This window comes from Pinus tabuliformis, chromosome Q, assembly GCF_031772625.1.
Source record: "Pinus tabuliformis cultivar Carrire ecotype Pingquan chromosome Q, CPIR1, whole genome shotgun sequence".
In the NCBI taxonomy this organism is placed as follows: domain Eukaryota; kingdom Viridiplantae; phylum Streptophyta; class Pinopsida; order Pinales; family Pinaceae; genus Pinus; species Pinus tabuliformis.
In genome coordinates this window covers 1,157,595,269-1,157,739,447 of record NC_142296.1, presented here as the reverse complement: position 1 = coordinate 1,157,739,447, position 144,179 = coordinate 1,157,595,269, and the positions used below count along the sequence as shown (strand labels likewise).

Below are 144,179 nucleotides of genomic sequence, written 5' to 3'. Positions count from 1 at the left end.
TATGGTTGATTATGCTTATTTCTAGATCTGCATATTGTCGCAATGCTATGCTCTGGGTCTAACTAATGTCTGGTACAGCTGCAAATTGAGAAAGTTTATTTTTAGATCTGTACGCAGGTTGGCTTCGGTAAAAGAGCGTGTATACGCGGGTTTGGCTCCTTGAAGTAGCGTATATATTTTGAAGCTTGTTTTTGGGTTTACAGTGTGGTCTGACAGTTATTGCAGAGTTCTGTAGTCTGCTCTGTGTTCTGATAACTGGTGATTGACAGGGTTCAGTGGTTCAGTGATTCAGAGTTTGGTTGTTTTATGCTTCAATGATCTGTTGTGGAAATTGAATGAATTGTGGTCTTCAGATTGTAATGTTGTGCTTCAGGAATATTCAAGTCTGAAAATGTATGAAAGGTGATACCTGGAGAAAAGAAGATTGTAGGTCAGCACCTACGTACTAGTATCTTGGCTAGTACAAGAACAAAGGGGGTTGGAGCTCCCTTCCAAGGAAGTTTGGAGAACGAGAGAAGGTTGTAGCCTTCTGCAGGTTGTAGCCTGCGTACTGGTATAAGGCTGCACCAGTACAAAAGATTGTAAACTGAAGTTTCTTAAAGAAAGATAGAGATAACTTGCAGCAGGTGGTTTTCACCCACATTGGGTTTCCACCTTATATCTTGGTGTTCATGTGTGTGACTTTTGTTATACTGCATCTGCTTACTGTTAATGTGCTGAATAATGTCCTGATGAACTTAACTGAAGAATAAGCTAACTAAGTTATGAGTTTTCTGATTATACGCTGTTTTATTTAGTCACAGTAGCGTGTACACGCTGTTTTACTTAACTGAAGTAGCGTATATGTTTCTGAGCATTGAAAAGGTTTGATTGATCTGATAATACTGATTCACCCCCCCTCTCAGTATTATTTCCAACAATTGGTATCAGAGCAGGTCCTTCAGGGAAGCTTGATCGCTTGAAGGTAGATCATTCATCATGAGCAACTACGAGAAAGAAGCATCAATCAGGCCACCGGTTTTTGATGGAACAAATTTCAATTATTGGAAGGTAAGAGTTACTGCATATCTTCAATCTCTTGGTACAGAAGTTTGGAACATTGTAGAAACAGGCTATGCTTTTCCTTCAGTTACTCCTACAGATCCAGCTGAGAAAAAGACATATGAAACAAATGCAAAAGCAGTCAGTACTCTATTAGGAAGTATATCCCAAACAGAATTCATGAAGGTCATGCACTTCAAATCAGCAAAAGAGATATGGGACAAAATGATCACTAGCTATGAAGGAGATGAACAGGTAAAGGAAGCTAAACTTCAAACTCTCAGGATTCAATATGAGACTCTCAAGATGTATAATGATGAAAGTGTGGCAAATTATTTTCTTCGGGTAGACGAGATTGTTAATTGTATGAAAAATTTGGGTGAAGAAATAAAAGAGACTATAGTAGTTTCAAAGATTCTAAGATCATTATCCCCCAAGTTTGAATCTAAAGTATCTGCAATAGAAGAAAAGGAAAATCTCAAAGTTCTCACTATGTCTCAGTTACATGGAATTCTAACTGCTTATGAAATGAGAAAGGGAGGTCCATCAGACAGAAGGGAAGCTGCTTTTAAGGCATCAGGAAAAGAAGATTACTATGAGGCAAGCCATGTTCCAGAAGAAGAGGAAGAAGAATCAAATTTTGTTAGAAATCTTCAAAGGGGTGCTGGAAGGTTCAGAGGTAAGCTACCTTTCAAATGCTTTGCTTGTGGAAGAGTAGGTCATTATGCTGCAAAATGTCCTAATAAAGATAAAGGAAAAGAACCTGCTAGATGGAATAAGAAACAAAGTGCAAATAAGAAAAGCTACTACACCCATGAAGATAGTGATGGCTTATCAAACAGTGATGAAGATGAACAAGGTAATAAATATAAGCTATTAATGGCATTTGAAGATGATGATTATGAGGATGCTGTAGATGTGGATAATCTCTATAATGAAATTACTAGACTCAAGAGATGCATAGAAGAAAAGAGTGTGATCATTGATACTTTGCAATTTCAAATTGATGAAAAGGAAAAACATCTTGAAAAACTAGAAGGTGAAATTGTTGGTCTCAGAAAAGAAATTGAGAAAACAAAAGCTATTAATCTTAAGTTTGTCAAAGGATCTGAAACTTTGGATGAGATTATCAATGTGCAGCGGTCTCCTCTAAACAAGACAGGTTTGGGCTATAATGGAGAAACCTCTAAAGCATCCACCTCAAAGAATTATCTTGATGCAGCAAGAAGAAATGAGCAGAAGAACAATGAAGATAATCAGGTAAAGCAGGGACGAATTACAAACAGAAACTATCAGGGACAATCCTTCTTAAGGGTGAACAAAAGCTACAACCAACCACAGGTAAAATCTTCTCAGTTTGGCACAAGAATAGATGAAAATAGAAATTACAATCAGTTGGCTGGTAGATTCAATAACCGCAGAAGCTTCTTCAATGGACAATGCTTTTCTTGCCATAACTTTGGTCACAAAGCAGCTCAATGTGTTGCATATAAAACAATCATGACTAGGGAAGCTCAAAAACAAAGAAGTATGACAGGGATTACAAAGAGGACCTATAACAACTTTTCGGTTCTTGAAAATGAAGTTGAATGTTCTATTTGCAATAATTTTGGTCATAAAGAATCTGAATGCAGGAGCAGGTTTCAGGAGAAAAAGGAACAAGCCACGAGCACCAAAAAATGGAGAATAAAAGAACCTCAGACAGAAAGATGTGGGATAGCGTTTTATGCAGAAGGACAGGAAAATCTATGGTACATTGACAGTGGATGTTCGAAACATATGACAGGTGATAAAGAAAAACTTGAATCTTATTCTACTTTAGAAAAGGGAAAGAAAGTTTCTTTTGGAAATGATACTCCTGCAACTATAAAAGGAAAAGGTATTGCTCCTTTGAAAGAAAAGGTCAAGGCTGGAAATGTTTTGTATGTTGATGGATTGAAGCATAATCTTCTAAGTGTCAGTCAGATGTGTGATCAAAAAACCGAGGTTATTTTCAGATCGAATGGATGTCTTGTTCGTGATCTTGATACAGGTAAAACAGTTCTCAAAGGCAAAAGAACTCCAAATAATCTGTACATATTTGAAGAAGGACAACAACAATGCTATCTTAGCAAGGATGAAGAGCACTGGCTATGGCATCGAAGGTTGGGACATCTAAGCTTCTCACAAATAAGAAAAGCATGCAAATATCAGGCAGTTCGCGATCTTCCAGATATCAAAATTCCAGACAACACTATATGCAAATCTTGTCAGTTTGGAAAGCAAACCAGAACTAACTTTCCAGAAAAGGAAGGATCAGCTAGCTTGCCTCTTGAGCTAGTCCATACAGATGTATGTGGTCCATTTAGGAAAAGGACACCTCGAGGAGAAGAATATCTGATATTATTCATTGATGATTTCTCAAGGTTTGTTTGGTTAGGGCTTATGAAGCACAAAGATGAAGCATTCGAAAAATTCAAATCCTTCAAAGCATTGGCTGAAAATGAATCAGGACACAAAATTAAGTGCCTCAGATCTGACAGAGGTGGGGAGTTCACATCAAATGAATTTTTCGATTTCTGCGATGAACATGGGATAAGAAGAGAATTCTCTACAGCTAGAACTCCTCAGCAAAATGGGGTTGTGGAAAGAATGAACAGAACTATCCAACAAATGGCTCGTGCTATGCTCGATGAATCAGGTACTCCTGCAACCTTCTGGGGTGAAGCTGCACATGCTGCTGTTATCATTCTTAACAAAACAAATGTCCGAGTAAACAGCACTCAAACACCTCATGAGCTTTGGAGTGGTAAAACTCCTTCCGTGAAGCATTTCAAAATCTTTGGGAGCAAATGTTATATTAAGAATACTGATGAGCAACTTGGCAAACTTGAACCTAGAGCAGATGAGGGCATTCTTCTTGGTTATTCTCCACATAGCAAAGCATACAAGTGCTACAATAAAAGACTTGGCAGAATTGTTGACAGTATTGATATAGTGGTTGATGAGAAGGGATATATTCCTAGGCAAGTTCATCATGAAGACATTGAAGAAGATGAAGGTTACTCTCAAAGGCGAAATGATGAAGAAGAAGAACCTCAAGAAGAAGAAGAATCTCAAGAAGAACCAGAGGAGCAGACAAGAATAGAAGAGAAGACTCCATCCAGATATGTCCAAAAGAATCATCCAGAAACTCAGATTGTGGGGCAGAAAGAAGCAGGAGTACAAACAAGAAGGACACTTGCAGAAGCTTCAAGCTACTTGGCTCTACTCTCCTCCATTGAACCACAAAATGTGAAAGAAGCATGCAAAGATGAATGTTGGGTCAAAGCAATGGATGAAGAACTTGAGCAAATCGAAAGGAACAACACTTGGGAATTAGTTCCTAGACCAAAAGATAAGAATGTAATAGGAACAAAATGGGTCTTCAAGAATAAGTTAAATGAAAATGGAGAAGTAATTAGAAACAAGGCCAGACTTGTTTGTAAAGGGTATGCACAGCAAGAAGGAATAGATTTTGAAGAGACCTTTGCTCCTGTGGCAAGACTAGAGGCCATCCGAATGTTCCTTGCTCTCTCAAGCTTTCAAAACTTCAAGGTATTTCAAATGGACGTGAAATCAGCCTTCCTAAATGGAGACTTAGAAGAAGAAGTATATATTGAGCAGCCAGATGGGTTCATTCTTGGAAATGATCCAAACCTTGTATGCAGATTGAAAAAGGCACTCTATGGGCTCAAACAAGCTCCAAGGGCTTGGTACTATCGCTTGGACAAATATCTTCACCAACAAGGCTTTTCAAAAGGATCAGCAGATAGCAATCTCTATATAAAAGTTGAAAATAACAAATTGCTAATCCTTGTTGTTTATGTAGATGATATTATTTTTGGCAGCAATGAAGAGACCATGAGTCAAAACTTTGCCTTGGTTATGCAGAAAGAATTCGAAATGTCACTTCTTGGAGAATTGACATATTTTCTTGGATTGCAAATCCAACAAAATGAAGGAGGTATCTTCTTGTCTCAAACCAAATACCTCAAGCAGATCTTGAAGAAGTATGGCATGGAAGAGTCAAAACCAGTATGTACACCCATGGTTACAGGATGCAGCCTCAGTGCAAATGATGAATCAGCAGCAGTTCACCAACCCACTTATAGATCCATGATTGGGAGTTTGCTTTATTTGACAGGTACTCGACCAGATATTACACATGCAGTAGGAATGGTTGGAAGATTTCAAGCCAACCCAAAGGAAACTCATCTTCAGGCAGTCAAAAGAATCTTCAAATATCTTCAAGGGACCCAAAACTATGGCTTATGGTATCCTAGAAATACTGATCTCACTCTTCATGCTTACACAGATGCAGATTGGGCTGGAAGTGTGGATGATAGGAAAAGCACAAGTGGAGGTGCTTTCTTCATGGGTTCTAGATTAGTATCTTGGTTCAGCAAGAAACAAAGTTCGATTGCCTTATCTACAGCTGAAGCAGAATATGTGGCTGCAGCATCTTGTTGCACACAACTTCTTTGGATGATGCAGACCTTGCAGGACTTTCAAATCACTTGCACTCCACCTGTCTCTATCTTATGTGATAATACAAGTGCAATCAGCATTTCAAAGAATCCTGTCATGCACTCAAAGACCAAGCACATACCAATCAAGTACCATTTTCTTCGGGAACAAGTGCTTGAGCAGAAGGTCAAGTTGGAGTATGTTCCTTCTAAGGAGCAAGTTGCTGATATTCTCACAAAACCACTGCCCAGGGAAACTTTTGAATATCTCAGACAAAAGCTGGGAGTAGTTGATGCTTCATCCTGTTGTTGAAGATTGTTTGTTCTACAGAAAAGTTGGTATACGCAGGTTACGGAAGGGATATGAGCGTATACACGCGGATTTATGTTGGGTAAGTCGCGTGTATGCTGGACGCTTGTTGCAGAAAGAATATCCGCGTACATACGCTGTTTTATACAGGATAAAACGCGTATATGAAGTTCTGAACAGCAAGGGAAAACTCTGAAGTTCTGAAAAGCAATAGGAATGTCAGAATTCTTCAGGCACAGTTTCAGGGAGTGCAACAGGCACAGGTTCAGGGGGAGCAGCTCAAAAGTCTCATAAAGCATTGTTGGCATTCAGATGTTTTGGTTGTTGGTTTCAGGAGAAGGAGCTCAGAAAGAAATTCTGGTTGCTGATCTAACAAGATGTTTATCAGATGTTGCTGGTGTCTTTCCTAAGTCTTGGTCTAGATCTGTTGTCTCTATGTCATGTATCTCTCTTGTCATATCTCTTTTATGGTGTCAAGGTCATGTAACGGCCTATGTTGGTTTCCCCACTATGCCTGGGATGAATGCTGTAATATAATTGGTTGTTTCTGATATGTCCCCTCTTGGTAGGGAGTATGGATGTATGTATTGAGTCTTTTGGTGATAGGAAGGTCCCTTATGGTGTATAAATCTTGGCTCTTGTTGAAGAACATCTTTTTCAGATCTGGCCTACTGTCAGGGGGAGCACGAGTCAGCACAACCAAGCAGAGGTATCAGCATGTCCTCAGGGGGAGCACAGCCCTTTGCTCTTGATGTCAAAGGGGGAGAGTGACTTGGTGTGGTGGTTGCCATCAAGTCCAAAGGGGGAGATTGTTGGCATTATGATTCAAGTGTTGTCCTTGATGGCAACTCACTCAGAGGATGGTACAAGTGCTCAGAGGTTGGTACAAGTGATGGCATCTTAATCAGAAGACAGATCTCAGTACAGCATGCCAAGGAAGCTCATACACGCCGTTTCGTTAAGCCCAAGTCGCGTGTACACGCGAGTTAGATTCATAAAAAGCGCGTGTATGTGGAAAGGTTCCTTTGGTCCATGGTGGTTAGTCCTTGGAAGTTGTGCCTATGATTTCGGACCATTGTGTCTCGACGGGCGTGTCGATCCCTAGTTTTGAAGTTGATGGTATTGTGTTACTATGGTTTTGGCTCTTGGTATTGAGCTAGGCCTAAGACTATATAAGGAGAAGAAGATCATTAGGCAAAATCACCTTTCGACAAGGGCTTGAATATCTAAGAGTAAAAGAGATCTGATTTGCAGGTGCTGGGTTGCTTGATCTAAGCCAAGGAGAGATCACATTGGTTGATGGAAGACTAGATCTAAGGATAGATCGGGATCTAATGGTTTGAAATGCACTATCATGATATGGTTGATTATGCTTATTTCTAGATCTGCATATTGTCGCAATGCTATGCTCTGGGTCTAACTAATGTCTGGTACAGCTGCAAATTGAGAAAGTTTATTTTTAGATCTGTACGCAGGTTGGCTTCGGTAAAAGAGCGTGTATACGCGGGTTTGGCTCCTTGAAGTAGCGTATATATTTTGAAGCTTGTTTTTGGGTTTACAGTGTGGTCTGACAGTTATTGCAGAGTTCTGTAGTCTGCTCTGTGTTCTGATAACTGGTGATTGACAGGGTTCAGTGGTTCAGTGATTCAGAGTTTGGTTGTTTTATGCTTCAATGATCTGTTGTGGAAATTGAATGAATTGTGGTCTTCAGATTGTAATGTTGTGCTTCAGGAATATTCAAGTCTGAAAATGTATGAAAGGTGATACCTGGAGAAAAGAAGATTGTAGGTCAGCACCTACGTACTAGTATCTTGGCTAGTACAAGAACAAAGGGGGTTGGAGCTCCCTTCCAAGGAAGTTTGGAGAACGAGAGAAGGTTGTAGCCTTCTGCAGGTTGTAGCCTGCGTACTGGTATAAGGCTGCACCAGTACAAAAGATTGTAAACTGAAGTTTCTTAAAGAAAGATAGAGATAACTTGCAGCAGGTGGTTTTCACCCACATTGGGTTTCCACCTTATATCTTGGTGTTCATGTGTGTGACTTTTGTTATACTGCATCTGCTTACTGTTAATGTGCTGAATAATGTCCTGATGAACTTAACTGAAGAATAAGCTAACTAAGTTATGAGTTTTCTGATTATACGCTGTTTTATTTAGTCACAGTAGCGTGTACACGCTGTTTTACTTAACTGAAGTAGCGTATATGTTTCTGAGCATTGAAAAGGTTTGATTGATCTGATAATACTGATTCACCCCCCCTCTCAGTATTATTTCCAACACGAGCTTCGCTTCCATTTTGAACAGGGATTATGAATGATTCATGGCACTCGAGTTGGGTTGATTTTTTTCGGATCCTTTCTTCAACTGGTTCTTTCTTTCTTCCCAATCTCTGAATCCCCCCACTAATTTATCCTCTGCATTATGACCCCCATCCTCTATGAATATCCCATTATTATTTCCTAGGGTCGTCATGAGGAGATTTACATTATCATTTATATAAGAAACTTGTTGTTCCAGCCACAAAAACCTCTCATCTACAGGATCACAAGGATTATTCACATATTTATCAGTGATGATTAGGCTTTTACTACTTTTGGCCTAGCCAATCTAGATAACCTACAAATATCCACAACATACCCAAATAAACTTGTTATGGTACCAATATGATCTGTAAACTACCATGAATATTCCACTAGACAGTTTGTCACAATAGATATGATAAAATTATACTTAAAAATCCAAAGTTTACACTACTACAATTTGATATCTCTTAGATTTATAGATCTATAGATTATTGTTAATAATGTATGCATGCAAATTAAAATTATACAAAAAATAGAGAATGGTGAAATAAAATTTCACAAACACATTTGACACATGATATGACCTGAGAAACCCTTTCAGGAGAAAAACCCAATTGGAAGGTGAGGTCGCTCCACTGTCTTTCTCTAAATGTAAAAATGGTTGCGAGTACAAATAAGTATGGCATGTGGCATGTAGGCTACTACAGTGCACAAATCCACTCTGTGTGCTCTATCTCTTATCCATCTTGGCTATTTTTTCTCAACGATGGAACAAATGCACTCGAAAGAATGGAACCCCATTTCCTCCTAGTGGCCCAGTTATAACACAGCCCGATAGCCTACTAGTGGTTAGGTTTGACTACCTCAACTCTTAATCATAGTTACAATATTGACTCTTCTAGAGTCTTCTTCATCATAATCATGTGGATATCCCCTTTTTCATGAATAATGGGGGCTGACGTGGCATCCTCTCGAAGTATAATGGTGAAAGCAAGAAGGTTAACTTCTAGGTAGCATAACTTTTGCATATGGACTCTAATTGACGTGATTATTGCGTCATTGGAAAGGTATCTTTTTGTATAATAGGAAAATTTCACCCCAAAAAAACGTTTTTTGATGCCTCAAAATGCTCTCGAAAGGTTTTATACCTTGTTTTCCCAAATTGGGTCATGTTGGTAAAAATGGTCCTGTGAGTTGATTCCTCCACTTTTTCCACTCTGAAAGCATCAATATGGATGGAAAACAATATAATGATGTAATCTGGACCAAATATGATACTCCTTGGTATCCCAACGTGCACCCAGACTTATTAAAGGAACATATTTGCTACTTCCTATCCTTTGATGGTCTTTGTACAAGGCATAAGAATGCACATTTTGTTAGACATGTCAATTACCACAAATAAATGGTCATGTTCCTTCAAAGTTGTTAGTATACCACCCACAAAATCAATATAAATTCTTTCCCAAAGTCATGTGGATACAAATAAGGGATGTTTTAGACCTTTCTTTCAACTAATGAACTTGGTCGTGCAACAAAGTATGCATCCCCTAATATACCATGCCACATCTTCTTGCATTCTAGGCAAGTACACATACCTTTTCAAGTTATCTATTGTCTTCCCAACACCAAAATTTCCAGCAAGCTTGGAGGTGTGAGCCTCTCTAATGAGCTATAATATTTCAATTTTAGGAATAGAGAGCTTCTCTAGCTTGTTGAGAAACCCATTTTGGATATTATAGTCATCCTTGTCCTCACCTTATTCTACATAAGTGTTTCCTTATAGTTGTTGAAACACCTCCTTGAAGTCGTCATCTTCTTCTATGTATGACTTTTTGTATGCATCATGGGTAAAAAGCGAAATGTGCATAAGTGTTCCCAAAGTTGTTATATTTGAAGTTGTTGACATTGAAAGCATATCTACCAACTTATTAGTGTTTCCCTTATTGTACTTTATGACTAGATGAAAATGTTGTGAATAACCCATCCACTTATAATGTTTGATTTGTTGAATCTTACTCTGGGCCTACAAATACTACAATGGATGGTGATTTGTGTGGATAATTATTTCATTTCCCATCAGGTAATGCTTCCACTTCGTAACAACTTGCACCGGGGAATAGAGTTCCTTATCATAAATATGATAGTTTAATACTCTCCCATGGAACAATTTTGAATGATAACATGCCACCTTACCTCCTTGCATTCAGATTGTTCCCATGGCATATCCACTTGCATATATCTCCATTTCAAAAGGCTTCTACCAATTTGACAATGTAATAATTAGTGCTTGACTAGTCTTTCATTTTAACGTGTTGAAAACTACCTCCTAAATTTTTCCCCAATAGAAACTCTTACCGCTTGATTTTATGAAATGGAGTGATGCAGCTACCATTGTTATGAACTTCCATAGATATTTTGTTTCCAAAAAAAATCTTCTAACTTTTGTGACATTAGTAGGAAGTGGCCATTTCATGATGGCCTCCCTCTTTTATGGATCTATCTTAAGTTCCTCTCCACAAATGAACACAAGAATTGTCCCGAAAAACCAAATACAAGGAAAAATCCAACAATATGGTGAACAATATGTTCTACTCTCTTTTATTTAGATATAAAGATACACATACAAAGTAGTGGGCACTTGTTATGCTATCACCCCCTAATATTTTAGCCTAATTGGCTATTATAGAATCCTTCTCCTCCTCTGTTATGCTCTCATAATACCACTCCTTGATGTTTTTCTTAGCTATGGAACAAGTACAATGCTAAAGAATGCAACACATTCTCATCCTAGTAACCTAGTATCTAACATAGCCTGATAACCATCTAAGGTTAGGGTATTGACTTCCTTCACCATTAATTATGGTCAACCAGGTAGGTTAACTTGCCAAAGGCATAACTTTCACATATGAGCTATGATTGATATAATTATTGCACCATTTGAAAGGTGTCAATGTATAGAATAGTTTCAAGTTTTTCCAAGAAGTTTCTTTACCAAAAATTCTAGTTAAGGCCTCGAAACAACTCCAGAAGATTTCAAATGATTTCCAACCCCGGTTTTCCAAACTAGGACCTGCCACTAAAATGACCTTATAGGTTGATTTCCCTATTTTTTTCCACCCAAAAAGTATCATGATAGATGAAAATTGGTATGCTGATATAATCCAGATCATTCCAACTTCTTGAATTACTAATCTCCCTAATTATTGAATAATTAACCATATTTAGCAACATCCATAATGCTTCACCTTGTTGTCTCATGATACTCATCAAGGTATAATTCCCAAGATCCACGAACTCCTGAACCATGTTGGATTCTCTCTCTATTGAGTTAGATCTACAATAGATCCCTTAACGTCTTCAAAGTGTGAGCTCTTAAAATGCATAAAATGGCATTTATTTAACAATATCTTCACCATTGTCTACATCTAATGGATATTCAACAAATACATTTGTTACATGTGGTTTTTGCTTGAGTTTTCCCTTGATAATAACGTTCGATCGAAATTTATAGTTACAAGTGTCTTGTATTTAGTTGATTTGTGATAGTTATTGATTGAGTATAATGCAAACTCAAGTTGAAGATCATCTTCTATATCCCCCACAATGGTTGTTTTTTTCAAGAGAGTAACAATCATATCATCTAGAGTTTATAAAGACATTTAAGTAATTGAGTAAGTAAAAATAGCATTGTTGTATTTATAAGGAAAATTGTTTAAAGGGATGGATTTGGTATCATCTTCCGATCATAGATTTAACTTTTTCTAGTTTCCTAGTGAAATATCTCAAAATACTTATGTGGTTAGATGAGTGACCTTGGAAAACATCTCGAACCTAAATTTGTAGCTTCAAAGAAAATTTCCCATTCAATCCTTTTGTTCCAAATAGTAAATTCATATTATCCTATATTTTTATAGATATATGTGATGTAATTATGAATCTAAGAGGGTAAGGTTATTGATGGCTTTAGATTTATTATCTCTACCTTCTCATTCCAGTAGTTGAAAACTATATGAGATTGTTGAATCTCGTTTATTATTCTCCAATGTTCAAGTAAACATGGAATTCCATATGTTGTCACTTACTACATTATGAGTCTTCAATTGATCAAAGTTGCCAAAGAGCAACGAAGTTTGAAGTCATCTTCCAGACCAAAAAAGTGCTCAAGGAAAAATTGGACCCTCTCCATTGCATAGTGCCCTGAACAAGATTTCCAATGGTATATAGAAGTCCGAAAATGGACTCCTGGATCAGAAGTTAGAGTAGATTAAAGATGCCCCTTTCAAGGCCAAAAAACAAAGGATAAATGGCTAAGGGTCAGGTTCATCGAAAATCGCAAATTGGGGCTTACTAAAGTAGGGCCAAAGAGGAATACATCAAAATTTATGATCGGTTGATCATCAATATCGCAAATCGCATATCGGTGGGTTAGGTCCATCGGCTTATCGGGCATAGCGGCAGGTCACAACGTAGAGCGTCGACATCACATATCAGCGATCGCATGCGTAAAGGGGTGGCACATATGCACTTGGCCATGGAAATCACCAATATCGCAAATTTCACATCAGCAGGACCAGGCTCATCGGCAATCAGTGGGCTCCAGGAGTTGATCGCAATCGGCGAATCGGTAGGGGTACCACTCTAAAAACCTTGCAATATCGTGATTTTGCGATAATAGTGTAAAGCACCGAAAGGGTCAAGAAAAAGTTAACAAAGAAAAGAAATAAAAAACCAAGGGAAGGTGACCCCTTTCTCTCTCCTCCAGAGGGGGACACGTTGTGGAATATGGTTGGTCCCACATATCATATTTCTCATAGATCGGTGATCGGCGATGTTGAACGGGAATGGGATTAAATAGGCCGCGATGTGGGGAAGTACCGATATAATGTTAAATTGTTGGGGAAGGCCGAAAACCTTTAACAAAGAAAATCAACGCAAAAACAGGGACAGGCGAGCCTTTTTCTCTCTCCTCCAAGGGGCCATGTGGCAGAATATGATTGGTCCTTATGAATCCACATGGCAGCTAACGTCATCCTGAAGTGGCAGTACGGAGGACGCATGGCATGCATATTCATCATTTTCAAGGGTCCTACGGGGGAATTTCCGGCTGACACATGTCACAACTCATGGGGTGACACGTGGCAGTGATGACATCACCCATCTAAAATTGCATATTTATGATCGCGCAATTCAAGGCCCTCCTCCACCGTAATCCCTCCAAGCTTACAATTGTGATATGTGGGGGATCCTCTCGGATGTGATATTTTATTTGTCATATCTTATGAAGACTTTGCATTCGGATAGTCAGCTTATGCTATGAAAAGAGGTGAAGGGGTCCATCTCTCCAGGCTTGTGATTCCAATATGAGAACACCCTCCCAGATGCGATATATTATGTGTTATACCTTATGATTATTTCGCGTCTGGACAATCGGCCAGTACTATGAAAGGAGATAAAGAGGCTTCCTCTCTCGTGTTGCGATTGTGATACCCTGAGTGGACCCAATCCCTCAGATCGGCTATCGCAATGTCAAGGGGAAATGCTAAAGGTAAAATGTTATAAGTCGTTGGTATGCGAGATTTCATATAACAAAGGAAAAATCCCCCGGAAGGTAGTTCAATGGCCCTAGTGCCCGAGGACTAAGCACCTGGTCATAACTCCCAGTCACATGAAGGAAAAGGGGATGAATCATAAGGGGCCAAGGGGGGAATCGGAACTCACCTGATTCGTGAGGTTATAGTGAGAAGGGCCAACACAGGAAATTCTACTATATTACACCGTGAGTGCATTATCAGGCATATCATAGCGCCAATGGTGTTTTGCAGAGCTTTAAAGGCATGATGGGTCGACACCTGTGGCTTTTAAGAAAATAGGTGGTACATTCAAACCCGACATGGGCTAATCTAGAAAGGCCCATTGTGACATGGAATCAAGGTTGGCGCTGACAGGAGTGAAAAGGGACTTCGTAGCTCAGGGGGATTTAATTACCAGGCATGGTGTCCCATACAGAGGGAAGATGAAGTACCACCCAAAGGTCTCCTGCTTCAGTATTGCTGCATGAAACTGATGGTGCCCACCCCTAGCTTTAAAGAATGAATGGTTCCGGAAGTAAAGGCAGAAGCGACAGGAGTCGGTTAAAGCAACACAGGAGACCATACAAAGAGCGAACTACAACCTGAAGCAGAGGCGATCACAGGGATGAGCACAGAGATATTTCATTTACATTTCCTTATGATTGTTTACTTATTTATTTCCTGTAATGTGCCTCCTTTCAATTAGGCAATTAATTCTGCAGTGTTTTTGGGCCATGGAGTCATTCCTGACCGAGACAGCTAGTCAACCTAACAGTTGAGACTCATCCAAAGATATTTTTGTTGTAATGAATGTCCATGCTCCCCTCTCCAGATAAATAGGGGGAAGCAACACTTAAAAAAGGTTCAAAAATTCTAAAGAAAACTCTACATGTAATTTTCAGATTGTATGGCTTTGTAATACAGATCTTTCAGAATATCAAGGAAATGGTGGTGATTCCCCCTTCAAGTATTACAGTATGTTATTCCTCTATTAAAACCCATTATGTTCATGTTTCTTCTCTGAATTCATGCAATCATAGCTGCTAGAAATATTTCTAACTCCCTTACAGATTCATTTGTATCGATATGTTAATACATATGCCTGTAACTTCCTCACAGATTCATTTGTATCGACATTATTAATGCATGTGCCTGTATGGATTACTAAAATTATATCTTTAAATCTATGCTACATGAATCATAGCATTTAGTCCCTCTTTCATCCATTATATCTACCTATAACTCAAATAAGTATAGAAAGTCTTAATGCCTCAAGCTCTATGTGTTAAGTGTAGAATTCTTGAAGCTTTATGCTCTATGTGATGAGTTGCTCTTTCTCCTTATCTTCTCTCATTTTCTCCACAAAAACCTATTAAGTTGTAATTCCTTGAACTACTCAGCCTCCACGGTTTCATGCAAATATTTTTGCAATTTGTACATGTGAAGAAATACCTGAAATCCATGTCTTACTCCTTTAGATGAATGAACCAACCCATTCTCTTATATATATATATATATATATATATATATATATATATATATATATATATATGAACTATATGTGAGGTATCCATATTGCTGAGAATCATTTGAGACACCCCAAATCTAGATGTCCCCAAGCACTGATCTTGTAATCAATCCGAGTTTGTCTCTCAGAGCTACAACATCTTCTCGCATCGTTGTCGGGGAATGTATTTAAGTATTTTTCCCATTGGATACGACAAAGTGAGCACTCTTTGTGTAGGTGAGAAAATAAGTTCTGATTACATCCACTTCACCTTGGCGACTCCACACAAACCCCATCATCATTCATCATCCTGCCTTTTAAGAAGCCTCACACTCACTCAGATACCTCTCAGCAGAAAGCCCCATTTGTATCTGACCCAGAGAAAATAATTTTCAGAAAAGTCTGGAAGGAGAAAACTCCTATTGCCTGCACTACCATCCCATCAGTCTCTGAAGCCTCCTCATCCAGCTCTCAACCTTCTATTATTCACTAATCAGGAATTACTCCTAAAACCCTTACCCTGCTTTCAGTCTAGCCACTCCTACCAATGTGTTTTTGGGCCAAGTTCCTCGAGAAAGTCTCAATCCCCCTCCATTAATCTAGATGGCTCTTCCAATTTTTTTTCTAAATAAATATGCACCTCTAAATTTCCCTCAACCTCTAAGTGTTATGCCCCAAGACTACCTAAAGCTTCTGCCTAGGTTCAATGGGGAAGATGACAACACTACACAGGGACACATCGAAACCTTTTGTGCCTTCGTTGAGAACCTAAACGTGGAACTGTTGGAAGTGGTCATGAGACTTTTTGTATAATCCCTTGATGGAGAGGCTAGAAATTGGTTCAAAGCCCTACCCAATGCCTCCATCACTACTTGGGAGGAACTTGAAAACTTTTTCACACATAAATGGAGTGAAAAGAGAAACCATGAGTACCTCCTCATAGAGTTTAACGCCATAAAGAAGAAGCCAAAAGAGGATATCTCATAATTTATAAGAAGGTTCAACAAGCAGTACAATAACTTGCCAGCTGAGATAAAGCCTCCTCTAGCTACTGCTCAAGTAGATTTTTTGGGAGCCTTTGAATCTGACTTTGGATTTACTCTAAGGGAAAGGAAGTCTCTCACTCTAGATCAACTCCAAATCGATGCACTTGAGGTGGAAGAAAATTTCACCTCAACAGGAAAGTCAAGGGCAAAGCAAGAACCTACTAAGAATAAAAGAGGGAAAGAAGAGGTGTCCTCCTCTGGTCGAGACAGAGAATCACCAGACCTGAAGTGGGATGAATTGGACAAACTCATCAGGAGTTTATCACATAAGGTTGGAAAGATTGAACTTGAGAACAAGAATCTCTCCAAACAAAATGCTCAAGTCAACAACCGGGGTTATAACGCGCAGTATAGAAGACCTCCATTGCAAATACTTCCAAGGGAAATAAAGGAACAACTCGATCATATCCCTCATCATTTATATTTAGAAGAGGATCCTGATGAAAAATCGTTGAATACACATGAGATGTAGCGAAATTTTTATTTTGTTTTTTTCGAAGAAGAACATGACAATATGGCACACCAGGAGGCCAATCATGATAGAGAAGCAATAGCAGATGAGAAAGATATAGATTATTATTTCAAACAATTTGCAGATTTCATGCAAGCACAACCACAACATAAGTATGATCTAAGATCTTCAAAGAAAAGGTCAAGAGAGCCAGAACCACAAGAGGGAACTGCTCCACAAGTTATTCCTCCAGTACTAGATAATGGGAAAGGCAAGCCAAATCCTAATCCTTCCAAGATGAAAGACCCCTACAATAAGGAAAGCAATAGTTTTGAAGGACACACAGTAAAGGAGGCGCCTGTTCTGCAAAAACCAGCTAGTGGTAAGGAAGAAGCAGAAGAGCTACGAGGTATAGAAAAAGTCCAACCTGCATTCAATCTCTAAAAGGAGCTTGAAAAGTTAAAAATTTGTGTTCCTCTGACTCTAAAGAAGCCTACTTATAAAGATCAAGTCTCCCAATTCATTCATCCAACCACCTCAGCACCAACCCATGACAGTTTAAACCTCCAAGAGGAGAGGCCAGTGGTTGTTTTTGGGCCACATGTGGAAGAGCTTTATCCTTCTACACCCTTCTACGTGACCCTAGTAATCCACATCCTCTTACTGCATAATTGCATGTTGGATTTCGGAGCCTCACACAACCTCATGCCATTAACATTGATGGAACAGCTGGTCCTGGAGATCACCAAACCATACAAGGACTTGTACTCCTTCAACTCTAAGAGAGTCAAGTGCTTAGGGATGATAAAGGATATGGTGGTAAACCTGGCTCAGATCCTTGTGAAGAGTGTGGTAATGGACATAGTGGTGGTCGATATTCCTCCTCCATTCGACATGCTCTTATCGATATCTTAGGGTTCCAAGGTGGGGGGCTCTATCAAGTTAGATCTGACTTATGCCACTATTCCCAATTTTGGAGGCGATCAAAGGAGGTTGTACAGAGAGTCCAAGTTTGTAAAAACTGTGACCCCGCCTAAAGGCTCAGAAAACTCCCCAGTGCATGGGAAGGAAAGTGACCTCTCCTGCCTGCTCTTAGAAGAAAATGAGACCTTCCTAGAGGAAACATCAGTGCATCTAACAAGGAAGTTAGAACACCAACATGAAAATGAAAACAAAGTATGGAAATTATACTTTGACGAAGCAAACTCCAAAGAAGGAAATGGAGTTCGAGTACTTTTGGTATCTCCGGAGGGCAACCTGATATGCCTCTCATTCAAGCTAGAATTTGAGGCGAACAAAAACGTGGCGGAGTACGAAGCATTTCTCCTTGGGTTACTAACTGCAAAAAAATATGAATATTGAATGCCTAACAGTCTATGGAGACTCTGAGTTGGTCGTAAGGCGGATCAGAAATCAATGCCAAGACAAACACCCCAGACTGAGGATGTACCAGAATGAAGTGTGGGATCTAATTGATAATTTCTTCCTGGCCTTTAATATCCAATTTCTTCCCAGGGAAGGAAACAGGATGGTTGAATCCCTTGTCATAGTAGCAAGTAGCTTCAGGCCACCTCAAAATTCGCTCCTTAGATATGAGGTAGAAGTTAAATACAGACTCTCAATACCTAATAATGTCAAGCACCGGCAGGTATTCGAGGACGACAAGCAAGTGAAACGATTCATAGAATTCGTTGGGGAGTTTTCCCACTCCACCATAAATCAAGAAGAAGAAGAAGCAAATCAAGAAGCCACTTTGTGGAAAGAAACAGTGGTTGGGCGCAAAATTTTGCAGCTAAAATGGAATACCATCCCTTGCGGACTAGTCCCACTGGAAAGGATTTTTAATAAGGACAACATAATCTCCAAAACAATGGCCCCGGAGATAGATGATCAAGTGGAAGACTGAAACATCGGCTCTGAGGAGGAACCCCAGATGATTAAGCTATCAAAAGGAATCCCCTTGCAATATAGACAAAGGTATTTAAATCTATTCAAAATTTACAAGGATGTATTTGCTTGGTCTTATGAGGATTTGAAAGCATTTGATACTAACATCATTCAGCATAAGATTCCTTTGAAGAGTGGAATAAAGCCATGCAAACAGAAACTCAGGCAGATAAATCCACTTTTACTCCCCTCCATTGAAAAAGAGGTGAGAAAGCTACTACAAGAAAATATCATAGTGCCTTTAAGGTACTCTGAGTGGGTGGCCAACCTAGTCCCTGTCCAGAAAAAGAGCGGAGAAATAAGGCTATGTGTAGATTTTCGGAATCTAAACAGGGCGTCGCTGAAAGAAAACTACCCGTTGCCTAAGATGGATCATATATTGCAGAAGGTGGTTGGCTCAGCCAGAATGTCCATGATGGATGGGTTCTCTGGTTACAACCAGGTGGCAGTCCACCCTGATGATCAAAAGAAAACTGCTTTCACCACCCCGTGGGGAACATTCATGTACGCTCGCATGCCCTTCGGTCTTATTAATGCAGGGGCCACATTTCAGAGAGCCATGGACATAGCTTTCATAGGGGAGCAAGACAAATTCGTGGTGGTTTATTTAGATGATATCACAGTCTTTTCTAAGACTGATGAAGAGCACATTCTCCACCTAAAGCTCACCTTTGAGAAATGTAGGAGGTATGGCCTTTCTCTGAATCTAATTAAATCCCAATTCATCTTAAGTGAAGGGAAGCTACTAGGACATATAGTATTGCAGGAAGGTGTGAATATCGATCCCAAACAAGTCGAAGCCATCAGCCATATTCCTCTGCTTATGAATAAGAAATAAGTCCAAGCCTTTTTGGGGTGAATAAATTTCTTAAGGAGGTTCATACCCAACTACGCAGAAATTGTCAATGGTATTACGGACATGCTTAAGAAGGAGAATGAATTCAAGTGGAGACCTGCCCCCAGAGATTATTTCATTAGAATTAAATAAGCTTTGGTTGAAGCCCCGGTACTTTTCAGCCTCGACTATTCAGTTCCTTTCTACATCTTTTCTTTTGCCTCTCCATGTACTATTTCCGTAGTGCTGCTATAGAAAAATAAATATGGTTATGAACATCCCATCACCTTCTTCAGCCAAGCTCTGCGGGATTCTGAGCTGAAATATAACATCCTGGAGAAACGAGCCTATGCACTAGTCAAGCCTTTGAAGGCATTTCGTATGTATGTGCTACAATCGGAAATCACGATGTTTTTCCCAACGACATCATTCAAGGACATCCTGGTGCAAGGACAGGTCAAAGTAAAAATGGGTAGGTGGATAGCTAAAATACAAGAATATGATCTAGAAATAAAGCCTACCAAGCTCATTAAAGGCTAGGGGTTGGCCAAGGTTTTATCCAAATCTAATTGCCAAGATTTAGGGATAAACCTGATCACAGAGGAAGGCAAACCAGAGGATCATCAGAGCGGGATTAAAACATCTTAGCAGAAAATCTATGCCAAATATGAGGGATCACCTTGGTATAAGAACATCGTTCATTATCTCTTATTCCTGAGGTGCCCGTTGGGGCTAGATAAATCCAAATACCGAAGTCTGAGATTGCAAGTGAAAAAATACATCATATCCAATGGTCTACTCTACTGGAAGGACCTTATGGTAGTATTATTGCTATGTTTGGTAGAGGGAGAAACCCATAAGGTGATTGAGGATTTTCATGGAGGAGTTTGTGGAGGACACTACAGCTGGAAGACCACAACACATAAAATCCTCAAGGTAGGATTCTACTAGCCTACTCTGTTTGGAAATGTTCATTCCCAGGTCAGGTCGTGTCAGAAGTGCCAAATGTTTTCTAAGAGGCAAAAGCTTTATTCTCTCCCCCTAATTCCAGTACATGTGGAAGAACCTTTCAGACAGTGAGGACTAGATTTCATAGGATAAAGAAACCCACCATCAAGTGGCCAACAGAAGTGAATATTGATGGCCACGGATTATTTCACCAAGTGGGTAGAGGCCATCCCAGCGAGAAATGCTACATACTCAGTGGTGATAAAATTCATGGACGAGAACATACTATCCCGCTTTGGTTGTCCTTTCAAAATTATCACTGATAATGCTCAGGTATTCAAATCTTCCAAGTTCATCAGCTTCTACCATAAATTCAATATCATCATTGGGCACTCCACTACATAGTACCCTCAAGGTAATGGCTTGGCTAAGTCCTCAAATAAAACTATGGTGAGGGTGTTGAAGAAGACCATCACCGAAAATTAGAGGAACTAGGACTCCCAACTGAAGTTTTCCCTATGGGCCAACTAGGTAACTCCTAAAACATCCACAGGGAAATCACCTTTCGAGCTATTGTATGGTAAGGTTGCAGTCTTCCCCATCCAACTATCAATGTCAGTGGTGATATTACTACAAGAAGCAGAGGAAGAGCCAAGTGCCTTAACGCGAAGGATAAATCAGTTGGTTGAGCTTCAGGAGAATAGAGAATAGGTGGGGGTCAAATTGTCAAATTACCAACAAAATATGAAATCCTTGTTTGACAAGAAGGCTAAGGATCAACCGCTTCAATCAGGAGATTTAGTTCTCCATTGGGACGTCCGATGGGAAGACAAAGGCAAACATGGAAAATTCGACCCACTATGGTTCGACCCTTTCAAGATTGTAGAAGAAAGAGGAAATAACACATACATGCTTGAGAATCTAGATGGTGAATCTCTGGAACTGTTGGTAAATGGTCAGTTCCTTAAACTCTATTTCCAAAACTAGAGGTACATGTCTTACACCCATTGTAAATATCGGTGTGTGTATTGTAATTGTTATATGTAATTTTTCAGTTTATGTTGAAAATTCCATTTGCACAAAATTATAGTTTGTTTAAAAATGACTCCATGCCCAATGGAAGGAAGGCTACTGGTCTGCAGGTTCTCAGCACCTTGCCAGCAAGGTATTGTCCCCATTGGAGCCAACGTTGTCACTCACTGCATTATGAGTTTTCAGTTGATCAAAGTTTCCAAAGAGAAATGAATTTTGAAGCCATCTTCCAGGCTACAAAAGTGCTCAAGGAAAAATCGGACCCTCTCGATTGCATAGCACTCTAAATGAGATTTCCAACAGTATATAGAAGTCCAAAAATGGACTCTTGGATCAGAAGTTAGAGTAGATTAAAGATACCCCTTTCAAGGCCACAGAACAAAGGAGAAATGGCTAAGGGTCAGGCTCATTTCAAATCGCAAATCGGGGCTTACTAAAGCAGCACAAAAGAGGAAGACATCAAAAATTACGATCGTTCGGTCACTAATATTACAAATCGCATATCGGTGGGTTCGTTCCATCGGCTTATTGGGCATATCAGCAGGTCACAGTGTAGAGTGTCAATATCGCATATTGGTGATTGTAGGCACAAAGGGGTGGCACACAAGCACTTGGCCATGGAAATCACCAATCGTCAATATCACAAATCGCATATCGGCAAGACCAGGCTTATCAACGATCGGCGGGCCTCGGGAGTTCATCGCAATTGGAGAATCGGCAGATCAGTAGGGGTACCACTCTAAAAACCTTTCAATATCATGATTTTTCGATAATATTGTAAAGCACCTAAAGGGCCGAGAAAAATATTAACAAATAAAAGTAAGCAAAAACCAAGGGCAGGCGGCCCCTTTCTCTCTACTCTATGGGGGGCATGTGCGGAATATGGTTGGTCCCATATATCATATTTCTCATAGATCGGTGATCAGCGATGTTGAATGGGACTTGTGTTAAATAGGTCGCAATGTGGGGAAGCATCGATATAATGTTAAATTATCAGGGAAGGCCAAAAACCTTTAACAAAGAAAATCAACAGAAAACAAGGATAGGCGAGCCTTTTTCTCTCTCCTCCAAGGGGCCACGTGGCAGAATATAATTAGTCCTTATCAATCCACATGGTAACTGACATCATTCTAACGTGGTAGTACAAAGGAAATGTGGCATGCAGATTCAGCATTTTCACGAGTCCTATGGGGAAATTTTTGAGTGACACATGTCACCACTCATAGGGTGACATGTGGCAGTGATGACATCACCCATCGCAAATCACATATCGTCGATCGCACAATTCAAGGCCCTCCTCCACCGTAGTCCCTCCAAGCTTGTGATTGCGATATGCAGGGGATCTCCCGGATGCAATATTTTATTCGTCATATCTTATGAAGACTTCGTGTCTAAACATTCGGCCTGCAGTATGAAAAGAGGTGAAGGGTTCTATCTCTCCCAGCTTGTGATTGTGATATGTGAAGACCCTCTCAGATGCGATCTATTATGTGTTATACCTTATCAGGATTTCGCGTCTAGACAATCGGCCAGCACTATGAAAGTATGTAAAGAGGCTTCCTCTCCTATGTTGCGATTGCAATACCTCGGGTGGGCCCAATCCCGCAAATCGGAAATCGCAATGTCAAGGGGAAATTCTAAAGGTAAAATGTTATAAGTCATTGATATGCGGGATTCCATATAACAATGGAAAAAGCCCCCGGCAGGTAGTTCAATGGCCCTAGCGCCTGAGGACTAAGCACTTGGTCATAGCTCCCGGTCACATGAAGGAAAAGGGGTTGAATCATAAGGGGCCAAGGGGGATCGAAACTCACATATTTTGTGAGGTTATAGTGAGAAGGGATAGCACAGGAAAGTCCTTCGTATTATACCGTGAGTGCATTATTAGGCATATCAGGGTGTCGATAGTGTTTTACAGAGCTTTAAAGGCGTGATGGGTCAGAAGTTGTGGCTTTTAATAAAACAGGTGGTGCATTCAAACCCGGCATGGGCTGATCTAGAAAGGCCCATTGTGACACAGAATCAAGGTTTGCGCTGATAGGATTAAAAAGAGACTTAGTAGCTTTGGAGGATTTAATTATCAAGCATGGTGTCCCAGATAGAGGGAAGATGAAGTACCACCCCAGGGTCCCAAGGTCTCCTGCTTCAGTATTGCTGCATGAAACTGATGGCGCCCACTCCCAGCTTTAAAGATTGAATGATTCAAGCAGTAAAGGCATAAGTGACAAGAGTCGATTAAAGCAACACAGGAGGACATACAAAGAGCGAACTGCAACCTAAAGCAGAGGCGATCTCAGGGATGGGCATAGATATATTTCATTTACGTTTCTTTCTGATTGTTTACTTATTTATTGTCCTGTAATGTGCCTTCTTTAAATGAGGCAACTAATTTTGCAATGTTTTTGGGTCATAGAGTCATTCCTAGCCGAGACGTCTAGTCAACCTAACAGTTGAGACTCGGCCAAATATATTTTTGTGGTAATGAATTTCCATGCTCCCCTCTCTAGATAAATAGGGGGAAGCAACACTTAACAAGGGTTTAGAAATTCTAAAGAAAACTTTACATGTAATTTTCAAACTATATGGCTTTGTAATACAGATCTTTCTGAATATCAAGGAAATGGTGGTGATTCCCCCTTCAAGTATTACAATATATTATTCCTATATTAAAACCCATTATTTTCATGTTTCTTCTTTGAATTCATGCAATCATAGCTGCAAGAAAATTTATGGCTCCTTTACAGATTCATTTGTATCGATATGTTAATACATATGCCTGTAACTTCTGCACAGATTCATTTGTATTGAAATTATTAATGCATGTAACTGTATGGATTATTGAAATTATAAATTTAAATATATGCTACATGATCATAATATTCAGTCCCTCTTTCATCCATTATATCTACCTGTAACTCAAATAAGTATAGAAAGTCTTAATGCCTCAAGCTCTATGTGTTAAGTGTAGAATTCTTGAAGCTTTATGCTCTATGTGATGAGTTTCTCTTTCTCCTTATCTTCTCTCATTTTCTCCACAAAAGCTTATTAAGTTGTAAGTCCTTGAACTACTCAGCCTCCATGGTTTCATGCATATATTTATGCAATTTGTACATGTGAAGAAATACCTGAAATCCATGTCTTACTCATTTAGATGAATGAACCAACCCATTCTATATATATATATATATATATATATATATATATATATATATATATATATATATATATATATATATATATATATATATATATATATATATATATATATATATATATATCTATATGTGAGGTCTCCATATTACTGAGAATCATTTGAGACACTCCAAATCTAGATGTGCCTAGGCACTGGTCTTGTAAGCAATCCAAGGTTGTCTTTGGGAGCTACAACACCATACAATATGAAAACCTTTTGTAACCAATTGGCACCCAAATCAAATATCACAACTCCAATATTTTTACATGGTTAAAACTCTCTAAGAGGAAAACGGTCCATGGTCCTAGCCAATGCGGCCACTTGACGCAATTTTATTAACAAAAAATAAAATATTTTACATAAGAGAGTTCAATAAATCATCAACTGTGACCCTCCATGCCCTTTAAATAGATATCATGGACTAACAAGGTGTTAAGCCATGGATCAATAGTCGTTAGTATCGAGGATAATATGATTCGCTAGGTCACTCTACATCTAGAACATATCTCGATTGGCATATTACAATGCAACTAATGTATACTAAAGAAACACGCTTTTAACTAATATACACATTAGACCAAGGTGAACTTTTCTAAGTGTCTAAATATCCTAACATACCCCCTTAAAAACAACTTGGGATAGGATTGAAGGATTTGTAAAGGTAACACAATAAGAGAAGGAAGGATACATTAGAGCTTATCCCCCTTTAATGAAAACTTTTGAAACTCCTAACTTAGATCGAAGTTTAGAAAGCATCGCTTCAACAAGAGATTGTGAAAATGTCTACAACTTAACCATCTATAGGGAAAAAGTGCAATTCAATAGCTCAATCATGAATGAATTTTCTAATGAAGTTCATTTGTATCTCAATGTGTTTTTTGTGTTGATGTTGAACTAGATATTTGGCAAGCTTGATGGCACTCTAATTGTTGCACCAGATGGTGATCAGATGCTACTGTTGGAATCCAAACTCTAAAAGTATCTACATAAGCCACAAGACTTCTTGAATTGAATTTATTGTTGCTTGATACTTTGTTTCTGTTGAAGAAAGAGCAATAGCATGCTACTTTTTACAAGCCTAAGTGACAAGTCCAAAACCATGACTAAAAACATTATAACATGTTGTATACTTTTGATCATCAAGGTCACCAACCTAATATGAATCAGCGAAACCAACCAACAAAGGTGTCCCCCCTAAATTGCAATGTATCCCAAACTGAATTGTACCCCAAATATATCAGAGTATCCTTTGGTGTTTGCATTTACCAGGCAACAAGACCAACAACAAAGGAAATATCAAGACAAGTATGAGTCAAATATAAGAGGCTACCAATTGATGGTACATGGTGGCATCAAATTCAGGGGTAGTGCAGGTGGTAGTAAGTTTGACTCCAAATTGGAAGGAAGAAGAGGATGGTTTGCAATCTTCCATGTGAAAACGATTAAGAAGGTCACCTACATACTTAGATTAGGAAAGAGAGATTCCTCCCTTGGTTTGCAAAACTTGGAGGCCAAGGAAATAATGAAAATATCCTGACTCTATCATTTCAAACTTCTTCTCAAGGCTTGACTTACATGGGTTAAAATTTTAGGGTCACTCCTAATGAGGATAAGGTCACCAACATAAAGAACAAGGATTATGCGATGGATTCCCACTTTCTTGGTGTAGATAGTGGGATTAGAATGGCATTTAGAGAAGTTGATGTCAAGAAGAAAGCTATCCATTTTCGCATACCAAGCTCTAGGATCCCCATGCAAGCTAGAGTCACTCTATACATATCCAGGAGGTTATTCTGTGTAGATTTATTCTTGTAGATCCCTATGCAAGAAGGAAGATTTGACATCCATCTGATGGACCTCTCATCCATGTGAGGTAGAAAATGCTAGTACAAGGCGGATGGAATTCATTTTGGTGAAAAGGGAAAAGGTTTCGTTGTAGTCAATTCTTTCAACTTGAGAGAATCCTTTAGCAACTAATCAGGCCTTATGTCTTTCAACACTTCCATCCTATGCATGCTTAGTTTTGTATACCCATTCACATCTGGAAATATTTTTCCCTTTTGGAAGGGGTAAAAGTTTTGAAGTATCATTCGCCATCAAGGAACAATATTCTCAATTCATTGATGTTTCCCAGTCTGAATGGCTATAAGCTTATGCAAATGTTTCTATATCATGATTCTCTAAAACTTGAGCCAAAAGAGAGCAAGCCTCCTCTCTTTTGGCTCAAGTTTTAGAGACTCCTGATATAGAAACATATGCATAAGCTTCTAGCCATTTAGATTGGGAAACATCAATGAATGGAGAATATTGTGAGCAAGCGAAGGTGGATTTTCATCCTTAGCGTTAAAATTTGAAGAAGAAACCAAAATAGGAAGAGAAGGTGGCACAAATGCCAAAGATGGCTTGCAGGATGAAGAGGACACACCTACCAAATTAGGCTCATAGGCCAAGAGATTTTCATCAAATTTAACATATCTTCTAATGTTTATTTCATTGGACTAAGGTTGAAGTAGATAAAATTTTACATCTTTAGAATATCCAACAAAAATAGACTTCTCACTTTTAGGTCACAAAGCTTTCCTTTTTTATCAAGAATTTGAACCCATGCTACACTACCAAAGATACATAATTGGCTTACACCTAGCTTAATTTTAGTCCATGCTTCTTCCAGTGTTATATTGCTTAAACATTTTGTGGAAGTGCAATTTAATATGTAATTTGCACAATTAATAGCTTCCACTCAATAATTAAGACTTAATCCTTTAAACTGAATCATATAATTAGCCATTCATTTAATATACGATGTTATTTCAGCAAAACCATTTTGTTGTTGTGTATATGAAATCATATGTTGCATTTGAATGCTTTGTGTAGTAAAGTGAGTTGTGAATTTATTGTTGACATATTCACCTCCATTATATGTTTCTAACCTTTGCTATTGATGTCCATATTTATTTTCTACAAGGGCCTTGTAGGCCAAGAACAAGTCAAAAACTTTGCGCTTAAGTTTTAAGAAATAAACCCAATGAAAGTGTGCATAGAGAAGTCATCAATGAAATTAAGTATTTGAATCCAAAGAAGGGCAAAGAAAAAAATGGACCAAATGAATCGCTAGGCCAAGAACAAGTCAAAAACTTGTAGGCCAAGAACAAGTCAAAAACTTTGCGCTTAAGTTTTAAGAAATAAACCGAATGAAAGTGTGCATAGAGAAGTCATCAATGAAATTAAGTATTTGAATCCAAAGGGCAAAGAAAAAAATGGACCAAATGAATCACTATGAACATGCTACAAAGGGGTCAAGGTGTGCCAAGAGGCACACATATCAATTTTCTGAATGATTTTTGTCGAGAACATAACCGCCACAAACACCATCTCTCCAAATATGATGATAAGTGTTGTATCTTGGTCAAAAAACACCTTTTCAAATGAAACAAATGTAATTCTTAATTGAAAACAATGTTTCAAACACAATGGAATAGTCCATTTAGGCCAAAACAGTACAAAAATTGTAGATCTTGAAAATGCAACAATGCAAACTTCAAGGTCTTGATCACCAACAAGACCAGTGCCTCAAACGAGCTCTAATGCCATATTTGAGAAAACATGGTATTCCATATAGGATAAAAACCTTCAATAACCACTCACACAACTAGATCAAACATCATAACGCTAGTATTGTCGTTAAAACCCTCTGAGGGGAACATTCCGCGACCCCAGCCAATGCAACCATTTCAGGCAATCTTATTCATGTAAAAATAAATATTTCACATAATAGTTCTCACAATCAATCTCCACCCATGACCCTCAGTGCCCCTTTAACTAGAGATCATGGATCAATCAGGGTTTAAGCCACGTATCAATAGAAATTAGTATCGAAGCGAATGAGTAATTGGATCGATCTATGTCTAGAACATATTGTGACCGTCAAATGACAATGCAACTAATGCATAATAAAGAAACACTTTTACCTAATAGACACATTAGAGCAAGTTGAACTTCTCTAACCCTTAAGTGGTTAAATATCCTCATCCAAAAAAAAAATCATCAATTACATTTGAATTTTTACGTTCCATGTGTGGAGATTGAAATCAAAATAGTTGTATTTGGGTAATTCCATTAAAAGAACTATTTAAATCCCTTTGAAAAATCTCCAAATAAATATCCTTATGATGATATATGTATGGATGTACAATTTTCATTGGGTCGAATAATGATTTATATATGGTCATAAGATTGATGTTGAATTATTGATGTCAAATGGATATATTATGGCGACATGCAAAAGGGGAAAATGTACATTTTTTGCTTCCATTCCTAGTAGTCGTCGAAACTTCTCTGTTTCCCATGAGGAATCTTCTTCCAGAATATTTTTCCACTTAATCAGGGATTCTCTCATAGATTTGGAAAGTAATAACTTCTTTTGGGTTGAGAGGATTCCTTCGAGTTCTAGAACGATCCTTCCTTCTTCATCGACTTCAGGTATCTCAGTCTAAGCAGATTGGTTTTATCCTAGCAGTTTTTTGAGGCATGAAACATGGAATACGTTGTGGATTCAGCAATTGTTTGGTTGTTTCAGTCCTAAAGCAATGTCATTAACCTTCTTGATTATTTGGAAAGGGCTATAAAATTTCAGAGCCAACTTGTTCTTCCCTTGTTCCAAAGATAAATTCTTGTAGGGTTTGCAAGATGAACGATTTCTCTTAACTTTGATAACTTCTTGTCATGACTTTTTACTTTTCTTAATCAGTTTCTTCTTTAACTTCATTATTATTGTGTTCCTTTCATCAAACAGCTGCCAAAACATAAAGAACAACGAGATAAGAGGACACAAGATATAGGCGATCGGTTAGGGCTAAAACCTCTCCCAATTAGAGGAAAAGCCACAAGAATTATTCTCTTCTTATAGAACTTCAATTGACGAATTCCAAGACCCATGACCCTTGATTGAAAACCCCTCCAAGGCCAAGTCACAATTCTTCTTGAAAACTTGACTTCTAGCAAAGTCAACCCCAAGCCTCTTCGCTTCAAATTTGTCTTCTCATCATAAGCTAGGACTTGTACCTTGACTGAGATTTTTAGCCCTTCCTGCAGTAACCCTGTCTTGCATGTGTGAAAAAATTATGGTGAAGGCAACTTCTCTTCTCCTTCACTTGGACAGAAATCCCTTCTCCAAAGACTCGGCTTGAATATGAGTGCTTCTTCCATCCTTTGCTTGGTTTCTTGACTAACTGTAGTTATGATTTACTGTAGATAATGAAATGCCCTAGCTATAGCCTGCATATGTGAGAGATTACCCAAGAACAAACCTCATAAAATACTCCTTTTTCCTTGACTTCTCTTCTCCTTTCTTCGTTGTGTTCTTCACTTTAGATCGAGATTCTTTAATTTGCTTGAATGCCCTCAAAGGTGGACAACTAGCACTGTATATATAGTCTTCTTCTATAGTCTCAATAGGTTGACTTGATCTTCTTATGCAGACCGACATGTATTCCTTTGAATGTGGACTTGTTGTGACTTTGTAACAAGGTCTTGGAGGGTTTGCTTGACATATTTAACTATACAAAATTTTCTTTACAAGGTGTAACATGCCCACATGGGTCTTCTATACATGACAATGACTTGATTGATTTTATGACAAACCTAGAAGCACTCAATGGGTGCTTGACCTAAAAAAAAATCCTTGAGCATGAAACACATGCCTCAAGAACAACAATAATAATAATAATAAGTTTTCCTTCAATTAAATACATAAAATCATGATTACATATGTCATTATGAATATCAAACCTTATTACATATTTCAACAAGGTTGTAGTCTTACGAAGACCCAATCGCCTTCCTCGAATTCTCTTTCTGTTAGATGCTTGTCAGTTTGTTGTTTCATTCGATTGCTTGTGTTTTTTAAGTTTTCCTTTAATATTCCAATAATCTTATGATTTTCTTCCAAATGATTCTTTACTGCTTGAACCTTGGATTCATTTAATGCAAAATCCTTCCATTTTGGAGGTTCATAACCATACAGAGCTTGGAATGGGGTCATTTTAGCTGAGGTATGATAGGTGGTATTGTACCACCATTCTACTGGGTGCAACCATTGAGACCATTTGTTTTTATTATCAATTATGAATCATCGAATATATGTTTCTAAACACTTATTTACTATTTCTATTTGTCCATTTGTTTGCAGATGGTAGGATGAACTCATGTTAAGGGTTATCCGAACTTGATTACAAAACTCTTTCCAAAAATTTCCATTAAACCTTAAGTCTCTATCACTAACAATGAATTTCAGTAGACCATGTAGCTTGTAGATGTTTTTACAAGACTTTATTGATTTGCTTAGTTGAGTTTTTTTTCTTGACTCCATGAAATATGCATATTTAGTGAGTCTATCCACTACAACAAATATCTTGTCCTTACTGTCAGACATAGGTAAACTGTCGATGAACTCCATTAAGATTTCCTCCCATTTCTGATTTGGGATATGTAAAAGGTGTAGCAAACCAAGAGTTTGGATGTTTTCACTTTTATTTCTCTGACAGATGTCACATTCGGCGACATATTTCTGAATTTTCTTACTCGTTCCCTTCCATTAAAACAATCGACGTGTGTTGTAGTATGTCTTGAAGAATCCAACATGCCCATCTATGGAGGAATTGTGTGATTCTTTTAAGGAATTTATTTTAAATTTGGATGATGGACTTAAATAAATTCTACCTGTATACCATAGTATGTCATTTTTCCATTCAAAGTTGAGGTGTTGATTAATGTTTTCAATTATTGAACAAGAGCATGGATCCTCGACATATTTAGTCTAAATTGCATCCAACCAATCTGGAACTACTACCAATGTGGAGCATGTTGTGGTGTCTTCATCTTTTCGTGAGAGTATTGGCGACTACATTATCCTTCCCCTTTTTATGTAAAATATCCATATCAAATGCCGAGAGTTTCTCCATCCACTTTTGTTACTCTGTTGATAAGGTATTTTGTTGTAAAAGGAATTGAATATTGTTGTGATCCATGTGAATCGAGAACTTGTTTCCTAAAACGTATTGATATGACTTGTTTAATGCATGAATAATGGCCAACATCTCCTTGTGGTATGTAGACTTCAAGCTTTCCCTTTTATTAAGCTTTCAACTTTCGTAAGCCATGGGGTGATTATCTTGCATTAGTACTGCTCCAATTCCAAAACTTGAAGCGTTGTATTCTACCATAAAGAGTTTGGAGAAATTTGGGGTTGTCAGCAATGAGGTAGATGACATTATCTCTTTTAGGGATTCAAAGCATTCGTCTGCCCTGTTGTCCCACTAAAAGAATTTTTTCTTTAATAGATTTGTTAAGAGTAGTCACATGAGCATAATTTTTTATGAATCTTCTATAATATTCTGTCAAACCAAGGAACCCAAGTTTTGATATGTTCTTTAGCTTGGGTCACTCTTTGATCGCCTTAATATTGTTGGAATCCACTATGACTCCTTCCTTGGATATGATTTTCCCAAGGTACTCGAATTCCTTTTTTCCAAAAGTACATTTTGACAATTTCGCATAGAATTGATTCTTCTCCAATGGGGATAGTACTTCTTCTAGGTGCTTGGGGTGCTTGTTCCAGGTCTTGCTATAGATGAGGATATTGTCAAAGAAGACTAATACAAACTTCCGCAAATGTGGGCAAAAGAGTTCATCCATGGTTGCTTGGAATGTAGTGTGTGCATTTATTAATCTGAATGGCATCACCTTAAACTCATAATGCCCTTCATGAGTCCTAAACGTGGTCTTCTCGATATCCTTTAACCTTACTAGAATCTGGTAATAACCTAATCTTAGATCTAACTTTGAAAAATATTTTGCGCCATGGAGCTCATCTAACAATTCATCTATAAATGGAATTGGAAATTTGTTTTTGATAGTTATTTTGTTCAATCTACAATAGTCTATGCAGACTCTGAAAGACCCATCTTTTTTTCGAACTAATACCACTAGAGCGACATATGGGCTTCTACTCTTTGTAATAACTCCACATTCTATCGAGTCTTGGATTAGCCTTTCTATCTCGGTTTTGTGATGATGAGGACAATAGTGTGGTTTGACATTCACGGGGGGCGCATATGGTTTGACTTCAATGATGTGTTTTATCTTCCTTTTTAGAGTGATTTTATAGGCAACTCTTGAAATACCTTGTTATATTTCTAGATCAAGGTTGTAACCTTAGGTTGTTGGTGAATTCCTTCCATAGATAGCAATTCTAATTGTTGACATTGTGCGATGAATGTGGGTGCTCCCTTTCGAATAAGTTTCTTCATTTGTTGTGCGGAGATGATTTCAGTAGGAGGAGCTTGAAAACCGAACAATTTATATTTCCTTCCAGACCATTTAAACTTTATGAATTACTTCTAGTGGTTTGCAGAATATGTTCCTAATGTTTGTAACCATTGTATTCCCAAAACAACATCTACACCTCCCAAGGATGTTTTGTAGAAAATATATTCCATTTTGTAATCGTTTAGTTGCAATTTGACCTTGTGACATTTCCCAACTGCATCTATTTTCTTACCATTTGCCACCATAACTCTTATATATGTTGCAGGATATGTAAATAGGTTTAGTTCCTTTGTTACATTAACATCTATGAAATTGTGGGTGCTTCTTGTGTGTATTAATGCAAAAACGTTATTTTTCTTAATATGTCCTTTTAGCTTTAGGGTTTGCGGTTGTGCAATCATGTGATTGCGGCTAGGGAAATTTTTGGCATAGCTTTTTCCTCTGGTTCTAAATTCGGAGCCACTTTTTCCTTATTAGTATCTTCGTTTGAGTCACTACTCGAGGTGTCCTCCTCTTGTTTTGCTTCACAATTGTAGAGTTTTTGCATGTTGCATTTGTGTCATGGTGAATATTTATCCCCACACTTCTAACATTTTCCATCCTCCTTTTTTTCAAAGCTTGAATATTGGTTCCCTTTTTCTCGCAACTAAGGCATAATATACTTGTTAGACTTGTCCAAAGAATTCTTACTTGATTTTCCCTTTGAATAATCGCTAGATTTTTCAGAATTGGTATATTTATTGAATTTATACTTTTGTTCAATAAGCCTTGCTACATGTTTGGCTTCTTCAATAGTTTTGGGTTTGTATAATTTCAATTTTGCACAAATATATTCCTTAAGTCCACATCTATACATGTTAAGAAGTTGTTCATCAATAAACCCTCTTTGTCTTGTAGCTAATACTTCCCATTCTTGGGTATATTCGCTTACAAGCCCTCTTTGTTTGAGATGAACAAACTTTTCGTAGATATTATCTCCTTCGTCAAAAAATATTTTAAGCAAAGCATCCAAGAACGTCTTCCAATGAAAGGAATGGGTGTCACATTTACCAGACCGCCATAGGAACCAATCATATGCTTCTGCGTCAATATTGTTGAAAGTCATCATGATTTTCTCACGCTCATTTAATGGTGGGTTTGATTCAAAAATGACTTCCATTTTATTAAACCAAACAATAACGCCTTATGATATTTACCATTGTACTTGGGTAGCTCCTACTTAATTCACTGATAGTCTTTTTCTGGAAATTTTGTATAATATTGGTTACCTGAAAACTGTATTTACAACATTGCAGAATTTCATGATTTGGGGGATCTTCGCTATTTGGAGTTTTGGGGCTTTGTGTTGGTTCTTAAGCATTTAATGGATTAACAAAAAATGAATTCACCCTTTCTATTCACTGATCCATTCTTTCTTCTTGTTCTTTAACCTAACGGGTTGATTCATGCATGTCTTCATCCCTCAATTTTAAAAAGGCTTGTCAACGGTAATCAAAACCTTTTTTTTTTTTTTTGCATTCCTTGCAACATTTTTTCAATGTTATCTATCTTTTTTATATCGCTTGTTAATTCTTCTTGAGTTTTGATTATCTTATTTTGTCATTCTCCTAACTCTGCATACTTCTTTTCAACATTGTCGAGGTGACGTCGTACTTTATTGAGTTCTTGATATATTAAGTTCTTGATATTTTCTTATGTCGGTTTCTTCATTATTCCCTATATTAGATTTGTCTTTCTTCCTTGCAAAACCCACATTTTTTTAATAATAATCTTTTTTAATATAATAATTAAATTAATTAATTATATAGTTGTAAACTATATAATATAATTATAATTTTTATATAATAATTAAACCATATAGATATAACTTAAGCAATATGGTTCCACTACGAAACGATACAACACATGAGTTTGATAACACATGGCGTTTGGTCGGGAACAGGGATGGTGAACCAAGTGGGTGATGTCAAGACAAAGGATGCCGTGAACGGGGAAGGAATTGAGCAGCAAGGTTGTCCGTCGGTCGCGTGGGTTGATGGAACAGAGGTTGATGGAACAGTGGATGGAGTTTGGTCGAGCAACAGAATGTTTAACGTTCGAAACAAAGACAAGAGAACACAGAATCGCGGGAAGCAGGCGGGTGGTCGAACAGGAGGATGCAATGGATAGTGACAGCGGTTGATTATCGAGATGAGACAAGAGAACTGAGGATGCAGCAGCAGAGATGATAACAGGGTGGACAGTGGGCTGGAATACCGACGGCAAAGACAGTTGGAAATAGTTATGCAGTGGGTTGGATGAACAGTGTGAAATGATGATGAATGATGATGTATGCAGCAAACAGCCAAAAAAATTGAAATGGCTCTAATACCACTGTTACATGCAAGCTAAGTGTAGAAGGCACAAAACTGTGTAATAAATATTTTTATTAATAAATGAATACTTAAATGATGATTGCAATCTTTCGTGACAATGTGCCTATATAGGCATTGACAGCCCATGAAAGTGAATGGACACCACTTTTGAGCATAACCCTTCTCATAATTAATAACAAAATATATATATATATATTATTTTGTATGAATTATTTATTCATAACAATAACATTTATAACAATTCATGGTGGTTGAGTAAGTGGTGTTTATTCTTTTAACCTAAAGTTTGGTGGCAACAACTCCTTTCTATCTTATGTGGTGGCTTCAAACCATTTATACAACGAATCATAAATGATATAGTTTTCTCTCAAAAATCTGATAACCAACCAAACTCACTCACTAAAAACAACGCACAAGTTTTCATGCTCTTAAACCATGTTACATAATAGTGATGCATTAAATGTTAAAGCAGCTTACAACACAAAATATATGAAAGAGATAATGTATTAACACTCATTGATGTTATGAATAATTAGTACATTATTACCAGGTGACATTATTACACATGTGAGTCATATATTTTAACAATTAATGTTGAAGATACAAGTGTAACATTAACCAATCCATCAATCATTTAGACCTAAATTATAAGGTTCACAAAAATTATCACTGATACAACCTAGTTTAGTCACCTCCCAAAAAATTTCCATATTAATAATTTTATTTCAAACCATCATAAAGTAAAATAAAAACTTATGCATTTAACATTTAATGGTCGAAATATGTTTGATATATAAAACAAATGATTTTGATTAATTTATTATAATAAAATATAAAGTAATATATTTAATTTGATTGGAGATGGTGACAATATAACCCTCTCTAAACTATTAATGAATATATTCAATTTTGACAGTTTATAGAGACTATAATCTTTTATAAAACTATTAAGAAAAAACCCAAGTGCATATTACAAATTTGTATGTAAAACTAACATTCAAATACAAAATAATATTGTGAGTCAATCTCATCATCCAATATTAAAAAAGTTTGAGATCATCCCCTACTTAAAATGTTATAAAGAAAAAAAAAAAAAACATTTTTACAAGTCGTGTGAAATCAGATTGTAATTGATGTTAGGGCCATGTCATAAATGGATTTGACAAAATAGATAACTCAAGTCACAACTACTAGACTAAAATAAAAAATAAAAATGCATAAGCATGTGAGACATGCACACTTCATTATAATAAATGCTCTAATTGAAAAAAAGTGATGTGATGTTTATTTATCTTGATTGATGCATCTATTAACCAATATAAATGAAGAGTCACCAAAATGAAAACCTAACATAAAAAAATATAAGGTAAATCAAATAAAAGTATTGATCCGAGAGAGATCCTTAAATGGGCAAATTCCCAATGGAAAATATAGAAGCACTACTTACCACACCTCAATTTGTTTGATTTTGGTGAGAGATCTTTAAATGGGCAAATTCCCAATGGAAAATCTAGATGCACAACTGCTTACCACGCCCAAATTGGTTTGATTTCCGGATTTTGCTGTTGAGTTCAATTAATCCATCATCAAACTGATAGTCAACTCCATTTGGATTCAAAAATATACTTGGGAAAAAAAAGTCAACTTCATTTGGATTCAAAATAAAAAACGTCAACTGCATTTGTATTCAAAATATACTTCGGAAAAAAATCAACTCCATTTGGATTCAAAGTACCCTTGGAAAAGAGGCGTTCTGTATGCTTGGCTTAAAAAAAAGCATTACAATGATCACATCAATTTTCTTACCTCACAAGATGCAATGAACATACAGTATATGCTTCAAAAAAAATTAGAAAAAATCATATAATTGAAAAAATAAACAATTTCAATAAATTAAGGTATGTTGTTAATAAAGCCAGTGACCAATTTGAGATGCATTTTTAACACCATACCATAGCCTGCCCACAGCAAACCTAATGAATTTCTAAATTCTTTCAAGCCAATAGACTGCCATTGAGTTAGACTAAACTATTCCGAGAAACGCCTCTCTATATATCGTTTCTCAGTAAAAGAGAAGATAGTTTGTTGCAAATAAATGTCTAAGACTAGTTTCAGGTGTATAGGAAACAGAAAGAGACTCCAGCTTCACGTGAAATTGCGATGCAACAGAATAAAGTTACAAAGTCATATTTCAATTGAGGAACAACAAAACCCTTGCATGTTTAGATCATATTTTTTTTTCAAATATGGTCACACAATTGGTCCTTGGAGTATATGTGCATCATAATAGAGCTTTATACTCCCCAGAATCATGTGTTCATAAAACCAATATGTAGTTGCAAAAATTAGAGACATCCAAATGGAACCTTGTGCAATAAGATTTCCAATTTTACTTATGCAAATATAGAGAATAAATCCAAAATTGATGTAATAAATAATTCAAGCTCAAATAGCCCAAGGGGTTAGTTCAAAGGTTGTTACCAATGTCGGGAATTTGGCTAGTTCTATAGCAGACTCCCCATGTGAGACACATCATCTAAGCAAACAGGCAAACAGGTTTACTAGATATGCCATCCATGAATGTGGGAAAACATCCCTTGGATTTCCCTGCAAAGTTTTCCTTAGAAAAAATAAGGATAATTCAATAGTTCTTAAACTGGAGAAACACAGCCAAACGAAACCCTATACACACACAAAAAAAAGATGGGAACTTCCAGAACCAAATGAATATATACATGATCGCATGTGATACCAAATGAAAAAAGGTTTATTACAATACAAGCCCAGCATGCTAAATAGAGCAAATGACACTGTAATCTAAAACATATCTATGAGCTAGAAAAAAAAAATCGATTATTACAATAGAAGCCCAGCATGCTAAACAGAGCAGATGGCTGTTAAACTTTTCAACAATATAACCTAAAATATCTACTAGCTAGAATACGAGAAGTACATGATCTAGAGCAATCTCCGGACCTTTGCTGTGCTTAGATTCAATCAATGACACTAGCTATAATTATGGTAAGCAAAGCATCAGCAAGGCTTCGGGAATCCAAGAAAGCCTTGAGTGGTCCAAAAAGGTCCAGTAGGAGATAACCCTTTCCTACCTGGAAACAATTATTCAACATTAGTATACAGCTTATAATAAAAAGAGTTATATTTTAAAAGAGAAATTATTAAAATAGAACGATGATGTTGACACTAAAATATGATGTTAAACAGTGGAAGGAAATCTATGAATAAATAAATAAACAAGATTGTCAGAATTTGTTGTTCATTACAATTCTAACATTACCTCTACAATCATAGATATATTTACAATTAAGACCAATGGATGGAAACTAATGCCATCCTCGCACTCCATCGTCCATAGATTCCCTTTGTTCAGTCATAAGGCTCTGCCTAAATTATATCTCACCTCTGCAAAGATACCAATATATAAAATATATCCACCTGTGCAAATAACCAAAAGTAGCTAATAAATGCAAGATACCACTCTCTTCTTCGGCTATCAATTCTTCAAATGAGATGATGGGCCTTTTGCGATGGCTTTTGATCTTAAATTACTCCCCGGATGATGAAGAGGCAAGTAAATCTGCTGCAAACCATGCCAGATTTCTGACCTAAAAAATCTATACAATAGAATGAAATAATGCAGATGGACAAAGGCTCAGCAAAGTACCCAATCCAATTCAAATCCTGGCACCGTTAACATATAAAAGAATAATCAATGGATTTATACAAAATCATCACTCAGGAAAGGTACATTATTGAAGATCTGGCCCCAAAGGGTAATTCAGAGAACGAAAGTATACAATTCGCCTGGCAGTTACAGATTTTTTTGACTGCACACTCTACTTCATGTACAAAAACTGCAAACAAGACGCATGATCTGTAGCAACCACAAGAAGACCATTGTGTGGCAATCACAATGGAGTAAACTCAAGGCCCAATATAACTCAAGGCCCAATATAACACAAGGCATAATGACACAATTTATCAAAACCAGATACAATCACAGAATTACATATTTTTTACAGGTAAGGGACACGTTGTAGCTGCCATGTAGAGAACCCTCAGCAAGGTGACCAACTTTGGCAATGTGTCTTCTGCCAAGCCTTTCAGTTTCCAGATAACATGGCCTGGGGAATCTTTACATGTTTCTCTATGATTGTTGATTAATAGAGCTCTTTTAGTCGTAGAATAGAACTTCCCAGAAATGACATGGCTAAATACCAATGTAAGTGATCCACCTTGACTAGGTTCAATGACCTGAAAAGCACAGATAACCAATAAAATAAATAGGACACAACTGACTATGGAGCCACGAAGACTTCAATCTTTTCAAATAAAAACTTCATACAAGATTGTGTGTAAATCTACAATTAATAACATTCAAACCTTCCCTTTGAAATGCATTTTATGCTTACCAACTCTTGGATGTCACTTATAGAAGACCATCCATCAAGTACAAAATATGGCTCTGATATTACAGCCTCCTCTGAAACACATCCAAATTGCACCAAATCTTCAACACAAAGAAATATATAGTCTGTCGTCAAGAAGAGCGACCGTGCAAACCATGAACTATCTGTACATCCCATGCAATTACAAAAGAGTTAGTTCATTATGCCTAAACGTCATTATGATGGCTAAACCAAAACCAGCATTACCAAATGAAAAGAAAGAAAAAGTAAACAGTTTTAAAAAGTGGAAAAAAGTACCACATTTTCATCCTCAAGCAAACATATATAATATTAAAAAAAATGTTCAACTAATTTTTAACACATCATTAATCTTTCCTGGGATGAAAATAGATTTGCAAGTTTGCAACTGTAAAGCGTGGCAGTTATTAGAACCTCTTTTGCAATATAATTTATAAATTATATCCAATACACTCTGTGCCCCATTATTGTTCTTGGAACAAAATGGGGGAAAGGATTAAAAAAGCCAGGAATAAAAGGATAGGGATAGGAAAGTACTTAGTATCTTAAAAGTTAAAACGCTCCTACCATTTCTCTGTTAGAAACTTGATATTCAAGAACTAACCTTTTATCTCTGAAACAAATTGTTAAAATTAGACAGACAGGAGATAGATCAGTAGACTGTAATGTAATTAAACAGATTTGCATACAAATCTTATGTGGAATAAATAGAGATAGGCACAAAAACAAAGATATAAACACATATATAAGAGTGCAATACATCCACACAACACACAGATGTGGCTAGGACAAAAAAACTGTCACTATTTTATTCAGACTCTGAACAGCAGAAGCAAAGTAGCCTAATAACGGTGATTTGGAGGGTTGTTAGTGGCTGTCTTGAAGAGCCCTGTTTTGCAATATAATTTATAAATTATATCCAATACACTCTGGGCCCCATTATTGTTCTTGGAACAGAATGGGAGAAAGGATTAAAAAAGGCATAAAAGGATAGGGATAGGAAAGTGGCCACGAAATCCCACTTCTGTGGGTCATCAATCACTTGTAACGTGTTCGACATTGCTTAGTATCTTAAAACGCTCCTACCATTTCTCTGTTAGAAACTTGATATTCAAGAACTAACCTTTTATCTCTGAAACAAATTGTTAAAATTAGACAGACAGGAGATAGATCAGTAGAGTGTAATGTAATTAAACAGATTCACATACAAATCTTATGTGGAATAAATAGAGCATAGGCACAAAAACAAAGATATAAACACATATATAAGAGTGCAATTGTTAAAATTGGCAACTAAAGGCCAAACTCCATGTGTGTCACCTTATTTATGGCAGCTGATATTTTTCCTAGATTCCTCTTGTCGAGAGGTGTAGGGTTGATCTAAAGATCATCCGATTCCGACAAGTATTTATGGAGATATGAATTTATTTGTATTTACTTGACAAATTGTCAAGGTCGGCCAGCAGCTAAATGTGTGGCACACATGCCCAGCAAATCATATAAGTACAAGTGAGGTTGAGTCATTATCAACTCATCTCATCTCACATCTTCTCTCTCTCCTACGCATTAGAAGAGCCTCTCTCTCTCACACGTGTGGCTGAAGAAGGAAGACACTGATTTCTGGTTAGGGCAGCGTTGACTTGGGTTGACCTAGCTGCAGGTGGGCAGATTGGATTGCGTTGACCAGCGTGGAGGCCTTCTTGACTGTGGTTTGGGTTGGGCCTCTCCTAGGCTAGCCACAGTTCTGTTCAGCTCTTTTGACTGGGTTTGACCACTCCTTTGACCTGCGTTGACTGTCAAGAAGCTGCCGCAGGTTTGACCAGATGTTGACTGCTGTTTGACTGAGTATTGTGGACTGTTTTGGGCTGCTGAAGTTAGCTGTTGAAGACCGAGTTCTTCAAGGTTGACTAGAAGTCAATCCGGGGCTGTTTTGACCAAGTTTGACTTTGCTGATTTAGGGTTTGCTGCTGCTGTTATAAAATTACAGATTTCTGAATTGTACTATTTCTCTCTGCTGAACTATTGAAGATTAAAGAAGAATTGATCAAAGGGTTTCCCCACATTGGGGTTTGTCCCTGGCTAGCCGCCACATCTTGTGTCTCTTGTCTTGGCTTGTTTTCTGTCGATCTTTTAATGTTCTATCTGCACTTTACTTTATGTTTATGTGATCGCTAATCAGTGGCTAATAAGAAGATTTGAAGTAAACTGCTCTAAGCATAGAACATACCATAATTTAACAGCGATACATCCACAGAACACACAGATGTGCTAAGGACAAAAAAACTGTCACTATTTTATTCAGACTCTGAACAGCAGAAGCAAAGTAGCCTAATAACGGTGATTTGGAGGGTTGTTAGTGGCTGTCTTGAAGAACCCTATGTGCAGTCCTCTATGAAGAGAAAAAGGGTAGTTAGTGGGCAGGTTGTTTGTGCCCTAAGTCTTGTCAATTTTGAGCAGCAAAAGGACAAGTAAGAGGGTTGTCATTTGTGCCCTAGTTTTGCGATTGACAGAGAGTTGAATCAAAGATAACAGGGCCTGTAAGCCCTAATTTTGTCATCTTTGGAGCAGCAGAGGCAAGAAGTAGGCAGTGGTGAAGACCCTATGTGTTGGTGTCCTTGAAGGAGCAGCTAGTGGGCAGACTTGATTGGGCCAAAGTTCAATGACATTAAAGGAGCAGTGATCATTGATAGTGGCAATTGTGGAGTTGGGGTTGCACATTATCTGAGGTAGCAGAAGTTGTGTGATCAGCAGAAGGGAAGGCAAAGTGCCCCCCAGAAGTGTTCAAGGTACGTGGACTGAAAGGGTTGTGGAAGTGTACTTTGTTCAGGGTAGATTGGTCATCATAGTTGTTGATACTAAGCCTTAGTTGTTGTCTTGTATCAAGGTTGAATGTAAAGGCCATGATCCCTAGTACGGGAGCCCTAAGATTGTTGTGTTAAAGATTTGTAATATAAAAAGTGTTGGGCTAAAACATTTTTCCTGTGTACTAGTTGATTCAGTGTTGTGTATTTTATGTTGTGCAATGTAGAAGTGTTGTGGTATTTGAGTGTGTTTGTGATCTTGATATTATACTCAAACCAGATTCTTGAGTGCCATGGAAAAATCAACATGGTATCAAAGCTACTTTGAAGGGCCAGTGAATTAGAGTGTACACAACGTACAAATCAAGAGGGAGTCGGTTCCATTGTTTTTGAATGATTAATAGCAATGGCGAAGAAGTCGGTTAGTCTACGATTCGAGGATAGATTGAATGGGTTGACCAACTATAGTCCTTGGAAGGAAAGGATCAAGTTGGTCTTGACGGAAGTAGATTGGAATGTGGCATTGATGGGAAGTGAAAGTGACATCAAGCGTTGGCAACTTGACGGTGAACAAGATCTATGAGTTTTCCGACAAGGAGATCAAGAAACCAGTTGACCCTAAGGAGTTGGAAGTGTATGAGGAGTTCGATACAAAGGCAAAGTTGATCATCCTAGACTATGTCAAAGATCATTTGATACCTCATTTGTCTAGGAAGAACATTGCCCATGAGATGTGGAAAGCTCTTCAAGATCTATTCCGAATAAGAACGAGAATCGGTTGTTGGTATTAAAGGATAAGTTGAAGAGCACCAAGATGGCGAATGGTGAAGCAATGGCCCCATACCTGACGAGATTGTCTCAAGTTTGTGATGAGCTTGCTGCCATCAATGAGACTGTTACAAATTCTGAGATGGTGAGGATTGCATTGAAATGGTTTACCAAGGAATGGAAGCCCTTCATCAAAGCGATCATCACTTAAGAGAAGCTGCCAGACTGGGACAGGTTGTGGGATGACTTCATTCATGAGGAACTACATGCGAAGACCTTCATAAGAAGAAGAAATCTTATGATGAAAACATGGCTCTTGCAGGGAAAATTGTGTTATGAGGAATGGACCAAACCGGTTTGGAAAGGATGGTCTAGCCGTTTTCAGCCCTAAACCAATTTGGACCAGTGCAACGGACTGGAAATGGTTGGTTCAGTGCCGAACCGGCCATTTTTGCTGAGTCGGTACCAAACCAGCCAATTCCGTGTAGCCGCCTAATAGCTCATGCATGGGGCCCATTCAAGCGATTTTTTATTATTTTTTTAATATTTTTCTTAGTCAAGGTGTGAATGGAATTGGAGCGTTTTGAATACACACCAAGAAGAGGAACCGTTTGGAGAAAAAACAATTGAATGACATGGTTTATATTCAGTAGAACCTCAAGTTGAGGCGAAACCAATTGTTGAACAAGACACCTGAATTAAGCAACATAACTTTGGATGACTTTGATCCATCATCAGAGTGGGTTATAAAGACCCAGGAACCAGCATTTGACAATGAAGATGTTGGAAATACTGGGGGGGTGAATCAGTATTTCTTTTTCGACTATTGTTTTACCAGTTAAACAATTTATATTAAGAAAACAAGATGAACAACAATAATCAATGCTTTTATTAATATAATCTTTGCAGTAAAATAGATACAATATATAAGTGGTTGCAATCAGTTGCCAAGCTCCAACTCGGACTTTGGTGAGGTTCCAACCTCCAGAGCACCAACTCTATTTCGCCAAGGCACTAATCTTGGACTTAGAAGCACCAACTCCCAAGGACTTCAATCCTTCCATTTCCTGAGACCCCAGTCCCAAAGACTCCTATCCTTCCTACTTCTGAGGCATCAATCCCAGGGACTCCAATCCTTCTTACTTCTTAGGCACCAACCCCAAGGACTCCAATCCTTCTTACTTTTGAAGCGCCAGCCCCAAGGACTCCTATCCTTCTTGCTTCTGAGACACCAGCCCCAAGGACTCCAATCTTACTTACTTCTGAGGCACCAGCCTCGAGGGTTCTGACCCAATCTTGTCAAGGTTCATTTGATAATAATGTTCTGCTCTCAGAACTCTTCTCTACCAAGTTCTGTATGATTATAGCTTCACTGCAATCTCCAAGCTACAACATCAATGACAGCCAATATTCTTATGAAGAAGTCTTTACAACTCTGCACACTGCCCACACATAGTCTGCAATAGCCTTCATGCTCTCTGATAATGTCTTCACATAGCATTAGTCAGTCTACTGTTAGCTGCACTAAGCTCTGCATAAAGAACAACTTCTTCTTCAAGCTTATGTTCTCTGTTGGCACCTTCTCCTCTTCGACTGTCTGTTGTCCTGTTGGCCCTTCAGCCCTCTTTCTGTTCTACTGGATCCTCTCACTGCCTCTGTCTTCTCCAACTTATTTTCCACGGCATTTTAACAACCTTCAACAACATTCAATTGTTTACTATTCTCTGCTTTTCTGTCTTTTATTCATTCCTCATTCCTCTGTCTGTCAGTTTCCTCTCTTCGCTGGCCCTTTAGCTTCCTCAACGCTCACTGTCATTTCCTCGGTGCTCGCTTGCTTCTTCAGCTTCCTGGCTTACAGTTTCCTCTGTCTATTCGTGCTCACAGGACATGTTGATTCAATGGTGAGGACTGAATCATGCATAGAGAACACATATTCAAAAACTTGTAACAACGCTCTCCTTTTTTAATGATGGCAGGGATACACAGAGTCGACATAGTTTATGTTGAAATTTGGTACCAGAGGACAAGTGGTTCCCTAAGGCTTTGATCTTTGGCCTAGGGAAAAGTGTCCAAAAGAATTTAATTTTTCTCCTAAAGTGACTTTGTAATTTTTTTTATAAACTTAAATCTAATTTAAAAGTGACTTTAAGTGATAAAGTTACTAAGTCTAATTTTAAAGTGACTTTTATAAAGTCAATGAAAAATTAGAAAGAAAAAGTGACTTTGGAAATAAATGACTAAGTGGGTCTTTATTAAAGTGGGGTGAATTAAAAAATAAAAAGTGAGATTTAAATGAGCATTTAATCTCAGCCTTAGATCTCAATCTATTTCAGCCATTGGATTTAGGGATCACCCAAAAGTCACTTGGATCACCCAAAAGTCACTTGGGGTTAGACTAAAGGAGGAAAAAGTCATTCATTCTTTCATGAGCAGATTGGGAGAAGGAGAGCAAGAAAGCAAGAGAGATCTCTGAGCAGGGAGGAGAAGGAGACAGCAGCTTGGCACACATTCCAAGACAGCAGTTGAGCAGATTTGTACAGTTGGTTCAGCACACAGTGAAAAGCAGATTTTGGCACGATTTTCGAGTGGTTTGCACAAAAATCGATGAGCAATTTGCTGATTTTTCTGCACGCAAAACGAGGGTCGTACAGCGCATTATTGCAGTCCGTACAACGCATTTAATGTTGGCCGTACAGCAGCATTTAATGCTGAAAGTGGGCACGAAAATCGAGGCGGCCGTACAGCATTTATTGCTGTCCTGTTTGCTGTAATTTCCAGTTTGTTGTGAGGCATGGGAAAAGAGATAAGTTGTAAATTTGCTTGCTGATTTTTCGCTGAATATTTCTCACTGTGAAAAAAGGCAATTTTCATAAATAAAGAAGAGTTCTCGAACTGGTTTTCCCCAAGAGTTGTAGGGGGTTTTTCCAAGGTCAAGTTGACCAAAAATCTCAGTGTTTAAATGTGTTTTAATGACTGTTTATTACTGCTGATTTTTATTTCTGCAATTTCCAGCATTTTGTAAAATTTCCAGAATTTGTGTTTTCAGCAAATTTATTTTTTCCAGCTTGTTAAATGTATGGTTATGGGAAAGGGCATTTAACTATATGGGAGAAATAAGGAGAAACTGAAAACCGGGGTGGGAAAACAGAATTTCTACATGGTATCAGAGCTTGAGTGCTGAAGGGCAGTTTGGGACAGCAAAAGGAAAAATTACAGCTGCTGATTTTTCGCTCAGAAAATTCCAGCAAGCTGATTTTTTCATAAACAGCAGTTTTATCTTTACTACAGCAGTGCTATTTTCCAATTTTAGGACAACAGGATGTCATTGGGATTAAGGGTGGAGGATAGGCTGGATGGGCATACAAATTACAGCATTTGGAAGGAGAGAGTGCAGAGTATCTTTGAGGAGGCAGAAGTCTGGGATATCATGGTGCATACCACACAGAACCCTGTTGTTGTGCCTACTGATGCTACTCAGTTGACAGCTTATAATAAAAAGAACAACAAGGGTAAGAGGCTGATTCTAGATGGAATCAAAGACCATTGCATTCCTCATGTGAGAGGAAAGAGCAATGCCCATGAGATATGGACAGCATTGTCCAATCTCTACCAGAGTACCAATGAGAACCGGAAGATGGTCCTGAAGGAGAAGCTGAAAAACATTAAGATGGGTAATGATAGTGCAGCTAGATATCTCACAAAGATTACTAATGTGAGAGATGAGTTGGCAGCGATTGGAGAGGCCATTCCACCCACTGAGTTGGTGCGGATTGCAGTGAATGGCCTCCCCCGTTCATGATTGAACTTTGCTGATGGGGTTTGTGCACATGAGACCCTTCCCACATGGGAGAGGTTTTGGGATGATTGCATTCAGACAGAGATCAGGAAAGGTCAGCTTGGGGCAGCCAAGCCAGTTGAGCAGGATGAGGATGTAGCACTGGTGGCAGGAGGCAAGAAAGGCAAAGGGAAGAAGCAGGCTTCCACAAGCAGTGGTGGGGGCAAAGGAAAAGGTAAAGGTAAACAGGGTAACACACAGAAGGACTATTCCAAGGTGAAGTGTTGGAATTGTCAAAAGATGGGACACTATGCACTTGTGTGTTCGGAGAAGAAGAAGAAGAAGGGGAAGAACCAGGACGTGGCAGCTTCAGCAGAGATTGAGGACTTTGCAGGTCGTTTTGACCGGGAGTTTGCGTTCACTACGTGTGAGTCCTCTAGTGCAGGATCACCTGCCACACAGGTTCAGAGGGAGCATGCTTTTCCCTCGATTAGCGAAGCATCTTCAAGTATCTGGTATGTGGACAGTGGGGCTTCACGTCACATGACAGGAGTCCGTGAGTACTTCTCAGAGCTTTCAGAGAGTGGCACTGATATAGAGGTAGTACTCGGTGATGACAGAGTTGTTAGAGCAGTTGGGGTGGGGACACTGACATTTCAGAGGGAGTCCAAACCTCCCTTGAAAGTGTCTGATGTTCTTTATGTGCCAGGGATGAGGAAGAACCTCATATCCGTCTCAGCTTTGGAGGACAGAGGATATGAGTAACTGTTCAGGGGGGGACAGGTGTTGATGTATCCCAGGGGCACTCCAGCTGATTCAGCTAGAGTGATAGGTGTACGCCATGCAAAGGTGTACAAGTTTGCATTCTAGCCCCTTTTGGCATTGAGCAGTAGTACCGACAGCAGAGCTAGCAGTTCTGAGCTGTGTGAGATTTGGCACCGCAGGATGGGACATATGTATCATGGAGCCTTGAGGACATTGCGGGAGATCACTACAGGTGTGCCAGATTTCAGTACTGATCACTTTGATACTTGCAGAGGTTGTGCGATGGGCAAGTTTGCCAAATCCCCTTTTCCCAGCAGTGACAGAAGAGCGACTGAGATACTTGATTTGATTCATTCCGATGTGAGCAGTCGGATGTCTCATGTTTCCTTGAGTGGATATGAGTACTATGTTTTATTCATTGCTGATCACTCCAGGAGGACCTGGATTTATTTCTTGAAGACCAAGAGTGAGGTCTTCAAGCGGTTTCAGGAGTTCAGAGCTCTTGTGGAGACACAGACAGGTCGAAAGATCAAGTCCCTGAGGTCGGACAATGGAGGAGAGTACACCCTTGGAGAGTTTGTTGACTATTGTGCGGAGGCAGGCATTAGGAGGGAGTTCACTGTTCCTTACAACCCCCAGCAGAACGAGGTTGCAAAGAAGAAGAACAGATCCATCATAGGGGCTGCCAAAGCCATGTTACATGATCAGGGGTTGCCATTGTTCTTGTGGGCAGAGGCCTGCAACACAGCTGTTTACTTGCAGAACGGGAGTCCACATCGTGCCTTGGGGCACATGACTCCGGAGGAGGCTTTCTTTGGGAAGAAGCCTGATATTGGTCATCTTCATATCTTTGGATGCATTACATACTCCTATATACCCAAGGAGAAGAGGACCAAACTAGATCCCACCGCAGAGAAGGGTATCTTTGTGGGCTACAGTGAGACCTCAAAGGCCTTTCGGATTTACATTCCTGCACAGAGGAGAGTTGTTGTCAGACGGGATGTGAAGTTCGAGGAGGTCAGGGCCTTTAGGAGGTCACGAGAGTTAGAGTATCTGGATCAGCCAGACCCTCAGCAGCTATTGAGTCAGTCGCAGGGATCCAGTGGGCAGGGATCAGGAGGATCAGGAGGTACATCTATGAGGATGTCAGGTCCGTCAGTGAGCAGTGGCTCGCCAAGCCAGAGGGGTGGTGCTCCGAGCAGCATGCAGAGCAGTTCACTAGGGAGTCCACTGATGGACAGTTCACACGGTACCTCAGTTTCTACAGGTTCAGGTGCAGGCAGGAGGACAGCAGACAGACAGTCAAGAGTTCAGGCTCCTGATGATGAGGAGGAGGAGGAGTTTCATTCTCTAGTGGGAGAAGCATGCTTAGGGAAGAGAAAGCCCAAGTGGCTTCAGGACACCTTGAGAGATGCCACATCTGTTGCTGAGCCGAAGAAGCCGGTCAGAGAGAGTAGACCACCTGAGAGGTTTTGTAGCTATATGGCGATGGTTACCAGCATCCTTGACTCTGAGCCTTCTAGCTATGAGGAGGCAGCTAGCCAGCAGGTCTGGAGAGAGGCCATGCAGGAGGAGTATTCTTCTATCATGAAGAATGATGTTTGGGAGGTGGTGCCGAGGCCTGAGGGCAAATCCGTGGTTACACTTCCAGATGGCTTTACAAGGTAAAGCATGCTGCAGATGGCAGCATTGAGAAATTCAAAGTAAGGTTTGTGGCTAGAGGGTTCTCCCAGGTAGAGGGAGTTGATTATGAGGAGACCTTCGCTCCCGTGGCTCGATATACTTCGATCCGCTCCATTATATCGATAGCAGCAGAGATGGGTTGGAAGATCCACCAGATGGATGTGAAGACCGCATTTCTCAATGGCTTCATACAGGAGGAGGTGTACATTGAGCAGCCACAGGGCTTTGAGGTGCATGGGAAGGAGTCCCATGTGTGCAGACTGGAGAAGGCCCTTTATGGCCTGAAGCAAGCTCCCAGAGCTTGGTACTCCAGGATAGATACATATTTGCAGGGGATGGGTTTCACAAAGAGTGAGGCAAATCCGAACCTTTACTTTATTGTGATAGGTGAGGAGCCTCTCATTCTGGTGTTGTATGTGGATGACTTGGTCATTACAGGTGCAGAGAGACTCATAGAGCACTGCAAGAGAGATCTTGCGACGGAGTTTGAGATGAAGGACATCGACTTGATGCATTACTTTTTGGGCTTGGAGGTGTGGCAGGAGGAGGGGCATTTCTTCCTGGGGCAGGGGAAGTATATTGTGGACATCCTTAGCAGATTCCACATGGAGGATTGTAGACCCATGTCGACACCGATGATCACCAACTGGAAGAAGCTTCATGCTTCGGATTCCGAGTTGGTGAATCCCACATTGTACAGGCAGTTGATTGGTTCCTTGATGTATTTGGTCAACACTAGACCAGATATCTGTTTTGCAGTCAACACAATGACTCAGTTTATGTGTGAGCCTAGGAAGGCTCACTGGGTGGCTGCAAAACACATTTTGCGGTACTTGCAGGGGACAGTGGATTATGGTCTGGACTACAGGCAGGGAGATGGAGTGAGATTGGCAGGATACACTGATTCTGATTGGGCAGGTTGTGCTTCTGATAGGAAGAGCACTTCAGGGTGTTGTTTTGGGTTGGGTTCAGCAGCAGTGTCATGGTTCAGCCGGAAGCAGCAGTCAGTAGCACTGAGTTCAGCGGAAGCAGAGTATATGGCAGCCAGTCTAGCTAGTTGTGAGGCCATCTGGCTTCGCAAGATGTTGTTTGGCTTATTTGGTCAGCCGTTGAGACCTTCAGAGATTTACTGTGATAATCAGAGTTGCATTAAACTCACGGAGAATCCAGTATTTCATGACAGGTCAAAGCATATCAAGATCAGATATCATTTCATCAAAGACTATGTTCAGAAGGGAGCTGTGAAGCTTGAGTATATTTCCACTGATGAGCAGGTTGCAGATATTCTTACCAAAGCCTTACCACGGGGCAAGCATGTCTACTTCAGAGACAAGATGGGTGTGGTGAGGAACACCTTCCTCGGTAAGAGGGAGTGTTGAAATTTGGTACCAGAGGACAGGTGGTTCCCTAAGGCTTTGATCTTTGGCCTAGGGAAAAGTGTCCAAAAGAATTTAATTTTTCTCCTAAAGTGACTTTGTAATTTTTTTTATAAAGTTAAATCTAATTTAAAAGTGACTTTAAGTGATAAAGTTACTAAGTCTAATTTTAAAGTGACTTTTATAAAGTCAATGAAAAATTAGAAAGGAAAAGTGACTTTGGAAATAAATGACTAAGTGGGTCTTTATTAAAGTGGGGTGAATTAAAAAATAAAAAGTGAGATTTAAATGAGCATTTAATCTCAGCCTTAGATCTCAATCTATTTCAGCCATTGGATTTAGGGATCACCCAAAAGTCACTTGGATCACTCAAAAGTCACTTGGGGTTAGATTAAAGGAGGAAAAGGTCATTCATTCTTTCATGAGCAAATTGGGAGAAGGAGAGCAAGAGAGCAAGAGAGATTTCTGAGTAGGGAGGAGAAGGAGACAGCAACTTGGCACACATTCCAAGGCAACAGTTGAGCATATTTGTACAGCTGGTTCAGCACAATGAAAGGCAGATTTTGGCACGATTTTCGAGGAGTGGTTTGCACAAAAATCGAGGAGCGGCTTGCTGATTTTTCTGCACGCAAAACGAGGGTCGTACAGTGCATTTATTGCAGTCCGTATAGCGCATTTAATGTTGGTCGTACAGCAGCATTTAATGCTGAAAGTGGGCACGAAAATCGAGGAGGTCGTACAGCATTTATTGCCATCCTGTTTGCTGTAATTTCCAGTTTGCTGTGAGGCATGGGAAAAGAGATAAGTTGTAAATTTGCTTGTTGATTTTTTGCTGAATATTTCTCACTGTGAAAAAGGCAATTTTCAGAAATAAAGAAGAGCTCTCGAACTGGTTTTCCCCAAGAGTTGTAGGGGGTTTTTCCAGGGTCAAGTTGACCAAAAATCTCAGTGTTTAAATGTGTTTTAATGGCTGTTTATTACCGTTGATTTTTATTTCTGCGATTTCCAGCATTCTGTAAAATTTCCAGAATTTGTGCTTTCAGCAAATTTATTTTTTCCAGCTTGTTAAATGTATGGTTATGGGAAAGGGCATTTAACTATATGGGAGAAATAAGGAGAAACTGAAAACCGGGGTGGGAAAACAGAATTTCTACAGTTTAACGGACAGCCATGTCCCAATCGCAATCACTATCGCCATGATTCACCCCATTTAACTGACGTTCAGCCTCCTAAACCATTGGAACAATTATCATAAGCCTTTCGGCCTAAAACACCCCACGCAAGCCAAATATTTAATTACACAGAGAATATGAGAAAAAACCAGTCAAAAGACTAAAGGGCAGACTTCAAGCAATATTACACCCACATCTAAACTGTATCAGGTCCGCAACTTAAATTGCAATCGGCGATTCGTGACTCCCAAGGGTCCTTTATATATCAGACCCATGACTCCGCTGATGGCCGACGGTCGATCCTCCATTGCTCCGATGGACCAGATGCGGTATGGTATGAAACCATAGTTAATATGCCCGTCGAGTCCACAGCCTTATCGCAGTCGGCGCTTCCAATGTGGCAAGGCTTTACCGCTTGCGATATGCGACGGATGCGATCATAGATTAACTTGTATTGCAATGTTGTGACGGGTCCGCATACATATGTATCGCTATTGGCAATCGCAAAGAAAGGGCCGCTTAACACTGTATTACCTCCGCTCCGATTCTCGATGCGATAATCGCTATCGGCGATCGCAATGGTCCACTTGACACACTGTAACGCCGCTCCCGAAGTGCCGATGCGATATAATATTATGTACCGGACCCGATACAACTCAACGCTCCCGTTCATAAAAATTCAGGTCTGCTTTCTGCCTCCGATAATGTATTTGACTATGTACATGCCATGGCCTCCGTTTGCGCCTCCGATAGTGTTAAACACATATATGCATGATTTTTGCCGTCGATGGGTAAATACATGAGTTTGAGGCATATCGTCGCTCCCGATAGTGTAATGTGCCATAGATGCCCGCCGATAGTGTTAAGCCTATATATATGGGCTTTCTCTCCGCCGATAGTATCAAAGCAAGCATATATAAGCTCTCCAATGGCTCTGTTTCTCCGTTTCCTCTGTCTCCTCTGTGTGCTCCTCTTCTTTGGCATATATATATGACATATATATATATGCTCTGTTCTGCTCGCTCTGTTTGCTTTTGTAGCTCTGAGAACTCAGTTTTGGCTTGCTGTAGCTCCTCTTGCTCCAATGTGGCTCCTCTGGCTTGGAAGTGTCTTTTAAAGACCTCCTTGCATATATGAATGCCTCTCTTGCTTTGATATCTTGTAATATGCTTTGATATGCCTCCTTTGGTAACTCCTCTTTCTTATGGCCTCTGGGTAAGAGGATGGGAAAGGAGACTCAGGCCCAGAGGCTCTAACTCTGCTAGAGTTGTCATTGGAGTTAGTGAGCATGGTCAATACCAGCTGATGGGCAAGCCTATAGATCATGTGAAGAAGCAGGTGCAGATTCCTGAGGCTCAGAGGGAGCCAAGTTCTAGTGGGAGTATGCAGGTTCAAAGGGAGAATCTACAACACAAGAAGAGTGCATGGTCAATGGGGAGTAACGGGACTTCTACGGCTAGCAAGAAGGAATCGTGGGATGGCATGAAGGCTTATCAGGAAAGGAAGAAGAAGCAGGAAGCTTATGGTGGCAGAGACATTACCGAGAATAGCGTGGTCCATTCTACGGGGTATGTTGCAACAGTGAACACTAGGAGTTGGGCTAGTGTCCCCAGTAGTGATGATGATGACGAGATACTTTCGAGTGGTGGAATTACCTCCCTCGCTAAGAGGGAGTGTTGATTTATGAAGCTTGGGAGGTACTCCCACACCATGGGGTACAGGGTTTGGGAGGAGGTTGAACTACATGGGTTTTGTGGGCTAAGTACCCAAGCTGTGGGTTTTGCACACAAAGTTGTGGGTGCGAAAACAAGTTTGATTTTGATGGTTTGACCATTGTTGCAAGTGGAGCACCCTTAATGGAGCAAGGGGCAACAAAGGCAACCATGGAGGCATTGATCAAATGAAGGAAATAATTTTTTTTATATGAGATGGGCTAATTGACATGATGCTCAAGTCAGCTTGGCTTGAAAGGTGCCCTTTGGAGGGCTAGTCGTTGCACCAAGGAAACATATAAATAGAAGAGAAGGAATTTCTTTTGATCACCACATCCAAGTGCAATGCATCATAGGAGCAAGACTTATGATCTAGCCGCAGCCTATAAGAGCAAATCCAAGGGAGGAAAGGACGAGTTCTTTGGCATCTTTTATGTGTTTGGATGGGGTCGAGTTTAGGCAGATGTTGGCCAAGTAGGAAGGCATATTTATGTGCATGGTTTGGTGGCAAATCTCGAGTACAAGCCGAGTTATATCTCTGTTGTTGCCAGAGGGCTAAACCCTAATTGGGAGCAAATCTAAGGTCGTTTTTCCTTTGAGCGGACCTGAAATAAAGGGCTAATATATGTTATGAGGCAACGCAGGAGATAAGGGCTTGAAGCAAGGGAATAGCGCAGGTGTTTGAGGAGTTTGAGACTGAGTTGGAGAAGTCTTGTAGCTACTACAGGAATCCCTAGAAAGCGCCGAAAACTTCAGATATGTTACATGCACAATGTCGAGTATTAAGGACAGATTATAACATCCAAGAGTTATGTTAATGTCTTTCCATGTTGATGTGTTGTTAGGTGATGTAGAGGGTTGTTTAATGTGTTTGAACAGCGAAAGTAAAGCAGCGTAAGAACAATGATTTGGGGGGTTGTTAGTGGTTGTCTTGAAGAGCCCAAAGTACAGTCCTTTGTGAAGAGAAAAAGGGTTGTCAATGGGTAGGTTGTTTGTGCCCCAAGTCTTGTCAATTTGGAGGAACAAAAGGACAAGTAAGAGGGTTGTCATTTGTGCCCTAGTTTTGTGATTGATAGAGGGTTGAATCAAAGATAAGAGGGCAGCCTCCAAGCCCTGAGTTGGTCATCTTTGGAGTAGCAGAGAGGCAAAAAGTGGGCAGTGGTGAAGACCCTATGTGTTGGTGTCCTTGAAGAAGCAAAGGAGCAGCTAGTGGGCAAACTTGATTGGACCAAAGTTCAGTAATAGTAAAGGAGCAGTGATCATTGATAGTGGCAGATAGTGGAGTTGGGGTTGCATGCCATATCAGGGGCCAAAAGTTGTGTAATTAGTAGAAGGGAAGGCAAAGTAGCCCCCAAAAGTGTTCAAGGTATGTGGATCGAAAGGGTTATGGAAGCACTACAACATCAAGTAGGTCAAGTGTACTTTGTTCAGGGTAGATTGGTCATCATAGTTGTTGATACCAAGCCCTAGTTGTCTTGTATCAGGGTTGATTGTAAGGGCCATGATCCCTGGTATGGGAACCCTAAGATTGTTGTATTAAAGATTTGTAATATAACAAGTGTTGGGTTGAAAATATGGTCTTGTGTACTAGTTGATTCATTGTTGTGTATTTTCCATTGTGCAAAGTAGAAGTCTTGTGGCATTTGAGTGTGTTTGTGATTGTAATATTAGACTCAAACCAAATTCTTGAGAGTCATGGAAAAATCAACAATCTTAGGAATTTTAACCTTAGAAATATCAAATATTTGAAGGGAGTAAGTGCGAAAACCCTAGTTTTCACTTCCTAACCCTAGCTATCATTTTATGAGGAGAGAAATTCACAAGAAAAAGGCTCTCAAAGAGGTTTTCTAGAAATTTCAGGGATAAAAGATTTAGCATCAATAATTATTAATTACCAAGAATTTCATATAAACATGTGCATTTAGATAAGGAAAATAGCAACACTAGCAATATTCCATTACATGAAAAACCATAAATGATATTCAACAAAATACTCACAATTTACCCAAGAACATGCCTTCTTTCAATCCAAAAATGACGTCTCCACAACAAAAACTAGTCTCCAACAACCCAAATCCACATAAGATCACATCTTCACAAGTAGTGAGGTACAAGCAAGTCGAGTCTCTTCTATAGAGGTCTCCAAGCATCATGATCATCCTCAATTTGAGGTAAGGTCCTCAAATCAAGCCTAAAAGCATCTTATGTGTCCAAAACCTAGTTGGGTTACCTTGCGTTATCTCTATGGGTGTCAAGTAGATAACATGGTGCTCTCTCTCTCTCCAACGTTGGGGATCCATCAAGTGCAACAAGCCCTCCTCAATCATCCTGGGAGATGACCATCCTCATCTGGGCTCTAGATCAAGGCACGCCCATCAAGTAGTGTCAAGGCTAGCCTGGGGGCATGTTGGGTCCACTTGTACATCATCAAGAATCCCCCATGCCAACAAGAGAATCTTAGCCTTCTAGCATTTTAGGGTGCTCTGGGATATCTATCAACTACTAAGATCATCAAAGTGCCCAGCGTCCTGTTGCATAGGGGCAATGTTGCATCTACAAGATCATTATACTCTTTGGGAGTGTAATATGACCAAGGCATCATGTGGAGTAGGGTGCCCTCAAGAACTCAGTTGCTCTGGACCACCTGGAAAAACCATCCCAAACACAAGTGAAAGCCACCATTCATTAGACACCAAGACCATAAATGCATCTAAGTGGACCATATGTAAGTGTTAAGGAAATATTAATATTCAAACAGGGATCGCCTTCAAATATCTAACTAGACCAAGTCCCCATAAAAGTGTTCCTTACCTTTGTAGGGGTGGTTAAGTAGTCGATCCTATTAGGTGCTTCCAGCCCCCAAGGGGAGGCAACATTTCCAAGGTCAACGCTTCAATCCATAGGTGTCGGTGAAAACAATGGAGGGGAAGGACTTCCTAGCCAAGTCCCATGGTCAGGAGACCAACTAATGAGAGACCGCATCCTAGGTGTATAGATGTAATGGAGAAAGGAAGCGTGGCGGCATGAGTTACACCTCTCGACATGATTTTTCCACTCCTCTTGTGCGCCTTTTACTTCTTTCTGGTAATGTTTTTTAATTAGTGCATAGCTCAAGGATCAAAGCTTGTTCTTTACGATATATCATTTGTTTTACCCCTTAAGATGAGGCAGTTTTCACTCATTAGGGTTGGGACATGCAAGGGTTCCTACATTGAGCATCAAGTGCTAAGAAACCAGGCAATGACTAATGAGGGGGGTAGAGCTCATCCTAAGCTTTTTCCCATGTGCTAACTTATGTCCCAACCATCTTTTGCATTTTGACTTTTATTTTTCTTTCATTGTGGCCATCTTATGCTTTTTCATTCTTTAAGCTACATCAACCTCTAGGCAGTGTTTTGAAAACCGTTTTTAAAAACCGGTTACCGGTCTAACCGGCTGGTTAGTAAGGCCACCGGTCTAAACCGGCCAAAAAACCCGGTTCAATCGCCCATTTCGCTAAAATTTGCCCTAAACCGGTGCTAACTGGCCGGTTTTGTATCAAACAGGCCGGTTCCGTCCTAAACCGACCGGTTAGAGGCACGCCCACCGTGTAATGCAAAAAGTGTAATGTGGACTGTGTTTTAGGAGTTTTGGGGGGGAACTAAGGGTGTTTTCCCTCCAAAAACACCCTCTCCAAGCCTTTAAGAGGCCCCTCTCACTCTCATTTGTCTCACACAACTGTTTTGGAGTGTTTGTGAGTGTTTGTGAGCTTGGAGAGTGTTGAGTTTTTGGCATTTGCTGAAGTAGTCATCTTGGAGTTGGAGTTGGAGCTATTTTGGAGATAGTGTGTAGCTGTCAGTGGAGTTGCCATCTTCAAGAGGAGGCTAAGGAAGCTAGTTTGCATTTCCAGGTAAGGATTTGCACTTGAAAATTCCTTATTTGACTGTTGTCCATGAATTAATTTTTTTTATGTGTTATAAACTTCTCACTTCTATGATCTACCATCCAGGGAGTCATCATGCCTCCAAAAGCCAGAGATACTGCATGGACTCATTGTGATATGATTGGTGGCAAAATGATCTACAAATATTGCCAAAAATCCATTCAAGGAGGGGGTATTAACAGGTTCAAGCAACACTTGGCTGGGATAGGAGGCCATGTAAAGCCATGTGGAGCACCAAATGAAATAATAGGGCATATTAGGGCAGAATACCTTCAGAAGTTTGAGACTCAAGTCACTGAACCAATAGAGAAGTTTGTGACTGCAAAGTTTGGGAGTCGAGACCCAACCAACTGAGTTTGATCATGATGACTGAGACTCATGAGAATTTTCAACTTCAAGTGATAATGTTGATCACTATTATAGTATTACTATTATCATATATGTAGAGTCTAAACTAAAGTCTTGTAGTAGGCCACTGGCCCCATAGTTTGTAGGCTTTGTTTTTGCACTCTAGAGGCCATTTAGAGCCTCATTGCTTATGTATTTTGTCGATGATATGTATTGCACTCGGTGCCATTTTGATATATTCATCTTTACACGGTATATAAATGAGCAATCTTTGCATATTTTGTCTCTATTGGCTTGGAATCATGGTTTTAAATCTTAAAAATAGTTTTTTTCATTAAAAAATAATTATTTAATGTATTTTTCTAAAATCGGTTCATTTAGACCAAACCAGTCCCGGTTAGACCGGTTCTGATCGGTAAACCGGTTCATTAGGTGGACCGGTCCGGTCACTGGTTCCGGTTTTAAAAACATTGCCTCTAGGGCAATGTTTTCCAACCCGACTCAAGAATGTGGATATGTAAGTGCCAAATCCCAATGAACCAATGATAGATAACCCGAAGAATGGTGATGATATCAAAGGAAATAATGTAATATGGAAAATGTTAAGTAATGGAAAAGGGGAATGGACACACTACTTCAATCCAAGTTTTCCAAGTAGTGCCTCTCCAATAACCCTAAGGCTTTAGGGGAGGTCCCACTGAACTAGGGCGAAAGATTAAACACCCTAGTAAGGTGAGAGAACATGTTTATAGTAAAAATCGATCAATCATCCAAATCACCCTTTATCCATACAAAATGCCCAACATCAAGTGAAACCAATCAATTGCAAAATTATCAAAGTACCTGTTGAGCATAGCCCACCTTCATCCAAGAGGAATGCCGAATGGTGAGAGGTGTATGATTGGTTCAGATGGCAGAGGAAACTGGCATATCATCATCAATGAGCAAATATGTCGGGCTGCTGGCTGGCTGGCTATCTAAAATATGAGAAAACTTTCTCCTATAGGGTTACCCATTTTGGTGGGTAACAAGTACCTTGCAGGATTTTATCGAAATTTTTAAATAGCATTTATACGCTGGAGCTACCTAAAGGATTATATATTTCACCTATGTTTAATGTTGCAAACTTGGATGAGAATCATGTAGTTATAGAAGAGTAAGGCAAAATAAAGCAAGTGATCCATTGGAGAAAAACATATTCCAAAGAAGAAGCAAAAAGTTGTGAAATTTTGGATGAAAGCATTTGCAGGAATGCCAAAAGAAAAGAATACATAGAATTCTTACATCATTAGAAGGATAAAAATCCAAAAGATGCAGTGTGGGTTTCACAAGAAGAATTGGGGCAAATTGGGCAGGCCTTCACATCGATTTTCAGCTTCAACACTGTGAGAAGGATGCCTACAAATTTTCAACCATGGGAGTCTGATGCAAGAGTTGTGGAAATTTAGAAATTTTGCAATTTAACACTTGAGAAATTTCACTTCATTTACAAGAGGTTCCCCAAATCTATTTCATAGAACTTTCAGCCTTATTGTTGAATCTGAAATATTTATTAGAGCAGCAAATACTTCAATTCTGTAGAACCATTTCACTGGACAAGCTCAAGAAGATAGACACCAACAATGTCTTTTACAGATAGATGAATATCACAGCCCTTAAAGCACAATCATCAACCAGCACACAGATTTGAATTACTTTTATAGGAGCAGATTGTAACAGCCCTAAATCTGACTTCTAGTTCCATCTAAGCATGCCATAATGCAATACATTTCAGCCCAGATTTCCCACCAAATCAGCTCAGTAAAATAGCCATGATGATGAAACTACTCGTAATTATGAGAAACCAAAGTCTGATTTTCAGATCTGCAACAAAGAAAACTAGGACAGCAATAGTACACTTCATATATTACAAAAATGAAGCTAGAGTACAATACCTCAACTCATCCTGAGCTGGTATGAAAAAGTCCCTTCAGCTCATATAAATAAAGACTCTCCATTCGCATCGCAAACCCTAGATAGAGAATCCACCATCAACAATAAACCCTAACCAACAATTCAAAGCCCTAGCAAGGCATCTCACTAAGCCAACTAGCCACACCAAAGGCTCCACAACAAGCTAGCATCAACACTAAGTCCACCCTTAGATTTCCCAATTGCATCACACAAGTCAAGAAGGAGATTCACAAGCTTGCATCACACAAGCTCCACTAGTGTCAAACACTCCAGATCTTCTTTGAGTTTCATGCCACAAACCCTTGATCTTATTCACACCAAATCTTCACCTGAGCCTTTCAACTCTTGCATCACACAAGCACAAAGACTACAAGACAAGTACATCATGAAGATGCTAATGATCTAGCAACTAAGTTGTTATACAAATACACTCTCTTCCCTTTATTCATAAGGTTCGTGAGGACAAAAAAAGAAAGTGGACTAAAGTCCACAAGCAACCTAATCAAAGCTACTAGAGGTCCACATGAGGAGTGCTCCTCTCTAAGATGTACATGTCACATTCTAGTTGGTCTCCACTAAGCACAAAGACTACAAGACAAGCACATCAAGATGATATAGATGATCTAGCAACTAAGGTGTTATCCAATACCACACTCTCCTCCCTTTATATAACACAGGTGGGGGAACCAAAAATAGAAACTAGACAAATCTAGAATCAACCTAATATAGGCCACTAGAGTAATTCCACATGAGGAGCACTTTTCTTCAAGTTACACATGTCAGAAGGTGGTTGGACATCACCAACCCAAGTGGTGCACTCTCCAAGCTAAGGTTCCACATATCAAGCACTCCTCATAACAAGGTTTCACACTCTCCCGTACAAGCTCCAATGCTCCTCCACATGTTTACTAGGTCCACAACAAATTCAAAGTGGTGAAGCCTCCAAGCAAGAATCCCACAAGCACCAAGAGTGCTCAACCTCCAAAAGTGTGCCATGTAATCTCGATATTCCTAGGACCAATCACTTGTCCTCCAAATACCTAGCACTCCTCCACAAGATCGCTCCACATCCTATTCCAAGTCTCCATCTCCTCAACACAAGTGCCATGTAGATGATGTCAATACCACATAAGATCACTGCCATCATAAGAAGTGCACCTCCTATAGCACATACCCAAAGAACAAGCATCCACCTCTATTAAGCTCTCCAAATGTCAACGAACCAAAACAATCTAAGATAAAACAACAAGCTAGGGTTCCACCATGCACCCCACATCACATGAAGTGCACCCCTAACATGGTGTAAACACTTTTGGAGCAACCCAAAAGCTAACAAGGGCATCCATGGCATTCAACAATCCTACATCAAATCCAAACTTTGTTCTAGTTTTAGTCTTGATTTGCTTTATTGGATCAAGTTCGAAGAAAAAGGTGGGATATCAGATTTCACAACATCGATGACTTGTTTGGATTGTATTTGTCATAAGTTTTGCAGACAGACAAAACTTCAAGTTTCATCAAGTCAAAAATTGATAAAGGAAGGTCTTTGATTTAGTAACTAGTTCATTAATCAACCCTTCAACATCCAAAGCTTTTGTAGGAATTTACATGGTAAGTTTCTTAGATAGAACACCAAAGGACAGCGCTCACAAACAAATCACAGATCAGTACACCAGTATCCTTGACGTGGTTAAAACCCTCAAAGAGGAAAACAGTCCACGACCTGAGCCAACACGGCCACTTCAGGCAATTTATTAATGTAAAAGAAAGAAAATTTGCATAAGCTTCTCTCATGAACGATCACCTAACAAATGACCCTCCATACTCTTTAAATAGAGATCATGGACCAACTGGGTGTTAAGCCATGGATCAAATGTCGGTAATACCGAGGAGAGAATGAACCGTCGAATCAATTCGTGTCTAGAACATATCGTGATCGTCAGATTGTAAGTTACAAAAAGTACATACTAAAGAAACACACTTTACCTACCTATACACTATACCAAGTTGTACTTAATTATTTCCTGTGTTTTGGAATATCCTAACATCCCCCCTTAAGAACAACTTGGGATAGGATTGAAGGATATAGAAAGATGACACAATAGGAGAAGGAAGGAAGCATTAGAGCCTATGCCCCCTTAGTGACAACTTCCTGAACTCCAACCATAAATCGAAGTTTAGTAAACTTCACCTTTGTGAGGGCCTTTGTAAAGATGTATGCAACTTGATCATTGGTTGAACAATATTGCTCTTCAAGAACATGGTCATGAATGAGCTTTCTGATGAAGTGCATGTGTAGTTCAATGTGTTTGTTGCGCTGATGTTGTTCTAGATCTTTGCATAGTTGAATGGCACTTTAATTATCACACCAAAGTGTAGTTGGATGTTGTTGCTGAATACCAAAATCTGACAGGATCTGACGAAGCCACAGGGCTTCCTTACTAGCTTCAACGGCGCCATGATACTTTGCTTCTGCTGAAGAAAGAGAAATGGCACTTTGTTTCTTGTAAGCCCATGTAATAGGTCCAGAACCAAGAGTGAAGACATAACCTATAGTAGACTTCTGATCATCAGGGTCACCAGCCCAATCAGAATCAATGAAACCAACCAATAGAGGAGATGCTTCTGCACTATAATGAATCCCAAATTGAATTGTACCTCGAACATAACGAAGTATTCTTTTAGCTACTTTCCAATGACTTTCATTTGGGTTTTGCATAAACCAAGCAACAAGGCCAACAGCAAAGGAAAGGTCAGGACGATATTGAGTCAGATATAAAAGTTTTCCAACAAGCTAATGATATAAGGTAACATCAACTTCAGGGGAAGTACAAGTGACTGAAAGTTTGGCTCCAGACTGAAAGGGAGAAGGGGTTGGCTTATAGTCTTCCATGTGAAAGTGGCGTAGAATATCACAAGCATACTTGGACTGGGAAAGGGAAATACCTTCTTTGGATTGCAAGACTTGAATACCAAGAAAATAATGCATGTATCTGGAAGGGAGAAGGGGTTGGCTTACAGTCTTCCATGTGAAGTGGCGTAGAATATCACAGGCATACTTGGACTGGTAAAGGGAAATACTTTCTTTGGATTGCAAGACTTGAATACCAAGAAAATAATGCATGTATCCTAAGTCTGGCATTTCAAATTGCTTTTTAAGGCTATACTTCACATGGTTTATAAGGTTGGGATCACTACCAGTAAGGATAAGATCACCAACATAAAGAACAAGAATGATAAGAGACTTACCCACTTTCTTGGTGTAGACAGTATTGTCAAAATGACACCTAGAAAAACCAGTATCTAAAAGAAAGCTATCCATTTTGGCATACCAAGCCTGAGGGGCTTGCTTGAGACCATAAAAGGATTTCTTAAGCTGACATACAAGGCTGGAGTCTGTTTGTATAAAGCCAGGAGGTTGTTCCATATAGATTTCTTCATGCAAGTCCCCATGCAAGAAGGCGGATTTAACATCCATCTGATGGACTTCCCATTTGAAAGAGGCAGCAAGGTTAAGAACAAGGCGGATAGAGTTCATTTTGGCAACAGGGGAGAAGGTTTCAATATAGTCAATGCCTTCAACTTGTGAAAAACTCTTAGTAACAAAACGAGCTTTATGTTTATCAACCTTTCCATCTGGTCCAAACTTGGTTTTGTAAAGCCATTTGCATCTAACAAGTTTTTGTCCCTTTGAAAAAGGAACAAGGTCCCATGTATCATTTGCCAATAGTGAGCGATATTCTCCATTCATAGTTGCGTCCCAATCTGAATGGCCTAAAGCTTCTGCTTGAGCCAGTAAAGAAGAGGCTCTATCGAACTGAGAACGTGTACGACGTTGATCTGTAGGATCACCTGCAAAAGCACCTGTTGCATCCCGAGTAGCGCAGACCCATTTTGGACGCTGAGCCGAAGGAGGATCCCGAGAAGGTGGGGGAGGATTGTCATCCTCGTTGTCATCATCTGAAGAAGGAATATTTTCAGAAGTAGAAGGGATAAAGAGAGGTGGCACATATGTCGAACTAGGCTCGTAGGCCGATATATTTTTAGCAAACTTTACGTCTCTTCTAATGATAACATTTTTGGATTTAGGTTGAAGAAGTCTATATCCTTTGACATCTTCAGAATATCCAACAAAAATACATTTTTCACTCTTAGGTACTAAGGCTTTATGTTTCTCATCTGGAATATGGATCCATGCTTCACTTCCAAAAACATGAAAGTGACTTACGTCTGGTTTAATTGAGCTCCATGCTTCTTCTACAGTAATATTCTTTAAAACCTTAGTAGGAGTGCGATTTACTATGTAATTTGCACAGTTAATTGCTTCTGCCCAAAAATTGAGACTAAGTCCTTTAGATTGAAGCATACAATTAGCCATTTCTTTTAAGGCGTGATTCTTCCTTTCAGCTACACCATTTTGTTGTGGAGTATATGGAACAATATGTTGCAATCGAATTCCATACTCAGTGCAAAAGTTGATGAATTTGTTGTTAACATATTCTCCGCCATTATCAGATCTTAGCTTAAAAATTTGTTGTCCAAATTGTTTCTCAACAAAGGCCTTAAAGGCCAAGAACATGTTAAAGACTTCACTCTTGATTTTTAAGAAGTATATTCGAGTGCATCTGGAGAAATCATCAATGAAATTTAAGAAATATTGTAGCCAGAGAATAAAACAACTGGAAGTGGACCACATAAATCACTATGCACAAGCTGTAAAGGGGTTGAGGCATGCCAAGAGGCACGTTTTTCAAAACTATCCTGATGATGTTTTCCGAGTACACATCCAAAACAAACATTATCTCTGCAAGATACCATAGGAAGACCTGTCACCATATTTTCTTTACATAGATTTTGAAGGGAGCTTAAGTGACCAAATCGCTCATGCCAAAGTTTGTTCACTTCATCATTATGAGCAACAAATACCGAGGGAAGAGTTGATGACCCAAAGTTGTTAAACTTATACAACTTTGTGGAATCATCAGCAATGTCAGTAGCTAAAATCTCTCTAGGATCTCTTAGGTCCTTAATTAGAACATCATGAGGTGAAAATTCAACAGTTTTACCTTCACCTGAATGAGTTATCTGATATACAGATAGAAGATTGCAGGATAAGGTACGAACACATAATACATCATTAAATTAACCATTCTCTAGATGAATAGTTCCATTCCCTACAACACTAAGAGATCTATCATCACCAACATAGATATTTTTGGTGTTACGATCATTTAAAGAAGAAAACATGGCTTTGTTTTTGGCAATGTGATAAGAAGCTCCAGAGTCAATGATCCACTCATGAGAATTAGTGGAAAAAGATACATTTAGGGCATAACCAGAGCGAGATGCTTGACAATCACATGCAGAAAGTGTTATTCATGAAGTTGAAGTTAAAGTTGAAGAATGCTCCAAATGGATGTTATGCTTCTTCATGGTTGCTTCCAAGGCTTCCATCTTCTTAAAGCATTTGGATTCTAAGTGGCCATCACGATTACAAAAGTTGCAATGTCTATCAGTCTTCTTCCCTTTGTTTTATTTGACTTATCATTTTGTTGAATTGATTTTTCATTTTGAGACTGAAATTGCTTAGGACCCTTGTTTGGTTTAGGACCATTCTTTTTAGGATGTTGCTTCTTAGGATTCTCTGAATTTGGTTGTTGCTGAGCTGCTAAGGCTTTCTTAAAAGTGTTTCCAGTATTAAGAACACCAAGATGTAAGAGTTTTTCTTGTTCTCTTATTAAAGAATCACAAAAGGCATCAAAAGAGGGGGACTTGTAGGCTTGTCCTTAAGAAGTAATGTCTTCTCTAGTAGAATGGAAGGTGGAAACAAACACAGAATAGGCCGGTCCTAACTTAGTAAGAATGGAATAAATAAGGCTACCATCTTTTTTCTTAACCTTAACACCTTTCAAGAGAAGTCCAAGGGTCTTGAACTTGAACAAAAAATCTTCAATGGAAGAAAAATTATTGGGGTCCAACGTCAGCAACTCATTTTCGAGTTGATGGGCTCTAATTTCATTTTTAATTCCAAAAACTTTATTGAGTTGTTCCATTGCTTCATCGGGGCTATCAATTTCTGCGATATGGAATCTAAGGTCTGGAGAAATAGACATCCCTATCAACCCACATGCTTGATCTTGTTTATTTTCCCATTTGGCTTGCTTATCTTCATCTTTAGGTTTAGACTCTTGGCCTGAGACTATTCTATAAAGACCTTTACTTCTAAGTAAGTCCACAATGTAGAATAGTCATTGGAAGTAATTGGTGTTGTCAAGAATAACTAGGCATGGACTTTCCATTTTAAAAGAAACTGAAGCTGAAGATGTTGAAAATAAGTGTTCCAATGGAAAGATATCGAAAAATTAGGCCGATCCAAAAAAACGGCGTCCGAATGAAGAAGTTATGGCTTTCTGGAGAAAAGTTGTTGAAAATACCGACAAACCACATGAATGTTTGGAAGTGAATAATAATGTTATATTTAAAAAAAATTCCCCCAAACTTAATCTAATTAGCTCACTTTTAAAAAAGGTTACTTTATGTGACCCACTTTTATAAATAAGTGCAAGTCATTTTTACAATGGTACTTTATGAACTATCAACTAAATTGTAACTTAAATAAAAGATAAAATAACTTTAGAATTATAAGTGACTCACTTTTTATAATGGGTGAGAACAATTTTACATAAAGTAACTTTAAAACATAAGTTACATGTGCTTTTTGAAAATGTAACTCAACAAAAAGAAAAACATGAAACCCAAGACCTCTATTCTCATAGAGTAACTTTGGACCAAGTGAGCTAGTTTAAAAGGTTAGTAATTTTTGGAGAGGAACGGGGGGTTTGGTCACTGAAGCTTTGAAGTGTGTGCTTACTTGAAAAACCCATATTTTGCCTACAAAACAAAAAACAACCACACAACCCAAAACGAACAAGCAAAGGTAATCCAAGCCTTATGGCTTAAAGTTGGATTTGGTCGGAAACTAAATATTTTCCTCAATGTTTCTAGTTTTCCAAGATCACACTAAGGCGCAGTGAAAAAGAGCATATGCAAGAGAAAAATCATTTGTTTCTGTTTCTGGTTTGCCCGGATCGCACAAAGTCGCAAGGCAAAGAGCATCCGGAGAAATGAAAGGTACAGATCCGGTGATAAAAAATATATATAGGACTATAAACTGAAATAAACAAAGAGATAAATAACTATAACTACAAATAAAAACTGTACACCTCAAGATCTTAAAAATGACGTAGCTAGGACTACCGAAAACCTTTTCGCGTGAAACAAAAGGGGTTCCTCACTAGAACAGAGGTTCCTAACACAATAGAGCAGTCCTCTCGGCTCGAAAGCAGTCAAAAACAATACATCTAGGAAACGACAGTCGGATGTAGTTGTACCAACTTCGGATTTGGATCATCAACGGATGCAGCCCTCGAACAGCTCTTATACCATGTAGGAATTTATAGGGTAAGTTCCTTAGATAGAACACCAAAGAACACCGCTCACAAACAGATCACAGATCAGTACACCAATATTCTTGACGTGGTTAAAACCCTCAAAGAGGGAAACAGTCCATGGCCTGAGCCAACGCGGCCACTTCAGGCAATTTATTAATGTAAAAGAAAGAAAATTTACATAAGCTTCTCTCATGAACGGTCACCTAACAAATGACCCTCCATGCTCTTTAAATAGAGATCATGGACCAATCGAGCGTTAAGCCATGGATCAAATGTCAGTAATACCCGATCCCGCCAGCCAGCAATCCTTCCGTCCTTCCATCCTTCTATCTTCGGCTTATTAACTTCAGCTTTAGTAAGTATAAGCAGCTTTAGCAGCGTAGGCTCGGCGCTTGTTGCGTTCGTCAGAAGGATGCGTCATAAGTCGTAGCGTCAGAAGGATTAGTCAAACCAAACCTGTCATGTCCTTTGCACCCAACCAACCCACCTTCCTTGTTGCGTCAGTGTGGTGGTATCCCCCCTTTTCCCGAGGAAAGAACGAACCGTCAGATCAATTCATGTCTAGAACATATCGTGACCGTCAGATTGTAAGTTACAAAAAGTACATACTAAAGAAACACACTTTACCTACTTATACACTAGACCAAGTTGTACTTAATTATTTCCTATGTGTCGGAAAATCCTAACACCTTTGGCATTAAAACTATGAACAATTTTAAAGCAATTCCATATATATGAACCAGAACTCACTCGACCCTGATATTTGTGGGAAACATCTTTTGTTCATACATTTCACAATATACTGAAGGGTTGACGACTGTTGGATTTTGAACTAGGGAAGAATTAACTCATTATGTTCATGTCTTCCAAAACCACAAATTTCATATGTGCCACTTATTGGATGAACATTACAATCATTCATCCATGAAGATCCTGAAACCAACCATAGATTAACATTTGGCCTCTAGCCACGTCAACTATGAATTCAAATTTGTAATTACCGGAAGTCTTTATTGTTAGTTTTTGTAGCATCGGATGTGTTCCAGCCACGAAATTTGGTGGGGGACTAGAATGCATGAGATCTCCAAAACCCATAAATCGTTTCTAGAAATTCCACTTAAAGATGACTTAATTAGATTATTAACATATTTTTTAATGTTTCCCAAGTCTAAACTTAGGAAAATTGGTTAATTAATCATAATTAATTAAGTCAATGTGAGAATAGTCTAGAAACTAACACGGATCGACTTCAAGATGATCCTAGCCCTTGATTAAGTTTTGATCTTGGTCGTTGGTGCTCCAACAGTGAATTACAAGAAGAAGTTGATGGGCACTTGGAGTACACACCAAAGTCAATTGGAGAATTCGATTTTCCAGAGTAGCAGCAGTCAGTTGCAGAAGAGTTCGAGTTTCAATGAGAAAGCAGAGACAATGATGAGCGGGGACATTAAGGCTGGAGGAAGTTTTCCAGATCCAGTGAATGCATTTGTAGAGAGGTCGAGTTTTCTCCAGGTTGTTGGGCAGAGGTAGCACAAAGCCTCAATAAGGCAATTCGATTTGCTAAGAGGGTAGACGTTTTCAGTTGCGCAAAGGCAGTGCAGAGCCTCAATAAGGCAGCTTGATTTGCTAAAGAGGGCAGACTTTTTCAATTCCAGATGCTGGGAAGGAGTCCAAAGTGTCGGAGAGACGTTTTTCCCAGCTAGCAGCAGGCAGAACGGCTAGAATAACAGTCAGTTCGGACAGCAGTTGCAGCAGGCAGAATCTAATTAACGCAGAGCATACGTAGGCCCTGTTGGATGGCTTGCTTTTCAGAGGCAGTCCAATGCCGAAATTGCCCAAAGTGAGGGTAAATTCCCTCTAGATATTTTTGCCAGTATTTTCTCTGCAGGATAGCCAGCTTTCGACATCCAGATTATTGTACTCGAAATTTCTCAATGTTGCATAATAATAAAACCCTCAGTTGTTGCACTGATTTTCCCAAGTTGGGTTTTTCCGTGAACTTTTGTCCAAAAATAACAGTGTCATTTTGTGTGTGTGTGCTATATTTTCTCAATTTCCAATGCTATTAATTCCGCAGTATGTTATTTGTGAAGGTTGCAGTGTGATTTATTTGATATTTGTTGTAGCAGATAAATTGTTAAAATAATTAACAATTAGAAAAATAAATTCCAGTTATTGCAATAGCATTCTAGTTTCAAAATTTTCACATGGTACCAGAGTGTGAGTGATCAGCCATGAAGTTCAGAAGCAGAGAAGGAATTTCGTTGTTCAGTAGGAGCATCACGCTGAAATTCCTAGAGGTCGTGCAGTGTCGAGACAAGCAAACCGAATTGTTGGGGCAGAAATTCGATTTTCAGTTGCAGGGTTGCAGAAAAGTCGAGTTGCCCTAATTAGTGATTCCAACAATGAGAGAGAGCAGCAATAGCTAAGATTTTCACTGAGAAGATTCCTTGGTTGGATGCAAAGGGTTTTTGCAATAGCAGAACTAGCGTCAGGTGGAAGAAAAAAGCACACACCGCGGAGCGAAGATTTCTCGCAAGGAACTTCGAGTTTCTGGAGTTTGATTTTCCATTGCAGATTGGCAATTGTTGTGAGTAGATTTTCTCACTCCAGCAGGAGGTGCGAATAGCAGTTCCAATAGCCAAGCAGAGGGAAAGAGGGAGATTTTCGAGGTTTATTTTCTCCTGTTTTGAGTTTCCAGATTATTGCAGCTCTGCAGGGATGATCATACAAGAATGCCAGAGGAGGTTGTGTAGGTTAGCCAGAATGCAGATCTGGTTAGCATATCGACTTCCAGTTGTCAGAGATAGGTGTTGGAGGAAGTATGAGTTATCCAGTGCGAGTTGCAAAGCGAAGGGTTCCAACCAGGAACTAGACTTGAAAGGAGATAGTTGGGTGGGGCAGTATGAGACTCCAGTGTGCCAGATGGGTAGGGTCCCGCACAGTTGCAACAAGGAGATCAACCAGATCAGTTCCAGATTGTTGTCGTGGGACCATCACCTTTACTACAAGAGCCCACAGTATCATGGTAGCAAGTTCAGTGTCAGCAGACGCAATCTGTCATTAGATAGTTGCAAATCTAGTTGCAGTCAATACCTGGGAGATAGTTGTAGAGCTAGATGGAGTAACATAGGTAGTACGAATTGCTCAATTGCAGTATGCATGTGCAGTTCTAGCCAGAATATTCCCAGCGCAGAGCTTCGCAATCCAGTTTCCAGTGCAAGAGGATAGTGTGAGTTTCCAAAAAGGAGCAGAGATATTTCCCATAGGGAGATCGAGACTCAAAGGGACTCTAGTTTCAGAGGGAGCATCCCTATGGAAGCTAGTACTTTAGGATCTGGGGAGGTCAAACTCATTGTTGCAGTAGTTGCAGTAGCAGTGCAGAAGCATCAACAAAGCAGTAGCAACAAAAGTATGAATAGATCATATTTTTCTATGTTTGCAGCCATACTTCCAGGAGAGAGGTGGGGTGACTTGGAGCTGTAGTCCCAGAGATTGCGGAGATTGGGCAGGGCCCTTGAGGAGTCCACCTCATGGATCATTAACTCGCTAAGGGGGCCCACAGAGTTCAATAGCAGGATGGATCAGTGGTAGTTGATGCATTCAGAACCAAAGTGACGGTTGTAGACTAATAGCAGTCAAGTTTTGAGGAGCGCAGTGTAGTGTTAACAGCGGAGCAGGTGCCTCAGTGCTAAGTTGGCAGCGACACAGAGTCTTCAGTAAGAGTGAGTAGTAGTCAGAGGCTCGGGAGACAGATGCATCATTATGAACACAGATGACTCAGTATTTTAGATGCTTCTCAATTGCAGTGGTTGCAGTTGTAGCAACAACAGATGAGAGGTAGTTACAGTGCAGATGCAAAGTTGGTCGCAATATGGCAGTGTCAACAGCAGCACAAATGCAGCACCAGAGTTGTGCATCTAGACAGGGTGTTGTGGCGAGGTGTGCAGCACTAGAACACAGTGATCGCTAAGAGGGAGTGTTAGTTTTTGTAACATCGAATGTGTTCTAGCCACAAAATTTGATGGAGAGGCTAGAATGCATGAAATCTCCAAAACCCAGAAATCGTTTCTGGAAATTCCATTTAGAGATTACTTAAATAGATTATTAACATATTTTTTAATGTTTCCTAAGTCTAAAATTAGGAAAACTAGCTAATTAATTAGAATTAATTAAGTCAAGGTGAGAATAGTCTAGAAACTCACACGGAACGACCTCAAGATGATCCTAGCTCTTGATTAAATTTTAGTCTTGGTCGTTGGTGCTCCAACAGAGAATTATAAGAAGTCGTCGATGGGCACTTGGAGAACACACCAAAGTCACTTGGAGAATTCGATTTTCCAGAGTAGCAGCAATTAGTTGTCCGAGAGTTCAAGCTTTAGTGAGGAAGTAGAGACATTGAGGGACAGGGACAGTGAGGTTGGAAGAAATTTTCCAAATCTAACGAGTGCATTTGCAGAGAGGCCGAGATTTCTCCAGGAGGTTGCGCAGAGCCTCAATAAGGCAGTTCAATTTGCTGAAGAGGGCAAACGTTTTTAGTTCCAGAGGCCGAGGAGTCCTAGAGTGTCAGAGAGACGTTTTTCCCAGACAGCAGCAGGCAGGATGGCTAGAATAGCAGTCAGTTCGAGCAAGAGTTGCAGGAGACAGCATCCGTTAACGCAGAGCCTGCACAAGTGCAGTTGGACGGCTTGTTTTTCAGAAGCAATCCAGTGCTGAAATTGCTTGGAGTGAGGGTAAATTCCCTCTAGATATTTTTTCCAGTATTTTCTCTACAAGATAGCCAGCTTTCGGCATCCAAATTATTGTACTCATAATTTCTCACTGTCGCATAATAATAAAACCCTCAGCTGCTGCACCAGTTTTCCCAAGTTGGGTTTTTCTAGGGACTTTTGTCCAAAAATAATGGTGTCATTTTTGTGTGTGCGCTATACTTTCTCAATTTCCAATGCTATTATTTCCGCAGTATTTTATTTGTGAAGGTTGCAGTGTGATTTATTTGATATTTTCCATAGCAGAGAAATTGTTAAAATAATTAACAATTAGAAAATAAATTCCAGTTGCTGCAATAGGATTCTAGTTTCGGAATTTTCATATTTATCAATAATTCAATTAATAGAATTATGAATGTCAATAATGGTTAATGTATGGTTTGAATACCTGGCAATTGGAGCAGTTGTGATCACTGATAACCTGAAATTCTGCAATTATTTGTATAAATGGAATTTTGAAGAAGGAATAGGAAACAGGAAGCATGAAGTATTGGGTGGAAAGCTTGGGCTTCTGCAACTGGGGATTTCTGGCTCTTGGAGTTTGATGATATATTTGAAGAAGCGACAACAGAAATAGAGATAGGCACTGTAAACCCTTTTGAAGAATAAATTCTGGTCGATACTCTAAGAACTCTTTGAATTCACTCTGGAAGTTTGTAATTAGGCCCATAAATTTTGGCTATTAACATTCAAAAAAAAAATGTTTCCAGCTCCTTTCCTATTCTCCAAAATTGTATTTATATTTGTAGGTTTCTGCAAAGTGCTTTGAGGTAAGGTACATGGCCTTGCATCGACCCTTGGAGAGATTCTGAAAATTTCCCTCATCATTCCTCAGCCCTCGACTCGATGGTGGCTCATCTTGAGGAAGGGAGTTATAGCTGAGTGGTGAAAGTTTTAAGCAATCAGTTGGCTTCTTTTTCCAAGATAAGTGTTTTGTTTCATGATGTGATTCTCTTCCGAGTTTTAAAGTTAGAACTTAGATCTATGCCTTTTATTTATATGTGATATCATTAACTTCTTAAATCTACATCTTAAAAAGCATGGGCTTCACAAAATTCCATCATGATAAACAAGTGCATAAAGAATTCCATCATGTGGATTTAATTCCATTACTGTAATTAAGTTTTGAGGGGAAGTATTTCATATCTACACCCAATATCCAAGGAAGAGTAACATGGGTTCACTACAATAATGAAGGCTAAACATTCTATGTTTTCAACTTTTCCAGTGTCCTGCCACAGGAGGCCAAACAATGTTTGCCAAAATTGCAATTTTGAATCGATGAAATTGTTGTTTTTCATGGAGAAACAGATTCAGAACCCTCCAACTAGATTGCGCAATGTTAATATCTGGTATCTGCAATTCCATCCATCCAAAAATATTCTTGCCAAACTTCAGGCAAAAAATGTCATTTTACCTTCCCATTATTTTGAGTGGCAAAAAGGGCCAGATTCATAATGTGTTAACGGCCTGCAAATATTACCTTTTTTTTCAGAAAATGCATCTTTTATTTCATTGTTAGACAATAACAATACATCAAGCATCTTACATCAAACAAAACATGATTACACAAATAACCTGGAATGAAAGCTAACTTAGCCACCTGGGCCCCTATCTGAAAAGAGTCCACATCTTTTCTGAAAATTCCATATCTCAAAAGATAAATTATTATATGGATGATGAATCAAGTTGTGTGGTCATCATTATGAAATCCTCATTATGAAGTCTTCATTAAGGTGTCCTAATCAGTTGGGTGAATAAATGCTTCTTGTGTTGAACAATAAGGTAAAATTTTTTGTTTACAAAACAATAAGCTCGGCTCCAATATACAGAAAGAAAACTATTATGTTAATTAAGCAACATCCAAGATATACTTGAACCAGCAATTGAGCCACAGCTACCAACTACAAGTAAATTTCAGATCTGGGATCAGAGATCAAATTTAGATGAGTTTGATATTAGAGCCCAGCACTAAATTAAGGTTCTGTATATGGGAAATTCCTAACATGCATTAGGTTCACCTCCTTTCTTATGCCATCACCTAATGTTCTAGTAGGCCAGAAGATGCACCTTTCTCAAGTAGCAGCATAGCGTACAAGAATATGTTCAACCTGAGACCTCCAAGAACATGCTTCTCAAAAAGTGTGATTTGCACCTGTTCCCAGCTGTTTTGCATGTTCCAAACACATGCTAAGAAACACATAAAGGCCTTAATAAGGAATCAACAATGACTGGAAAGAGGAAAGTGTAGCATATAATCTAGAACAAATATAGCTAACCTATGAAAAAACGAATCAGAACTTTGAACAGGTCTGCTGAGAAAGCATTGTTCCAACATGCTAAACAGCTCTCTTGATTTAACAATACTTCGTGTCAGAAACAAGTAAGATACAGCATGACCAATATGCACCCTGTTACACCAACAGTAGAACTAAGCGCCAAGCCTGAACTTGAAGATATGAGATACAGTTGAAAAATAAATGAACAAAAAATAATAATCATACTACCTTACAGTCTGCAAGCCCAATCCAACAAGGATGTCTTTTATATCTTGGAGTTTATGACTTCCCAAGACCTTAAAAGCAATGCCTGCAATTATCTTCAGTGTGAAGTTCACGCAAAGAGAATGACATGATGTGATGAAACAGTTCATGATACAGAAATTTCAAAAAGATATCCTATTTAAATGTATGTATGTATGTACATACACACACACACACCACACACATCAATCGTGCCTTAACACTGAACCAATGACTTACCTGTCCCACTCGGCCCTGAAGGTGTAAGTATATATATCTTGTTCTCACTGCTCAACAGCAATGCCACTTCTCTGCAATCATTGGTTATGAAGGGCAATTAGAGAACCAATTAAGATGGTCATTTTTCCATGTAATGAACTAATCCAGCATTTAAGACTCATTCTATAAAAAGATGATTTTGCTTTGATATATCCCTGTCATCTACCAGTCTGGAATGAATGTATTTCAGCATAAATGGAAAATGTGAAAAACAAAGGCCTTTTATGCCAGAAAACGAGAACTGGAATGGCACTACTGTTGGCAAAGATGGCAAGCCTGCTACAAACATATTGAGGCCTAGTTTAGACAATATTCCGTTACTTAGGGGCTCCCCTTCACTCAGATTTGATGGGGCCTCTAATAGGAATCCTAGCAGGGAAGAGGAAATCTCATTAAAATGAATCTCAGAAGGTCCATAGACATGGAGATACATCTAATAACACCACGTAATGTGAAGCCCTAATAAGAGGCCTTAAACTATGTTCAGAAAAGGCAATAGAAAATCTTCAAGTTGAAGAAGACTCTTTTTAATTATTAATCTGATTCATGATCACGAGACGATAGAAACCTTTACTTTCAGACTATCCATAAAGCACCCATTCTGCTCAAAGGCTTTTAAATCAACTAAATTCACTAATATTCTAAGGGGAAAGACTTATTACATAAATTCTGGTAGTTTAGTTATGTTTCAACCAAAACTAGTGCAACAACAGGTGGTTCTACAGGCAACCATACCAATCTGTACTTTGTGAGTAAAACAAGTATTTCCCTAGTTGCCTTTTGAACCTCACACTCACGCTCTATCTATCAGCTCAAGTACTGATTTTCCTATTTCCTTTCTGTCGTGACCTGTAGCATCAGCAAACAGTTCAGGCATTTTGGAAAAAAGGAAATGAAACACATCCCTCGGAAAATTCTGGAAGCTTTGTTATGTTATTAACCATGAATAGCAGTGACATGTGGTTCTACATGCAATCATGCCAATATGTCCTTGTTGTGTGGAACAAGTATTTCACTAGTTACCTAGGGAACCTTATATGCACACTCTCTCTATCAGTTCTACTATTATTTACTTCTTTCTTGATCCATAACATTAACAAGCAGACTATGGTTTTTGGAAAAAAAGGAGATGAAGCACGTCCTTTGGTGCAACGTCGGGTTAATCTAACTCCCCCTGGGTTAATTGTTGGAATAATTCTTGTTATTGATGTCAAAGGAGACACCAGCTCAAGAAGTTAATCACATAAAAGTGTGGAGGACTTCATAACCTTTCCAATGAGCACTTACTCACTTTCTAACTCCTACTCGTTGATGAGATATGAATTTTTTAAGTTGAGAAACCCATATTCCTATCTCTCATCAAGTCGGCCTACATGAGCCTACATGAACTCAAGTCGGCCCTCTCCAAGAGACACGTTTATTCAAAACGGGGTTGAACAAGCATAAATAGAAGCTATGCTCTTCCATTTCAACCATCCAACTCGGCCAAGACAAGAAGACAAGGAGTTCAATCTAAGGTGAAGTTCATAGATCATGAACTTGGAGAAGAACAAATTCGATTTGGAATTTGTTTTTGAGCTTTTGGTTTTTGGTGAATCTCTGTTTGTCTAAGATCATCTTATGTCAGATTCATTTCCCTCCCTTGAACAAATTGCTGACCTCGCAGACTTCAGAGAAACAAGACTTTCTGTAGCTTGCAGACCTCAGAGAAAAGTGACTTTCTGTAGCTCACAGACAGCAGAAAGGCGACTTTCTGTAGCTCACAGACAGCAGAAAGGCGACTTTCTGTAGCTCGCAGACCTCAAAGAAAGGTGACTTTCTATAACTCGCAGAAAGGTGACTTTTTGTCTTGGAGCAGACTTAATCAACCACTCATGGAGCAGACATGAGACAATTTTGGAGCAGACTTTTGAGGGCAGTACCATTGCATCTTTTAGAGATTGAAAGTGGTTCTTGAAGCTGATTCTTTGGAGCTGTGTTGAAGCATTGTTGAAGCTTATTGAAGACATCTTTGAAGCAGCCTTTTTGAAGCCCTATTGAAGACATCCTTTGGAGAAGCCTTGTTGAAGCATTATTGAAGGCAATCTTGGAGCATTAATGAAGACATTTTGGAGAATTTTTGAAGTATCTCTTGTAATATTTTGGTTTGACCAAGTTGGATCTTGGAGTTGTTGATAGGATTAGAGTCCTTATTTTTGGCCAAGTTGGAGCTTGGAAGTTGTTGAGAGGATTGGAGTCCTATTTTTGACCAAGTAAGAGCTTCGATCTGTTCAAGGTTGGAGACTTGAAAAAGTAAAGGATTTGGTTGCACAGGTTGGAGCCTGATTTGTTGTAAAAAAGGATTGGAGTGCTTACTATTTTGATCAATAAAATTATTTTTGTTTTATCTCGTATTCTAGTTTATTTTGTGATAAAAATCTGAACTGGCATAAAACAACAATTGAAAGAAATACTGATTCACCCCCGTCCGCCTCCACCTCTTAGTGTTTCCAACAAATTCCACCAGCAACACTCTGGGGCTGGCAAGGGATACCCTAAAAGTGTTGTCACTTTAGACAGAGAGAAAAGAATGAATATGTATGGTTTTTTGGATGGAGACATGGAAGATCCTTGCCAAACCATAAATGTTAAGGCATAGAGAGTCCATTTTCAACACAAGATGGAGTCAAAAGAACTCAGACATATATCTTGTCTACTTAGCTTATGGTCTTGAGAAAAATAGACATACTCTCTCGAGTTCCAACATAATCTGAACTACCAAGGAGAACGTCAACCAACTAGCCTAGGCATTCCAAAATATCAACGAGTTTGCAAATTGCATTTCAGTAAGCAAGAAAAGCGGTTAAAGAATGAGTCTTGAGATTGTTAATTTTTGTAGCATCGGATGGTGTTCTAATCTCAAACTTTGTGGAGAGGCTAACACATGAGATCTTCAGAATTCAAAAATCGTTTCTAGAAATTCCACCTAGAGACAGCTCAATTAAAAATGCTCAAGTCTAACTTAGGGAAATCGATTAATTAATAGGAATTAATTGAGAATGGTGAGAATTCTCTAGAAACTCACATGGATCAACTTAGAGATTATCTCATACATCGAGGAGGATTTAATTGTGGTCGATGGTGATCCAACTAAAGATTATAAGAGGAGGTCGATGGGATTGGAGAAGAAAAACTTGAAGTTGAGTTCCTTGGCAGAGATCGAGTTTCCCAGCTGCAGTGGTTCAGCAGAGAGAAGTTCAAGCCAAAGAGGGGATGCAGAGACAATGAGGGGCAAAGACAGAGGTGGAGGAAGATTTCCAGTTCAGGTGAGTCAGTGAGAGGGGGCCAAGTTATTTCTCCAGGATGTTGCGCAAGGACTGTATAGTAGCTTTAGCACAACAATTCAATTTGGCTAGAGAGGAGGTCGTTTTAAATTCGAGATGCCGGGAAGATTTCCCAAAGAGCAGGAGAGACACTTCCTGAGTCGACAGCAAGTAGAATGACTTGAGCAACAGAAGATCTCGAAAGTGCGAGTTACAAGTTGCGAAGAGTCAGCACAGAAGCCTGTGCATGGGGCTTGAATAGTTGGGTTCGACTTGTCAGATTCAGTTGGGATTTCTTGTCGAGGAGGGTAAATTCTCTCAGATATTTTTGACAGTATTTCTCTAAGAGAGGATTGCCAGTTTGGCATCCATTTTATTGAACTCAAAATTTCATTGTTGCGTAATAATAAAACCCTCACCTGCTACACTGGTTTTCTCGCATTGAGTTTTTCCAAGGACAACTGTTCAAAAATAATTGTGTTAATTTTATTGTGTGTGCATATTGTTTCTTAGTTTCCAGTTTATTTTCGGAGCGTTTTATTTGTGAAGTAATTGCAATGTGATTAATTCCATATTTTGTCGTAATAAGAAACCCAACATTATCTTATGAATTAGAAGAATTAATTCCAGTTGTTGCATTTCAAGCGAATTTTTGCATGGTATCAAAGGAAATTTGATCAACAGGAAGCTTAGTGGCGGAAGGAGGAAATCGTTCACATTCAGGAGTTTAGCAAGTCGATTTCCAAATCTACGCAAGCCCTCGCCAAGCAGTGTGAATTGTTGGACAGGGGGTCGAATTACTATTTGCAAATTGCAAGGGTCGATTTGTCCAAGGAGTGATTCCAGCAAGCTGAGGTGAGCAGATCAATATTTTTGTAGAGCAAATTCTTGATCTGGGCACATAATTTGCAGTAGTGATTTCAGTAGCAGATTAGTGTCAGGTGGAAGAGAAATCGCACACACTGAGGGACTTTTTCAGAGGGTTTCTAGATCCAGGTCATTGGAGGAAATCCGAATTTTCCAGTTGCCAGAAGCATAAGCAATAGGGAGATCTATGCATTCCAGGACAAAGTGCCAGTAGCAGTGCTAGTAGCTGATTAGGAAAGAGGAGATTCTTATTGATAACCCAGTTGTGACTTTGCAGAGATGGCCTCAACAAGGCTTAGAGAACAGGACAGATTGGATGGTGCTTCCAACTACGTTATTTGGAAATCCATGATGTCATTTTTGCTATATGAGCACGATCTGAAGGATTACGCAAAGAGAGCTATAGCCGTACCTACAGACCCACACCAACTAGAGAATTACAAAAAGAAATGGACAAGACGAAGCGGTTGACCCTTGATGGAGTTTGGGATCACATAGTCTCACACTTAGCGACCAAGAATACGGCCAAAGAAATGTGGGATGGACTTGCAGCATTGTATCAGAATCCTTCCGAGAATCGAAAGTTGTTCCTGAAGGAGAAGTTGAGAACCACCAGGATGCCGAAGGGAGAAGGAGTTACTCCATACCTTACCAAGATTCAGGATATCCAAAAGAGTTGGCTGTCGTAGGTGAGACGCCACAAGAAGCGGAACTAGTGCTTGTAGCCATCAATGGTTTCTTCGAAGAGTGGACTACTTTCGTCCAAGGCATTACTGGACGAGATACTCTACCGGGATGGGATCGTTTGTACTAAGATTTCACACAGGAGGAGATGTGACTTGCTCTAGTCAAGAGTAGTCTCAGTGGCAGCAGCAGAGGTTCGAAGACTATGAAGGAGGAGAACGTAGCCCTTGCATCATAGGGAAAGGCAAAGAAAGGTCCCAGTCAAGGGCAAGGCTCACATGGAGGAGAAAAGAAGAAGAAGGACCTATCGAAGGTCAAGTGCTTCAGGTGTGGTGAGTTCGGTCACTACAGCATTTAGTGTCCTCAGAGGAAGAAGGACAAGAAGAAGAAGCAAGAGCAGGCAGCAACTTTGACAGAGATAGATTTGTTGTCCTCCAGGTTGGAGGAAGATTTCACTTTGTATGCAACTAGTCTCAGTGAACAACACTCAAAAAAATTGTATGGAGGAAGAATAGCAAGCAAAAATTTTGCCATCTCAGTGAACAACAGTCAAAAACCCAAAGATTTGTTCGTTGAGCGGAAGGAAATTGCCTAGTAACAGATTTTTCTCTTATTTGTTGGTTGTCCGGGTCATGGCTAATGGTTAATGGGTAGAGGACAAATTGAGTGGGGCTGATAATTTTGGCCCTTGGAAGGAGAGGATGATGCTTTAAGCTGGAGGAAGTTGAAGTGTGGGATATAGTTGAGGCTCTTGTGCAACCACCTACTGATCCAGCTCAATTAGTGGACTTCAACAAGAGGAATATGAAGGCAAGGAGAATCATCCTTGATGCCATCAAAGATCACTTATTCTCTCATGTGACCAGGAAGAGGTTTTCCTACGAGATGTGGGAATCTCTAGCCACATTACACCAGAGTTTCAGTAAGAACATGAAGATGGTACTGAGGCAAAAGTTAAGAAACACCAAGATGACCAAGACTGACAATGTGACCTCATACCTTGCCAGGATCTCTCAGGTGAAGGCTGAGTTGGATGTCGTGGGAGAGGTTATCCCAGAGAACCAATTGGTCAAGATTGCATTAGATGGTTTCACCCAAAAATGGGATGGATTCATACATGGCATTGTGGCCAGAAAGCATTTTCCAGGCCGGAGGAGGATGTGGGGTGATTTCATCTAGGAGGAGTGCCAAAGCGGGCAACCAAAGTGGTGGGGGAGGTGAGGAGGAAAATGTTGCCCTTGTGGCAAAAGACAAGAAGAAGGCCAAGAAGAGGTCTTCTAGTGGAGCAAAGCAAGAGAAGGGGAAGCAGAAGGTGAAGGATAACGACATAATCAAAATGAAAGTTTTGCTTGTGGGATGATGGATCAGTATGTTGTTCAGTGTCCCAACAAGAAGAATAAGAAGAAGGGAGTTGCAGCTTCAAAAGAGGTGGACAAGTTCAGTTCTAGACTTCACACTGAGTTTGCCTTAACAGCAGAGGTGGATGAGTTTGCCTTAGTGGTGAGTTTATCCACTCATGTTACATTTTCCTGTGCATGGTTTGTTAACAGTGGAGCATCCTGCCATATGACTGGAGTGAGAGAGCACTTCACGAGTCTCTCAAAGGATGATATTGACTTGGAGGTTGTGCTTGGAGATAACTCCAAAGTCAGAGAAACAAGAGTGGGGATAGTATCATTTCAGAGGGAGTCATTACCTCCTCTGAAAGTGATAGATGTTCTTTATGTTCTAGGGCTGAAGAAGAACTTGATATCATTCTCTTGTTTGGAGGACAAGGGGTATGAGGTGGTGTTCCATGGAGGACAGGTGTTGATATATCCCAGGGGATCTAGTGTTGAACATGTTAGAGTGATTGGAGTCTGCAACGGGAGGCTATACAGGTTTATGTTTCAGCCTATTAGAGCCTTGGTGGCGCAGACCAGCAGTAGTGAGTTGTGTGAGATTTGGCACAAAAGGATAGCCCACTTACACCATGGAGCTTTCAAGATGTTGAGGGAGATGGTTACTGGTTTACCGGAGTTCTACACTGATCATCATGATGTGTGCAAGGGGTGTGCTTTGGGAAAGTACACCGACACCTTTCCCAAGCAATGACAATAGAGTTACAACTATCTCAGACTTAGTATACTCTGATGTTTGTGGTCCTATGTCTCATGTATCACTTAGCAGATGTGAGTACTATGTAACCCTCATTGATGACCACTCCAAGAAGACCTGGACTTTCTTTCTGAAGACCAAGGATGAGGTCTTCAAGAGGTTCCAAGAGTTTAAGGCTCTTATGGAGAAACAGATAGGGACGAAGATCAAGGTGTTGAGATCAGATAATGGGGGTGAGTATACCTCCACAGAGATGAAGGAGTTCTGTAGGAGTGCAAGAATCAAGGGGGCGTACATAGTGCCTTATAAGCCCTAGCAAAATGGGGTGGCAGAGAGGAAGAACAAGGCCATAGTGGGTGCAACTAGAGCCATGTTGCATGATCAGAGATTGCCTTTCTTCTTGTGGGCCTAGGCTTGTAACACTACTGCATTGTTTATGCAAAACAGGAGCACACATAGAGACTTGGGGAGGGAGACTCTTGAGAAGGTGTTTACCAGTAAGACGCTGGAGATTAGGCACATCAGGATATTTTGGTGCCTTACATACTCACACATCTCTAAGGAGAAGAGGACGAATTTGGAACCCACTGCAGAGAAGGGTATTCTTGTGGGTTACAGTGAGACCAACAAGGCCTACCGCATATATATTCTTGCACAGAGGAAAGTTGTCCAGAGGCGGGATGTGAGATTTGAGGAGGAGAGGGCCTTGAGGAGGTCTCGAGAGGTTGATCAAGTAGAGCAACAGGCTCCTTAGTAGGGGGCCACACCATAGGTTTCAGGATCTTCAGGCGGTACACCAGGATCAGGAGGATCACCTTCTTCAGGGGTGATAAGTTCACAAAGTGCACGATCCTCAGGTACAAGATCTAAGAGTCCAGAATCACTGTTGATCGTAGCAAAGCCTTCCTCATCATGAGGTGAGGCTCCAGTTGAGGATTTTCCCATACCAGCAGAGAAGGCTACTACAAGGAAGAGGAAGCCAAGATGGTTTTGTGATACCCTTTAGGAAGCCCAAGAGGCAATGGGGAAACCGAAGTGGTCAATGAGAGAGAAAACCACCAAAGAGGTTGGGTGGCTTTGGGGCAGATATTGTGGAGACAGAGCCAGCTAGTTATGAGGAGGTTGTCAATCAACAGATCTGGAGGGATGCCATGGTGGAGTATGCCTCCATCATGAAGAATGATGTATGAGATGTAGTGTCGCAGATATTGTGGAGACAGAGTCAGCGAGTTATGAGGAGGCTGTCAGTCAGCAGATCTAGAGGGATGCCACGGTGGAGTATGCCTCCATCATGAAGAATGATGTTTGTGAGGTAGTGCCGAGACTTGAGGGGAAGTCAGTGGTGATTTCCAAGTGGCTCTACAGGATCAAACATGTTGCAGATGGCAACGTGGAGAAGTTCAAAGCTCGTTTTGTGGAGCGAGAGTTCTCATTGGTAGAGGGAGATGACTATGAGGAGACCTTCACATCGATTGCTCGTTACACTTCCATTAGAGTAGTCATATCTATAGGAGATGAGATGGGTTGGGGATTCACCAGATGGATGTGAAAACCACCTTTCTCAATGGTGTTATATAGGAGGAAGTGTACATTGAGCAGCCACAGGGCTATGAGGTGCATGGGAGGAAATCTCATGTGTGTAGGCTTAAGAAAGCCTTGGATGGATTGAAGCAGGCACCGAGGGCATGGTACGAGAGGATAGATACCTACATGCAGCAGACGGGTTTCCATAAGATTGATGCAAATCCAAACATCTATTTCATTATGGTTGGTGATGATACACATTATTTTGGTTTTGTATGTGGATGACTTGTTTATTATCGGAGAGGACAAACTCATCCAGCACTGCAAGAGAGATCTTGCTTCAGAGTTTGACATGACCGATATGGGACCGATGCATTATTTTTGCGGTTGGAAGTTTGGCAGGAGGATGGGCATATCTTCACTGCGCAGGGCAGGCATGCAGGTGATACCTTGAGGAGATTTCGTATGGAGGGTTGCAGTACTATGGCTACTCCTATGATCACCAACCGGAAGAAGTTGCATGATTCATAATCTAATTTGGTGAACCCCAACTTGTGTCATCCGCTAATCAGTTCTTTGATGTATCTGGTCAACACTAGATCGGATATTTGTTTCGCAGTCAACACGTTGAGTCAATTTATGATGGAGCTCCAGGAAAGTGCATTGGGTGGTTGTGAAACATGTATTGAGGTACCTACAAGGCACAATGGACTATGGTTTGGACTATGTCAGGGGTGATTGAGCTAGATTGATTGGTTGCATAGACTCAGATTGGGCCGGTAGTGCTAGTGACATGAAGAGTACTTCCAAGTGTTGTTTCTCATTGGGTGCGGCAGTTGTGTCATGGTTTAGCAAGAAATAGAGGTCAGTGGCATTGAGCAGCGCATAGGTAGAGTATATGGCAGCTAGTCAAGCAAGTTGTGAGGCACTTTGGCTTCGCAAGATGCTACATGGTTTATTTGGTCAAAGGCTGAGACCAACGACAATATACTATGATAATCAGAGTTCTATCAAAGTCTCTGAGAATCCAATATTTCATGACCGGTCAAAATATATTGAGGTTAGGTACCATTTCATCAAAAAATTGGGTTCAGAGGGGAGTTGTGAAGCTTGAGTAGATATCCACTGATGAACATCCACTCACTGAGTCATTATGAAGGAGCAAGCATGTATTCTTCAGAGACAAGATGGGAGTGGTGAGAAACACTTTCCTCGGTAATAGGGAGTGTTGAAAATAAGGGTACCAAGGAAGTGTTTCCTAGGCATTTATCCTTTTGGCCTAGGGAGACACATTAATACTCTTTTGTCTAAGTGGCATTGTGTTTTATTAATGTTAAGAAGCTAAGTTACTTTACATGGGAGATATACCTTGTACTTTAACTTATTAAAGTCACATGTGTTTTAAAAGTCACTTTATGAGAAAAGTACTAAGTACACATTATATTATTAAAGTGACTTTATATTTTAAAAGTGACTTCATGAGAAAAAAAGTGCACATGGTACAAAACATTAAAAAGTACAAGGAGGCTCATTAATAGAAGGGGGACCACATGAGGGGGTGGGGGGTCCAGAGAGGGAATGATCTCCACCCATGATCTGGATCTAAGGGTGAGGGTTCTCTTTGGAGAGACAAAAGAGGAAAAAGGAGAAAAACTCTCATTCATTTTCATGAGAGCTATTGAGAAGAGAGAAAAGAGAGTAAGGAGAAAAAGGAGGAAGAGAGATTTGAGAGAAATACTCTACAGCACAAAACAAGGCAGCAACAACATAGTAGATCGAATCTCTCAAGTAGGCTAAGTTCAAGCCAATAGGAGAAGTTGAATCTCAAGGAGGCAGACAATGTAATCATCAGCTCACAGGTTGACGTTACCTTCGGCTCTATACGAGTCATTTACTAGGCAAAAACAGCGTTCAGATCAGCCTTCATGTGCTCCTTGAATTCTGGGCAGTGTTCCTCAATTTCTGGGTTGCTTCAGCGTGATTTTCGACCTGTTTCTGAGTGTGAATCAGCTTGTGTTTGGGAGAAAACACGTGTGGTTTGAGAGGGTATATTCAGCAGAGAAGACTCGAGTTCCTAGGCTGATTTATTGACTGTCCAAGTAGTCCATTTCCAGTGTACAAGGAGCTGTCAAGAGGCCGAAATTTTCATTGGAGAGTTGATTGTGTGTAAAAAGATATCAATATAGAACTCAATTGAAAAAGGACCTCAAATATACTCCAAGGAAAGAGATAAGTTGAAATTTCTTCTTGTATTTATTGTTGTAAGAAATTTCTAAAGAAGCAAATAAAATCCTCCGTGAAGACTTTCCCCTTGTGGGTCTTTCCAGGGTCATTAGACCTGTTCAAAATTTATGTGTGTGCTTGTATTTCCTTCCTTGTATCAGCTGAAAAGTGAAATATGGTAGGGTAGTTTTTTGTGTTAATTTGTCTTAGAGCTATATCATTATTTGCTTTAGAAAATTGCATTTCATCATTTACATATTGAATTCACCCCATATCATAACATCATTAGCAACATATGCAATTATATAGAAAGAACAATATCATCATCAATGCAGTGGAACATAAATGAACAATAGAAGAAAAGCATTCACACATAGAGACACCAGGATTGGTCGGAGACTAGGGCAAATCTCCACAAGGGGAAAAACCCTTTCAAAGTTTCAAACTCTTCTTCTTATTAGATTGTCATAAAATGTTCAACAAAGAGAGTACAATAATCCAATTCTTCATTCACAAGACTATCTAGCAAAACCAACCAAACAATATCCCAAAGATGAACCAAACAATAATACTAATCAAAATTATGATCCAAAAGCTTGCGGTCAATTGTCAACATCTGCGGCCAACTATCAGAATTTACCGTCAACTGTCAGAAAAACCCTAAGTCTTGATTGCATGGAACTAACAATCATGAATGCGGCTGAAGCATTCCGACCGCATGCAGAGGCTTGTATGCGTGCAGCTGCAGCCGAAAATTCCTGTGGCAACCCTACAACTGCGAACCAAAAACCCAAATCCGCACATGCGAACTTAGACCCTGCAATTTCGGCCCTGTGAGAACAAATTCCCCACGAACTAGATTCAAACCTATGTGAGCCAAAACCAAAGAAGGGAAAAGAAGAATGCTTGATTGTGTTTTCCAAATGAGGGTCACTTGACTTGTATTTATAGCCATCCAAGGGTGTCAAATTTCCTTTTAGGGTTGACCTGTCCTTTTGTTCGCATGTGGGTTTCCATAATAAAATTATATTTTTCCTTAACCAAATTAATTTCTTCCAAGGGCTAGGAGGGGTCTTTCTTGATGAGGAAAACTATCCAAAGGAGGGAATTCCCCAAGCTCCCAAATTAACATTTTGTTTCAAGTTCAATGCAAAAATAATTTGTATATCATTCATATGTTTATGATGGGTCTTAGGCATTAAACCATGCAAAAACTTGAAACTGGGTTGGGCTAGAGCAGAACAAAATTTTCTACACTACGTTGGTGAAAAACCTCCCTAGGGCCTTGGAGGGTAAAGGGGACCAATATAATGCAAAATCCAAACTTAGGGTAAGTGGTTCAACTGATAATCTGGCAAAACGTACTATGGGTCTAGCGGGTGGTACATTTTTGCGAGCTTACTGTCAAGATTCGAATAGTGCTTTAAAGAATGGTCAACGAATCTCTTTGAAAGGAGAAGACAATTATATTATGCTAAGAACAAAGACATATAATTTCAAGGTATTGGAAGAAATAACTCCTAAACCCATGAAGCACCCTATATACTAGAAGCTTTTGTTTCTTGAGATAGATGTTGGATAGAATAGGGTTTCATAAATGTGAGATGGCCATTCTATAGGTGGGCAACTACATTACAACATTTGCAAGGAGAGATACAAGTGAAGGTGGTGCAGGGCAAGAAGCAGTGGAATGTGGTGAAGAGTTAAGAGAGTAGGATTTCCTTGGTGGTCGTCTAAGATCTGGCTATAAATCAAATACATGATTTGGAAAGAAAGATTTTGGTAGGCAAACTTGTGGCATAGTTGATTTCGCAGGAATGAGTCTGGTGGGGAGATTCATGGGTTGAAGGGTAACATTGGAACAACCTAGCCGTTGGATCCAACAAGTGTGGGATACTATTCGTGGTTACAGTCCATCATTTCATGTTCTCTCTCATGATTGGTCGGGGTTCTTACTCAATTCCGAGGCAAAAGCTACGTTCATTCTTAAAGGAGCATGGTTCACGAATAGTTCTTTCCTATCCATGAATCCATAGCATCCTTTTTTATGCTAAAGACGATTTTATGGAGAAAACTATAGTCTAGAAGTTGCCCACCTTACCCATGGAGTTATGGACAGTACAAGCCATTATAGTTATTGAAAACCTACTTACTAAAACATTTCTAATTGATTGACAGTCTTTTTGTTAGTAATGACTAGTCAGTGGCAAGATTGTGAGTGAAGATAGATGTCAATCTTGGCCTTTATCAGTCAATGAATTTTGTAATGGGTGATCAAAAATATTCTCAATTATTGATTATAAGAACATCCCATTTAGATGCACAAGGTGCCATGACTATGGCCACGTGCACAAGGACTATGACAAGGTTTTCTTCAAAAAGCTTTGGTGGAAGAAGAACTCAATGAAAAATTGTGGTAGTGAGAGTAAACCTGTAGACCTGATACAAATGGAACAAGGTTTAAAAATTCATGGCTCAACCAATATCTTGAAGGGCATTGTTCAAGAGATAGTGTATAAGGTGGAGCTCGAACACCGGGTTGGGGACTTTTCCATACTCTTGATTATGGGCTTGTGTTTAGCGTTGAGACAAGATGAAGCATTGGCTCAAGAGTTGGACTTGGACTGGTATGCTCTATCCTTACCAAAGAAGAAAGATTGCAAGCAATATCCAATAACGCAGGATCTCAAGATTTCAAGTAAAACTACTACATTGCCTCTAATCCTTTTGTGGAGTCCTCTACTCTTCAAGGGATGGAAAAAGTAGATAAATTCCCTCTTGAATCAAGGCAGAAGGTTATATGTGTGGCAGGATGATTTCTCTATCGAGTGATTTGAATTTCTCAGGGGGCTTGTGAGTAGAGATACCACCAATACCTAGTCTTTTGAGTCAGTTCATCATATAAATAAGAAAAATCATTTTTATGGAAGGAATAGTCAGGTCAACTCAGACACCTCTATGAGGAGAGGAGGGCATTATCTTCTACATCCAAAGAAGAGGTTGACCACACTAGTTTTACCAGCTTCCAGGGGTTTGGGTTCCAACTGCCCAAAAAACCCAAGACCTCTAACTGTAGGGTGGAAGGCAGCTTTAAAACTAACTTGGGAGAGAGCAATTAAAGAAGTAAATCAAGGCAAATAGAGATTGATTATAGGAGCCCTTAGAGCTAGCTTAAGCCCCTCCTCAGTGTCCCTATGAAAGTACTTTCAATTAATATCAGATGCTTAGCGGCAAGCAAAGAAAATGGCCCTCAAGCAACTAGTGGAATTAGACAAACTATAATGTTCCCAAGGGATTAATTAGCCTAAGGGACGAAATAGCCTATCCATCCCAGTAGGCTACAGTCCTCAATAAAGGGGAAAACCCCAAAATTTCCAATTATGGGTGAGTTTTGTGGCAGCTAGGGAAAAGAAACCCAAAATTGGGGTTTGAAGTAAAATTTACTCAATCATTAATGAGAGATCCCTTTAGGAAATCTATAAATATGAGAGGGATGAATTCATTTTGAGGATGATGGAATTGGATCATTTATCTCTATTCTTTTGAGACTTAGACTCTGAAAGTTTTAAGACCCCCTTTACCCCTGTCAATTTTGGTGGTGAAAGATTCCACCCTAGTTGACATATTTTATATTCTTTAATTTTTGCCCTGGTACAGGGAAACTCTCTAAAAATCAGCAAAATTATCTAGAGGACTTGTTTGGGCACAAGATTCAATTTATGTTTGGTACAAGAGTTTTCTTTAAAGGCAACGAGGAAGGAAAAATCTTTGGGGCGCCATCTATGATCAGCAAGGGTCATTGTGCTTTCCTAGACAGGCCTGCGAAAGAACTAAGGCAGACTCTTATCATTGGGACGTCATTTGTGATCAGCAAGGGTCACTATGCTTTCCTAGACAGGCCTGCGAAAGAGCCAAGGCAGATTCTTTCCACAGTACCAAGTCTTGACAGCACATCGTAGGAGAATTCTAGAGGGATGTTTGGCCAATGCAAACTCTAGTTCCATGCAAGGTGACCAGAAAAGTAAGGAATCAAGTCCGCAGTGGATTGGATGTCGTTTAAGGCATTCGGTGCTGAAGATTTTGGTCTATCAGTTGACAACAGTCGTTGTCAGTGGGGTGGGACAGTGGCTCAGGAAGATCCTGAAATTATACATATCACGTGATCCATCGTTTGACAACGATTATTGTCCGTTGGTGCAGGACCGTGGCTCCAGGAAGATCCAAAGACTATCCAAACGATCTGTAGCACGGACGAATACGAACAGGTTACGACTCTCTATAATTCCGGTGTGCGGTTTTTAACCAAGGACAAATTAAGAGTTCTGCTTGGATTAAAGACCACGCTCGGCCCAGGGTATTCTTTATTTCCTTTGAAGTCTAACACCAAGGTTAGAAAACTCGAGGCTCAAGATTTATACGTTATTTGTGTAAAACCGTAATTGTTATGAATGTGAACTAAAATTATGTTGGTGTGAATTGGATTACGTGTTAATTGAGTGTTATAAGCGTGAACTGGATTTACGTTGTTGGTTGATATAGAATTGAACAATACATTTTGACTTGTTGAAATATGGTGTTATCTCTAAGGTGGAATTAATTATTCTTTGTATGGTTGGGAAAGAAAGGACAGGTTGGTTATCGTATTGAATGCCCCTACTATACTAGAAAGAAAAATTTATTATAAAAATAACTAGGGCAAAATTACCCTGTTACGCCACACAAACCAGATATAATTCTACTACAAAAGACAATGGGAAAGGGAGACCAATTATTTTTTTCACTTAAAAAGTCTTTGGGGGGATGGGACTTTGTTGATATAGATTCAAAAGGGTTTTCAAGGGGTTTGATGACCGGTTGGAATCAAAATGTGTCCTTTATTAATTCTTTTGGTATTCATTTAGGGCTTTGCATAGAAGTATACACTAAAAGCTTGGGCTTGACTCTGACTTTACTAAATGTGTATGGACCTCATGAGGGTAAACTAATTTATTAGGAAAATTTGTTTGCTTTTGAATATTTTAAAGTTGATAACCTCATTATTGTGAGGGACTTAAATCTTACTTTGATTAGAAGGGACATATGGATGTCCAATGCTAAAGTGGCTAGACTAGCTGGATTCTTCCATAACTTGTTTAATCAGGCAAGTGTTATGGACGCTAAGCCTATTAAGCTCAAGCCAACTTGGAGCAATAATAGATCCAGGACATATTGTGTTTCAGAGAGGCTTGATAATTTTTTATTGGGAATTTCTACAAAAGGTGGAAAGGTATAAGTAAAGGGTAGGATCCAATAGATGCTAGATCACTTCCCCGTTGTTTTCCAAACTGGATAAAAATGATCCAAAGCTAGGAGTTGCTTTCACACTTAATCCAGGAAAGGCCAACACGAGGAATTTCAAGATCCAGCAAAGCTAAATTGGTTGAGGCATGGTCCTTCACAAGAAGGCACTACTTGTGAACAATTCATAAAGGCTTTGGATAGAAAAAAACCAACAGATAAAGGGATGGTCAACCAAATGAAGTGGAGAAGAATCTGAAATCACATTTTTATTCTAAACTGAATGTCAGCTCAATGATAAGGATAACGTCACTTTGAAGGATTTGGAATTTAAAAAGGAAAAGTTACTTCAGGATAGGGAAAGGGAACGGAGGCTCAAAAGTGTTAATCTGGGAACTAATAAACAGGGAAGGGAAGAAGATCAGCACCTTTCAAGATCTAGCCGAAAAGAAGGTGTTCAAACTTCAAAGAACCACACAAGGCAAACAAAAAATAAATTCTCAAGGTGGCATCTTATTTCTCTAAACTGGTGCAAGAATAGGAGAATAAGAGGATGCATAAGACAGTCACAGGGGATGAACTTATTTATGTTCTTAACTCCTTTAAGAAAGATAGAAGTCCAAGCCCAGATGGCTAAACTGTGGAATTCTATATTGAGCTTTTTGACCTGCTGAGTGAGGATCTGCTCAGAGTTGATGAAGAAGTGAAAATTTCTGGGAGATTCCTTGTATTTTTTAATTAGGCTTTTATTGCTCTCATCCCAATAGTGAAAAGTCTTAAGATTTTTCAGGATTCTAGGGCTTTTACAGAATTATTTCCGAGGTCATTGCAGTTGGACTGAAGACTGTCCTCTCAAAATTAATCTCTCCTGAGTAGTTCGGCTTTCTGGAAGGGTGTAGATACATGAGGCTATAGGATCAGCACAAGAGAAACTGCTCACCATCAAAACCTCATATTCCAGCAGCAGTGATCAAGCTAGATCTTTGTAAGGCATATGATACAGTCTCATGGTTATACCTTTGCTTACTCTTAATTCACATAGGGTTCTCACTTCCTTTGGTCAAGTGGAATATGAGATGTGTGACTACTGCCTCCTTTGCAGTATTGATTGATGGATCAACATCGAACTTCTTTCTGTCTTCATGGGACATTATACATGGATTTTATTAAAATATATATAAAAAGAGATTTTATATCTTCAAAGGCAATTATATAATGAAAATGTATTATTTCCAAATATTTTAAGCACCAAAAGATTTGCATCTCAATTATTTTTTTATCCCTGTCATTGCTAATACATCTGGAGTTAAGATGTATCTACATTGTTTGTAAGCAAACCATCCTTTAGTGTAATGTCCAGGCTTAGTTTGCAATCCATACTCTACATCTAGATGTTGATTTGGGGTAGCATTGAATGTGCTCTTGGGGCACATGAGATCTCCAATACCCAGAGAGGGTTTGGGCAGATTCTAAACAGATCAGGAGATATTAAAATAATTAATATTTTTAATGGAGTTCCTAAGTCTAAACTTAGGGAAAATAAAATATTAATGTGTATTAATATGAATCTTTGTTAGAATGGTCCAAAAGACATGGATCAAGCCAGATCTAATCTTAACAGTTGATTAAGGACTTAATCTCGGCCGTTGATATGTCAACAGGAAAAGTATAAGAGGAGGCTTGAGGGTCACTTGGAGAATACACCAAAGTGATCAGTCATTCTATTCTCTAGAGCGGAGTTTGCTAAGAGAGATAGAATCAGTGATCGGGAGAGCAGCTGAGGAGCATTGAGTACAAAGAGATAGAGAGGCAGAGATAGTGACGAGATAGCAGCAAAGCAGCTAGAGAGAGAGACGCAGGAGAAGCTAAGTGCTATGTAGAGCACCAGAGGGGCCAGCGTAGTTGACGCAGAGGCTCATAGAGCTGACGCATGGCCTCCTAGGGCTGACACAGGCCAAGATAGGCTGACGCAGTGCCAACGCTGGGCTAGGATACGCTGACGTAGTCCAAATTGGGCAGACGTCGGGGTTTCTGGGTCAGATTGGTGCTGAGTAGCTACCAAAAGGATTATCCGGGATTTCAGCCAGTAGATTTGTCAGAAACCTAGAGGTATTACTGCTAAGGAAATTCCCTGTTGGGTAGGCCAGTTTCAGCACCCAGATTGTAATCTGATATTGCTTAATAAGAAAACCCTCAAATAGCTACACCGTTTTCCCACATTATGTTTTTCTAGGGACATTAGTCCAAAAATAATGGTGTCATGTGGTGTGTTTGTTCTTGTTTCTTTTAGTTGTTGATCTATAATATGTTGAGCATGCACTGGTGTTTATTTCAAGTATTTACTTTGTAAATAACTTGTTAAGGAAAAATAGCATGTAAGTAGGAATAAATCAGAAAAAATGCATGAAGCGTTTCTAACTAAGTAAACTTAGAAACTTCAACATGGCATCAAAGCATGATTGCAGATCACACGAGGACTAAAAAACATCAGCCAAGCGGAGCAATAGCAGCAAAAAACAGTTGTCCCGAGGTGACAGAAGTTGTTTCTAGCAACGCAGAAGCCAAGGAGTGTGACGCAGAGCTAGCCCAAGGCCATGCAGAGGAAGTCGAGAGCTGCGCAGAACCCCAGAAAGGCCAGCGTTGCTAACGCAGAGCATCTCAGGGCAGACACAGACCCATCTGGGGTGACGCAAATCTAGCGTGAGGCAAAGAGGCGCTGACGCATTTCATAGAGAGGCAGTTGTTAGGGTCTAGAAGGCTGTGGGAATATTGCAGAGTGGAGCTGGTGAGGTACTGTAGTCAAAACAGTACTTGACAGAGCTGGGCCAGAGGAGTTGTTACCAAGGGTTTCTAGCCAAGGAACACGGATCAGCAGTGCAACTGCACGAGTCGATCAGAGTAGGGGGCATCTCGACAAGCGACAAAAGGATTTCCAGGAGGGAAACCAGGACTCAGAAGGAGTCCAGAGGAGAACTTCCAGACGGGAAGTAAAGACTCAGAGGAGTCAAACAGAGAACTTCCAGGAAGAAAGTAGAGGAGCATCATGGCACTACATGGGGTAAGAGACCAAGATAGACTGGACGGAGCATCAAACTTCGCAGTCTGGAAGGCCAAAATCTTATTAGTGCTTGATAGGAATCGTGTCAAGAACTTCACCTTGAAGGTAATAGCTATCCCAGTCAACCCCAGTGATAATAACATGTATGAAGAGGCGATGGCGAAGGCCAAGTGCATTATCTTTGATGGGGTCAAGGATCATGTGGTACCACATATAGCCGAGAAGGAAACTGCATTTGAGATGTGGGAGGCTCTCAAGAAGCTGTATCAGCATACTTCTGTGCAGAGAAAAATGTTGCTCGAGAACCAGATGAGGTTGTATCAGATGAAGAAGGGTCAATCGATTGACACCTTCCTCGGAGGACTAAATGAGATCCGAGACCAGTTGACTGTTATAGGAGCGACACCGGATCAGGAGTTTATGGTGAGGACAGCCCTGAATGTTGTCTCAGAAGATTGGGAAGTATTTGTCCAGAGTATCCTGGGCAGAGGGACTCTCCCACCTTGGGACAAGATGTGGGCAGCTCTTCGCCAGCAAGAGATCAGACGGCAATCGAAGACAAGTAGCAGCAGCAAAGGGATCAAGGTCAAGCAGGAGGAGGAGGATGTGGCCCTATCATCTGAGGGAAAGCAGGAAAAGCAGAAGAAGAAAGGTCTCTCCAAGATCAAGTGCTTCCACTGTGGGGAGCTGGGTCATTACACGACCCAGTGTCAAAGGAAGAAGAGTAAGGGAGAGTCTTCCGAGACTAAGGCAGCGCCAGCACGGGCAAAGAAAGAAGTTTTGACAAACGATGATTGTGCCATGAGTGCACACATGCCACTTGAGCGGAAGTGGGGAGACATCGAGCTGTAGTCGAGTGGACTATAGGCGATGAGGGACAGGATCCTCGAGGTACCCAGCGTCTTGGATTAGACCTTGCTACAGGAGCCCCGACGAGGAGTAGCAGGACTCGCTGATGTGGGTAGAGACGGATGTGGATGGAGCGGCAGAGAGAGCTACAGTGCAGGATTCCCGAGATAGCGCAAGGCTAGCAGGCTGCAGCAGTGCGAGAGGCACAGGAGTGTTGCACCAGTGTAGGATGGCACAGAAAGGTGTGCGACGATGCGAGATGCACAGAGTTGTTGCAGCAACGTAAAGGTCAGAGAGGGAGCACTTGCCAGTGATAGAGGGAGCTTCAGCATCTGGAGTGTTTCTAGCCTGACGGAGATGTCAGAGTTGGGAGAATAGTTACTTACTTCTCAGTAACTGAGTTGCAGTGCAGCAGTGGGTAGCACGATGCAGCATAATGAGAGGAGGTGCAGTGCTAGGAAAAAGGACCAGCAGCAGCACGGATGCAGAGGGAGTTGTCGTACAAATGCAGCAGTGGCAGTGGTAGAACCATGGGCAGTAGTACAAGATGCAGAAGTGCAAAGGATGTTAGGCAGGAAGGCCTAGCATCAACACAAGTACCGATGTCTGATGATCAGAGTAATACTCAGTGAGGAGTATTGCTAGAGCACAATCCTCGCTAAGAGGGAGTGTTGATTTGGGGTAGCATCGGATGTGCTCTAGCCACGAAATTTGGTGGAGAGGTTGGGGCATGTGAAATCTCCAATACCCAGAAAGGGTTTGGGCAGATTCTAAACAGATCAGGAAATATTAAAATAATTAATATTTTTAATGGAGTCCCTAAAACTAAACTTAGGGAAAATAAAATATTAATGTGTATTAATATGAATATGTGTTAGAGTGGTCCAAAAGACATGGATCAAACCAAATCCAATCTTAGCCGTTGATTAGGGACTTAATCTCAGTCGTTGATATGTCAAGAAGAAAAGTATAAGAGGAGGCTTGAGGGTCACTTGGAGAATACACCAGAGTGATCAATCATTTTATTCTCTAGAGCGGGGCTTGCTAAGAGATAGAATCAGTGATCGGGAGAGCAGCTGAAGGGCATTGACTACAGAGAGATAGAGAGGCAGAGATAGTGTCGGGATAGTAGCAGAGTAGAGAGAGAGAAAGACGCAGGAGCACCTAGTGCTCACGAAGGGCAATGTAGAGGCAGCTAAGTGCTGCGCAGAGCACCAGAGGGTCCAACGTAGTTGACGCAAAGGCTCAGAGAGCTGACGCAAGGCCTCCTGGGGCTGACACAGTCCAAATTGAGCAGATGCTGGGGTTTCTGGGGCAAATTGGTGCTGAGTAGCTACCGGAAGGATTATCCAGGGTTTCACCGAGTAGATTTGTCAGAAACCTAGAGGTATTACTGCTAAGGAAATTCTCTGTTGGGTAGGCCAGTTTCAGCGCCCAGATTGTACTATGATGTTGCTTAATAAGAAAACCCTTAGATAGCTGCATCGTTTTTCCCACATTGGGTTTTTCTGAGGACATTAGTCCAAAAATAATGGTGTCATGTGGTGTGTTTGTTCTTGTTTCTTTTAGTTGTTGATCTATAATATGTTGAGCAAGCACTGGTGTTTATTTTCAGTGTTTACTTTGTAAATAACTTGTTAAGGAAAAATAACAAGTAGGTAGGAATAAATCAAAAAAAGTGCATGAAGGGTTTCTAACTAAGTAAACTTAGAAACTTCAACACTAGAGAGCATCTTCAACCTTCTCTTACCTTCACAAACTTCTACCCTTGGTATTTCTGCCTCTAGACATGAAAGTATCCTTATTTGGTTCTTCCTTCATCTATGGACTTCATTTCTCACTTCTCCCTAAGTCTGACTTGGCATAGAAGGTGCAGATACCTTGACGTCGTTATCTTTTTGCAGCTTGTCAAAATTTAAGTCTATTGACTCCTAGCTATATATATTACTTCAATGTTCTTCACCTTTTTTAATAAAAGGATAAATTAACAATGTACCCAGGAAGGTTAATTATCAACAATTCATTCATATGACCTGGCTCTCCCTTTCTCAACCTTACAGACAGAAGTTGGTTTCCTACAGATTTTAGATGGCATTAATATCCATCATGTTGTTGCCTAGATTGTATAGGCACTGCAACAACGCTCAAGACGAGGGTCATCACTCTGATCCCCGTCCACTCTGTTCTAACTGTCTCCCAACAACAGTCTATGGGAAGTAGTCCCTATTGAATGAGATGAAGAAAAGCAAGTTGGAAACCAACTTGTTTGGGAGACACGAATGAGTGGCCTAGCCAATTGGTTAAATTCGAGCAAGATTATTGATTAAATTAGATTTTAAAATATGAGACTACTGCCTTAATGGAGTCACAAAGTCTTGCTTATAATGAAATGGAACCAAATGACTAGATGGACACTCGTTGTTTAAGATGATTGACTTAAAATGAATGATATGCAAACCTGACCTGTGTGTGATGTATAGATCTTGGTTATTTTTAGTTAAGTGCCTAATCTAGATGTAACCTTCCTTTACCTATTTTGAAGCTGCACTCCAAGGTAGGTTGTGGGAAGGAGGCCAACAAGAAGTAGGCTAGGGCCTGACTAACAATATCTTTTGTTGTGCTCCTATCACCTAATGCCTCCGACGCTGCAAAGATTGTGACTTTGATGACTGCAAGGTCACCGTGTTAGCCACCGAAGAGTTGTCGAGGCCCCTCAAGCTAAGTGAGAAGGGTTGCCCTATGTTTCTATCAACCTAGCTTATGCTAGGATGTCAATTATTAATGCAATCTAAATCTAGTATGCTTATGCACGAGATTATGAGTGAGATTATCTTGAGTTAAGATTGCTCAAGTTACTTAAGTACCTATGTGAGATTTATCTTAATGCAAGAGTATTTAACAATGTTGTGATGCAATCTTAAATAAGATAAGTGCTAAGAGATACAAGTGTAAACTTCAAGTAACCTACACAAGATATTATGTCAATCAACAAAATCAATGTCAGATTCTGAGTGCAAAGATGAGATAAGCCAATTCCAAATCTATGACAATTTATATCAGCAGTAAATATTCAGAAAATTCAGATTTAATCAATGTTATAACAGCAGTAAGGAAACCACTTCAAATCATGAAATTTGTCTTATAGATGTAAAACACAAAAATTCTCAATGACCAGCAAATGTAAATTAACTTATTTAGCCCACTTTATAAAGATGTATTCAGTGAAATTTCAAGTCTGATTTGTTAGTTTATAGCAATAAACAACCACAGATCAGCAAGCTAAATATGCCAAAAATGGATGGTCAATATGCCCAAAAATAGTAAAAATGCAATAGAAATCAAAATTTTCCATTTTTAAGGCTTTGAGGATGTGTATTTCAGAAATTTCAGAACTGATAAATTTATAACAATAGTAAATTAGTCACAGATCAGCAAGCTAAAGATGTCAAAAATAGATGGTCAATATGCCCAAAAATAGTAAAAATGCACTAAAAATCAAAATTTTCAATTTTTGGGGCTTTTAGGATGTGTGATTCAGAAATTTCAAAACCCATAAATTTATTAGAGCAATAAATTAGTCATAGATCAGCAAGCTAAAAATACTGAATATGTTGCCCAAAATGTCTAAAAATAATAAGTTTTTACCAGAAATTGAAAATTCAAATTTTTATCTTTATTAAGCATATGCTTAAGAAATATTTCAGACTTGAATTTCACAATTATGCAGTAAATTCCAACAAGCTGAAATGTTAGATATAGGTCAAATTAGAAATGCCCAACTGACCAAAGCTTGTGAAAATTCAGATTTTGCAACTCTAATTGATTTTGACCAATTAAAAAGTGGTTTTAAGGCTTAGATATTAGTAATTTGCTTGATGTAATAAAAAACTGCATAAAACAATGGTTTAGAGGTCAAACCCTAGGCCCAAGGCCTTGAAGATCCTACCGTTGAAAATCGTTGAAACTTTGGGATCACTTTGCTGCTTGAAAATAAGAATTTTGAGACCTACTCCATCAAAACCGCCAAATATTTAGCTTCAAAACCTCAGCTTAGGGTTTTGGGTCGATTTTGGGGCAAAAGAAGCCAAGAACTAGAGAGCAAGGCTAAGGGAAACAAATTTGCGGGGATAAAAGGGCTAGGATCATAGATCGGGGGCTAAAATAGCGAGAGGAGGCCAAAAACTGGAACCCGTGTCTTGAAAAAAAGTCTTCTGAATCTGAATTTTGTCGTCAAATTTTCAGTAAATGTCCATGCAAAAATGTCTAGAGACTAGATCTTACCCTCAAGAGCCTAGACCTAGCTCTTCTCTCACTTAATTCCTTGATCCAACCTGCGAAAATAAAAATAAAAACACCCAAACCCCAAATATATACAAAATACTAAAAATCCCTAAAACCCAAATTAGAAAAAATAATTTACAAGTTAGATCTACAAAATTATTCACAAGATCTACAAATATACAAGGGTTTTAAAATTTTTAAATTTTTGAGAAAAATATTTTTATGGAGTTTTTTCCTTTGAAGAATAGATAAAAATACTTTAGAAACCCCAAAGTATACTATAGCCTTAGCAAAGATTTAATCCACCATATAAATACTTGGAATCGAAACAACAGTGATTCTTACTCAAGTTTGTGAACTTGGAGGCCAAGGACTGTAATACCTACAAGCATTATGAATTTATCTCAAAATAATTTGTTAGATCACATGGAGAATTCAAACCACCTAAAATTAGCCCAAAACTATCAATAGTATGGTTCTATCTCAATCTAATGAAAAAGCAAATCTTACCAATATTCAACACAACATAGAGATGTTTGTAGTCAGTGCATACCACAAATCAATAAGCAAGAACACCTTGAATTGCACCCCAAACCCTTTATGATGATTGAAAAAATAGTTCCCATGGCCCATAGTTACAACGCTGCTTCAAATGAAAGTTTCTAGCCAAAAATCAAGATGTTAGAGACTCAAATGACTCTCTAATTTATAGTTTATCCTCCAAGTGGAAAAATAACGGCTAGTTTCTTTGATCTTTGTCAAAATTATCTTGGTCGTTGATAAACACTTCAAGATCTTTTAATCTTGGCCCTTGATTTTTTATTGTTGAGGAATTTTCGAATTTATCATTTAATTCTATTTTTATTAGCTCAAAATTAAAAAATTTGAGTTAATTTCCTCAAAAATTTGACTTTGACTTAACCACCAAGGTTCAAAGATCCAAATTTTCTTGAAATATACAATATTCCCATGGTGGAGGACCTTTAAAATTTGATTTCTTTAAGACCCACGAATTTTTCCACTTGGAGAATTATTTTTCCTAAAACAATTTAATTTTAACTCTAATTAATTAATTTTCTGACTTAGGATTTAATTTTATTTTGCCAGAAAAATAAATAAATTTACATATGAGGGGATTTAATTATTTTTCCACCCTCTAATACATAAGATTTTACATTTACAACCTCAAAGGGGGAATACACATTTGGCTTAGACCCTCAAGACACATAACCCATCTGCGACACAATATGATCTAGTAAACCAAATGATTTGTAATAAAATAATTAAGCCAACTAGCTTAAATTCTAAGTTGCACGAAACGGGGAAACGGGTACGAGTTTCCGAAACGGGAAGCGATACGAAACGCGACCTCCCCAAATTTTGGAAACGGGGAAACGCGAATATATATATATATATATATATATATAGAAAATATTTAAATATATATATATGTGTGTGTGTGCGCGCAATCATAAAGCATAAATGATACATTATAATTTATTACACTTAAACATTAAGATTTAATTTACATCACATTTACTCATGAATGATCACATAATGAAAATAAAAATATCGGAATATCCAAAAGCAACCTTTATTAGATATCCAAATCTCAAAATCAGCCTTTATTTATATTAATATATGAGGCTGCAAGTACAATAAAGACTATAAGGCTGCAAGAGAGAGATCCAAATCAGGATTTTCTGCATCCACATCCCATTCTTTAGAAGGACCACTGTTGTATTGGGAGTCTCCTCCTACATAGTCGAACGACCTTAGTGCTCTTGATTAAGTACACGTTTCATACCCTAGTACCCTACATGATCTTGATTATTGGGATTTTCCCCTGCATAGAGGGCTTGGTTTTCTTGATTAAATACAAGTTCCATACCCTAGTACATGATAAAATTCAATGGAAACATTGCAATCCCCCCAATCCTGAAATCCTAAAATCCTGAAAAACAAATAAGTCTGCTGGATTTTGAGCGAGATCTAAAATTCTACTTTCTCCATATGAAATCCAATGAGGGCGAAACCACTCTCAAACATCCTGAGTCATTTCATGGTAATGTTAAAAATTTAAATAAAAGGATGAAAATGAAAAATAAAGGAGAATATAACTTTTACTTTAAGAATTTAACATTACCATGAACTGCATATCAACACTAGGGCAAAAATTCACTTTTATAACTTTAGACACCCATCTAGAAAATTAAAAAACAAATTTGAAAAAAAAAATTAAAAAAAACACAATTCAATTGGGAAACGCGGGTTGTACGGCCGGGAAACGCGTTTCCGGCCGTACTGCCACGTTTCTGTTTCGGGAAACGTGGCAGTACGGCCGGAAACGCATTTCCTGGCCGTACCAAACGCGTTTCCGCGTTTCGTCCCAGTTTCCAGCCGGAAACGGGCCCCCCCCACGTTTCCTGCAACATAGCTTAAATTATTATCAAATCACTTTTACCAATGTTGCACAAAGCGCGATCAGGATTTAATCGGCGCCGGGAAAAAAGCGGAAAAAATCGACAAAAGCGGGAAAAAAGCGTTTGGCACAAAAATATTCATTTTTTTTCATTTTTTTTCAATTTTTTTAATATCTAAACCATCTACAACATAAAATAAATACATTGACACATAAATATGATAAAAAAACTAATATATAAGATGTTTAATATCATTTCTAGCGCTAAAATCACACATAACATTGAATCATGTCCTGAATAGTAAGTCCTGACTCCTGAGTCCCAACTCAGCCTCAAAATATCAACAAAAAATATGATAATGTATCTCATCATGTCATAACGTCATATACAATAAAATGAAAGTCTAATCCTATTGATTTCCTCTGCCCCTCTTGCGAGAAAATGCCACAGCTTTCCCTTTCCCTCTAGATGTAGATGCTGGTGCCCGTGCAGGTGGAAATGGCAGTGGAGTCTGATGTGCTCTAGACGTTGAAGAACTAGAAGTAGGAGCTATAGGAGGTAGACCACGTCCTCTACTGGTGGCAGGGGTAGCCCGGGCAGGTGGTGTCACCTGGAAACATTACAATCTCCCAATCCTGAAATCCTGAAAAACTGATAAGTCTGCTGAATTTTAAATGAAATCTAAAATTCTACTTTCTCCATATGAAATCCAATGAGGCTGAAACCACTCTCAAACATCCTGAGTCATTTCATGGTAATGTTAAAAATTTAAGTAAAAGGATGAAAATGAAGATTAAGGAGAATGTCACTTTTACTTTAAGAATTTAACATTACCATGAATAGCATATCCATACTAGGGCCTAGACTTGATCATTAAGCTACCCCACTCAAAAATTATTTGTTTCTTTCAAAAAACATTGCATGAAAAAACCCAAAAAAAGTTATAAAACTATGTTGTCCTGAGCCCCCACGATTTTTTCGTTAAAAATCGCGCTTTTTTCGAAAAAATCGCGATTTTTTGAAAAAAGCGCGATTTTTTCAATAAAAATCGGCAAAAAAAAGTAGGCGATTTTTTCGTATAAAAATCGCTATTTAAGCGGGAAAGGGAAAAAATCGCGATTTTCCGATAAAATCGCGATTTTATCGCGATTTTAACAACACTGACTTTTACATCAGACTCTACTAAAACACTAGGACTCACATAATAATTCAACAATAAATTTCACCCTAGCTTTGGGGGTTTAAGCTGGAGGGAAAAAACTCTTCTAATTGGCCATGTCAAAAAACACAGGTAATCAGTGAGGTTAAAAAACCTCCTGGGATGGAATTCATCATCAAATTATAGGCTTACCTAGGTTGTTACATAGACTCAAGGTTTACGAAGATCATTTACAATATTTAACTTGTAGAATGGGATGACCATGACACATGGACTGCTGATACGTGATCCGATCCTTGTTGAAAAAGTTCGTACTTCCGCTTCCCCAGAACTTTGACAATTTGATTGCAAAACATCCAAATGATTTGTAACAACACCAGTCGCATCAGCATGGGCTTAGATTTCTGCTTGGCCAGTTCAAAGGACATTCATGCTAATTGCAAGATGGTAGACGCCCATGTCCTTCATGCAGAAAAATGTGCAGATTGTTTTCTCTTCATGAGATGGTCAGCAAGGAGCATTTCATTTCCAAGATCCCACATTATTGTGAGATATGGGGGAGGTATTACTATCTTTACAAAGATCCTAGAGAAAAAAAGTATTTTTCTTCTTTCATTATTCCAACCAGAGGTGTTTAGCTTTGTTTCTTAAAGAGACCGTAACCTTTAAGTGCCAGGCACCAGGACATTACCTAGACCTAGCTGAATGATTGCATCACTCCTCTAATCCATCTGGGCAAGTAGGGGGTCAGGCACCACTATTTGACTACTGCTAGCACAGAGAATGGTAGACCAATCAAATAGTGTTTTAATGCCCGGATTGCTCTTTTGTGAGAATGGTGTATTTCAGCATTTTAGTTGACAAATTCCATAGGGATTGTGTTCTTATAGCTGGTTTCTTGTATTTTTACAGGTTAATTCTTATGGTAAAATCCATTTTTTGTGTTTTCAGTGGGAGATTGTTTAGGCACTCCTTTCTAAAACCATTATTGTTGGTTGTACTTTTGGGTCACACTGACCAAATTTTTGTCATCCGTGGATATTAGTATAATTTCATTTTCTCCAGTACTAGGAAAATAGTACTCTAACACTGCATTTTTTACTACAAATGAAAATACAAAATGTGAAGAGGTATGCCAGTATAGAGAACAATTTGTTAAAAATACTGAAACTATATATATTAGTTAACAGAACAGTAAAATAGTGCCCATAGACAAGTTCTCAAAGCTGCCCAGTAATGACATCACAATAAATATGCATACATAGACTGCATTTCTACAACAAAAAACTGTAGAGAGGCAGTATCTAGATGTAGTCATTTGCAACTAAACCAAAGAACACAATTGTAGTGAAGGCATACCCAGAAGCAGTCTATTTTAAACCATACTCAACAATCAGGCATTGAAGATAAAAGAAAGATGGGGAACTACAATTTCGCATAAGGACGTAATAATAGACAAGACATATGACAATGTAGCAATGGCAGTGAAACCATATGGTATCTACGAAGAAAGAAAAACGTGGCCTTAACAGTATGGACTATATCCTTTTGGAGGTAATATAAGAGAATTATAATTCAAGAGAAAACATTTAGAAAACATTTTATAAGGATGGTGAAAACAGGTTGCCAACTTGGGCAATTAAAGAAATGATCGCCAAGAATTCAGTGAGCAAAAAAGATGTACAAGAATTCAGCAATTGCAAAAGAAGTATTGATTCATAACAGTAGCTCAAACACCATAAGTAAAGAGTACTGATAGGAACTGACAAGTGTTGGTAATTAAAGTAGCATATGCTATTTAGGATGCAGGAAGGGTTTCTAAATGCTTTGGTGCTCACTAAAACAAAAAACAGGAGAAGAAAACAAGGGATTTTGCAGTGTTCTAGATACAAATGTTGTTGAGAATGAAATACCAGGGCCTCAAAATACAAAATTAAATAACCTGAGCAGCTTACCTTTCATCAGGATCATCTTCCCATAGACGAATACAATTGCAGGAAAAATGATATAGGCAGCTCTCTGATAACTTATCATCAGCAAGCTGGCGATGAAAATACTGTTTTAGGGGATCATCCAACTCCACACTTACAGGCATTTCCAATGTTTTAATGTTGCAATTGGAAGTTTCGGCACAATTGGTATATGGATACACTTTATTGAAAGAACTCACAATTATCTCTTCCCTTCCATCTGATTTAGCAAGCCCAGCCTGTGTAGAAGCCAATCTTGTCATACCATTTTTTAGGTTGTTCACACACAAAGAGCTTGAAGGATCTTGAATGTGTTCAAGCTCTGCATCAAAAACTCCAACTTCATCCAAAAGTACAACCCTTCTTTTATGCTTCCATGTGCCTGTTGTCTTGCGCGCCTGTGACATATCTTTAATCACAGTCTGAGCAAGCCTGCCACCACCTGCATCTACCAAAATGTCATCTGCACGAGACAGTACTGTGTGTTCCATTTTTGAATCTTCTATTACATTTGAATCTAGACAGCTATGAGCATTTAGGGATGTATCCTTGGACAATGAACTATGTTGGCATTTTCCACTTACTTCATTGAAATCCTCAAGCACTATATTAGATTCACCATTTGCATTATCATGATCAGTATCTGCATCTGCATGGGAAACAGTTTGTCCATCTATAGAACTAGAGGAATCAGATAAATAGTGGTCATCACTACTAGACTCACTGTCAGATGATGAAGCTATAGAGTATGAGTCCAGAGAAAGCTGCATGAATTCTTCCTCCAGATTTTGGCGGCGATGTAGTATATCTTCCTGATAGTGGGGAGGAGAAGAAAGACAGAATGAAGAGGAATGAGATTCAATTATCTCCTCAATAGTCTTTAGTGAACCAAAACTTTCACCTGAGCACATTTCTTCATTTGCCACGATACCGGGTACACACAAATAAGTCATGCCTTCTTTAGGTAATTTTCCAGCTGTATTGGAGATTAGAACCTTCGATTGCTCCTCAGAGCTATTAACTTCTCTAATTCCTGAATTGGGTGAAGGTTTCAGTGAAGTAGCATGCTTTACAAAAGAATTGGATACTGTTTTCCCCTTTAGATAAAAGTTTCCAAGTGAGCCATTCTCTTGTACTTCATTCACAATTTTACCAGCATTGCCCTCATCATCTCTCATATGTTTCAGTTCTGCTTCTGGAGTATCTTTGTCATGGTGACCCATTGATCCTTCCTTGTCCTCTAATTTTACTTTAGAACTACTATTATCCACCCTATTTGGTCGCCGCCTTCTCATATGAGACTGTCGCTTAGAATTGAAAGCAGTACCTTGAACATAGTCCTCTTTATCCACATTAGTCGAGTACAACAAGTCACTCAGTTTTTGGAACCAGACACTTGGATCCTCTTTCTTGAGAAGTTCTATTCTATCAAATAAAGACAAGGCATCTGCCCTGTCATTTTCACCAATATCTTTTTCATCCTTTCTCTTGCTTTCATTTTCATGCACAGGTGAACCAGAACCATCCTGTTCAACACCTTCAGAAAGCAAATATCTCTTATGATCTGGATCCTCAATTGAGGCAAGTCGAGCTATCCTTTTCTACAAGAGAGCAAATTTAAAGAGTGAAACAATCACCAGAATGACAGGCACAAGAAAAATAAAAGCAACAACAGGCACAGAAAAAACAATGTTAACATGTTTTCTGAACATGGAAAGAAATATGTTTTTAACAAAAATAGCATGCAACTTCCAACGGATATGCTGAATCTGGTTTTCAAATTAGAAGTTTTTATATGAAAGGGTACATTTTAAATAAAGAATGAGCAATAAAAGCAGCAGTATACAACATATGGTAAACAAAAGACAGAAGTTTGCATTGCTGTGACATGCACTCATAAACATTGACATCGAGCAGCCATTCCATAATGATTAACATGAAACGTGCATTTTGCATGACTTACCTCCTTTGCCTTCAATTGGAAATCACCAGAGCTATTGGCTTCGTGTTGCTCACTAAATTTTCTCAGCTCGCTGTTGACATCTGAATGAATTTCACCTTTTGCAGGAGAATAGAACCCATAGCCAGGTCGTTGCATCTGTCTTCTTGCTGCAATGACTTTTACGGTCCAGACCTCCCTCCCATGGATCACTTTATCATCTAATTTCAACTAGGGCAGTAACCAAATGGCAAGTTACATCTCTCAAATAATCTCGGTGTAATCAGTTGATGCATGACACAAACTTGAATATCCCTTCAATTTATTCCCACAAATGGCAGAAGATTATGAAGGCAAAATTGAAATGGTTTTCCAATTTGAGTTATTAGGAAATAAAGACTGTTATTAGGATAGAAGACTATTTTAGAGTTTAAACAATTCAACAGTTGAATTAGCGAATTTAAGAAAGAATAATGTGGCTGTTGGAATATATAAGAGTAAGAGATCAGAAACGTGAGTAAATGGGTATGCCTTCTCTGCCACTAAAGGTTGTAATGAGATGGATAAAGAGAAGATATCTGCCAAAACATGATAACGAAGTGCATAAAGAGGTGAAACCAAAGAAAATGGATTGCTTAACTTACTTTATGTGGATTGGAAAAGAAGCTGAAAACTTGCTCCCGATATAATCGAGCACAACTGATCGGATTGCCTTCCAGCCAGACACTTTCAAGAACAGGAAGACTAGACAACAACTCGATCTCAGAAAAATTGGAGATCGTATTAAATGAAAGGTCTAGGCCTTCGAGTGTGGCTATATTTTCAATCCCGTGCAATGTTGTCAAAGCATTATTTCTAAGAATAAGCTTGGTGATCCGAGCTGTGACCTGCTCCAACCAAAATGAATGACAGTGAAAAAGAAGACAGCAAACATTTATGCACACTGCAGACTAAGATAAACTTCAATTTGAGTCTATGAGGAAAATGATAACAGAAAACACAACTGCACCTACTGCACATCTCCAAATTGGTTTAGTTCTAAGCTTAAGGATGTACTCCAGAAGATAATTGCATCAAACAATAACCTGCTCTTACAGTCTAACAACGAAACAGAATTGAAATGAATCCCACCTCATTTAACGACGATATTGTCCGAATATTGTTGAATCCAAGGTCTAAGTACTTCAAGTGCATACACTTGTGCAAACTGGCAATTTTCGCAAAACGGTTCCGACTCAAATCCAGTGTCTCCACAGCGGGAAGCAACTGAAGAGACTCATCCATGAGAACCATGTTGTTGCTAGCACAAGAGACAAAAGATAACCGAGTCCATGCAGGGCAATCCTGTATTTCAACAATCCTTCCAGCAAAAATATGCCTGAGAGCGTCCTGAAACAGAAAATAATCACAAAGGACCAATCGTCCTATTAATCCCAAGCAACAAAATCAAAAATCAAAGCAATGCAGAAGCCTAAATGCAGGATTTTCAATTCAGGAAATATAAAATTAAACAATACAGAACTCAAATGCAAAGCAAGCAACAACAGGATTCAAAAATTAAACAATGCATAGTGCCAATTCGATGAAGATGAACAGGGTTTTGATTTACGAGTGAAGTTGATGGAATGTTAGGCCATCCACCTGGGCCCGTCCTCATTTTAGTGGAAAGGATATACTAAAAAAGATGAGCCTGGATGCAATGGTTTCATTATCGCTAGTGTCTGCCTGCCCAACCTAAATGGCAAGTATTAAAACGGAAGGGAAGCATTGAAAAGGATGAAGCGAAGTAATGGCTCCATTAATGCAGTGGTCTACATGCCCAACCTAAGTGGCAAGTATTAAAAGAGCGGGGATGTATTAAAAAAAGATGGAATCGGGTGCAAGTGCTATGCAATTTTGAGGAATAGTTACTCGAAGCATGGTTTATACCATGCAGCCCTTATCCAGGGAAATCAGAATTCAAGGCTGGTTGATTAAATTAGGTCGAAATCTAAAGTAGAATGAATTTTTACCGTGGAATTGTGGCAGATGATTTTCTCCAGAGTGTTCCTGAGCTCCAGCAATCCTCGCGCGGCGGAGGTCGAGAGATCACATCCCCGAAGCTCCAGAGAGCGCAATCCACCAAAGGGCAAAAGCGAGAGTGGCGTGGGATCCCTGCAGGGATGGGGCAAGACCGAGACGACCTTAAGAGACGTCAACAGACGGAGAACCCGCCGGAGCTGCTCGAGCGCCCGATGGTCCCCCAAATCCGCAATGTAAGCGCGCAGGTAATCGACCGGAGCTCCCGTTCGCAGCCGCTCGAGCTCTTGCAGAGCCTCGAGCCGAGACTGAACATAATGCAATCCCACCGGATTCAGCTTCAGGATCAGGGTTCCCTCCAGGAGCGACTCTGCCTGCTTCTCCACGAAATTCACCAGAAGCTCTACATATCGATCGCCCGTCACAATAGCCATTATTGTTCTTATTATTAATATTCCTCCTCATCTGCATCTGCTGCCTCTTCTTCGGCCATTCCCTTCTCAATTTGCGGAATGGTATCTAGTCCAGCGAGTTTACTAGAAGTAACCCAAATTCAATTCTCAGCGCAAACCTGTATGCTAAACAGGAAAATCACGATGATATGTGTCGAGAGTTCGATCCCGGTCCGGCCAAAACTTGACTGATTTCTGGGATCCAAACCTCGAGGATGTGCATAATTGAATCATATGCCGCCTATCAACTCATCCTGCTTGCGGCTGTTCTCCGGAACCATGCCATGCCAGCTGTTTGTTTGATTTGGATTTGTTTGATTTGGAAGGAGCAAAAGAATGAGATGATTTGTTTGTTACGGAGGTCTCTGATTATCATTTTATATTTGATCTTGGTTTTTCTGGTTTCCAGTGAAAGATTGGATGACAAGACGACACTCAGAACGGCACGCATCCATCCTGGCGGTGCCACGACGCATATGTCGTTAAATTGTTGAAAGTCATTTCGCTTGTGCTTTGTTGTATGTTTTATTTTAGATTATGTCGTCTTTTTTTTCTTTTCTTTTCTTTCTTTGGGTTAAACTAGCATTTGTACTTAATGTTGTAAAGGAAACGCCTTAAGGCATAGTGTGTGGAAGAATATTGAAATGTGAATGGGCTTTTGTGGGCTTTTTTGAAAGCAAGGGTCGATGATTCCAACAAGTTTTAATTTGACGAAGCCATGCCGAAAACCGCTGAAATGGAAAGCAAGTAGCCATAAATATTCATTGAACTTGTTTAGAGACCTTTGTTTGTAGTTGGTAAAAATTGTGGAGTTAAAGGTGAAGATAAATGAATGAATCCATGCGAACAACAACCGGATATCCATATTGATTTGGATAGGGTTATTTAAGAAATCATTATTCAAAGGGGAAATTAAATTAATATGAAGATATATTGAAAACATGTAATAATAATAATAATAATATCCATTTTTAAGGTCACAGCCAAGGCAGACACCAAATTGATGTATGAGACCCCCTTGTTTGTGGGACAAGGGACCCACCTCCGCGCAGCGATTTGACTGCTAAGTCTACGAAGGCATACATACTCTACCCCCCTTTGGTTTTGAACCTGTGACCTCTTACGAGGAAACACATGCTCTTAACCATTAGGCCCACTCAAGCTGTAATATATTCATTAAAATCAATTGATTTTGTTAACAAAATATGATAAAACCCATCGACAATGAATTGGTTGTGAGGACATAAACTATCAAAATTGTATTTGATCTTGAAACATCTTTTTTTAAGTTTGAAATGGAAAACACAAATAGTTGTGAGGACATAAACCATCAAAATGGTATTTGATCTTGAAACATCATTTTTTAAGTTTGAAATGGAAAATACAAATAGTGAATTGTAACATCCTTTTTTAAGTTTGAAATGGAAAATACAAATAGTTGTGAGGACATAAACCATCAAAATGGTATTTGATCTTGAAACATCCTTTTTTAAGTTTGAAATGGAAAATACAAATAGTGAATTGTAACAGAAGAGGTTCGAGAAGGAATATAATATTCTAAAGAACATTGTGCTTGTCATTCCATATTTGAAGTTGTATCAAAACATGTTGGAGGCATCGAAGACCTGAAGAAGCAGTAATGGACCTGCAAAATGTATATTTTGTTAGAATTAGTAATATGTAAATCAGTTGTGGAAATTTATTAGTAATACTTTGCAGGTGAGTTGTGTTAAAATGAATTTGGAATGAATGGAAATGAAGTTACCTTTGCTATGGGGATTTATATATTGTTAGTGGAAGATGCATGGTGAATAACGGCATATTGAACACCATTGGAGGTCTATGCGTAGTTGGAGATGCATATTTTTTGCTTGCCATTCTACTTGTAGTTGCTTAGGTATGCTATTTCTGAGTCCATGTGTCCTGTTGCAAAAGAAAGAAAATGTTAGAATGAGATGTATAGATAATATAAAGACATTCTAATATTTGGTTAATTATTAATATTGATTAAAGGTGGTTGTTGTTGAAAGATATGAAAAGTATGTTATGAAATAGAATGAGGTAAATAAATGGAGGAAACCTTTTGGTGATGTTAAAGTATGGGTTGGAGCAAATTATCTGGAGGCGGCATTGAACGGAGAATTTCTTCTGCGTGTTTTCTGTGAGCAATGTTTTTGTTGTCCTTCATTTTACTGTAACGATTGAAACTGAATGCGGGGCTAATGCGGAGATCTCGTAGAGAAGGTACTCTTGAAATTGTTGTGAATGTGAGACCTTGACGTTCTGTTTTTCCAATGTCAATTGTTGCTTTTGGAAGTGTCATACCTTGAGATTTATGTATGGTTAAAGCCCAAGCCATCTTCAGTGGAATTTGTGCATGTCCATTTCTTTTTACTGCTGGAATAGGCAAGTGAGTGGGGTTTCTTTCATCCCAAGGAGGCCCAATGTATTTGGGAAAACGAATGTTGGAATTTGTGGTGGTGCAGTTGATTCTTTGTAAAAGATGGTTACAATTTCTCTGAGGGAACCATTAACAAGTCCGGCTGAAACCCAAAGGTTGGAAGTCAACATAACTTTTTCGCCATTGCATAGTAATACAATTCGCTCAAGTTGCTCGTCTTCTGAGGAAATGTTGGAATATGTGTTGTCATCTTCAGCAATGGATCTTGCGATAAGAGTGTTTAGAGATTTCATCATTTGCTTATTATGGACCATTGTTTGAGCATTTGTTGGGAATAGATGCATGGAATCATGGAATGAACATATTTCTTCTTCTGATAAAAAGGAATCTGTGCATGACATGAGTACGTTGTAGTCGTCGATTGTTGGATTTGCATCTCTAATGTTCTGGAGAATGTTCCTGAAAGTAACCTGTGTGATGTTGTCGCCTTGTTGACGAAATATTGTGTCTAATGTGATGACTGTGTTGAAGGTGTTCCACAGTGCGCTTCCGTGGCTCGTCCCTGCATATAGAGGTATGTCTTTGACGGGTGGTAGCTGACCGAGATCACCAACCAATATAATGGAACAACCACCGAAAGGAGTGTTTCTTTGCTGTGGAAATGCCTCTCGAAGACGTTCATCAATATGGCTGAGAAGCTTTGGCCCAATGAAGCTCATTTCATCGATTAGTATGTATCTTATATGCCTGAGTTCTTCTTGGAATTTTTCAAGAGCATTACCTTCTAAGGGCATAAGATCCTTCATAGGAAGGTGCAGAGAAGAATGGATTGTCGATGCTTGTATGTTAAAGGCAGCAACCCTTGTAGGGGCAAGGAGCATGATCGGTGAAGGTTCTGGGCTTGCAAGGCTTATGAGCATATCTTTGATGCAATTGATAAGGAGGGATTTTCATGTACCAGCAGTGCCTTGTATTATCATTCTGATAGCGGGTAAATAATCCTTCTTAGCAAAATGATTAGAAATAATATTTAGAGCTTTTCTCTGCATTGGAGATAATGTAGTAAGGGTCGCCAGGATATGTTGATGTGTTTGAAGAATGCGGTGGATGGAGCGGCTATTCTCAATGAATTGTATGGAATTATTTTGTACATCTAATGGGATAGTGGTATGATTCCAGTTATGGGTGTCATCAAAGCCACGAAGACCAAGCATGTCAAGGTCATTTATGAGAAGCTCATTTGTAGGGTTTTATTGGGAAAGTAATTCCCATTCATTTATTTCCATGGTGTCTGGAGGATTGGTTTCATGAATAGTTGAGGTATCATCTGCGACAGATTCAATATCAGATAGTGTGTGGTGTTGATGCCAAGGTTTGTAGAATGGACAAAATGTTTGCCAAATTGTGATGAATTCTGCAGCAGAATCTCCTATATCTTGTACGATATGGCGAAAAGGTTTGTATAGCATAAGTTCAACTCTGCAAAAGTCAGCGTAGCAAGGTTCAGTTGTGGATGGTATGGAGGAGTAACGTGGTATGACCCGAACAATTACTTTTGTAGGTCTTTGTTTCCATTTGTTTGTTTTGCGATGAGGATCATATGACCAGGATCTTGCTAATTCTATTAGTGATGTGGATTCCAGGGTAGAAGGGCACTGGATATATGTATCTATGATGTGTGGGGATGTAGTGGAGGTGGTGTTCGTTTGTGGAAGGTGGATAAGAATTTTTTGGCCTACATTTAAAGAAATGAATGGTCGACTACATAATGTTAATGGCAATTTTTGCAGCATATGGCAAGTTTCTTGTGCTCCAATGTCACAATCAACAAGGATTTCTGCAAGAAATTTTCGAAATGCGGATGTTGTTGGGTCAGCAATGGGTGAAGCCAGGACAATTCTATGTAGCATGTGGTGGAAGCTTTTAGATTTTTTTTTATTTTTTTATTTTTATTTTTTTTTTATTTTTTTTATTTTCTGCTTTGGGTGCATATTTGGCGATATATTTTTGTACAGCGCGTATGGAGAGCACTGGTTGGCAGTCAACATTTGCACACCAAATAGATAGGATGGTAGGGTTATGGCTATTGAGTCGATCGTCGTTGCGAGCAAGGGTGTATGTTTTTTGGCCATTGGAATCAATGAATAAGGCTGATTTTGGATGTAATTCCCATGGTGCTTTATAACGACATTGGAGTGAGGATCCATTTTTTCTTAGGCATGTGCTTTCTGAGCATTTTGTGTGACGTTCAACACAATTGATGAGCTGTTCATAGTCATTGAAAGGATTGGTTCTAAAGATTTGCGGTGTGGACAATAGACAAGGGTCTCCGGGATTTGTCCAAGCAATTGGGTGGTTTGAAGTTGAAGGAGTACGAGGGTTCCAAGCGGAAATATATTTGTTGAAGAACTGCCTTGTAATATCAACTGCTTATGTGTCTTCCCAGTTGAGGTTTTCCATATCAGGTGCATTTTCTATCCAAAGGAAACCATGGATGTGCGCAGATCCCCTATGTTGCCATTCATATGTGTCAACTATGCGTTTTTGTAAGATAATTTTGTAATAGGTGAGGAATGTTGTTTCGAGTTTTTGGAAAAAAAATGCGGTAGAATGCGTACCTGTACCAGTAATCTTTTGTCTTCAAGTGTTTCTCTAAGATAATCTCACGAAATGCTATGAATCTATGGTGCATATATAGTGATGTTAAATGTGGGTTAGAGATAATGTTATCATTTCTCCACTTTTGTTGTTTTGCAATATCAGAAGGAAGACATCTGGGCATGATTGCATGAAGATCAGGCCATTTTGTATCAGCTACACTTAATGTGAAGAAGAACGTCGGGCAACCGAGTTGAGATATCATGTCCGTTAGTTCATTTTTAGCTTTGTGCCAAAATGATCTTGTTCCACGTAAAGAGCTACCGAATCGCATGACTTGCTCTGCCAATTGCTCATCTGGAAATTGTTCTAATCGGATGTTCAGATCTTGAATAGATATTGGGAAGTTATCTGTGATGTTCTTTTTCACAAAAATTGATGTTGTTGCTTGACTGCGATGTCGCATCATGAGATTATATATGTAATAACGAAAGCGTGGGTGCTTTCCAAATCTGTTATCATAGTAACGTATGAGATGAAGTGCATATTCATGTAACTGCACTGCTTTCATTCTTGGCTGATTTGGCATTGCAGCTCCTGTCGGAAAAAGGGTGGGGAAAGCCATAGAGAGTAGACCTTCTGTGTTGTATTCATTGATTGGCGATAAACCAATTGTTGGCCACTCAATTGTAGTCTCAGATTGGTGGTTGTAAGCATGTAAATAATGGCGGATTTCTTGGATTTCTGTATTTGTATTAGGTATGATGGGTACGAATGATGATGTTTGGTTTACGGATGGGTCTGCGGAATCTTCGGTGAGCTCATGTGGTGGTTCAAGTGAAAGGTGGACAGTGGTTTCTGTAGTATTGGAATGGTGAAGGGAGGAGGAGACATCGGTGGGGATTGCTGGTAAGGATGCCAGTGCATTGTTATCAATACGAACATTCTTATAGTATGGGTCATTTGCCAATTTGTATTCTAATGCAGTGAGAACGCGATGTCTACTGACAATGAAATCATAAGCCTTATGGTCATTACTATGACGAGTGACAATTAGGATGTCCAAGTTTTCAACACGTCGTGGCAACATGTTTGCGATTTTTGTAATGTCTTGAGGAAAACAAATTGTGTGGCCACTGTATTTATATTGGCCACCACGTGCATGTGTTACTTGCAGTATAGGGTTAACCCTAGCAATGAGCATTTCTTCTATTTGTGAAAGAGATGTAAGGATAGCTGGTTGAGGACCAGGGTCCATGTTGTTTGATAATGAGAAGCGATGACCCTTTGTTTCAGAGACGCATCTGGAGCAGCAATACATGTGGTTGGAATTGCGGATATGTATTCCAGGATATGATTCAAGACAAATGGAGCATGGGCATTTAGGTGGAAGTTTATCAATCTTTGCACGGAAATCTCGATGTGCTTGATTAGTATAAACGTTGCTGGAAGCATATGCGAAGGAGGGGTTATGGCAATGAGGTATGGATGTATTTGTTTGAGAGGTTTGCTGAGAAGATAAAGAGTTTGATAATTGCAAGGGAGGATTGTTTTCGGGGTGGGCCATTTCAGACGAGGAATGTTGGTTTTCCTTCTGTTTTTTGTGTTTTTGACATTCTCTGATGTCTTTTTTTTCTTGATAAAGCTCACGACGACGTGCATTTATTCATTCTTTATTTGTTGCATAGTATCTTCGAGCACGTTCATTATTAGAAGAAGAAGCCATTCGCAAAATTTATGGTACCTATAAGCAAGAGAGGGGAAAAGAAGAATGTTATTTGGAGACAACAACCATGTTATTGTATGAAAGCGAAAGAAGGGTAAAAAATTTAAGTGAAAGCGAAAGAAGGGAAAAAAATTTAAGTTTTGAATAGTTTTATGTGAATTTTTTTATTTGAATAATGTGTTTGAAAGAACATATTAGTATTTTTTCTTTATACATGTAGATAGTTTCATGTGTAACGTAGCAAGTTACGTCATTTTTTAAAAGGAAGAAGATGATAAAAGAAAAAAAGAATGTGAATTTGTCTACTCACATAATGCTAGATACAATGGAGGACGAATACTTATTTCAATGGTATATAAGAAAATTTCGTAAGAAGGCATGCAACAGTATATCGTGTAAAGTTGTATTTATAAAATTGGACAATAGGAATTGTCAAAAAGCAAGGAATACATTTTGCGATATTTATCTACAATATCGAGATGTTCTGAATTTCTCGAAGGATGTTGTTGCATTCTGTCGTGAAATGCAACTTTTCTTCTTTTATGATAACGCATTTCAATCGTGGCACTTCTTTAAAAGTTTCTATCTTCACCGATAGTGTGAAGATATGATCTGTCCATAGAGCTTTAGAGACAATTTCCTTGACCAGTTCTGGATCTGAAGATAATAAATAGAAGTCTTTGGCATTATTTCCAAGAATTGTAGAGCCCGCGTCTTCGAAAGCAACAATTGAAGCTAATTCACCAGTGTGATCTTGTATGTCGATTTTCAATAAGTATCTGTAATCACAGTCACTTACTTCAGCGTTGCATTTTGGGCAGAACCACATCCCTGTATTTTGTGGAATAAGTTTTTTCATGCATTTTTTCCCACCAACGATCGATGGGCAAGAAATGTAGTAAAAACTATCCATCCCAATTTTTGTTATTGTGCCCTTTAATTGGAAAAATGTTGGTTTCTCTAAGGAATCCATACTGTAAATATCAGCAATTGTTATTTTTTTTTTGTTGATGGCCAAAAGGAGATCTTGTTGTCAAAGATGTAGAAGCTGCAGTCGAACCTTCTTTTTTAAACCATGACTTTAGTATATGGGCCTCTTCAATGTCAGGATCTACAAGAATAATGGATCTCGTTGTAGTGCTGATATTTTTTCCATTAAATTCTCCAACATGCGCAGATTTGATTGCAACGATGGGGTTATTTCCTGTAGCACATAGGGAGGGATTTCCTGTGACACGACATTAAAATTATCTCCCTAAAAGATTGCATCTATGTTATGCCCTGACATGTCTTGAAGTTGTATTGTTTGTTTATTAACTTCAGAGCCGTCTTTTCTACATATAGTGCATACACTGGAAATGTCTGTGACAATACCAAGAATATCAACAATGGAGTTGACGTTTGTTGTTCTGATATCATTAATTGATTTTATATTGAATTGCACTGTTGGATTATGTTTTTTTTTCGTTGGCAACATGTTCTATGGTAGATGTTGCATTCAACAAAATTTCCCAGTCATTGTTCAAGTGGTTGTATTGCTTATTAGCCATTTTTACATTCCCTTTAGAGACAATGTAGACATTTCCATTTTGGATTTTGTCGAAAAAATAATCTGCGACATTGTTGAAACATGTAATATGTATTTCTCCACCCTCTGTATCGAACATGTCAAAACCAAACACTTTACCGGGTCTGTATTGATTCTGAAACTGTCGAAGATCTGTTTTCCTTTGGACGTATCCTTTTATGAACCAATTTGAGTGGTAAAGATTTAACGATTTGATGGGAATTTGAACTGGCAGAACGGATGGAGTTGGAGTAGTTGGAAGAGGGCAGTGTCTTTTTGATAAAGGATTTGGGTTCGATGAGGATGGAGTGTTTTCATCAGATGTGATCGGGATACTCATAGTTTTTGGATTGCCAATTAAGGGTGCAAATGAAGTAGATATTTCAAAGTCTATTAGCTTTATAGACCTACATGACAAATGAGAGCCATAGGAATAACTGTTAGAAGCAGATGTGTTATAAATAAAAATGTTAAATTTGAAATAAGAAATTTATAACAAACTTACGTTGATGGACCGATAGCTGAGGTAGTCCAACTTTTAACATTTATAACAGAACCCTTTTGTAGCAAGCCTGTTGCTACGAGATCATTGAAATCTTTTGGAAGCATGATGTGTTTCTTATGTGTTCCGTCTGAAATTGCAGTACGATATCGTGGAGTTGAATTTCGCATTGATTGTATTGGTTCAAGTTCAACAATTTGTAGGTATGGTTGAATATGAGTTGATCCAGATAACATTGAGGAAATTGCATTCTGAGTAAGGTTTGTTGTCATTTTTTGATACAAAGCAAAACACAAAAATGTTGTTTTCTTCGCGTAAGATGTTTAATATTCATTACATTCCTATAACATTACTTGAAAATATATGAATTAAAGGGCAAAGGGCAAGAAGCATGTTCAATTTGTTTCTAAATGAGTGGGTATCTAAGCTTGTAAACATAATGAAGAAAGATATTTATTACAACAACTTTTATATGATCATTTTTTTTGAAACATAGTTAAAATTGTAAATTAACAATTTCATAAACCTACACATGTTAGAAACAATCAGATAGGGCATGATGATTGAGTTTCCCGTGCCAAATAATGTATACATTTTTTAGGGAATTTGGCAGTAGCAACACCAGAGCTACATTGGAGCTACATTGTGGGTTTTGCATAGGGCATATTTGTATTGTGGAATTTGGGTTTTGCATGAGTATTTTTGTTTCCAGAGAAAACGAATGTCGTACATAATGGTGGAGGGAAGTTGTGCAATTGCACAAAATGCAATGATAGGTGGCTAAGCTCAACATAGGTCCAATGACCAAGCACTGAAACTACTTAATGCAATGCCTATGCTAGATGAGGTTACATAAAATTATGTAATTTCAGGATTTGTAATTTGATGATATGCACAGAATGGGTAATGCCATGAGGCCCTAAATGTTTTTGCTCAAATAAGCAGATTGTTTCTAAGCCAAACAACTTCAGCTTTGGCACCATTGTCAAGGCCTGCATTGGGTAATGCCATGAGGCCCGAAATGGTTTAGGTCAAATGAGGAGAGTGTTTTTAAGCCAAACAACTTCACCTTTGGCACCATTCTGGAACATCTAAAAGCTCTGAACAGCTTACCTACCTGGTACTTAGTATGTTGTATGGGCTTGGAATTAGATGTTTTTAATCCTCAGGATCAGTTGGCATTTGTTTAGTTGACATATTCACAAACAAAGAAAGGACAGGTCTTGTGAAAGCTAGATGAGAGGATAAAATGAAGTATGTCATTCAAAAGAGTAAAGGAATATGCAATAGCCAAAAGTAGTGCTAGAAAGGAACGGCAAGCGGGGAGACCAATCCCTTAAGATCCATGGGATGCAAGGACAATCTCGATGATTGTGATCTCCTTTGCAAATGACACATGGAGATTTAGGTTTGGATGGTGCAGTGTGTGGATTTTTGTCAGATGATGCATGGTTTCCCCCTTTCGTCGTTGGCTTCTTCTTCTTCTTCTCCTTCCTTTTCTTCTTCTTCTCAATTACTTGGTTTTTAGTTTGACTAGTTTCACCAAGCGAAGAGGAAGAAGGAGAGGGAGAAACAAACGAAGTAGAAGGTTGGGGGGTAACTCTACTATCATCTGGTTGTTGATTTGATTGCTCAAGAATCATGGTGTTTTGAACGACAGAGGTCGAGAAAAGCCATACCGGCGGGCCAATTGCAAGCCCTAGAAGGGACAATGTAGCCATATGAGGTGCACCAACATCTCCCCTAGAGGAAAAGGGACTAGGATTCCCCCAAGGGGAAATCCTTGATTGGTGGACTCCATTTTCTCAACCTAAGACCAATGAGGGAACAATGATGTTATTCCAATTTAAATAAATTTTATGACGCTTTGACACAACTTGCTTTTTCAATTTTTAAGAGTCGAGAAAAAGCTAAAGATGACTCTAGTCGCCTTCGATTTGGGTAACTCTAGTATCATCTGGGTGCTAATTTGATTGCTCAAGAATCACGATGTTTTGAATGACAGAGGTCGAGAAAATCCATACTGGCGGGCAAATTGCAAGCCCTGGAAGGGACAATGTAGCCATATGAGGTGCACCAACATCTCCCCTAGAGGAAAAGGGAGTAGGATTCCCCCGAGGGGAAATCCTTGATTGGTGGACTCTATTTTCTCAACCTAAGACCAACGAGGGAACAATGATGTTATTCCGATTTAAATAAATTTTATGACGCTTTGACACAACTTGCTTTTTCAATTTTTACGAGTCGAGAAAAAGCTAAAGATGATTCTAGTCGCCTTCAATTTTTAATGAGATTGAAGTGACAAGTGCTCAGATGGACCTTTTCTTTTAAGGAGTCTGAAAAGGAACGAAAGTGACTACTCTGGAAATCTAGACAGGGGGATTACCAAACCAATCACAAAACTGCAGAATACTTTTTATGGTACGGCAGTCAATCTTCCTGAATGTTGTGTTCAGTGCATTGCGATCGATAGGGCGGCAGACACGGCTTCCTAAGGATAAAGGATATAGCCTATTGTGGTCTCCCAATATATACTCGACGGCACGTGGGAGCATAAGTCCGTACTGGCACTTGTCATCTCAAAGAGGAGGAATCACCCAACCTACGATGAAAGCGATAGTTACTAGGTTTTACGACGCCGGAATACGTCTCTAGCCTAGACTACTAAATGTTGTGTGATGGGTTCCAAAGTGTTTTTATGTTTATTGAAATTTATTTTACAGTTGATCTTTCTTAAGAAGTTTGCCTTTAAGGTTGACCGCGTGATGTAGATTTACAATTCCTAAATATGCAATCTAAGATGATAAACAACCGTTTAATTTCTTTTTGCAATGAAAATCCTAGCTACTAAGGAAAGAGAAGTGAAATTGTTTCAACATAGAGCAAGGAGCACACACGAAGATGCACTGTCCTAAATCAATTTCCGCATGCATTCTAAATGCAAATGCACATGCATGTATTTGTTTTCCGCTTTTTTAATGTGTGAATGACAAAAAGAATGTTAAGTACAGATCTCAACTATTTTTCTTTCAAAGCGACAGTAATGATCACAAAATGTAAAATTGTAGATGAAATGGAAGAAAAATTAACAGCCTGACAGGGATACAAGAGAGAGGTTATGAACTATACAAACCCTTCTTGTAGATGGGCATTTCCGATTATTCTATAAATAAATAACTGAAATTTTTATACGATGGTCAAATCCCTTTCTTTATGAATGATGTTGTTTCAGACTACGTAATTAGACAGATAATAGTGGGTTGTATCAAGTATTCTTACAGATTAGCATTTCCAGTTTTTCAATAACTTGTTAATTGAAATCTAAAACTCCAACATGGCCCCCGAATAGTCTTGAATTTTCAAGGAAAATAAGCATTTGAATGACTTGCAAGAATTGTTTTTAAAGTGCCTCTAGAATTCTAAGTCTAATTTTGTTATGGTGTTAATCCTTGGCATTTACTGAGAGGTTGACCCTCCAGTTTAGAATGAATAAATGCAACACCATAATACCCACTTACTATTAAGCATACAATCTAAACAGTAATCAAAGAATAGATGGGAATCAATATACTATACAATAAAAAGAAAAAAAGGGAGTATGGGATAATGGCAATAGAGCCTTAGGCAATCCTAATGTATCTGTAGGGAAACAAACCGAAGTTTTAGTCCAAAATCCCTAACAAGACCCTAAATTCAACATATCCATGTGGATATGAGGTGTGATGACTATGTACAAGATTCCAGGAAAAAGATGTTTGGAAATTGACTATATTTTGTTTCTGATTTGTACGTTTCGTTAATTTATTTAACAGACTCTCTTTGCAAAAAAACTCAAAACAGAGTAGGCCAAGGCTTTTTTTAGGAAGTGATGCAAAGTATCTGTATTTAACATTGTTGTGTGAGGAACCAACATAATCTGTACAGTGCTATGGAAATTAATAGTCTTTGCAGGAAAAAAGCCTAATATAATCCACACAATCTAATCCTCACGGGGAAGGTTTTGCAAGAATTTAAAGGTTTTCTTATGTTATAAAATCCTAAGGTAATGTGGGTGTCCTAGAAAATAAGCATATAACCTCTTCCCTAATAGTTAACAAATGCCATGAAGCAAAACATGTTTCAAGGTACAAACACTTGGAAACCTAGGTAGGGACCAACCAGTCTCAATTTGTCTAATTTGTCTATTATATTGAATAACGATATATTGCTACTTTAAGAATCATCCAAAATAAAGAAAAGATATACCGGAGTATATATTTCTCTTAAAGACATTGATACACCTGTGATCTTTAAAGGCTACAAGAGGCCATGATCTAATGGAAGAAAAAATATGACAACAGTGTTTATATTCCTCTGAAAGACATTGATACACCCGTGATCTTTTAAGGCTATACGATGCCATGATCTAATCGAAGACATTCTGATACACCTGTGATCTTTTAAAGCTATAACAGGCCATGCTCTAATGGATCCAGGCAACAAAACATTCTGATACACCTGTGATCTTTGATTTATTAATGCATTCAAGCATAATAAAGCTCAGGTTTGAACACCACAAAACCCAAAGTAGTTGAATAGCTCAATTAAATATTTGGCTTTGATTTATTAATGCATTCAAGCATAATAAAACTCAGGTTTGAACACCACAAAACCTTGCATATTAGTGACATAAACACTTATATTTGTGGAGTATCAAGCTCCCTAGAAATTAAACATTACTTCCTAGAACAAGATAAAGGAGGAAACACTTCATTACTCTTACCTCATCGTAATTGATTTCCTCTGCTTAGGGCCCCATGGGAAATTCAATTGTATGAGCATATGCATTCAGGTGAAGCCACAGAAGCATTCAATGAATAAAAAAAAGAAAACAAGATCAAAATTGGTAAACTTCAGAGAAATTGTCTGCCTTGTATGAACAAGAAGGGCTTTTAGAAGATGACGAAGATACCAATGATGTGGACTGAGAACCCCCTGAAGATATGTTTGTACAGATAAAATTTTGTACCTAAGTCTCAACAACAGAAAAAGAAGGTTTGAAGACAGAGCTTCTAGTTTCCTCAAGTGACATCTATATTTCACTTTGAGTTCAAGGATGATGAATTCTAAGGGAGGAAAAAAGGAAGTCTCATGAACCAAGTAAAATATGAATTAAGCCTGATATAACAAAGATATCAAGCTCAGCAAGGACCATTCTCTCAAAAGGACAAGGGCAGCTAAAAGACAAGCAAAATTGGATAATGTCAGCTCTGATGATACACCATTTTTAGGATTCATTAGAAAAAAATAATCTCATTTTCATAATAATATTACTACTCATTTGTTTTTTACTTTTTTGCATTATTTTTCTACTCATTTTCACAGTTTCAAAGCAAGATATTAACAGTTTTGTAAAAAATTTAACAAGCAAATCACCTTGTGACTATTTTATTCCAATTCAACAGATGCGCGTGTTGATGCCATTGTTGAGATGTCCAGCTAAATGTACAAATGCACCAGACGACAACAATGTTTGTTAAGGCCTCCAAAACAGAGAGGAAGCAAAAAGATACAATACAGACAGGGGGAGTAACTAATAGAACATCCTCTAGGTTGGAGGATCATTGAATTACATGATCTAAACTGTTGCATTGTAAAGGAAGTAAACCCTTCGTAGGACACCCAGTTGAATACTTCAATTGAATATTTGGATTTGATTTATTAATGCAGTCAAGCATAATAAAACTCAGGTTTGAACACCACAAAACCTTGCATATTAGTGACAAACACTTATATTTGTGGAGTATCAAGCTCCCTAGAAATTAAACATTACTTCCCAGAACAAGATAAAGGAAGAAACACTTCATTACTCTTCCTCATTGTAATTGATTTCCTCTGCCTAGGGCTCCATTGGCAATTCAATTGTATGAGCATATGCATTCAGGTGAAGCCACGGAAGCATTCAATGAATAAAAAAAAGTGAACAAGATTGAAATTAGTAAACTTCAGAGAAATTGTCTGCCTTGTATGAACAAGAAGGGCTTTTAGAAGATGACGAAGATACCAATGATGTGGACTGAGAACCTCTTGAAGATATGTTTGTACAGATAAAATTTTGTACCTAAGTCTCAACAACAGAAAAAGAAGGTTTGAAGACAGAGCTTCTAGTTTCCTCAAGTGAAATCTATATTCCACTTTGACTTCAAGGATGATGAATTCTAAGGGAGGAAAAAAACCAAGTAAAATATGAATTAAGCCTGATATAACAAAGATATCAAGCTCAGCAAGGACCATTCTCTCAAAAGGACAAGGGTAACTGAAAGACAAGCAAAATAAGATAATGCCAGCTCTGATGATAAACCATTTTTACGATTCATTAGAAAATATAATCTCATTTTCAAAATAATATTACTACTCATTTGTTTTTTACTTTTTTGCATTTTTTTCTACTCATTTTCACAGTTTCAAAGCAAGATATTAACAGTTCTGTAAAAAAATTAACAAGCAAATCACCCTGTGACTTTTTATTCCAATTTAGCAGATGCATGTGTTGATGCCATTGTTGAGATGTCCAACTAAATATACAAATGCACCAGATGACAACAATGTTTGTTAAGGCCTCCAAAACAGAGAGGAAGCAAAAAGAGATAATACAGATAGGGGGAGTGGGGGGAGTAACTAACAGAACATCCTCTAGGTTGGAGGATCATTGAATTACATGATCTAAACTGTTGCATTGTAAAGGAAGTAAACCCTTCGTAGGACACCCAAAGTAGTTGAATAGCTCAATTGAATATTTGGCTTTGATTTATTAATGCATTCAAGCATAATAAAACTTAGGTTTGAACACCACAAAACCTTGCATATTAGTGACATAAACACTTATATTTGTGGAGTATCAAGCTCCCTAGAAATTAAACATTACTTCCCAGAACAAGATAAAAGAGGAAACACTTCATTACTCTTACCTCATCGTAATTGATTTCCTCTGCTTAGGGCCCCATGGGCAATTCAATTGTATGAGCATATGCATTTGTTACATATTGGAACCCATTATTTTTGTTCCATACTCGAACCCATTATTGACATGCAAAAAAATGGACTGATAAATCTACGAACATTCCATTCTAAGATTTGTCCCCTGCTTGATATCAATCACAAAGTTGCAGTAAACAATAGATTTAACATAAGAAGTGAAGAAATATAACACTCTGGCATCTCCACCCATGTATACTGTGAATTCTATGGGAATAATCTTGGAGGAATTGGCATCAGAGAAGAAATCTGGATTCTGAGAAGCAGGAATGAAAGGAAACGGTTGAACTGTTAGGGTTGCAGAAAGATACTCTGTTTCCTCTGCCACTATCCGTCCTCCCGGAACTGAATTGACTATTTTATTCCAATTCAGCAGATGTGCGTGTTGATGCCATTGTTGAGATGTCCAGCTAAATGTACAAATGCACCAGACGACAACAATGTTTGTTAAGGCCTCCAAAACAGAGAGGAACCAAAAAGGTACAATACAGATAGGAGGAGTAATTAATAGAACATCCTCTAGGTTGGAGGATCATTGAATTACATGATCTAAACTGTTGCATTGTAAAGGAATTAAACCCTTCGCAGGACACCTAGTTGAATACTTCAATTGAATATTTAGATTTGATTTATTAATGCAGTCAAGCATAATAAAACTCAAGTTTGAACACCACAAAACCTTGCATATTAGTGACAAACACTTATATTTGTGGAGTATCAAGCTCCCTAGAAATTAAACATTACTTCCCAAAACAAGATAAAGGAAGAAACACTTCATTACTCTTCCTCATCGTAATTGATTTCCTCTGCCTAGGGCTCCATTGGCAATTCAATTGTATGAGCATATGCATTCAGGTGAAGCCACAGAAGCATTCAATGAATAAAAAAAAGTGAACAAGATTGAAATTAGTAAACTTCAGAGAAATTGTCTGCCTTGTATGAATGACAACAATATTTGTTAAGGCCTCCAAAACAGAGAGGAAGCAAAAAGATACAATACAAACAAGGGGAGTAACTAATAGAACATCCTCTAGGTTGGAGGATCATTGAATTACATGATCTAAACTGTTGCATTGTAAAGGAAGTAAACCCTTCGCAAGACACCACTACAACAAAACAGGCAATTTGCGCCAGATTTAACACCAGATTTTAGTGCATTTTTTTCTCAATTGGGATGAGCAACCTGGCGCTAAATCTGGCTCTATTGTACAATTTTTAAAGCGTCCTTTTTTGCACCAAATTTTGCATCTTTTTTACGCCAAATTTTCCATCATTTTCTGCATCATATTTTGCACCAAGATTTTCATTTGGTTTTACAACAGGTTTTGCTTCTAGTTTTGTGCCATCTATTTTTGCATCATTTTTTGCTTCCTCTTTTTTGGAATTCTTTGCTTCTATTTTTGTGTCATAATTTGCATCGATTTTTACACCATCTTTGACATCTTATTTAGCGCCTTTTTTTACATCCAATTTGTGCCAATTTTTGCATCTGGTCTTATGTCATCTTTTGCTTCTAATTTTGTACTTATTTTTACATCTATTTTTGTGCCAATTTTTGTGCCTTTTTTTACACCATCTTTTCCATCCAATTTTGCACCATATGTTGAATCTGATTTAGTGCCAAATTTCGCATGCATTTTTGCACCGTTTTTTGCATCCACTTTTGCATTTTATTTATCTCCCTTTTTTGCATCCTATTTTGCACCATATTTTGCATTTAATTTTGCATCATTTGTTGCATCCAATTTAGCATCATTTTTAACACCATTTCTTGCATCCAATTTTTCATCCTTTTGAGCATCTAAATTTGCATCCTATGTTGAACCATATATTGTATCCACCTTTGCATCCCATTTTGTGTCTATTGTTACATTCACTTTTGAGCCATTTTTTCGTCTACTTTTGCATTTGTTTTTGCACCAAGTTTTGAATGATTTGTTGCATCATTTTACATCCAATGTTGCATCTCAATTTGCATCCACAATTGAGCCATTTTTATGCCCATTTTTGCACCATTTTTTCTTCTTTTGTATCCAATTTTGCACCATTTTTTATGTCCAAATTTGCATCCTTTTTGGTATCTAGTTTTTCATCCTTTTTGGCTTCCAAATTTGCATCCAAATTTCACATGCATTTTTGCACCATTTTTTGCATCCACTTTTGCATTTTATTTATCTCCCTTTTTTGCATCCTATTTTGCACCATATTTTGCATTTAATTTTGCATCATTTGTTGCATCCAATTTAGCATCATTTTTAACACCATTTCTTGCATCCAATTTTTCATCCTTTTGAGCATCTAAATTTGCATCCTATGTTGAACCATATATTGCATCCACCTTTGCATCCCATTTTGTGTCTATTGTTACATTCACTTTTGAGCCATTTTTTCGTCTACTTTTGCATTTGTTTTTGCACCAAGTTTTGAATGATTTGTTGCATCATTTTACATCCAAAGTTGCATCTCAATTTGCATCCACAATTGAGCCATTTTTATGCCCATTTTTGCACCATTTTTTCTTCTTTTGTATCCAATTTTGCACCATTTTTTATGTCCAAATTTGCATCCTTTTTGGTATCTAGTTTTTCATCCTTTTTGGCTTCCAAATTTGCATCCTTTTTTCTGCCACATTTTGTGTCCACATTTGCATCTCATTTTGCACCTAGATTTTAGTTGGAATTTTCATCTAGTTATGCATCATCTTTGACATCCTTGGTTTCACCATTTTTTAGTCCCATTTTGCATCTTGTTTTGTGTCTTTTCTTACATCCTTTTTGCATCCTAATTTTACACCATTCTTTGCATCCTCATTTTGGTGTCCATTTTTGCATCCTTGTTTGCACCCAATTCGGTATCCTTTCATATGCCCTATTTTGTTCCCTTCTTTGTGTCTAGTGTTGCACCCTTTTTTAAGTTTTACTTTAAAAACCTTTTTGTGTCATTGTTTGAATATTGTTTTGATGGCTAGTTTAACATCCAATTCTACTCCCAATTTTTCATCCATGGTTAAATCCACTTTTGGCTTCTTGTTTAGAGTTTTACTTTTATTTCCATTTATGACCACCTCTATGGGTTCATTTTACTAAGTTCATTTACATAGTGAAATATATTAAATTTTCTAAATATCATTTTGCTGTAGGATTTAATGCATGGTTAGATGAAAACAAAACCCTCTCAGTTTATCTCAGAAACCTAGGACAAACCAATTAAGAGAAAGGTTGTTCTAAGGCTTAGGATTCTTAGTAGATCAAGATGTAGAGTATAGATTAAGAAAAAGAGAATGAATTCTTGTGAGTCCTCGCATGCAGGTCTTCTTGGAGTTTTTCGTATAGCCAAGAAGCGCTCCTAGCTAGCTCCAAAGCTTGGTCCTACACATAAGAGAGAGAATAAAGCAACCTTCACAACATAATATCTTAATAATCAAAACTATAAAAAACATATAAATATTATTGAATAAATAAATATAAACCAAAAACCCATGCATACATTAGTTAAATAGAAGAAGTAAAGAATGAATAGAAACATATGGAAGGAAGAACAACTGATCTATATGAATAAAGGAGTTGGAGGAAAGTTACAACAATCAGATATAGTTGCAACATCACCTCCCCCAACTCATAGCTCCAAAACTCTCCCTCTCAAGACAGATCTCAAGAGCGTGACAATACAAAATTCCCATCATTTTTTCAATGGCCAAGCCTCTAATATATAGGAAAGTGGAGGCTATGAAGATTTCCAAAATTCCTCATTAGTTCAATTTGGGAAAAATCTTTTGGGTGAATAATGTTTCCTCATATAAAAAAGGAATTTTCCACTTTTTAGATGCTTTTGTGCTTAGGAAAAAGCTTCCCCATGCTTTATGGCTCTTTCCCACTTTTGTATGCTTTTATTTTTTAGGAAAAAGCTAAAGATGAGGATAAAGAGATTACATTCCACCATATGTTTCCGAAAGTGACCAAGAATGTCAAATTCAAATTCTAGTTTGCTTATGTTTTAGTTTTTTTTTAAATATATATTTAGTTTTAGTATTTTTTTTTTTTCTAGAAAAATATATTTAGTTTTTGGTATATTTTTCTATAAGAAAAATTATATTTTGTTTTTATAAAAATGGATTTTAAACATTCCATTCATGCTAAATTTGTGATTTTATGATAGGAGTTTAAATTATATATAGTAAAGTAACTTAATGTCATGTGTCGTGTTGCTGAGATGGGTGTTATACATCTCTTTCTTGCTAAGTTATAGAATGTGCTTGGGTTTTCTTAATGCAATAAAACTAATTATGTTTTTCATGATATCTTGAAATGTTCATCTTGAAACAGGCTAATAAAACAATAAAGTTAAAATAGGTTTTCCTTTGTCCTTTATAGATCTTTGTCCCCATTAATCTTGGTCTTAATAGATTAATTGTCTTGTGGTGGCCTTGAGTGGTCACTTCCATTAGTTGCATGCTTTGTAGTTTTCAGTTAGTGACATTTTTTAGGCTTGATAATATGTTATTTAATTTATCAAAATGTGTTATTGTCCATATTATTGTTAAATATTAATATTAAATATGCTGATTTTTATGCATGTTTTAGCAAAACTTTCCCAAAATGTTTATAGATTGTATTTTATAATGCAATGATTCTTTGCTTGATGAAATTGTTTTGGATATTTTTTTTAATGATTCATTGATTGATGAAATTGTTATGGATATTTTTTTTAGTATATTAAATTGTATGTGATAAAGTCAAAAATCACCTCTTTTTTAGATTTTCATTGATCAATTTCCCTTAAGGCCATCAAGTTCACCATTTGGTCCCAGGTTAAGGAAATATAGGAGTCATGAAGTGGAATTGTCCAAGCACTTAAATCTTGAGACATGTTTCTTTTTAGTCACTTTATACTTTCTTTCTATGTAAATTTTTTATGAAAATAGTCTTGGAACATGAGGGGCGTCAATAGTAAGCGAAAACAAACTCCTAAAAGAAAAATGGTATGCAAAGCACCCATAAATAATGTTGATATAAGAAGCAAAAATATTAAGTGAGGTTCAACCTCATATAATTAGAAAATGGGGGAGGAATTTCCAAGTAGTAGTGATTGATGCTTAGAGATACCTGGGTGGAATGGTTATTATTTGAAATGATTAAGACATCAAGGTTACCAATATGTTTACCTCTTTTCGCATTATGACAATACAATTTTAGTTAATTGACATTGAGGACTACTACCATGTATCCAATGTCTATGACTCCAATATCGCAAATGGAAAACCTCTATTTCTCAATTCTATTTCTAGCACAAGTAATTTATACTCCCCATCTCCATGGATTGTTGGGAGTGACTTCAATATTATAAGTGTCTCGAGGAAAAGAAAGAATGAATCGAAATGTTTAACAAGATATTTTGTAAGCTATACCATTAAAGCCACAAAGTAGTCTCCATTAAAGTTGTCAAGAAATGAGTCTCCAACCCACACATGTGGATCAATGAGATGTAATACATGTGTGTGTGGTTAAGAACTCAATACACCTCTATAATAACTCCACAAACTTATGTATTTCACTCTGTCACATAAATTGACAGTAGTGTGACATAAGTAAACCAAGAGTAGACATGAAAGCCTTAGGAAACAAACATTCCTTAGATCCTCAATTAGGTGCTTAAATGATGAAGTGAAAATGCAAGGAGAAAAGAAGAATTCATGATTTAACCATCACATACATGTGATCAAGTGTGACTAGGAGTGTATATATTCATATATTTTCCAAAGAGGGAGTGAATACATGAGTTACCATTTATTGGCCCTTATTTTTCTTTCTTTTTCATTTTCTTATATATAGGACTTAGGGAATGAGGTTTTCATAAGTTTGGCACAACTCATAGATATAATATTTACATGAATTTTCACTTCAACCTTAGAGTTTAGACTTAGATAAATCAATATAGTGTATGTTTAATGATTTTGGCTTTCACTTTTTTATTGTATTTCATCACAAATACAAAAGGGGAAATATTTTTCCACAAATACATGAATGCTTAATCATAAAGTCGTTATGTGATGAAAACAAATTAATGATGTTATTCTCTACGAAAATGATGGGTATTCTTGAGAAAATCTTATGCTTGTGGATGTTTCCTCCCTGGTTGAGAGGGAGTGAGGGTAGACACCATGTTATCCATGTGTCATGTACTATGGCTAGGATTAACAATCGTAAGCCTAGTAAAGGCACTAGTAGGGATAATGGTGGATTGGATAAACATCTGGGACCAATATTCTTTGAGAATTTGGACATTGACTAGGACTAATCGCCATAAGTCAAGTACATTAATCCAAGATAAGAATAGTCATGAGGATTGACATTTTCTGGTGTCAAATATTATTATAGTGGATTAGGAAATGATCATGTGAGGACATACCTGGTAAACATCTTGGTGGGGTAAGTGCCTTGAAAGGCAGTGGTGTCCAAATTTATGCCTCCCAACATTGTGCTCTGATCTAATGGAGAGATAAACTTGTTAGTCAAGGCCTTACTATTTTGAAAATTTTGGCTATGATGATGTAAATCATCATTGATGCTTATCAATCTAGATCCCTTCTTATATGAATATTTCAACTTGAGAGTACTTTTTTGTCTCATTATGAGTACCTCGCTAGTTTAGAGGGAGGTTCATCATCTTCATTATTGCCATCATCACCACCATCAATGTGATCATTATTGTCATCATTTCATTATCATCATAATCACCATTCATGTCTTCTTCATGATCATCATCATCATCATGATTTTGTATATTGTCGTCAATTGTTCATAATTATAGGTATCATAAGAAATATCACCAACCTTAGGACACATGATATATGAAAGAAAAATAACCACTTTATTTTTTAGAAATGATTGATGATCATCAACATCACTACCATTATCATCGTCATTATAATTGTCATCATCCCCATCATCATAACTAATATAAGTTTTATCATAATTTTTGTCATCTTCATCATGAACATCATAATCATCATTCATGCCATTATTGTTCTTGATTATGACCAAGATGAAAATAATGATAATGATGATCAGATGATGATGACTTGGAAGATGACGCCAAAGATAATTATTATGATTTTTACCATGATAACATTTAAAAATTGGGAGGAATGGCCAAGGTCATTAGCATCATCATCATTGTCATTGTAACTCCCATCGTCTTTATCATCATTGTCATTATCATAACAATCGCAATTCATGTCATCGTCATCATCTTCATTATCATCATCGTTATAATTATTGACATTGTCATCAGTTGTTCATAATTTTCAATGTCATAAGAAATATAATCAATGCAAAAGATATGATGTGTATTGGAAAATGGATGCAAAAGTAAACAAAAAAAATGGGGGTAAAAATAGACGTAAATTTGGATGAAGAGTGGACACAACATAAGTAGATGCAAAACAAGACAGAAAAATTGAACAAAAGTGGATGAAAAAGTAGATGCAATAGTTCATACAAACTTGAACACAAAATAGGACTCAAACATGGATGAAAAAGTGGAAGAAAACATGGGCACAATAGTAGGCATAAAACTTAGCATGAATTGTGGTGAAACAAATGTGGATACTCCAATGAATGTAAAAAAAAAAGGGACACAAACTTGAATGCAAAAAGGAGGAAAACTTGGATGAAAAAAGGGATGTAAACATGGGCCAAACATGGGTGCAATAGTGAACACAAAATTAGTTGCAAAACTAGACAAATCAAAAGTGGATGTAAAAGTAAATTCGAAATAGGATGCAAAAAACATAAACAATATTTGATGCAAACTTGGACACAAAAGAGGATGCAAATATGGATGCAATAGTGGAAGAAAATGTGGGTTGCAATGATAGGCATAAGATATGGCACAAATAATAGCACAAAAAAGGTGGATGTAATAATAGACACAAAAAAATATGCAAACTTAGATGCAAGACAAGATGCTATAAGGGATGTAAAAGTGGATGCAAACACGGGTGCAACATGAGAAACAAAATTGGATGCAAAATATGGATGAAATGGAAGTACATGCAAAAGAAGATACAAAATGAGATGCAAAACCCAACACAAAAGTGGATGCAAAAATAGATGAAACATTTTATGCAAAAGAGGATGTGAAGATGGATGCAAAATTGGAAGCAAACGTGGGTACAACAGTATGTGCAAAACATGGAACAAATTTTGTCACAACAAAAGTAGATGTAATGATAGATGCAAAAAAAGAAGCAAATGAAGATGAAAAATAGGATGCAAAAAGGGATGTAAAAGTGGGTGTAAACATGGGTGCAACAATGGATGTAAAATAGCTTTTGCAACTTATTTGAAAGAGCAATTTTGTCCCAACAATTAGACTTGTAGCATAAAGAACATGGTTAATACATATGATTCGACCAAAAACTAGTTACTACCAAAATTCAACCAAAAAAAATATTACTGCATAAAAATAGAATTAAAAACAAAAAAAAATAAAAACAAAAATTTCCCAAATTAAAAATAAATAAATGATAAACTTTTTTTTACCAAAATTTAGTGATTTTTTTAGTGCTAATACTAACATCACCATTACAACAAGATATTTTTTTAGTGCTAATACTGCCATTACAACAAGATATAAGAGGGATATAATGCAAAAAGTTTAATAATAATATGTATGTAGAAGATGGTCTTCAGACTGGTGAATTCATGATAATCAATGGGACTACAGTCAAAATAATTGGATGTTATTTACTTTTTTACATAGATTGTCAAAATAATTGCATAAATTGATTTTTTTTAACCAAAATTTAACAAAAACTTTGCTAGTGCTAACATTAGAACCACCATTAGAACAAGATATCTTTCTAGTGTTGACAACACCATTATAGTAATATACCTCAAGAGAGACAGAAAATTTAAAAAGTATGATAGTAATATGTATCCAGAAGATGGTAGTGAAACTAGTAATTGTTCATTCTCATTATCATAATCATTGTCATCATCATCACCATCATCCTTGTCATCGTTATTGCCATCATTACATTATCATCATAATCACCATTCATGCCATCATCATCAGCTCCATCATCATCATCATTATGGACATTGTTTGCAATTGTTTATAATTATAGACGTTGTAAGAAATATCATCAACCCAAAAAATGTGATCAGTGCTAGAAAAGGGTTGTTTAGGACACATTGATATATGTAAGAGAAATAACAACTCTATTTTTGAGAGATGATCGATGATCATCATCATCACCACCATTATCATCGTCATTGTCATTTTTATCATCCCCATCATCATCATTAATGTAATTTCTATCAACATTGTTGTAATCATCATCATCATTCATGCCATTATTGTTTTTGATGATGACCTAGATGAAAATGATGATGATGACACCAAAGATAATGCTTATGATTATGACAATGACAACATCTAAAATTGGGAAGATTCGCCAAGGTCATTAGCATTGTCATCATCATAATCATTGCCATCATCATCATTAAAGTCATTGTAACCACTATCGTCTTTATCATCATAATCACAATTCATGTCATCGCCATCATCTTCATTTTCATCATTGTCAATATTATTGACATTTTCATCAATTGTTCATAATTGTCAATGCCATAAGGAATATCATCAATGCAGAAAATATGATGAGTGTTGGAAAAGGGATGCAAAAGCGAACATAGAAATGGGGGCAACAATAGAAGTAAAATTGGATGAAAAGTGGATACAACATAAGTATATGCACAACAACATGAAAAACCTAACACAAAAGTGGATGCAAAAGTAGATGCAGTTGTCAATGCAAACTTGGATGCAAACATGAAGGCAAAAGTGGAAGCAAACATGGGTCCAATGGTAGGTGTAAAACTTGGCACAAACTGTGGTGAAACAAATGTGGATGCAACAACGGACACAAAAGTAGATGAAAAAATGGATGAAACAAAAGTGGATACAATAGGGGATGCAAAAACATACACAATATCTGATGCAAACTTGAACACAAAAGAGGATGCAAACGTGGAAGCAAATGTGGTTGCAATGGTAGGTGCAAGATATGGTGCAACAAAAGTGGATGTAACAATAGACAAAAAATATGCAAAATAAGATGCAAAAATGGATGTAAAAGTGGAAGCAAACATTGATGCAACAGGCAAAACAAAATTGGATGAAAAAAATGGATACAATGGAAGTAGATGCAAAAGTAGATACAAAACGAGATGCAAAACCCAATGCATAAACCTGACACAAAAGTGGATGCAAAAATAGATGCAATATTTGATGCAAAAGAGGATGTGAACATGGATGAAAAATTGGAAGCAAACGTGGATACAATAGTGAGTGCAAAACATGGTGCAAATTATGGCATAACAAAAGTGGATGTAATGATAGATGAAAAAAAAGAATCAAAGTATGATGCAAATGAAGATGTAAAAAGGGATGCAAAAAGTGAAATTTAAAATGGGTGTAACAGTGGATGCAAAATTGTATGCAAAAGTGGATGCAATAGAAGTCGATGCAAAAGTAGATGCAAAACGAGACACAAAACCCGATGCAAATCCTGGTCCAAAATTGGATACAAAAAGGGATGCAAAAATAGATGTAGTAGTTGATGAAAACCTAGATGCAAATGAGGATGCAAACATGGATGCAAAATTATAATCAAAAGTGGGTGCAAAAGGAGGTGCCAAACTAGGCGCCAATTGTGGCACAAAAATATTAGATGCAATAGTGGGTACAATAATAGATGCAAAAGAGGATGTAAATATGGAGGCCAAACAAGATGGAAAAGTGGATGCAACAAAAGTAGATGCAAAATTATATGCAAAACTAGACACAAAACTCGATGTAAAACGTGGCGCAAAAGTGATGCACAAATGGATGAAAAAATGGATGCAAAAAATGATTAAAAAAAGGATGCAAAAGTTGATGCAAGTGTAGGTGCAAAAAGTGGATGAAAATGAGGATGCAAAAGTATGTCAAACAAAAATAGATGCCAAAATTGATGCAAAACCTGGAACAAAACCTGGAGCAAAGGATGACATAAAACTTGGCATAAAATTTGGTGCAAAACGTGGTGCAAAACCTATTGCAATACCTGGTGCTAAACTTGGTGTAAGATTTGGTGCAAAACTTGATGCAAATTTTGTGTCAAGTTTTGCACCATATTTGATAAATGGATGCAAATAGCACCAAAAATGGGCTCTAGATGCAAAAAAAGAAGTAAAAAGGGACGCTAATCGCTGGTTTTGTTGTAGTGCACCCAGTTGAATACTTCAATTGAATATTTGGATTTGATTTATTAATGCAGTCAAGCATAATAAAACTCAGGTTTGAATCGCTCTTACGTTAAGAGAAAACAAAGAATTACCTGTTCTTGTGTGGAGCTGGTTACCCTACAAATTTCTATTCTGCTTATATCCCAAATCAAAGGTACCTCCGGATATGCGTATTTACGCCAGATTGTATGCCTATATAAACTTCTGGTAGGAAGCACAAGGCTACGCGGGCTACGCGGCCCTCATGCAAGGAAGAAAGACACGAAACCAGGGAAGAAATACATGTTTCATGCGGCCCTCGTCGTTTCAGTCATTGCCAAGAGTCTCATCGCCAGGACGCCTAACCTTTCATAGCCCATGGCCAGATCCTCCCTCTCTGTCTTCCAGCCGATGGGAAAAAAAGACATTTTTCCATGAAAAAAATCATATTAAACCAACGACGGAAAACACCCTAATCATCTAACACAGAATCAATGGCTCAAGATCGCACATGTCACATTTTAGGGATGTCTTTCTCAGAGGGAACGCCTTACGGCGTAATGAAAATAAAATTATTTAAAAAAAATATTATGTATATAGTAAATTTATGTAGTTTGAGTGGGTTTAATGGTTAAGATCATGTGTATTTTCTTAAAAGGTTATAGGTTCAAAACGAGAGGGGTAGAGTATGTATGCCTTTGTAAACTTAGTCTAATTGTTGGGTGCGGAGGTGGGTTCCTTGTCCTACAAACAAGGGGTCTCATACACCAATTTGGGTAGAGTATGTATGCCTTCGTAGACTTAGTCAAATTTAGTCAAATTGTTGTGTGCATAGGTGGGTTCCTTGTCTTATGAACAAGGGGTCTCATACAACAATTTGGTGTGGCTGCGACCTTAAAATTGGAAAATTATTATTATTATTATTATTATCATCTATATATTTATAATTCTATTTTAATTAATATTATTTAATAAATAATATATTTTCTTCGAATAAGAATAAAGATGATGATTTAAACTTGGAATATTATTTAAATGGATTGCAACAACAAGGTTTGGCAATTTATAGATTTTAATGTGAGAGCATCAAGTGTGAGTTAGAATATGATGCATGTCTCTCCATCCTTTATGCATACTTCAAGTGGCAATTTGGTAAGTGAGGGTTTTGTTAGGGCTAATTGAAAGTTCTCTGAGGAATTCATTTTTGTAGGTAGGCCACCATCGAAGAGGGAGGAAGGCAGTAGTCACAAAAAGCCTTCAAGGTGGTTCTTAATAGAAGAGGAGCTAGTGGACTATGAGGTTGACAGATCAAATTCAGAGGCAATCTTCAACGCTCCATCCAATTTTACTACCCTATATGATCGTTAATTTTTTCGAGAAGGGTTGTTAGATGGACCGAAAAATCCAAATGAGGAGCTCACAAGGGTGGCCATGCAAAACATAAAGGTGGTTCATGAAGATTTTGGAGTGGAATCTCATCCTAACACTGAGCAATCCTTGCAGGTTGCCTAATCTCTCACTACATATATTCCTCAGTATGGCCTAGGGGCTCTATCTCTAGTTCAAATATTTGAGGAAGCATGGGTTCAAACAAAGGTCTTGGGAGCTACAAAGCAAAAAGGGGTGAAGGTAAATATGAATTAGGTGAAAATGTTGGTGGGCAGAATCTATCCATAACAGATATCCCTTAATCTTTGAAGAAGACGGAAGTTGAGAGGTTTTGGTGGGAAATTTGTCTAAGCAGATTCTTTTCAAGGATGGTTGACAAGTAATTGGGAAGCACTCTTAGGGTCTTCCATGTCATTTTATATCTTAATCATGGTGGTGTCTATGTTGTAACAACCATTTTTCTATAACACCCCATGTATCTAACCCAGTTGTGTAAATTATAGATGCATATAAATCTATGTGGAAATAAACTAATAATTGGCTAAAGGGAGGGACACACATATTCAAAGCTCTGAGGGGAGGGTCGCAGTGTGCCTGTGGCATGTCTGTCAGTTGTTTGTGGTGTGTTGAGAGTAGTCCCTTATGGCCACATTGAATTTCCTTAACCTCATCTTGATCGATGACTAACCAGCACTGACAAGCATTGAAGAAGATTGGATGGGGCAGCATGAGTGGAGAATGACGCCCATCCCTATCCCCTCAGCCTCGGGAAGAAAAAAAAGAAAGAGATTGGCAAGGAAGAAAAAGGGGTAGTGAAAAGGCACATCCTGTAGAGAATTAGAGAAATAGCATAAAAGAGCGTGCGTGAGTGAAGCCTTGCAGAAAGAGAGAGTAAGGTGTTATCGGAGCTAAGTTGAAAAATTGAGCTCGACTAGATAGTCTAAGACCTATTGTTCAGATGACTGGGTTGTTATTCCTCACATCTCTTGTATTGAGGCCATTGGACGGTGAGTCTAAGCCTGAATGGTCAGAGGGAAGCTCAGGATGGTTGAACTACTTGAAGCTTGTTGTTGGCTAATGAAACACTTGACAGGGAAATTTGTTCCCATGGTGCAAGTTGCTAAAAGAGTTGTAAACCACTTGTTTAGTGGACTACAAACCCTTGCAATGCTTGCTAAGAAAGAAAAGTTGTGATCACCTATACAATAGATTAAGCCTCTTGGAGTTGAGAAATGGCCATTTGAATCTTAGGTGAAGCCCTATGTTTTTGAATTGAGGAGTGAGTGAGCCATTGTGATGCCTACTGCTAATGAGCAGTTGTTAACCCAACAAGACGATGGACTCCTCCTCGTGTATGTGACTAGGCCTTGGGTGTGAATTTCCTTGAACAAGCATCCCCTCAAACTTTGGATCTAGCTTGGGGGTGGTCAACTGCAAGAAAAATTACAGTGCAATGGGTCTATGGTTAGGTGGACAGTTGAAGTCCCTCCCTCAATTGCCAGCGATCATTAAACACACAAATAAGTGTAAATTGCTTATGTATATTGTCTTATGGACTGTGTTGATTATTATTATATGTGAATAACGCAATACTTTGTATTTATAAATGTAAATGATGCCTAAGCAGTGAGGCTCACTGTTATGCTCATGATTGGAATGATATCTTGTGTATTCATGAGTTTGGATGTCAATTTGGTTGGTGTTGTCTGTGGTTATTTCATGATGAACATAATATTGTGCGTTTATGAATACTCAAACATACTCCAAACATTCATGAACGAATAAATATATAAATCAAACATGTACCTACATTGGTTACTCTATCTAGACCAAGCGTTCGTAGTTTCAAGCCTTTGGGCCCATAATTTTTCACAGTGTTTTGATGGCTTGGGTTGCCCCTTGTAATAACAATTACAGAGATGAGGGCTCAATGCTTAGGCCTTGGGCCTAATTCATTGTAACACCCCCTCCTCCCAGTTCCACCCAAGCAACCTACTAGTCTAGGTAAACATGCGACGAGGGAGGCTACTATAAGGGATTCAACTTCCTTGGTGACCTTAAGGAAATGGAATCGACAAAAAATTTCAAACAAACTCATCCACATCAACAAAAACACCCTCGGGAGACATGTCAGACACTCAGACATCATGTCGTTGGATCTCACTGATGTTTTAAGCCTTTTAACTCTCATGTTATAGGCAAGACAACGACCAACAACCCAAAGTCACTCTCATGGGCCTATGTGTCAGCGACTGTGGAATTTTTCTCAGCAGACCTGTGCCAGTGACCCTAAGATTTGAGCCACTTTTCTAACCCAGAATCCCGACCTTTGCCCAAAACTTTCTACAACCTTCAAAATCCATTAAAGATATGATAACAATGTTGATAAATCAAAAATCAACCTCAAGACTAGGCCTGAGCATCCCCAACCAGGACTGGCATTTTGCCAAACACTTGGCATCAATGCAACATATAGGTCTAGGATACTAGACAGAGCATAAATGACTAAAAGAACTTATGAAACATAACCAGGAGGATCACCTCCTTCTCCATTGAACTATTATGTCATCAATTAGGTCTTGCATCTTTCCATTTAACAGTTACAAGTAAATACATGAAATAACCATGACATGAACCAGTCATTTAACCATGCTTATAACCGGCATAAAACCATATAGATATCAAAGATATGGTAGCCATTAAATCCACATATAAACCAGAGCAAAAGTAATAGAACTTAGCTTTTATTAATCATAGGCAAATCCCACCAGGTTCAGGACTTCCACGTACCACCCGACCATAGACATGGATGAACCAAATCTCTCTTTTAGCCAGTCACCCCCGTTCCATATTCCAAGCATGAATGTGGGATCTCATAGAACAACCAATCGAAGAACAACCAAGGGAATCAGAGGTTAAACCACCTCCGCCCTCATCAAACTGTGATCACACCAAAATCGGTTGATCACAACTGAACCGAACCTGGAATGCCATCTGGAATTCATCACTATCCTTGAAGAATTTTCCGTCTCCTTGTCTCTCAGCCTTTGCCACAATCTAATCTCGAATCACTAAGCCCTAAACCGAGACCAGTCTCTCAAGCTTTACCACAATCCAAATCTAGATCACTAGGCCCTAAACCGAGACTTCTCCCTCAAGCTTTATCGTGTATCCTGCCAAAATTGATCAAGGGATATCTGGGCCTTTGGGAATGAAACTTGAGACCACATCCGCCCCGGATTCTGAAATCCATCTGACAAACCAAAGTTCAAAAACAAAAATAAAAATCCCAACATACCATGGCATCTGGAAAAAGGAAAGGCTAGGCTGAAAACCACTATCATAACCCGGCAAAACCATGCCACCGACAGCAAGAGAACCATACACCAACATGCATGTCCAAACCAGCTAGGAAATCACACATGCAAAAGGTTACCTGCAAGTATTCCTTCTGAAGCTGCTCTATCCTGCTTTCCTTTCATTGATCCTTGCTTTCCTTCCTTTCCCTTTGCTTGTTTTTCCTTGCTTGATCCAAAGCTAGAGTGCTCCAAGAAAACTCTAAGTGACCAAGAATGAGAGAGAGAGAATAATGAGAGAGCTCCAAACTTGAATTGCAAAAGGTTAGCAAAAAGCTTGCCCACTGGTCCTCAAAAGCCTTTTTATTAATGAGGCCACTATTTCTTCATTTTCCCATTATTTTCCTTCATTTTCCTCCTCACATGCAACCTATGACCTTTCACCTTACTTTTCTCCTAATTTCCTTTTATTTTCATAAATAAATGTGCCAAGAATGCCTTTTTGCCTTTTAATATCTTTGCCTTAGTCTTTACCAAGTATCCTTAGCCAAAACACACATCCAGTGATGCCCACTTGGATATCTTTGCCCAACATATAGCTTGAAATAAGTGTCCCTTAATCGTGGTCTTATTTTGCCTTTATTAACTTTTATTACATGAAAATTTCACTAGGGTTGTTACATTCACCTTAAGAACTTAAATAGTTGTGTGCGTGCGATGGCCCACCCTCCCTGTTTCATACAACCCATCCTTGGATTGATTGTCTTATACTTCTGCCATCAAGACTGGCGGGTGATCGACCTCAAACCATATGTGCATGGGTGGGGCTGACCCTAGCGGGAGCACTGGTGGAAGCCTAACCTAGCATAAATATGCATTTTGGGTCAATATCAGCTATAGACCTGATCCAAATTTAAACAAGAACGCAACAAATTACAAATATACCCATAAATACAAAGATGCAGCAAAAATAACACTTCATTTCATTAATATCAAATACTGAAATATGATTACAAACAAAATGGAAATAAGACTAGCTCAGGCAATGGTAGCTTATCTCTAAGAAGAGATGTGGCGGCTACATGCCTCTACATTGTGTTACAATGAGGCTCAAAGGCCTATTTATTATTGAGAAACAATGGAGAACCCTAAAAATCCAAAAACCTAACCCTAGAAGATGAAGCGCCAAATTATGGGCCCCGTTTGGGTAAATTGGTACATCAACTTCCTAAGGTCGTAACTTTGGTATACGATCTCCGTTTGATGCACAAAATACCTAGTTAGAAAGATCTATCTGAGGAATATGACTTTCGAGTGCCCAACATTAGTTAACAATTCATGTTGGCCCTGGTTTTCCCAAAAAACGTCATTTAGGGCCACAAAACGGTTACTGAAGTTCAGGACCCGAACAACTGCCAAAAATAGTAAGTTGTACTACAAATAAGGAAACTGAAAAACTGAAAGAGATAGTGGTGGGGTCCAAGTGGAATAGGCAGGTGGCCACCAACATCCACCTCGATCATGACCGTAAACCTATGAGCACAAAGATTTTAGGTCGATGCATAAAGGGGGCAAAGAGTGGGATTGAGGGGGGGGGGATAGGACTAGCAGAACCTTATCATCGCCCACCTCTCACTATTGAAACCAATTCACATCATAACACAAAGTGGATGCGTCAACAAAGGATGGTTGATCTGACTGCAATTCCACCATGGAACCTTGTTGCCCCCACGGGGGCTTCATTCAATAAACTTCTCACTTGTCACGTGCATTCGTAGCATACTAAACAATACCCCTAATTTGCTTACATATTGGAAAATATCTCTAAAAATCACATTATTTAACCCTATACCAATATGAGCCTAATACACCTTCCCAATTTAAAAAACCCCTACTTTCTCTAGATATTGTAGGTATGCATTTTTTCATTAATGTTTTTATCCCTTTATATTTTTTCATTAACATTGAGCTCCATTTTTTTATACCTTCCAATATAAAAACCCTTTACCCCCTTTATATTCCCCAATATATTATATCATTTTTTCCTCAATATATATCCCCCAATATGAATGTATGTGGTATGGTGAAGCCCCTTTGGTTGCCCCCCATTATTTACGGCCAGGGTGATGTGGGGAGAATGTAATATGCATGCAACAATGGAGTGGGACCGACCTAACCTTCATTTAAGTGTGGGAAGCATTCCACCGAAGACCGCCCACTGCCTCTTTCTTATATTTAATATTAACTAGCATAGGCAGAAACACAACAAACCATTGCACTGACATGATGATGACTTGGCCTCGCGAACCCCACCGTGATGACTTGTCAGGGTTGCGTGGAGGCCACATGGGCATCACATGGCCTCTAATTATAGGTAAAAACTTCAATTAAGTATAAATTTTGATCCAAGTCTCGAAAAAAAGTAAGAGTGACACTGCTAAAAATCTCCCGACAAGATAAACACAACAGTGGCATCATATGTTAATTCCACAAACTTGCAAAAATAAGGCATTTGCTAACCCCATTTTCATAACAGATATTAGAAATCGAGTCAAACAGTAAGTAACACCTTTCTTATCCCAAGAATCCATAAGGCCGTGGAAGGAAGGTGGTTACATATGTTTTATGTCAAACTCTTTGATGAAACTAGATAAGGTTTTATGAACATATTGGACTTGAGGGCGCTTCGGGGTTAATACTATTGTGGTGATCTATAGATTTTGACCATATAAGACAACCAATTTCAAAGCAGAAGATTGGGCCATATTTCCCTAGTTTACCCTTGTTGCTTTAGAGAGCCAAGGTTTTGGAAGGCTTGGGGAACAAGTCAAGGTGATTCATTGGGTTTTAAGAAAATTGGGAATCTAAGGAGGATCGAAGATGGGATAGGGTTCTGTTGATGGTTTGAATTGTCATCATCAACATTGCAGGAAAACCACCCGGTCTGGGTCCCAATTAGACCCTTTTCTATTTGGAATAGTGGCTCTGACTAGAATTATGGGACCATTTTCCCTTAAATAAAATCCATGTGAAGTGGGATGGATGATGGTATAATATATTTTAACAGATATTAAGATGTACTAACAAATAAATTATAAACTACTACAACCTATTATAGCACCCAGGTAATTTGAGGACATATGTGCTAGAAAGATGTCGTAACCAACATAATAATGT

The 144,179-nt window shown here is 38.6% G+C and overlaps 1 protein-coding gene across 5 annotated transcripts; it reads right to left on the bottom strand.

Annotated features, from left to right (window-relative positions):
• Positions 1–38,414: 38,414 nt before the first annotated feature.
• On the bottom strand, positions 38,415–109,627 carry LOC149223759 (uncharacterized). 5 transcript variants are annotated; one of them, XM_089385906.1, is made up of 12 exons: positions 108,778–109,624; positions 107,897–108,154; positions 107,410–107,652; positions 106,790–106,996; positions 104,812–106,427; positions 75,074–75,144; positions 74,819–74,900; positions 74,591–74,722; positions 74,382–74,476; positions 39,802–39,962; positions 38,667–39,643; positions 38,415–38,478 (listed from the first exon to the last, which is right to left on the bottom strand). In XM_089385906.1, the coding sequence occupies exons 1-11, from the start codon at positions 109,216–109,218 to the stop codon at positions 39,395–39,397; spliced, it is 3,555 nt and encodes a 1,184-aa protein (XP_089242032.1). In that variant the 5' UTR covers positions 109,219–109,624; the 3' UTR covers positions 38,415–38,478; positions 38,667–39,394. The 5 variants fall into 5 exon arrangements, with proteins under 5 accessions (XP_089242032.1, XP_089242033.1, XP_089242035.1 ...); XM_089385907.1 differs by lacking the exons at positions 38,415–38,478; positions 38,667–39,643 and having other exon boundaries at positions 39,815–39,962; positions 74,353–74,476; positions 108,778–109,627; XM_089385909.1 differs by lacking the exons at positions 38,415–38,478; positions 38,667–39,643 and having other exon boundaries at positions 39,815–39,962; positions 74,353–74,501; positions 108,778–109,626.
• Positions 109,628–144,179: the final 34,552 nt, after the last annotated feature.

What these genes read in the sequence shown, in the direction of transcription:
- LOC149223759 (XM_089385906.1), bottom strand. Translation starts at nt 109,218, where the DNA reads ATGGCTATTGTGACGGGCGATCGATATGTAGAGCTTCTGGTGAATTTC. An exon ending in TTCAGGGCCGAGTGGGACAG is followed by an intron (nt 74,901 to 75,073) that starts GTAAGTCATTGG and finishes AGATAATTGCAG; the next exon opens with GCATTGCTTTTAAGGTCTTG. An exon ending in TTGGGCTTGCAGACTGTAAG is followed by an intron (nt 74,723 to 74,818) that starts GTAGTATGATTA and finishes TTGGTGTAACAG; the next exon opens with GGTGCATATTGGTCATGCTG.